Source organism: Phyllobates terribilis, unplaced genomic scaffold, assembly GCF_046119375.1.
Source record: "Phyllobates terribilis strain yellow unplaced genomic scaffold, ASM4611937v1 Scaffold_4__5_contigs__length_816908805, whole genome shotgun sequence".
NCBI classification, from domain to species: domain Eukaryota; kingdom Metazoa; phylum Chordata; class Amphibia; order Anura; family Dendrobatidae; genus Phyllobates; species Phyllobates terribilis.
The window spans coordinates 90,062,197-90,206,375 of NW_027362764.1; the positions used below are offsets into that span (position 1 = coordinate 90,062,197).

The 144,179-nt window shown below is 45.8% G+C and overlaps 1 protein-coding gene across 2 annotated transcripts; it reads right to left on the bottom strand.

Annotated features, from left to right (window-relative positions):
• Positions 1-8,409: 8,409 nt before the first annotated feature.
• Positions 8,410-44,207, bottom strand: ITGB1 (integrin subunit beta 1). 2 transcript variants are annotated; one of them, XM_073677630.1, is made up of 17 exons: positions 43,969-44,207; positions 26,569-26,635; positions 23,684-23,769; positions 22,046-22,262; positions 21,786-21,956; positions 19,671-19,909; positions 18,515-18,670; positions 17,408-17,503; positions 17,235-17,324; positions 16,998-17,138; positions 16,683-16,885; positions 16,053-16,291; positions 15,750-15,972; positions 13,873-14,105; positions 13,607-13,773; positions 11,775-11,855; positions 8,410-9,699 (listed from the first exon to the last, which is right to left on the bottom strand). In XM_073677630.1, the coding sequence occupies exons 2-16, from the start codon at positions 26,633-26,635 to the stop codon at positions 11,781-11,783; spliced, it is 2,403 nt and encodes an 800-aa protein (XP_073533731.1). In that variant the 5' UTR covers positions 43,969-44,207; the 3' UTR covers positions 8,410-9,699; positions 11,775-11,780. The 2 variants fall into 2 exon arrangements, with proteins under 2 accessions (XP_073533731.1, XP_073533732.1); XM_073677631.1 differs by lacking the exon at positions 11,775-11,855.
• Positions 44,208-144,179: the final 99,972 nt, after the last annotated feature.

Sequence of the window (144,179 nt, forward strand, 5' to 3'; positions counted from 1 at the left end):
GGAGAGAATGGAGAGGTCTGTAATTTTTATTGTAGGTACACTTCACCTGTGAGACAGAATCTAAAAAAAACTCAGAAAATCACATTGTATGCTTTGTACATAATTAATTTACACTTCATTGCATGAAATAAGTAATTGATACAATAGAAAAACAGAACTTAATATTTGGTACAGAAACCTCTGTTTGCAATTACAGAGGTCAGACATTTCCTGTAGTTCTTGACCAAGTTTGCACACACTGCAGCAGGGATTGTGGCCCACTCCTCCATACAGATCTTCTCCAGATCTTTCAGGTTTTGGGGCTGTCGCTGGGCAACATTGAGTTTCAGCTGCCTTCAAAGATTTTCTATTGCGTTCAGGTCTGCAGACTGGCTAGGCCACTCCAGGACCTTGAAATGCTTCTTATGGAGTCACTCCTAAATTGCCCTGGCTGTGTGTTTTGGATCATTGTCATGCTGGAAGACCCAGCCATGGCCCATCTTCAATGCTCTTACTGAGGGAAGGAGATTGTTGGTCAAAATCTCGCAATACATGACCCCATCCTTCCTTCAATACGGTGCAGTCGTCCTGTCCCCTTTGCAGAAAACCACACCCAAAGTGTGATGTTTCCCCCACCATGCTTCATAGTTGGGACTGTGTTTTTGGGGTTGTACTCACCCGTCTTCTTCCTCCAAACACGGCAAGTGGAGTTTATACCCAAAAGTTCTATTTTGGTCTCATCTGACCACATGACCTTCTCCCATGCCTCCTCTGGATCATCCAGATGGTCATTGGCAAACTTCAAACGACCCTGGACATGTGCTGGCATGAGCAGGGGGACCTTGCGTGCCCTGCAGGATTTTAATCCATGACAGCGTAGTGTGTTACTAACGGTAATGTTTGAGACTGTGGTCCCAGCTCTCTTCAGGTCATTAACCAGGTCCTCCCGTATAGTTCTGTGCTGATTCTTGACCTTTCTCAGAATCATCCTTACCCCACAAGGCAAAATCTTGCATGGAGCCCCAGACCGAGGAATATTAACAGTCATCTTGTGTTTCTTCCATTTTCTAGTAATTGTGCCAACAGTTGTTTTCTTGTCACCAAGCTGCTTACTTATTGTCCTGTACCCCATCCCAGCCTTGTGCAGGTCTACAATTCTGTCCCTGGCGTCCTTAGACAGCTCTTACGCCTTGGCCATGGTGGAGAGGTTGGAGCGTGATTGGTTGAGTGTGTGAGCAGGTGTCTTTTATACAGATAACGAGTGCAGAGTAGGAGAGCTTTCAAAGAAAAACTAACATGTATGTGAGAGCCAGAATTCTTGCTGATTGGTAGGCGATCAAATACTTATTTCATACAATAAAATGCAATTTAATTATGTAAAAATCATAGCATGTGATTTTCTGTTTTTACTTTTTAAATTCTGTCTCTCACAGTTGAAGGGTAGCTGCAATAAAAATTATAGACCTCTCCATTCTTTGTAGGTGGGAAAACTTGCAAAATCAGCAGTGTATCAAATACTTATTTTCCCCACTGTAAGTAAATAAGCATAAGTGAAACCTTAGATTCGGCAAATTTGCCCCCTTTTACTCTGTTGACAGCTTTACACCGTTTTGGCATTCTCACAAGAAACTTCATCAGTTCAAATCCTGGAACGGCTTCAAATGAACAGACATGCCTTGTGAAGAGTTTAGTTGTGGAACCAACAACCTTCAGAAAGTGTTTGCGACAATCAGGTGTATTTGCAGAATCTGTGTCGGTACACAGTTCCATGCAGGAGTGAGCACTATTCCACAATTTTTCTAAGCCAGCATATGGAAAGAACCACTCAACTAAATAAAGAGGAATGACAGTGCATCATTAATTTAAGACATGAAGGTCAATCTATCTGAAATATTGCTAGAACCTTGTAGGTATCCTCACGTACAGTCATGAAAGCATCAATCACTGTGATGAAACTGGTTCTCATGAGGACTGTCACAGGAAAGGAAGACCAAGAATTACTTCTGCTGCAGAGGATAAGTTCATCACAGTTACCAGCCTCAGAAATCACAAATAGACAGCACATCGGATAACAGTCCTCATACATACTGCACAGACATCAAGTAGCAAATATCTCTACATCAACTGTCCAAAAGAGACTGCGAGAAGCAGGCCATTATGGTCGAATTGGTGCAAAGAGGCCAGTACTGAAGACAGCAAATGAGAAGAGGAGACTTGTTTGAGCAACAAAAGGGCTGGATATTAGAGCAGAGGATATCTGTACTGTGGTCTAATTTTTGTAAGATTTTTGCAACTACCTTGCATTTGTGAATACTTAAAAGGTTCCCTTCAACACATTTTGGCTTGTTTCACTCGTTTTTCTTGACTTGCTTCCATATGTATAACCTCTTGGTTTTGCTGCCTTTAGTCTGAATCTATAATGTGCACATTCCAACAAGATGAAGGAAAACCACTGCATGAACAGTTGTGTCCAAACTTTTGACCAGCTCTGTATATTATACATTATTTTTAGATAGTAGTAAAGTTATACCCATGAACTACAGTCTACATTTAGTAAGTAGAGACTTAATGTCTGCAAAATGTCATTGCTGTCACATCTCTTTAGAATTCCTCCAGATGCAACTCTAGAAAACATTTAAATTGAATGTCAGCAGAAAAATGAAATTAGTCTTTTCAACGCCAAATGCAAAATGTTGCACAGAAGTCAGGAATAAGAAAAAAATATATATGTTCAGTCAAAACAGTGCGCAGAGGAAGATGGGGCTGGGAGGGAAGTAGAGGCTTGGGAAGTGCTTTATGACACCTAGAGCACTTAAAGGGGGTTGTCCAGTCTTCTAGGGAAGACTGGCGAATGGTGAAAATGTGCACGCTATCACAATTCCCCCACATTCCCTATGTGGGTGGGCAGTCCCAACTAAACTCCTACTCTTCTATTGAGAGAAGCCGGGAGAGACAAGTCAATACATGACTGCCCACCCACACGGGGAAAACAAGGAAATTGCATCAGGTGGCACATTGCACACTGTCACGATTCTCCAGTCTGCAGTCACAGAGAGACTGCAGACTTTTCTTCTGAGACTGCACAACTTCTTTACGCCTCATTGCATACGAATTAAAACGGCAATTTAATTTTTTCAGTCAGGGAGCAACAGATGACATCAATAATCGTGTAGTTGGTATCTTGGCGAGAGCAATGACCATATAAACAGTTTTGGGGGTTCTGAGAGATTCTCCTTCTGTTACTTGAATTTTGACATTTATATCAGTTTCTGAAAAAGCTGAGTGACAATATGATCAACTCCGCAGCCCACAGATCTTATACATACCGTAATTGGGTTGATTTATCAATCTTTAAGGCTATGTTCACACATTGCATTTTTTTTCAGCTTTTTTATGCAAATATTCTGCTGCGTTTTACAGTACCAGCAAAGTCTATATTTCAGAAATCTCATGTACCATGTAAACACATCTTGGTTTTTGTGTCATCAGTATTTTGTGCTTTGCATGTATTTTTGCACAATAGAGCAGGTCACTTCTTTCAGCGTTTTTCACCCATTTAAAGTAATGGGAGGTGAAAAAACACCCAGTGTGAACATAGCTATCAGGTTTTGCTGCATTTTAAGTGAAAAAAAAGCAAGTAGAGCTGTATGTGAAACTCATTTATTTTTGTGATTTTGCCATCTTGTCTTGGTCACCTGAGAAGGTAGTTTGGATTAGGACATTAGTTTAATTAAATTAGTGATACAATGTAAACATTGGCTCACCTAGGTGTGAACAATTCCTGTGGCCCATGGAGGTGTGAAATTGAACAATTTCTGAGCAACTTAATGGCAGACCATAATGTGAAAATAAATCATGTCCTACAAACTCAAGCACTGCCAGTGTCTTAGCTAAACTATTCCTGAACAATTCACCTCCCTCACCATTACATTTGTAATTCTGGTTAATATGGTGTCTCATATGTATTGCATTTGTGACTTGTGTTCTTCTGTGGTGGAAGCAAAGCTGAACTTTGGGATCCTGAAAACGCACGAAAACCAGCGTTTTTGATGCAGCTTATTTCCTGCCAAGAGATCAGGTTTTGCTGTAGAAAAAACACCTGCTGTGAACATAGCCTTACAAGTGGATTTGGCACAGATTTCTTCTATGAATAAGATTTAATATCTTCACTGCCCTCTGTGTAGATTTCCCAGTTTTTGAATGCATTGTGTGATGGGAATTGATAAAATCTCATTTACTTTGCTGCTATACGCTGCAGACTTTCCACCTTGAGCATCCAGATGCGTTTCTTCTGTCTGTACATCGATTATGTGTATTGGACTATAAACTAAAGTCATGTAAACAGAAGAGTAACTCTTTGTCTTCTAGAATTCCAGCAAGTTCAAAGAAGAAGGTCAGAAAAATCCTGACCAAACAGCAAAGGTGAAGGGCGACGCTGCAGCTAGAGATGTCTCCAAATAGAATATCATCTGAGTGGGGGCCAATATCTCCAGCCAAATGGCAGCAGAATAAACCAGGTGCAGATATAGAACAGCAGTCTCTGTTGTAGTTAAACATGGCGTAACAAAATCTTTTGTTTTTTATTCCTTTATTCAGGATTGTGATAAAAACAGGTAATACAGACAAAAAAAAATAACAAAATTCTGCTCGATACAGGGATGGGCAATTCATTTTCCTGAGGAGCCACATGAGAGGTTGTGACGGCCAGACCATTATTATTATTAAAACATGTTAACTAGATCACTCAATATTAAGCAGAAGTATGCCGACACTCTCCATATATATTGTACGAGTCCGCACCCAGCCCCCTATATACAGTATGAGCCCTCACATATCCCATACACATTTGAAAAAGAAAAACCATCAAATATTCACCTCGCTCCCCGGCACTCCGCTCAGGTCTCTGGTGCACTCTCCGCACAGCTGACGCAATGTAGTGACATCATCGCGCCTGCTGCCCGAGTCGCACACATTGATTAATGGAAGGAGCCATCAGCTCTGTCCTCCACCAATGTATAAATCAACATCCAGGCGGCAGGTATGGTGAGGACCATGGGACACTGTTTTAAGCCATTCGGCAGTCTTGGTGCACAAGCCGGACTGGAACAACCAGAGGGCCAGATGTGGACCGCGGGCCGCACTTTGCCCAAGTCTGGTCTTCTACACAGTCACAAGGCAACCTCAAGAATGGATGCAACTCACTGTACCATACTTGTGTCCAAATAGGTCTTAAATACATGGGTGGTCTTAATGGCACAGTCACTTAATTTTTTTTTTTTTTACTTTCCTGTCACTATATGGGGGCTTGTTGTGGCTTTGAATGACAGTTCATTTTGCTATATACAATGTACTGAAAAAAAAAAAAGGAAAAAAAAAAGGAAAATAAAGTTCTAACTATGGTAAAATGAGCATAGGCCCTACTGTTACTTCCTCTGTCGGAAAGGGGTTAAGGATGATCTGTCCCCTCTCTCGACATTTTTCTTTCGGAAAATACTTGCATTTCCTATAAAACAATTCCAGAGCATCTTTTCATACAATTCAATGTATTGTTCCTCAGTTATTCCTCCTGGATATGTAGGAGTTTGCGAACAACTGTTCACAGTGAAAATAGTATCCCTACAGTGTCAGATTGTAAGGTGGAGTAGAATAGTTAATTTACTTTGACACTTTCAGGAGAAACATTGAATTGCAAGAAAAGATACTTCAGAATTGTTATGGGGAATACAAATACTCAGTAAGAATTTTATATATTCTATACATATTAGGCAGGTAAACTAGCTAAAGATTATACAGCCAATCTGACATTTTTTTTTTTTTTTTTTTTTTTTTTTTTTTTTAGTAAATCGACCACTCATTATGTCTGAGAGGTTAATATACAGTTAGGTCCATATATATTTGGACAGAGACAACATTTTTCTAATTTTGGTTCTAGACATTACCACAATGAATTTTAAACAAAACAATTCAGATGCAGTTGAAGTTCAGACTTTCAGCTTTCATTTGAGGGTATCCACATTAAAATTGGATGAAGGGTTTAGGAGTTTCAGCGCCTTAACATGTGCCACCCTGTTTTTAAAGGGACCAAAAGTAATTGGACAGATTAAATAATTGTAAATAAAATGTTCATTTCTAGTACTTGGTTGAAAACCCTTTGTTGTCCTTTGTCACATCATCAATAAACACCAGTGCCACTGGCAGCCATGCATGCCCGCGCCATCACACTGCCTCCGCCGTGTTTTACAGATGATGTGGTATGCTTTGGATCATGAGCTGTACCACGCCTTCGCCATACTTTTCTCTTTCCATCATTCTGGTAGAGGTTGATCTTGGTTTCATCTGTCCAAAGAATGTTCTTCCAGAACTGTGCAGGCTTTTTTAGATGTTTTTTTTAGCAAAGTCCAGTCTAGCCTTTTTATTCTTGATGCTTATGAGTGGCTTGCACCGTGCAGTGAACCCTCTGTATTTACTCCCATGCAGTCTTCTCTTTATGGTAGATTTCGATATTGATACGCCTACCTCCTGGAGAGTGTTGTTCACTTGGTTGGCTGTTGTGAAGGGGTTTCTCTTCACCATGGAGATTATTCTGCGATCATCCACCACTGTTGTCTTCTGTGGGCGCCCAGGTTTTTATGCATTGATGAGTTCACCAGTGCTTTCTTTCTTTCTCAGGATGTTCCAAACTGTAGATTTTGCCACTCCTAATATTGTAGCAATTTCTCACATGGGTTTTTTCTGTTTTTGCAGCTTAAGGATGGCTTGTTTCACCTGCATGGAGAGCTCCTTTGACCACATGTTTACTTCACAGCAAAACCTTTCAAATGAAAGCACCACACCTCAAATCAACTCCAGGCCTTTTATCTGCTTAATTGAGAATGACATAACGAAGGGATTGCCCACACCTGTCCATGAAATAGCCTTGAAGTCAATTGTCCAATTACTTTTGGTCCCTTTAAAAACAGGGTGGCACATGTTAAGGAGCTGAAACTCCTAAACCCTTCATCCAATTTTAATGTGGATACCCTCAAATGAAAGCTGAAAGTCTGAACTTCAACTGCATCTGAATTGTTTTGTTTAAAATTCATTGTGGTAATGTCTAGAACCAAAATTAGAAAAAGGTTGTCCCTGTCCAAATATATATGGACCTAACTGTATGCAGTTTGTATGTGAAATCTGGTGACAGATCCGCTTTAACTCCTAAGCCCAAATGGACATAACCCCCTTTACAATAAACAATGAGCGGGAGGGGACGGGGGGGGGACGGGGATAGAAATAAAATAACGTAATATTGTTGTTTTTTTCGGTCACCATGACTCCCTTAAAAAAAAAAATAAATAAAAAAAAAAAAAAATTACAACAAAAAAATAAAATAAAAACGTCATATGTACCCCAAAGTAGTATCAATGAAAAAGTCAGCTCGTCAGGCAAAGAACAAGCGCTCATACAGCTCCATAGATAGAAAAATAATGTTACAATAACATAAAATCTATGCAAGTTTGGGTACTGCCATAATTATACTGACGGATGCCATAAAAACAGAACCCAAACAATGGAAGAATTTTAATTTTTCCCCCACAATTTTATCCCATTTGGAAATTTGCAGCCTTCAGAAATAAAGGGACCTATAATAATAGGTCTTGTGAGACAACCCATCTAAGGCGATCCTGCAGCCGCCTTACTAAAGGCTTATTTGGCGTCGCACACAATTACCTGCTGTCCATCTTTTTCTCACTGGTGGTTTAGTAGTCTGCGCTTTATAACCATTCTGCCCTTATTCCGCTACAAATCCGCTCTGCGTGCAGCGACGTCCAGGTGAGCCGGCGCTGAGCTCCTGTTTATACACAGCAGTTAATCTTAGGAGGCGGAGCTGCAGGGGAGGAAGATATCAGCAGCCCGACCAATAACGAGACAGGGGCGTGTCTCAGACTACCTCAGACTCCTGCAAGCTCTGTAGTAAAGCTGTAGTCACAGATCTGCTCTAAATCAAGCTCAGAAAAACCCAGCAAGGAAAAATAAATGGCAAGTAAGCCGCACCTTATGACTTGCATCTCTTTATGAAGCACTTAAAGACTTAAGCACTTAACATAGAAGTACATTTAAATAAAAGGTACAAATTATGTTCCACTACAGAATCGATTGTATGGTTGTAAAAAAAAGCACTGGGTTGAACAGTCCAAAAAAAATATATAATATATACACATACATACATATATACACAGAGGTTGTCTAGTCTACATTTACACAGTTTGAACGAGACAGTAAATGTATCCCAATTTACTTAGAATGCTAAAAAAAAAAAATAAAATAAGGGTATTTGACACTCCATTGAGACTTTGGGGGGTTAGGAATGTCAGACTGCACGGCCTACAACTGTACGAATATCTGTCGCACTAAGAAGACGCCCAAGGGCATAGGAAAGAAAGATACGGAAACCCCATTTTAGGTCATTTTATTTAATAAATAAAGTTCAGTTAAACAGTACTGTAAAAAGTGAACACCTGCTAAAATAAAAAGGCACTTAAAAACAAGAAATGTGACAAACCTGAAACAGAGGCAAAGCGAATGGTCTGAGGGGTAATATACAATGAATCTGTATGGCACAAATGTAGAACAAACCATAATGTAACAAAAGGCAGTATATAATGAGATGGTCACAGTGTCTGTAACCAAACGTTACAGATTCAGGTGAAATCCTAATGATGGATGAAGAAGAGAAGAAAAAAGTGAACAAGAAAGGTAAGGAAGCACCAGATTTAGGAAAAGTAAAATTAAAAGGGTTGTCTAGCTATTAGAGGGAAAAAAAAAAAAAAAAGTCTGTCCTTACAGAAACCGCATGTCTGTCTATAGGCTGCATCTAGTATTGCAGCTCGATCCTATCTACAGGAACAGACATGAGCTGCAGTACCAGACAACCAAAAGAAGGGGCGAGGTGCCGTTTCCCCAGAAATAAAAAGTAGCCCTTTATTTATTTTTTTTTTTCTCTTCTGGACAACCCCTTTAAGTTGAAAAACAAGGGCACGCTTTGGACAACATTTAAGGCCTTTAAACAAATAATGCACTGCGATTTTTGGCTAGGTAAAGTTAGGCAGCAATTGCCGCAGAGCTGGAATTTACCGAGGATGCTCCAGGACCATTATTACATCCGCTTGCTTTTCTGCTCACTTTCACTTGCATTCTGTCATAATATACATTACAAAGCGCTCGCTGAACCTTCCGAACATGCTGAAGTCTGAGGTATGCACCGTTCATATTGGCCTGTGTGTAAATTCCAGCCCCACCGTCCCTGTGAAGCAGACCTACAATCATGATTGGAAAAGCCTTCAGTGATTTATCCTCCGTCCCCAAAGAAATATCTGCCTACACAAAAGGTCAGAAAGGCACGACGTGACCTTCAGTGACTTATGGGTTGAGCATTCAACGTGGTTTTCGACAGTCCAATGGCACTGATTGCGTTTTCTTGCAAACCAGATTTTTGCAAAAAATTCTCTTTTTTTTTTTTACATAAACTGTACAAGTGAAAATCTGAACATCAAACACTGTTACGCGTCAGTAAATCATTGCAGTACGACCCCGATCTGATGCCAGCGGGTGGGGATTGGAAACAAAAATGGTTACTTTGCATACACAGTGTAGTAAAATGTACGCAAAAATTACTTTTCATTTTCCCTCATATTTCGGATTCACCACTGTTGTCACCGCACTCTTGTAGATGGGATTTTCACCCTAAAAAGATGAAACAAAAAAAATTAATAAAAAAAAGTGGAAAGAAATGTAGAATAATTGCAGCAGAAAAGGAAATGGTGCGTGAAATAAAGCATTCCTGCTGAATACACAACAGCACACAGTGCAGTCACAGCACGAGGAGGCGAACAACGGCGGCCGCGAGGAGGCGCACACAGCGGCCGCGAGGAGGCGCACACAGCGGCCGCGAGGAGGCGCACACAGCGGCCATGACTTAACACAACTCGTGTGTAAAGGTGAAACTGTATATCTAACTAATGGCTCAAACCAATCTCCAGACACTGGCAAATTAATAAAGGACAAGATTTCATGTTAATGGTCAATAAGCAAAATAAAAATGGGGGGGGGGGGGGACAAAAACCTGTCCCTAACATTATCGGGTCTGTTGCCTTATGTCAGTGGTTTCCAACCTGCGGGTCAGCAGCTGTTCGAAAACTATAACTCAGCATTTCCTTTTTCCTGGTACAAATGAAATGCTTTAGAGACTTGGACTTCAGAAGTTCATGAAAATGGTTAAAAGGGATTGTCCACCACCAGACAAAAACTCTAAAATGGTCCCATTGTGCTACATAACCTCCGCTCCTGCACCACTTTTAGCCACATGTCCCCCACCAGTCACCTGATATTAATATCACATAACAGCTGATCAGCTGCAGCCTTCACAAATCACATCTGCGTGAAAAGAACAGTGTTTCTCCCCCCAGTCCAGAGCCTCTCATACAGCCAAATCATTTCTCATACTTTGCACTGATGAGGGGCAACACCCTGAAACAGAGTGTCTGCAAATTAAGATTCTGGTTTGCCTTTTATTTCAAGTCATATTACAAGGCTCGTTAAAGGGTCGATATTGACTTTTAGGATCGCAGCTTTCAATAGGTGGCAGAGTATGGGCAGCAGGCTGCACAGGAGTGGAATACCCCTTTCATAGACACAGAATGGGAACATGAAAGTATTTAGGAGTTTATGTAGATTCATGTAATATGTCGACTATTTCCAGCGGTTGTGCATACTAACCAGGGGAGGAAGTAGTTACACTATTATGGAAAAAACTAACCACTGTCCCAACTGGGCAGAAGCAAAAGTTCAGGCAGTGAAGTCACATAACTCAAAGGAAATACATGAGTAATCCTGGGAAGCCTCCCATAAAGGACAGAGGTTTCTAAGGGGACATCAATGTGAAAAACAGATGGAAGCAGGATTTGCGCTTCATGAAAATGTGGTTAGATATTGGAATAGTATCTTCTAAAGTTGGGAGAGAAAGCAAACTAGAGCTGGACGCTGAGCTTGGAGAATATAGGAATGCTAGACTATGGCATGAGACTACTTAAAGAATAAAGTGAAGGAATGAAAGTAGCCATTTAAAGGCTAACCTAAGTTTTTGAAAACTTTATTCATGGTCTAGCTACCATTAAGTAGTTATGATGTGTATGTATGTGTGTCTGGTTCTAAAGACCCTCACTAATTGCAAAAAAGTTCAGCTAATCCTAATGCCTCATTCAGACGTCTGATGTACGAGTATGGACCGCAATGCAAGGACTGGCTAAAAGCGTAAGCAAAGAGGTGTACAAACCCAAAGAAAGTCTATGGTCCATACACTGGCCTGCTCGATGCCCTATCAATGTTTGGGTGGCACGCACCAACTGGAGTAACAGACCATGGTGAGGGGCTCCAGAAATAGGACCACTCCAGATTAGATCGTTTTCGCTCAGCTGCAAACTAAAATGGGGATGTCACATGGAACAATCCCTTTAAATTACTCAAGACCAGGCTGCCAAAAGTGCTGCAGATGCTAACATGTATATGGCTAACCCTAGAAGGTACTTTGTGGAAACATCCAAGACTCTTTGTGCCTGTAGGGTTACAGGATGCAGAGTTATATTTTAATTAGGTTGCCAAAGAACCCATTAAAACTCAAGCCACTTGCAAACAAGTTTTGTAAGAATACACCAGCCATCACCAGTAAACACTCACTGGGACACACAGTGTTAATAGAAGACAGAGCAGTGTGCAAGAAACATGCAAGAAAAAAGGCACAGGAAAAAAAAGAGGATACAAACTGAGATTTAGAGAGCGGCTTTACGTCCATAATTTGGATTCTTGAAATTATTTATAGGACTCTTGTAAATAGGATTCTCTTGCTGGAGAAAGGAATCCACAAAGAAAGAGGATCACATTGACAGAAGAAATCAGACAACGCAAGGACAGTAAAATCAGACGAGGCGCTGACCGTTCATCCACGGGGCGGTTTATGATATGACAATCGCTCTGTATTATTGGGTTGTTTGATTGACATTATATACGAAAAGCCTGTCTTAATGTAATTACAGGACATGCAGAAAAAAGGTCTATTCATCCAGTAATGTGTTAGTATAGTGTGCACAGAGACCAGAGGTGTAAACCAGAGCTTCTGGGCTTAACTGCAAACTGTAGAAAATGGGATATGACTAGTGTTGAGCGAGTATGTTCTGTCCGAGTATGTTCTATTAACCCTTTCACCGAGTATGCTCGGGCTGAGCTCCGAGTATTTATAGCTGCTCAGTGATATGGTTGAATCTTTCCCGTGTGCATGATTTGCAACTGTTTGACAGCTTTATTACATGTGAGGAATGTCTATTTCTTACACATTCCTCACATGCAATAAAGCTGTCAAACAGTTGCAGATCATGCACACGGGAGCGATTCAACCATATCACCGAGCAGCTATAAATACTTGGTGCTCGCCCGAGCATACTCGGCAAAAGGGTTAACAGAACATACTCGGACAGAACATACTCGCTCAACACTAGATATGACCTAAAATAATCTCTCTGTCACTCCAGCTCTAATACCTGCCTGGCACCGCCTTCTCCTGCTTGACTGATGACTCCTTGTTCCTGAAGTCACACAGCATAGATGCCATCAGTCAACCAGGAGGAGGTGGCACTGTGAGGGGAATAGAGCTGGAGTGACAGAGGCTTCAGATCTAGCATAGTCCTTCTGCCTCATTTACATATCAATTCAAATGCTGATTTCTCAGTAGCCAAGGAACAGACTGGCCATGTAGAAGTAGTGCTAGGCTGGTCTTTGAAAGAGCTGCAGTCATACAAATAGTTTGATTTCCTTTCAGGCATATAAAGTTATGTGATGGGGGTCCATGTAAACAATAGCACTAATTGTCTCCTCCCTTAAACAAGCCTTAGTTTTTCTTCAAAGGTTTTTTCATTTCATTTTCTTGAATAGGAGAACAACACTCCTCTGCATTTCAGCTTCCTTTTTAGGGGTGGGGAGATGCACTCTTGATTGACAGATGGGACCAGCAGTGTGGTTGTGCCACTGGCCCAAATTAGATGGGGAAAATCGTAGGTCACCAGTTTTTAATAGAGCCTAGGAAATGCACTTAACAACTGAATATGTTAGCTCCATAGTTACTCGTGCTCCCAGATCTTTGCACTTTTTACCTAGCACAGAGCAGTACATCCACAAGGAATCTAGCAGTATGGGTGTGTTGCTTTATTTCCAATGACAATATAGATTATGTATGATTATATAGATCACAGGTTTAACTATGTGAACCAGACAAGCATAAAAATGTATGGATGTATGGCCACTTTAATCTTATTTTAATATACCTATGGTATAGCAGTCATAGGTAAGATTGCAAATCGAGAAAAAGGGAGAACAAGAAAGTGGAATGAAGAAAAAAAAGGTTATGAGTAAAAGATAAATAGAAAAAAAAGAGTAATTCCCGACGGTGTCCCCCACCTATGTTATAAAGTGTGCTCCGGCTGTATTCGGGACTCCCTTGGGTCACACATTTATGGCTACCTCTCCTTTCTACAGGAAACCCATTACCTTTATAGAAAATACAATCTTGCGCTCAAATACAACACACAGCCCGTCTGATACTTACAGCGTCCCATTTGGCGTTCATTTTTTCTTTTTCGAATTTAGCAAACTCTCTTCTGTCGTGGATGATCATAAGAAGCTTCCAGATCAGCAGCAGCGCCAGCCCGATGAGAACGATCCCAGCCACCACACCAGCAACGATGGGGATTATGTCAGGGCCGCTGGGACATTCTGTAAGGAAAAGATATAAAAAAAATAATCAATGAATGAAGATGCCATGGTGGGTTTAACTGGCTGCACTGATAAACTGTGGAGCAAACGGAGGATTACCTGGATCCTTCACCACGTGTACATGGACCTCAGAGTTTGCATTGACAGAGTAGGTGAAGTAGAACCAGCAGTCATCGGCGTCCTTCTCTTTGCAGTGAGTGAGGGCGTCCGCCTGTCCTGGCTGAGGTAACTTATCACGGCTATCCACCATGGTGTAGTTGAAATGAAAGCACTGACTATTGCATACGGCTTGTTTTTCTCCTTTTTGAAAGGCTCTACATTGAACACATTCCCTAAACACAAAAATAAAAAAACATGAAAAATTAGAATTTACATAAAATGCAAGAAGTCATCTTTCCAATGAGGGCATAGAAGATACAAGAAGAAAAGAAGAAAATACAGTGGGGGACATGTTACTGGAATATCAGGTGTGGGGCAAAGTAGAGACGCATCAGGTAGGTGCAGACATGTAACCAATTCAATCTTTAAAAGGTTTTTCCCATCTCCATAAATGAGTATTGTCAGATAAGCTGGAATTTGTATTTACATGCACTATTAAAATTTTCAGCCGTTCTTAGGATACTAACATTTGTTTACAGCTCGTCGTCTTGGTGACCAACCACCGCTGTTAGCCAGCAGAACATGTGCAGTGCTTACAAGTAGAGATGAGAGAACCCGAATTGTAAAGTTCGGGGTTCGTACCAGACGGCTAGTGTCCGATGGTGAACTCCGAACACGGACTTCTCCTGGAATTCTGTTTCACAGTTCGAGAAGAGAACGAAAGATTTTCCTGCTCCAAAAGTTTGGGTCCCCATTGATATCTATGGGGTTTGGGTACAGTTCTGGTACCCGAACTTTGGACTAAAGTTCGGTCGAACACTACCTTACACTGGTCCACTCATCTTTATTTACAAGCTCTTTTCTATTGAGCTTGTAAGCAATGCTCTGAATCTGGCTAGGATCGCTGGAGCGCACCATTACATCCATATCCTGACCAGCTGCAGTGCAGTGCTTACAAGCTTGACAGCAGCGGTGGTCTGTCTCCTAGGCAGATTGCTGTGAACAAAAGAAAAAAGGGATTAAATATTTCAAGCACTGCTGCAAATAGAAAAAGTGCTGTATTTTACAAGCACTGTCTGACAATATCCCATCTATGATAATAATGGGAGAAACACTACAGAGGTGGATTCACACTGGGTATTTTTCCATCATGGATTTGACTACAATGAATCTGCTGAAAAATCTGAATGCAACACAAGTGGCTTTTAATGCAAATTTGCAATGTAAGCGATACAGCATACCAACATCAAAATGTCACACATCATTTTGCTGAGATTTGCAGTGATCAAATCAACAGCAAAAAAATGTGTGAAGCCATCCTTAAAGCACCACTCCAGTAATTTTCTTCATTTTATTTCAGCACTGGAATGATACCACTAACGCAAGCTCCCTGACCCTAGTATTATGCTCACCAGCTGTCGTCTTCAGCTCTTCCCAGCATCTTGTGACCAGAAGTCAGAGGTAACGGTCACAAGCTCCCAATGTAAGTCTATGAGAGCCTTGTTGTGTCACTTATAGACTTACATGGAGTTGTGACTTCCGCCCGCCCAGCAAACACTGGAGCGATTGAGAAGGTCACAACCTGCAGAAAACAACCGGAGCGGCGCCGACAACAGATGAAGATGGCGGCTGGTGAGTATATTACTATGTGAAGGGAACTTAGATTAGTGACACCACTCCAGTGCTGTAATGGTGTAAATATATATATATATATAAAAAAAAATACTGAAAGCACTACTGCAGCGGATTTGTCTACTGCTAGGATGCTGTCTGGAAAAGAGGCACTTATTAAAAGTATATAATATATATATATATATATATATGGCAAAATAAGGTAGAAACTTCTAGAGTGTGACTACTCCCTTAATGATACTTACTTGTGCTCAGTGCAAACGCCAGCACAGGTCTGACACATCTCACAGGTTTGTCCCTGGAATTTAGGATCTGTACATTTACACCTTCCACATTCACATACGCCTCTTCCGTTGCATAGTTGGCCATTGGATGCCACACATGTTGACTTATCCTCGGAGCAATCACATGCAGTTCCAGAGAAGTTAGTGAAACACTCGCATACTCTACATTTACAAACTCCATTACCTGGCAGAGAAAACGACCGGTTATAATCAGATACAGGTGAGAAAGCAGTTCACACAGGCGGGATGTGTGCTCATATTTACCTCCGCAGATCTGTCCATTAGACCTGTCACAGTTGAAATTGTCACAGTCGCAGTATTTGCCAGAATACACTTCATTGGGGTTGTCCCTCTTCTTACACACACATTGCCCGCAGATACAATCACCGCTGTTGCTGCAAATCTCAGAGCTGTTCTCCTTCCTGCACTGAGCGTCCATATCTTCATTGCTGACCTGCTCTGTACTGCACTCACACTGTTTCCCGATACGGCCATCGTTACACCTGGATAGAAAGGGAGATCCAACGTGAGGTGAGAATGCACAGCCACAATAAGCTTTAAACCGCCGGCCCAGCCGCAAGGTGGCCCAATCAGCTGGCCCATCCGCAAGGTGGCCCAATCAGCCGGCCAGGTCCAATTGTGATGCTCACATTCCCATTGTAGGGATTTATCAGTGGATCAGGACCAAAACGGGCTCTGACTGGTAAGTAGACCTGCCATTTAGGAGATACTCTGACCCAGTCACCTAGTAATCACGTTCTGCTTAATATATCCCAACTCCTGACAGATCTCCTTGTCAAAAACTAATCGGTTATACACCTCTCCTCTCAGTGGTTCCAGCACTATGGACGATTAGTGTAGGTGTTTTGCATGACCACAATGACATGAATATACCTGCAGGCTCCACATTCAAATGTGCCATTTCCATAGTGGCATTCTGGGCTATCAGGGGTGCCGGACTGTTGGCAATCACATTCACAGATATATGTCAAAAGGATTTCTACTTCTTCCGTAAAACCTAAAGGTTTGATTCTAATATATTCTGTTCGGTCTTTCTTGGGACACTTAAGAGCAGTCACACTGATCTCAAACTGAACCTAAAATAAAGAAGAAAAAAAAAAATCAGATTAGCAGGAAACATGTTAGCACATAATGCAGTACAAGGGTACTATAACCATTTCATGTACTGAGAAGCATTCTCACACCGACCTGATCTCCCAGGGAGATGTTGGAGCATTTCCTTCCATTCTCTCCTGTACCGATAACCCCGTTCTTACAGAATGACTTATAGTTAATAGATACGCCTTCTGGTAATTTGCTGTTTTCTAAAATCAGTTCTGAAGACAATGACTGGAAAGAAGAAAAAAAATACATATAAAATGGTTTTCTAATCCACATTCACTGGATACCAGAGTTTTTTTCATCTATAAAAGTCAATGTACTCACGTTGTAGGAGTCAATGATCAACTGAATAACGTTACTGGAGTTTGAGGACAGAGTTCCTACGGCGGACTTTGGTATCAGATTCTTTAATTCCTATTACAATGACATCAGTTCAGACTTTATATTATCTGCTCGTATTATACATTTATCTACTGAAAATTAGGTAGACCCTGTACCTTGTAAACTGGCTGGAAATCCTCAGTGACAGCAAAGATAGTCTGGATGTTATTCTCACTAAGTTTCTGTACTATATGAGCAATTGACGGATAGTCCTGTGAGGAAAGGAAAAAATATGGATTAATCGGGACAAATCTTTTACAAGGGGTGACCCTGGAATCAAAACATAGCAACTACCCAGTACATAGGTGACAAATGTCACGTCAAATGTTGCATTTGCCTTTGATGCAGGCTCGCAAGACTGCATTTTTTCCCGGCAGATGATGGCTGAATCATTCAGCCAACATCTGCCTCCAACAGCCGAGGGTGGAGAGGAGTGCTGTCTGTGGCTGTTAACCTGTTAAATACTGCTGTCAATCGCTGACAGAGGTATTTAACACACGCCAGCAGGGGGTGCATCATTCCATGCAATTATTGGCACACCCATGATGGGATCACAGGTTGCTGATTGGTTGCCATGACAGCGGGGGATCTGTTGAAGACCCTAATGCCTGTCATTGAGATACTCCTGGCGTTCAAAGGAGACAGTGATTTTCTCTATATATAGAAGTGCTGATTCATTGCACAAGCGATCAGATGATCACAACTTCAAGTCCTCTAAGGGGACTAACAAAGTGCAGTAAAAATTGAGAAAAAAAAAAAGTTTTAAAAGTAAACAAATACAAAAGGTTCAAATCATCCCCCTTTTGCCCCATTAAAATATTTTTAAAAAATACATATATTTGGTATCGCTGCGTTCAGAACAGTTCAATCTATGAAAATATAAAATAAATTAATCCGAGTAATCCTGTGAATAGGTGATGGACAAGATGTGATCCCACAATCTTAACAAAAATGCCCAATTAGACGTAGGATGGTCAGCACTCAGAATGGGTAAGACATCTGCTAGTCCGTTCTCAGTGCTGCTTTTTATCACCAGTTGGATGAATTTTGCACAAAACCCCAACATGTGGCAGAAGGAGAGAACAGAGGAGCAGTATGTGCAGGGAACCGGACGGTACCTTACATAGGTTAGGTAGTGCCGTCATGTTCCCTGCAAATATCATAGAATGGGACCTTAACTGTTATTAGATGCATTCATTTACAGGCTGTAAGTACAGACTTACATAATAATGGCTCATTGTGTACATGTTATTATGCATGTGACATTTCCCGTCATTCGGCAGCACGATGCCTCCCAATTTTCCATCTCCAGCAAAATGGAAGCCGGCATCAGTAGAGAAGACCAACAATCGCGTCACGTTCCTCCAACCAATTTGCTCCTGAAAAATGGTTGGAGCATGAAGATTATCATTATGACAGACACGCAAGACTGATCTGCTTAATTTCTACTGTAAATGGGATTCCACTGGAAGATCTTGCTGACTACTTTTAGATGTTAGATCCGGCATAGTCCACCTGTCTACTCCGGTCCGATTAATATGTTCAAATGCAGCATAGATATTACACACATTTACATCATTTAGGACTACGTTTGGGAAAAGCCACCTTAAAAAAAAAAGTTTTTTCCAGCCAATAAAAATTAAATTCAATTAAAGTTCACTAATAAGTCAGAAACTCACTTAAAGATCTTTATAATTTCCTTATTCACTGGACGCTGCGTCCCTTTTGTGGTGCTTTGGATCCCATGTTAGACACAGACCAGATTTTCCGACGCTGGCACATGTCTGAGGCAGTGAGTGAAGGGGGATGGCTAAAGCAGGCCACTTTCTGCCTACATATAAGGGGGCTGGCTTAGCTATTGAAATTAGTAGTCAGCCGTCCACCTTAACTCACTGCAGTCTATTAGTCTGGCATGACAACTCACAACCATAGGTTCCCTTACTTGGTCAGACAGAACAGATGCAAAGGTCGATATTAAGAAACCTTTGACCTCGGCCAACATTGAGGGAGTCCGAGTGGCACCTACAGCGATCATGTAGGCAGAGATTCTACGCTCATGCCATCACTATGATGTCCATGCGCTCCAGTAAAGGACATGACAAGTGTTGCCACCATGGACAACCCCTTTCAGGATGGATAAAAAGTTATTATCCCTTGAAACTTAATGCTACAATTCCTTAAAGGCTGTCGTTGTGCATGCCAGTCTTAAAGAGGTTGTCCATTACTTTTTGATTGAGGACCTATCCTTAGGATACCGCAACTTCAATTTGTGCAAAAATATTGCAACATTTGAAGGCGTTTTAACCCAAAATTATGGCGAAAAAAATACTCATGAATCGGACCCCAAGTGTCAATAATGTATTTGTAGATACTACTTACCCCACACACTGCAACCTGCATAATTGCATCAAAGCCGCCTTCTGGGGAATCCAGGTTACCAGAGATCTGCTGTTTGCCTACCAGATCATTAAAGAGCCGGCCATCACTCGTCAGATTGAGGACGTTTTTGAAGCTAAATGGACTGGTGCAGTTCTGGTCAGTGGTGCAGGGGTTCAGGAGCTTAGCAGGAGTGGTGCTGATGTACGGCATAACCGTTTTCTCAACAAAAGATCCAAAACCTAGAATAAAACAAAAAGACCACAGATAAGTACCAGAGGCTAAATGTATTACACCATATAGTTATGTGCAAAGTAGTAAAGCATTTAGGGGGACGCTCACTTAGGCCAGATTATCATAAAAAAAAAAAAAAGTACCGACATCTGTGCAAGGGTGCTTTCACATTGCGTTTTGTGTTCCCGTTGGGGCATACGTCCCAAATTCCCAGCAAAAAGGGATCTGGACGTATGCCGTGATGGGGGGGCCATAGACCGCAATGGTGACGGTAGAGCGAACGTGCGCTCTGCCGTGCACTTTTTTGGGGGTGTACGCCCACAGGAGGTGGACATTAAGACACAGCAGCCTACGTCTGAGTACCCACCTCCTATGGGTGTACACTCCCAAAAAAAGTGCATGGCAGAGCGCACATTCGCTCTTCCGTCACCATTGTGGTCTATAGCTCCCATAACAGCATGCGTCCAGACCCCATTTTGCGGGGAATTTTAGTACGTATGCCCCGACGGGGACACCGATTGCAATGTGAAAGCACCCTAAAGCCAAAAATGTCAATTTTTGTACAAAACAGGCAGTCTATAAAACATTTCCCCTTCGCCTCTACAATAGGCTCACACCTTCCAACAATCAATTATCGCAGAATATGTAGAGTACCCTACTTAAGTCCGGAAGTATGACGCCTACACAGGCAGTGGAAAATTCAGCTCATTCAGTCCTACAGGCGAGTTTCACACCAGTGTAAAAAGGATGAATAATTCATTATGTTGTACAAACGAGTGTCCCATGTCAATCAGGTTTAATGCGACCTGAACTGAGTCAGAGACAGGCAGAGCGCACGCATGCGCAACATAGCTAGAGACAGGCAGAGCGCACGCATGCGCAACATAGCCAGAGACAGGCAGAGCGCACGCATGCGCAACATAGCCAGAGACAGGCAGAGCGCACGCATGCGCAACATAGCCAGAGACAGGCAGAGCGCACGCATGCGCAACATAGCCAGAGACAGGCAGAGCGCACGCATGCGCAACATAGCCAGAGACAGGCAGAGCGCACGCATGCGCAACATATCCAGAGACAGGCAGAGCGCACGCATGCGCAACATATCCAGAGACAGGCAGAGCACACGCATGCAGAAGATAGCCAGAGGTGGGCAGAGCGTAAGATATCAGCAGGTATACATAGACAAATCTACAGACAGACAGATCCAACTTCCGGAACTGATGGCATCAAGATGGTTAGACAGGCAGAGCGCCCACATGTTAGTCAGAGACAGGCAGAGTGCAAGATATCTGCAGGTATATAGACAGATCTAGAGATAGATATTTAATTTCTAGTTGAAACTGAAAAAGTGAATTTGCACACACAGTTAAATATTGCATAATAAGGAAAACCGCCAAACCCTCAGAAAAATCTATATAAATGAACAGGCGGAAGTACAGATAAGCCACCCACAATGTGAGAACAGAGCTCGCTCCTAACCTCTCTCAACACATCCAGGCACAAAACACTAGATGAGAAAGCTGAATATATTACTGGTTGTCCAGCATTTCCCAGAGTGTTGCGCTAATTGTGCTCACATTAGTCCATGCAACCAGTAGGAGGAGAAAATAATTCTCCATCTCAACGACACACACTAGGCTACTATCATAGGAGGCCACTGAAATTATAAGTAGGTTATGGGAATGTGGGAAGAAACCCCATGCAAACAAACTCCAGATCTTGTCCTTAGAAGTAATCCCAGAAGCCATCGCTGCAAAGTAACATTTTGCTAACCTCTGCACCATACAATATCCCACCACCCACACCTAGATACGTGCCATTGATCCGCTCTAGTTACACAGGACATTACTCTGACTTCTGCCCTCCTGTCACTTTTAGCCTTACCTATCCTAAAATCTGATGTAATCTGCTCCATTTCCCTCATGAGTGCGGTGCCGAGGCTTTTCACATTCTCCAAATCGTCCTTCATGGAGTATGACAGGTCCATAAGATAGTACAGATCAATAGGATAATCTTCTGCTCGTCTGAAAGTTAAATTGAATGTCTGGGGCTCACCTACACAAGGAAAATACAGAATAGATAAGAGAAGGATGAGAACTTCACCCGGTCTAGAAACTTCACAAGAAGCGACCCCAGCCACGTACCGGATCTCAGCTCAAATCGGAGCTGCTGGGGGCGGATCTGGGTGATGTTCGCAGGGTCCATACGTTCTCCTTTGGCCTTATTGGTTATGGCATTATCTTTTAGCTTTTCCTTGCTGCCTCTGGGGTTTTGGATACTTTCTTCAGGGCATCCTTTACTTTTTAATGCAGCCAAGTCGTCACAACGAGCAGATGTTGGTTCACCTTCCTGCAAAAAGTCCTACAATAAAAAAGGGGAAACATTAAAGAATGCTAGTATTACACCGACTTAAAACAAATCATATGTGGATTTCCTTTAAGAAATATTTGTATTAAACACTAGGAACAAGAATTTTAGCATTTCAATCTATAACTTAGAAGAGGACTTCGACCTCTGCATTAAAAAAGGAAGACTGGTTGTTATAAAAATACTTGGAAAGTAATCAGTATATAACACTGCAGCAGACTTCAGATCTTAAATTTAGATCGCTTAGAATTAAAATAGCAGCATCACATTTAATATTATACTTGCTCATGCTGGATGGTACATTTTGTGTTTTTGGACATTACTTAATTTTCTACCACTTCTTGGTTGACTTACTTTCCATTGGTTTTTTTTTAACCAAAACTTTAAAGCATCTGTAGCCACATCCCTTATCTAATGAGGAACAAAAAAAGTGTCTAAAAAAACACTCCATGTGGAGCACAGCACATGTGCCAATGTGTTACAATGATGCAGGGAGTTAAAAGATGGATCTTTAAGCATGCTGATAGTTTATTTATCTCAAGTAAAAAAGCAGCACATGAATTTTTTTTTCCCTTTGATGTTTTACAGCGAAAAAAAGTGGAGGGTTGTGACTTCAGCAATGTGTGAACTACGTCCTGTGTGATAGAACAGAGCAGCACCATTAGGGTCTCCTAAAAATGGGATTCATTCAATCTCCATGCTGGAGAAGATGCTGCAGATTCTGCCTGCAAACCAAGACCAGGGAGACACAACCCAAGTGTTGCAGTCTCATCTCTTACAATGTAAAATTAAAAGGGTATTCCTATCTCCAAGATCCTATCCCAATATGTAGTAGGTGTAATAGTAATATTAGCAAATACCTTAAATTAGAAATGTAGGATAGTTCTTCAGATTGGCCATGTCCCTTACCTCATGCAGGGCATTGCAGTAGCTCAGGTATCCAGGGTTACGACCACTAAGAGCTATCACTATATGAGTGGATGTAACCATGGATACCTAAGCTACTGCAATGCCCTGCACATGGGGTAATAAACAGAGAATCTAAAACTAAACTTTCTAATTGGAGGTATTTGCCATTATTACACCTACTACAAATTGGGATAAGATCTTGGAGAAGGGAATACCCCTTTAAGTGATAAAACTATAGCCATGTATCCATAATGTATTTAGGAAGGAAAACAGAAAATCCTACAGAACATGAAAGGTTGACACCGAAGTCATCTGGAAAAAACATAGCACAATAAGGGCCTTTATCACTGATCAGCGATATTATCAGTCAATCGGCACTGGTTTAAAAGGCTCCATTACATGGGCTGATGCGAGCTGTAAGGGGAGCAATGATCGTTAGCTCCCCATACAGTCTGCATATTGCTTATCATTGCCATCTAGCACCAGCTTTACTCATCCCTACTTACCACTTTGGTGCACCATCCACAGTTTGGTCCGGCTTGTATACACTCTCCACATGATTTGGCATTTGCTTTTAAACATTCAGTTCCACCTATAAATGGAGAAACCAGATTACAATAATTATCACCTTTCATAAAATCATCGACAAGTTTAGACCCGCAAACCGACCAAGTAAACCCCCAGAAGAGGTCGGCTTAGGCTGTGTACCCACGATGCGTTTTTCAAGCGTTTTTGCTGCGGAACTTTCCGTAGCGTAAACGCTTGGGAAACGCATGGTAAGCCTCCTGCCATGGTCCCCTATGCAATTCCGCACTTTCAATGCCCATGCTGCGGATTTTTCCGCAGCGTTTATGCTGCGCTCAAAAATCCGCAGCATCTCCATTAATTTTGCGGAAGCGCTGCGTTCTCGCCGCCATTGACTTGCATTAGAACGCGCCAATTCCGCAAGACTGCATCTGTACATGCGTAATTGGCGCGTTCTAATGTGCGGATGGTACCAGAGTGTGGAGAAGAGAAGACTCTCCTCCACACCCAGGTACCATAGAAACTGTAAAAAAAAGAATAAAATAAAAAATAAAGATTATATTCACCTTCCAAAGGCCCCCGGTCTCCTTCCCTGTGCTTGCCAGCAGACTGAAGGACCTGCGCTGACGTCACAGTCATGTGATGGCAGGTCTTTCAGTGCAGTGTCCCGCGATCAGCTGGCAGCCAGGAAGGAGCGCAGCAACACACGCCGGGCCATCGGAAGGTAAGTATCAAGGTTTATTTTTTTATTTTTAACCAAAAGGTTACACTATATAAATCCATACTGTTTGCATGGATTTATATAGTGTGACCTAGTTGTCAAGCACTTTCAAAGTGATCCTAAAATTGCTTTGAAAGCGCTTGTCAATCCGCATGCGGAAACGCATGTGAATCCGCATGTATTACGCAGGAAAAACGCATGTACAATCCGCATGCGTTTTTACTGCCAGGGAGATGCAGAAATTTTCTGCTTCATTTCAGCATCGTGGGCACATAGCCTTATACTGCATATAACACTAGTTTCCAAGTAATGGTAAAGATTATTGCTGGCTGTAATCCCTCTCATTGGTGCTGGAATCAGTAAATATTAGCCCTGCCTTGGGTCCGCTAATCACACCCTCCTGGGCATGATTGACATCTTCCAATCAATCTACTACATTGCAGGATGACCAGAAATCTTATGCACGTGTGCGCCGTGCTGGCGGTACAACCAAAAAGTGCATTTCTAAAAGGATGACAATTGCCCCACCAGTACATTGCATGCATGTGCGAGGTTTCCGGCAGTCCTGACATGAAGTAGATTGTATGGGAGATGTCAATCACACTGTGCTGTGATTAGAGGATCTGAGCCAGGACTAGGCTGAGCAAAGTGACGCCATGCCGGACTAGTTTTGGCTCAATCACACATGACAAGCTGCAAAAATAAAAAAGTGCTTTGATAAAACACAGAAAGGTTAGATTGGAACTTTGAGCTTTATTGTTATTATGCTGCTGTTGGCATATACAGTGCTCACACCCCCTTTGAAAAGTAAGATTTTAATCAATATCTCGCTGAACGCAAGAACAATTTCCAAAATTTTGACAAGATGTAGTTTTATAGAAAATTTTTATAACCCATAACATGAGAGCAAGGTTAATAATCTCATTACATAAGTCTTTATTTTCTCAAACTTTTAAAACCAATTACATCCCACATCAGAAACTACTACATCTAGTATTCTGTATGACCTCCATGATTTTTAAAGGACAATACTAAGTATTCTAGGAGTGGAATGAACAAGTTGGGGACATATTGCAACATTTATCTTTGTCCATTTTTCAGGAACGACCTCAGAGCCTGGATGCTGGATGGAGAATGAGGACAACTTGTCTCTTCAGAATTCCATGAAATTGCAAAATAACAAATCTGGTTTGAAATTAATGGCCCATATTTGTGGGGGTATGTTATAGCATGGCATCCCACTGAAAATGCCGATTCTAAAAGAAACTAAAGGTTTTCTGAAATCTGTTGGGATGTACTCATTTATGCTGAGCACTTGGAACCAGATATTATAGTCTGTGTAGATAGATACATTATAAATAATATCGGGTGCCAAGGTGACCTTGCAGGATTTCTTTAGTATGGTCAGCCACTATCACTTCTGCAGATTGGCAAAACCCTAAAGAACTGTGCTTAAGCCGACAGAACAACCAAACGATTTTCTAGAAGATGGACTTGAGTCTGTTTCAGGTTTTCTCCAAAGCCCTCCTAAACAGCGCTCCGGTCAGATGGATATCTCTGGTGTTGATCCGGCACCTCCTATCCTTGTGATCGCCGTCCTCCTTCTCTGCTTCGTGTGGATGATGCGTCCTGCGCCGATGCACTTCTCTCTGCCCTGCTGAGAGAGCCAAGCATTGCAGTGCACATCCGCTCTTTGGCCTCTCCCCGCGCATGCGCACTACAGTACTTTGTTCTCTCTGCCTTGGTGAGGCTAGAGCAATGGAGCACGAGCACAACGGAGGACAGTGTGTGGATGATGGGACGCGTCCTCTGAACGAAGCAGAGAAAGAGGACGACGATCACAAGAAGAGAAGAGAAGTGCCGGATCAAGACTAGAGATGCACATCGGATCGGACCGCCCCATAGGGGAGTAATAAGAACTATTTTTTTTGCCTTGCAGAGCGGATTGGGGACATATACACAGCATTCTAGAATGCCGTATATGAGGGCGTACAGGTGTCGGCCCTGTATATGGGGAAAACCTGGTAACAGGTTCCCTTTACCTTCACCATTATAAAAAACAGTGACCTTCACAATACAGACAACCTGAAGGGTGCAGCCGAGGACCAATGTAAGTAGCATTTCCAAGGTAAACAGCAGACTTACCCTGTTGTGCACTGATGTATGACAGTGAATACATACACAGCCCCACAATGATCAGGATACGGGCCATCTACAAAACAAAGTACACAGATTTATGCACAATTCTAAGCACAATTTTCCTTACTTTTCTATGTCCATCTTGCACCCCACAATACGGTGGTGTTGCTAGCACCGCGCCCCAGGGGGCTGTGCTCTGTACATTGGTAACATGGACTGCTCTACAGATCCATTTACCAAGTTCAATTGTAATCCTCTACTGCCCTTTTGCTAAACTGCTAAACTCTTAAAGTGCCCAGATATCTTCAGAGTCACAAGCACAATACTGGGTAATCCAGTGCTCGTCAGGTGGTAGGAATATAACAAACATTCAAAGATTAATTCACATTTATATCATGAGCCCGTTCACACCCATTCATAATCCAGATTTAGGCTGTAGTTCTTCTGATTCGCTATGTCGATTACCTCATGTAGGGCATTGCAGTAGCTTAGATATCCATGGTTACGACCACTAAGAGCTGTCTGTCACGATATGAGTGATCGTAACCATGGATACCCAAGCTACTGCAATGCCCTGCACATGGGGTAAGCGACACAGAAATTTAGTATACTTCTTCTGATTTCCTAATTGAAGGTATTTTCTATTACACAATGGGATAGGATCTTGGAGATGAGCATATTCCTTTAAAGGCCCCGTCACACATAACGAGATCGCTATCGAGATCGTTGATACGTCACGGTTTTTGCGACGCAATAGCGATCTCACTAGCGATCTCGTTATGTCTAACAGGTAGCAACGATCAGGCCCCTGCTGTGAGATCGCTGATCGTTACAAAGCTTCCTGGACCATTCCTGGGTCGTTGCGCTCCCGCTGGGCAGTGTGCATCGCTGTATTTGACACCTTATCAACGACCTCGTTAGCGATTCAGAACTGAGACACGTAGGCGTGCATAAATTGGACTTTTCCGCACCCCTCGTCCCCGATTGGTGGTCGCTACAGCGTTCTCATTTTCCGCCGTGCATAATGAAGGCAACAGAATAGCGATTCCATCCTTTGTTTCTGACCTCGTGCTGGATTGCACATCCTAGCAGAATTCTCCGGGCTGTTGATATCCGTTCATTCGACTGAGCCCTGATTTTGCGCGGAAAAGTAATTTTATGCACGCCTTTGTGACACAGTACAGTCCCTATCAAGGTGTGGATCGTTGAAATAGCTGCTGTGTGAAAGCGTTAGTTAGATCGCTGGGAAGTTCTGCATGTTTGACAGCTCCCCAGCGATCAAAAACGACTCTCCAGCGATCCCAAAACCGTGACGTAATAACGATCTCGCTAGCGATCTCGTTATGTGTGACGGGGCCTTTAGTTTCTCACACACACACAGAAAAGATTCCAGAGCATCTCCAAGATAGCTGAGATAAAGTAATAATCATGAGGGCAGAACATTTTCTAAGACTTCCTGTCTCCGATCTCGTAGACTGATAACAGGGAACAACAGATATACAACAAAAAAAAACAAAACACCGTATTAGGCCTCTTTCAGACGTCCACGTTTGTTCACGTACGCGAATATAAATGGTACGAGTGTCATCAGTATTCTGGATCCAAGTTCCATCAGTGTTTTTCATATATGGATAAATAAAACGACAAAGCTCCTATACATTGCAGCGTTAATCACGGGCTGCACACTTCTATGCAATCCTTGTGCTGTCCGTGACTGTCACAAACCCATAGACTTTGTATTTGTACATTTCATAAGTCATGCTGGTTAAAAAATGGATGTGTCTTTTTTTGCAGACACATGTCCAGCAAAGAACAAAAACATGTGAACAATGGCATATAGATGGTAACGGGCAAGTGTTCTTTCAGTGAAAAGCACGCATAGAACATATACCTGAAAAACAGATGTCTGAATGAGGTCTTAGGCTATGTGCACCCTGTGTTTTTTTTTTTCTGCGCAAAAATGGGCCAAAAACGCTAGGTAATGCGTGTGCCAGCTAATGCAATGACAATCCTGATATGCTGTGCACATGATCAGGAGTTTTCCGGTCAGGATTGTCATTGCGTTTAAATCTGCAGCATGTCAATTCTTGGACGTTTTTGCAGCGTTTCACCCATTGAATTCAATTGAGTCAGTCAAATTCGCAGGTATAAATATATTTGCGGATTGGCTACGGATGTTTGATGTCTGAATTCTTTGTGCGTTTTTTGCCTCATTGACTTGAATTGAGTCAGTCAAATTTGACTGACTCAATTCAAGTCAATGAGGCAAAAAACGCACTTAGAATTGCCCGCAGGAGACTACGCCTCCCATCAGCCTACTAGCGGGAGCAGGCACAGCTGAGGGGAGAAGTATTTTCCTCAGCCGGCGTCTGTGCTCCATGTTAAAAACAAAAAAAAAAAAGATAAAATAAATTGCTATTAAATAAAAAAAAAAAAAAAACACTTTATACTCTCCTATCCGCCGTAATCCCGATGTCCCACGGCGATCCGATCACCCGGCAGCACGCTATACACTGACAGGAGCGCAATCGCTCCCGACAGTGTATAGCGATAAGCTGCCGGCACTGGAGTTCAATCAGCTGAGAGCTCCAGTGACCTCACTTACGGCACACCGGTGTTGCATGAGAATTTTCTCAGTCTTGCCGTGTCCATGTCAAATCTTTACTATGGGGTTAGTAATGGGGGGCATCTTATAGACGCTGCTGTTGAGGAGACTAGCGATTCCGCAAGAGAATTTGACGTTCTGCAGTCCTGAAAGACGCGCCGCATGTCAGTTTCCGCAGGTGATCCGCTATTCTTTTCTTCGTAGCATAGCCATGCAACATACACGGACTATGGCCCCATGGTACAGAGCAGCATGAACTCTATATAGCAGTATAGAGTCAGACAAAAGTCCAGATGAAATGTGCTTACGGCTCTTCATGAATATGGAGCATCAGCGAGCGACTGCTTGAGTAAGATTTGTGGCACAGGAAACACTGCCACATGAATACAAGTGGAGGTCGCCACACTGTCGTCCAGTTTGTTTAGTGTGAGAATGCCAAGTATCGCTCAATTTTAGAAGCCAAAATCTAGAATAGAATACTGCTGTTAAAGCTTTGATGTATCGGCCCAAAGGCTTTATTGTAAATCTTTGTTCCACAGTGGAATTTTTCTTTAAGAGCACGATAAAGGCGTCACTAAAGGGAAAAAGTAACAGTAGAAACAAGAATATTGCCTGTTTCTACAATCTGCACTCCACAGAAGTGGAGAGAAACCTCACGCTCTTTCATGTAGCAGCTAACAGCACAATGCTTTTGTTAGCAGGTCCCCATTTTTGGTAATCCTAAAAGCAGATGTTAGGCAGACTCCTGACAAGCAGCGCTCCCCGAGCCACAAGTATCTGAAGAGAGAAAGAAGAGATTCCTGCCCTACAACGTTCCCATATAAGGGCCGAGCACCGCGGGCAGCAAACACTCCGGGGGCCGGCACTATAGTCAGCCACTACATCACCACCAGTGTGAAAAGTAAAGCCTCGATAAGTGTACGGATTAGACATGTGCATTACATTACAGGGGCTATTCCTGCAGTGCTGCATGTGAGAACTGCTTACATGGACAGCAGGAGCCGCGGGAGCCAGCAGGAGCCCTTGGCACACAGGCAGTGCTGGCAGGTCAGCACTATGGGCACCTTCTACAGGAAGAGTATTGCTGGGCCCAACCTCATGCACAAAGTTCTAGTGTGGGCCGATATAGGTCCATACCATATTTCCATATAAATTTGTGGTGAAAGGATTATAGTGACCTGCACCATTAACTACACATTCAGGGGGACAGGGGGTTTCGCAGAGGAATCATATGGTGGACGACAGGGTCATGGACATGTATTACATCTAATATACACCATTAGGATCTGCCCTTACAATCCACTTCTCAGTTTTACTGAACTATTGGTGAAGGTGCCAGGAAACCCCTGAACCAGACACCAAATATGTCTATAGGCTCCCATGTACTCAGCTTATGGCAAAAAGAATATCCTTTTGGCATATGGCAGGCATATATGCAGAACCATTAGAAAAAAAAATTATATTACACGGACAATGGCCGACATATTCCACTATATATAGTGGCATATGTTGGAGATGCCCAGTAGGGAATACACCACAGACATACTTCTGATGTTGTAAAAAGTGGGATCCCTGTACATGCAAATTTATTTTTTTGCAATCCTGCCATGGATTTCTCTAGAAAATTGTCATGAATTCATAGCAAAATCTGCACCTGTAATTGTGTGCGCACACAACATCTTTAAGGCGTAGGTGTACCCGCCAAGTTTTGCTACAGAAAGACGTCGACTGTATTTTTCCTGAAGTGTCGTCTTTGGCGTATTTCATTGTTTCGCCACCAGACTTTTCTTCTGTATGCATGTATCAAGTAGTGAGTGGCTTCCATGCTGAAGCAGCCTGAAGAATGAACCGGTCACTTATTTTAACCGCTTTGCAAAAGACTGTAAAAAATAAAACAATTGAAATGTTGTGGATTTGAAAATATGCATCTTCTCAATTTGCGAGCAGAAAATATCTGCAGTATGCAGACGAGGTCTGTTAAGAGTAACTAAACATTATGACAATTTTTTTTTGTGTGTCCCTTTAGGAGTCTGCAAATCAGGGGATTCTTTTTCCTTAACCCTAGAACGCATGACCATAAAAATCTACTTTTTCACATACCTGGGGCCTTTTAGGCCCATGTGCAAATAACATGGAATAACTCAAACAAAAATGACAAACAACTATATACCTGAGGAATACCTAGAGTTTCAAAATTCTAACTAAAGTAATCTTGCAGAAAATAGAAAACAATTAACAGGGCGGGCCTGCGAGGCCCCAGGTATGCGTTCTAGGGTTAAACGACCACCAATTCATCAAAAGACACCAGAAAAGAGCACAGCTCATAGTACGGATTCAATAGAAAGTCTATCAAGTTTTGTCACGAACATTGACATTGTTGTCTGGTGTGGTTCATCAGCTTGAAAATTAGTGCAGAAAATGCACAACTCATTCACAGCGAATGGATTCAGCTTAAGGGCCCTTTCACACGTCAGTATCTCCGGTACGAGTGGTGACAGTTTCCACACGTATCGGAGACACTGACACATGCAGACCCATTCAAATCTATGGGTCTGTGCACATCTCAGTGCGTTTTCACGGACCGTATGTCCGTATGCTCCACACGGAGACAAGTCCGTTTTTTTTGCGGACACGGTCCACAAAACTTACCACACGGATGACATCCTTGTGTCATCCGTGTGGCACGTACCGGCGCCTGGGAATTGGGCTGTTCCCAAGCCCCGTTGCTGAATGCTGCCCTCATCATGGTTCCCTGCTGGCACTGTGATCAGCACCAGCAGGGACCATGATGAGTGAAGTAGTAGTGTACTCTCAGTGTCCCCACCTGTAAAATTAAGAATAAAATGCTTATACTCACCTCTCCTAGGTGTCCCCCGCTGTCATCCATGTGACCGCTGCTGCAGAGAAGCCGGGGAGAATAATCTGCTCCAGAGCTGCAGCTCAGGAGCGGTGCCCTGTCACTCAATGAGCACAGCTCTGGAGTCACTCATTCTCCTCGGCTTCTCTGCAGCAGTGGTCACATGGATGACAGCTGGGGACACCTAGGAGAGGTGAGTATAACGATTATTTTATTCTTAATTTTACAGGTGGGGACACTGCGGGAGCAGACTACCACTACCCTCACCATGTTTCCTGCTGGTGCTGATCACAGCGCCGGCAGGGAACCATGATGAGGGCAGCGTTCAGCATCGGCGCCTGGGAACAGCGCTACCTGTAGCACTGATTCCCAGGCGCCCGTCCGTGTGATCCAGATGCGGCACGGGCATGGATATCTTCGGTACCGGAAATATCCGGATGTGTGAAACCGGCTTAAAAGTGGAAAGAACATTACACACGTTCCTTGGATGGCACGAATCGCTAGTGCTAGATGTAATGACAACAGATGGCAAACCCCAATGGAGAGTTGCAAATATACCACTCAGCAGAAAAAAAAAAAACAGAACTTCTCCTTCTTGCAACATTAGACATGGAAAACAACAGATAATCCTACAGGTAAATACACGCAGGGGGCACCCCCACAGCCTGTGCTTATAGGTCGGATCATGGGGATATGTTCACAAAAGTCAGATATGCAGGAAATAGACTTTCTACAGTTTCCAGACAAAAAATGTCCTGCTTATTAGCAGCAGCATTGTAGATGACATTTTAGGAAATCTTATCCACATTTTCTGGTGGCGCAGATTTTAAGTAAATTTACAATGCTGATTTTCTCTGCAATGGAGGGAAGAGATTTCTTAAATGGATGTAGAGGTGCAATAATGCTTTAGGCAACCAGTGAAGAGATGAATATGGCTATTAGTAGTGTGTTTCCACACACTCAACACTGCTGCACGCAGAGTACAAGCTGCTCACAGGGCTCCTCTGTAGCCCACACCCCATATATACACACACTACATACACTACCACATTTAAATTTTCTTCCAGGCATGTGACTGATCACATCCATACAGCTTTAGTGATGTGCAGGTCCTGGTAGCCCCTTTCCTGCCCTGCACCGATCGCACTGATAAGTGTGGGGCAGGAAGAGAAAGAGCAAATCTCGAAGTGGTCTGGAAGGACGCTGGTGTCCGTGTTCTCGATCACAGGAAGTTGCCTTCGGACTACAAGGCACAAGCTTTAGCAACTTTTTTTCTTGCTAAAAGGGAGTCTCAGGCTGTGTGCCCACGTAGCATTTTTCAAGCGTATATGCTGCGGAATTTCCGCAGCGTAAACGCTTGAAAAACGCATGTATATCCGCACCCCATGGTCCCCAATGGGATTCCGCAAGTTCTATGCACATGCTGCGGATTTTTCCGCAGCGTTTATGCCGCGTTCAAAAATCCGCAGCATGTCATTTAATTTTGCATTTCCGCAAGCGGAATTGCCTTTGTCCAATGCATAAAAAGCGCAAGGCAATTCCGCATGTGGAAAACGCGTGATAAACGCGCGAAAAATGCGCGATAAACGCGTGCGGAATTCCGCATGCGTTTTTCCGGGAGAGGACTTGCATTTATGCAGCAGAAATTTTCTGCTTCATAAATGCAACGTGGGCACATAGCCTCATAGTACCAAAAATACAGTAATCCTCTTATCTCAGTCAGCCACTCAAAAACAGAATAATTCAGTAGGAAATTAACACTCATGTTCTCTGCAGTATGTTTAAATTATTTCTATAGTTAGCCTACCTTTGGGGTATGTTAACCCATCGGATTAAAATACAGGACATATTTCTGCAACAAAAATCTGTGTGTCATCGATTTGCTGTAGGATTAAAGGGGTTGTCCATTACTCAGCGATGTCGACGCCTGCTCTCCTGGCTCCGCTGGAACAGTGCCCGCAGTGGAGCAGAGTATAGCGGTTATTTTACATGGGGTAAATATAGTGATTGACAACTCCTTTAACTTCATTGTTATTTTCAACTGAAATAACTGACAACATTCGGTCAAAAGCACAACTGGAAATCCACATGGAAAGTTTCAACTGCATGTGAACAGAGTTGTGGAAACCCAAGTCACATGATCTGGCATGGATTCATGAACAGAATCTGCATAAAAAGGGAAGGTGTCACATTGAAAGTGCAGTCCAAGTGGGTGGTCCTAATTAGCATCGCCCACTCGCCAAAAATGACCAGAAATTTAAATGAATAAAAAACAAGATATACTGTATCTTCTCCCACAAAACCATCAGTGTGCTCAGCTCCTCCTGCTGTACTGGACTGTATGGTCAATGTCACAGGTCTCCTTTGAACTCTATAGCAGGAACTGATGGTCTCCATGCACAGCATTTTTAGGTTTGATATTCTTGGGGGGGGGGGGGGGGTCACTGGCTTTTCTTTTGTCAAAATATACACATGGTGTATTTTATTCTGGCATTTAGCAATAGGATTCTAGTATTTCAAAGAAGCAGCATTACAAAATAATATAAAAAGCCAGCACCAAAAGATAAAGAACAGAATGAGCAAATACCATTTACTTACTACAGGGAAATAATACATGTAAATAGCATAGGGTACTTACCTGACACTATTGTAAGTCCCCAATGTCATTTACATGTACTATTCATTCACTTACTGCAGGGTATTTGCTCATTGTTTTTATCCTAGGTTCTGTCTGATAGTGGACACAGTGTGAACATGCACTTACACATTGCATTTATACCAATATGTGTGCCAGCTCATTTCGTTGGTTAAAAATAAACTTTTCTGCAATGTCAAATGTAAAGGGGTTACCAGGTCAAATACTACTGATGGCCTATCCTTTGTATTAGCCCACGAGATTCAAGATAAACCTTTGACATAAAATCCACTTTCAAGCTAATCAGACTTAACGTCCCCCATGCTTTACACTGTATCCGTGCATGCTGACATTGACTCATGAAAGTAAAGCCTGTGGCTTCCTATTTAATTACTATGCCAGGACCCAAGTATAATTTGAAATTAATCCGTGTGAAATAAATGTTTATCTCACTTTGATTCTTATACCGGCCATACTCCTAAATGTGAGCAGACAACTCTCCTGACTGCCCTATACACCTGTGCTCCGCTTATCCAAACGTTCATTTGTCTTCTACATGGAGCGAGAAAGTCTCTGCCAGACTCCAACAGTGGCTTAACAGTGGGTACGGAAAGTATTCAGACCCCTTTACATGTTTCACTCTTTGTTTCATTGCAGCCATTTGGTAAATTCTAAAAAGTTCATTTTTTTCTCATTAAAGTACACTCTGCACCCCATCTTGACTGGAAAAAACAGAAATGTTTGCAAATTTATTAAAAAAGAAAAACAACTATCACATGGTCATAAGTATTCAGACCCTTTGCTCAGACTCATATTTAAGTCACATGCTGTCCATTTCCTTGTGATCCTCCTTGAGATGGTTCTACTCCTTCATTGGAGTCCAGCTGTGTTTAAATAAACTGATAGGACTTGATTTGGAAAGGCACACACCTCTATATAAGACCTCACAGCTCACAGTGCATGTCAGACCAAATGAGAATCATGAGCGCAAAGAAACTGCCCAAGGAGCTCAGAGACAGAATTGTGGCAAGGCACAGATCTGGCCAAGGTTACAAAAGAATTTCTGCATTATGCAAGGTTCCTAAGAGCACAGTGGCCTCCATAATCCTTAAATAGAAGAAGTTTGGGACCACCCGAAGTCTTCCTAGACCTGGCTGTCCAGCCAAACTGAGCAATTGTGGGAGAAGAGCCTTGGTGAGAGAGGTAAAGAAGAACCCCAAGATCACTGTGGCTGAGCTCTAGAGATTCAGTAGGGAGATGGGAGAAAGTTCCACAAAGTCAACTATCACTGCAGCCCTCCACCAGTCGGGCCTTTATGGTAGAGTGGCCCGACGGAAGCCTCTCCTCAGTGCAAGACATATGAAAGCCCGCATAGAGTTTGCTCAGAAACACATGAAGGACTCCCAGACTATGAGAAATAAGATTCTCTGGCCTGATGAGATGAAGATAGAATTATCACCAAAAAGTTCTAAGAGGTATGTGTGGAGAAAACCAGGCACTGCTTATCACCAGCTCAATACAATCCCAACAGTGAAACATGGTGGGGGCAGCATCATGCTATGGGGGTGTTTTTCAGCTGCAGGGACAGGACGACTGGTTGCAATTGAAGGAAACATGAATGCGGCCAAGTACAGAGATATCCTGGATGAAAACCTCTTCCAGAGTGCTCTGGACCTCAGACTTGGCCGAAGGTTCGCCTTCCAACAAGACAATGACCCTAAGCACACAGCTAAAATAAAGTGGCGGCTTCCGAAAAACTCTGTGACCATTCTTGACTGGCCCAGCCAGAGCCCTGACCTAAACCCAATTGAGCATCTCTGGAGACCTGGATGGCTGTCCACCAACGTTCACCATCCAACCTGATGGAGCTGGAGAGGATCTGTAAGGAAGAATAGCAGAAGACTTGTTGCATCATCAGCCACTGACGTTCACACTGTCAGATGATGATCTCCTTGGGCCGTTGGATTGGCAGAGGGGTCAGGAGGCCCCCCATACACATCAGATGGTGGTCACCACTTGGTCTCACTTAAATCGGTGAGTTCTGTGTACTCAATGATAATCTTATTATTGTGCAAGAATGCTTGTACTTAGCAAAAAATGCTTTCTTCATAGACTACTGAAAAACTGCAACGTAAAAATGTATATGACCACTCCATGACAGACCATAAAGAACATTATATGTCTGCAGGGACAGTTTTGAAAACTTGCTTTAAAGTTGAGTTGGCAGCAGGGTTTTTTTGCTAGCTGCTTTTTGAGTGTGCGCTAGCAATCAGATATTCTATTCCACTGTATTGTCACATACTATTAATATATTTTCATTTGGATCAACTGTTATTTTTATTCAAAACACCTGAATTCTTCCACTCTTGTTTATGAGTCTACAAACATCATCCACAGCTTTTTATCTCAAACTGCAGTTTGTATTGTATTTTTTTGATCTTCAAGCTCTTGCACACAGCAATACCATATACACAGACCTATAGGAAGTGTCTAATGACTGATATCATGGACCCTCAGGCACTGACTCACGGTTGAACTGTATGTGCAATGTTTACATGCATCCACAAAATATTACAGGTTTTCCTTTTGTAACACAAAACTATTAAACAAGTTATATATTTTTCTAGAAATGAGGGCCCCTTTCTAGAGAATGTGGGGAAAACAATCCTGCACAATCTCTTTAAATAAAGTTGACAAAAGTTATACTGGTCTGTGACAAATTGGGTTTCAATGTTTTATTTTGTGATCGCTTTTCCCTTAAAATACATAAGACCAAATTCAGACGTCCGCGTATCACACTCCAAGCAGGGTTGTGGAGTAGGAATAAAAACAGACTGACTCCAACTCCTAAAATATATAATAAACTGGGTACAGTAGTTCAATGCAGTTTGTGGGGAATATTTTTTTCATAAGAACTTGGGAAAGTTATGAAATGTCCTATAAATGTCTGTCCTATTCCTAATCTAAGGGTCTAGACTTTAACCTGAGATTAATCTGTGCTACAGTAAATTTATCACTTAAACACGAGCCATGCATGAGGGAGTCGGTGTCATGGAAATTGAGTTGTCAGAGGTTTGACTTACAGACTCCACAGCCCTGATTCCAAGTACTGAACACAATGCAAGGACTGGACACGGGCTCCTGACCTAAAATGGACAGCCTCAGGCATATATGCGACTGGCAAGTTCAGGTCATGAGACACACAGTGAGTCCATACATCACAGTCCGTTCTCGTATCGTGATACACGGACATCTGAATTCTGCCTTAAGCAATGTGCATGCAAAGAGTTTTTGATGCGTTTTCGCTGCGGTTTTCCCGCTGCAAAAACGATTATTAATAGGTCTGCCAGCTATAACAATGGTAATTCTGATGTGCTGCGCACATGATGCGGAAATTTCTGCTCAGGATTACCATTGCGGTAAAAAAACGCAGCATGGCCATTGTGCGGGCGTTTCCGCCGCAAATTCGCACCCATTGACTTGAACTGATATTTATACCTGCGGATTTGCTGCGTTTCAATTAAAGTTAATGGCCACAAATTTGCGGCGGAAACGCGATGTGGGTGGAACCCGGGTCAGGAGAAGACTACTACTCCCCTCATCCGACCGCCACTCCCGCTGATAACAGCGAGAGCGGCATGGCGGGGGGTGGGGGGTGGGGAGAGAAGTAGTCTGCTCTGCTGTACCCGCGGTAAAAAAAAAAAAAAGTCCTTATACTAATCTGTCCGGCGCCCCCCGTGTCCTCCTGGTACCCGGCGATGCTCGATGCTCTCACCTCGGAGGTCGACGGTATACTGCGGGGAGAGCGTTCGCTCCCAGGACCTGCGGTCATGTGAGCAATCAACTGATTGCTCACGTGACCTCACCGTGGGAGCATTCTGAAGAATGTTCCCAGAGTGATGGTGGTGAGAGCTCACCGGGGGTGATCAGCTGATCTTCAGCTGATGAACCCCAGTGACCTACTGCACAGCAATGTAAACTGATAGGAGTGATTTTACACCCCAGTCAGTATACACTGCTGTCTTCTACAGCAGTGACATCAGTGATTGCTGATGACACCCGGATCGCCGTGGGACACTCGTTGGCGGTACATGGACTGTGTCTTGACGGCGGACAGGTGAGGAATAAGGTTGTTTATTTTATTTTTTCCTTCTTCTTTTAGAAGTTCGATGGCTTCACAGACCCAGTAAAATAAATTTTTTAAAAAAAAGTGTTTATTAAAATACTTTAGTCTGGCCGTGTATTTATTGAAAAAGCGCCGACCATTTTACTACGCAGTTAGCAATGGGGGCGTCTTATAGAAGATGTCATTATCACACTTACCTCGGTTGTGCTCAAAGCAGCTTGTATATCGGCAGTGAGAGGAGAGCAGGCTACTTCTGTGTGAAAGATATATAATGACATCATGCTCTGCTCATAAAATGACCTCATCTGAAAAATGTGAGTGATCTGTGCTCTACTCCCAGTACTTTCTAATCATGCAGGAGGTTAGACCAGGAGATCAGAGCTGTATCCTTACAACTCACACAGAGAATCCTGCTCTAAACTGTGGAGGGGCGGGTGGGGGTTTCCTCTCTCCAGTGTGTTATTGTCTGCTTAAGATGGGTCAGTATCATATAGGAAGAAGTAGTACACACTACTAGTGAAAACTGTTTGAAAACACCCACTTGGCTTAAAGGGGTTATCTGGGACTTCATTTTTTTCCTATGGGGCTAAGGACTGTGCAAGTAGCCAACTACCTGCAGGTACTGCCATGCAACAATCTCTCCTACTTCCTGTGCTGTCACATTAACAGAGTAGTTACTTATCTTCCACCCTCACTGCCAACACCATACTGATTGACAACAGTCGCAGAATAACGTAGCAGGGAGCCAGCGGTATATCAATATGACATCGGCAGTGACACTTAATCGACAAAGCAGAAATGAGACGAAGAAACTTCTGTTTTTTGGGAGTGTCACAGAGTAGGAAAATCACCGCAAGGAGTGGTCTGAGTCAGAAGAGATCAGCTCATGGCAGAATAGGCAAGTAGTTAGCAACTTACCGATAATTGCTTAGCCCAATAGCAAAAAAAAGTTCCGATAGTCCCTTTAAACAAAAATTAACTCATTAGGTGCCAAATTGATTGCCAATATGTCCGCAATGGGGATGTGAGAAAAAAAACAAAATTAACAAGTTTTATTTTGCTCTGCAGCAGTTAGTACATCATGTGTCCAGTTCAACATGAAAAATATGGTGAAAGTTCCTCTTTTAAAAAAGTTGAAAAAGTTGGAACATGTGCACAGTAAATAGTTATGACATTGCTGTCCATGTGTTCGTTATTTTTAACTTTTACTGAGCGCTCTCTCAGGTGGGTTCCAAGCAGAATCCACTTGGAAAAGACGCCGTGTACACATAACCCAAGTGTGTAAGGTCTTGACTCATGATCAATGTCAGAAATGCTTGAACTATTTTTTTTTTATTATTATTTTCTAACAAGCCTTTGGTAAATATGCACAATACATTAAAGAGAATAAATGTTTCAGTAAGCTAATGGAAAACAAAGAAAACTTAATGAAGGAAATTAAATAGTCTTGTTTCGAAAACTTAAAGGGAATCTGTCACCCCCCTGGGTGATATTGGACCTCTACTATGGCCATACAGGTGATAGAAAAGTAAACCTATACAAACCTGTATGGCCCATAGTAGAGGTCTGATTGCAAAGCATGCCTCCGGCCCCGTTTGGCTGCGTACTACATCGCAGCCTTATATTGCGCAAGCGACGGTGAGTCACTGAGACTTCCGCTCCGCTGGCAGTACGCAGCCAAAAGGGCCGGAGGGAAACAAAGCGTGCTCCATGGGAGCGGCGCTCTGTGGATGCGTGGGAGGGGAGGCAGAGCTGGGCAAGTCACAGGGCCCTGTGACGTGCAGGGGGGGGGGGGGGGGTATGGTAATTTAGCACAGAGGCGGCGATTTAGGAGAATAGTAAGCAGATAGGAGGGGTTTGCTTGGCGTCCCCCTCTGGAAAACAGACTTTATAAAACCAGATTTCTCTGCAATCAGACCTCTACTATGGGCCATACAGGTAATTATAGATTTACTTTTCTATCACCTGTATGCCCATAGTAGAGGTCTGATATCGCCCATCTGGGTGACAGATTCCCTATATGTGCAGGGACATTAATGTAGCATAAAAGTATTAAATTTTATTCATAATTATAAAAAAAAAACAAAAAAAAACAACATGACTTGGTTGGGAGTGGTTCAGTCATCGGTCTATGCATGCATCTGGATTTTTTTTAATCATGGTAAATATTAAAATAATTAATAAAATGTGATACTTTATGATTAGTGATGACAGAGTATGCCTCATTAACCTTTTCGGTTGTGCACGCTCCGGTACTCGCCAAGTATTTTAGCATACTCGGCGTTTAGTATGCCTAGCTGTTTAACAGCCCTGACACTTGCAGACGCGGCGACAATGAATGAAACTCCGAGCACACTAAAATACTTGGCGATTACCCGGGCGTGCTCCCCGAAAGGGTTAATGAAGCATACTCTCATCACTATTCATGATACATTAACATCTGTGCACATTCACTTTTTTGGAAGGTAGGTGATGACTCTTCTGTGCTTTAGAGACAGTGATTTTTTTTAGTGTGGTTTGTGCGTTAACCTGTAATAATCAGGTTTATCAGTACTGGTGTATCAATTTTGAAAGTATCCACAAAATACATGTTTATCTGTAATGAAGGGGGAAAAAAGTGTATCTAGATACACCCAGGCACAGGAGACATTCTTCCACCATTGATGAGCCGACAATTTCACCCTTTACATTGCAAGTTTGTGACATTACAGAAAGGAAAAAGGCCGGTTGTGGATTCTAAAATTTGGGCACTTGTTATTATTTATTTTCGTAACACAAATCCACCACAAATGTGTGCATTTACTCCAATCGTCAAATTGTGCCATTTGAGTGTGATGTTTACAGAAATATGATTTACAGACTTGACAATTGTTAACTACGGAACCAATAACTTGTATTCTAAAACTATTACAGAGTGGCAATGTTATTGGATTGCATTTGTGATTGATCCACAAAGTTTACATTTGTGTTTGCATACATACTGAATATATTTTAAAAAAGCACATATATTGCACTACAACACTACAAGCTAGTAAATTACTGTAGAAAAATATTGAGATTTGAGAGTCCTCAGTAGCTGATCCCTTTTAATGGCTAACTGATGGTAACAAATTGCAATCTTTCGAGACTACTCAGGCCTAAATTACTGTAGTACTATAACCAGTTACTTAGACTTGGCCACATCTATCCTTGCACAAACTTTGAAGACAAAGAAAACCAGAAAAACGTACCTAGAGGGGAAGAAAAAAAAAAAAAAGAAAAAGCCAGACAAGTGCTGACACATCAGCTCCTGAGGCCACTGATCTGGGATTAACAATCAGGGAGCGAATAGTACATGACTAAAAGCAGGAAGTCTACATGGACACACATGGAATTATAATAACCACACGTCAAAATGGCAATTTTTCATAAAAACAGGAAACAATATAAGCAACCTGCAGTGGTCATCTCTCAGGCTGCAGTGAAACTACAACTCTCAGCATGCCACATGCTATGCCAAGACTTTTAGTTTGACACCAACTGGAAAGCCAGAGGTTAGAAATTATAATAAAAACTGAATACAAAAGGAGCTTCAGACATTTGAAGCTACAAATTTAGACAAAATGGTAAATATTTATACATCTAGTACATGCTGTTACATTGTGTCCGCCACATACACAGCAGACTCCTCCACATCCAGTGCAAATCATCTATGTATGCTCCAGCAAATCTACCCAGCTAGAAGATCGGAAAAACGAGGGGACCCAGGGACAAAACCAGGACTGGTATTTCTGTCTTAGGCCATGTGTGTATTTGTGGTGGTCTTGTGTTATAAATAAACACTGCACAGAGAAAAGGTCTAAGTAACTTCCCCCCCTCTCGCTGCAAACTACCACTCCCAGGATGTCCTGTGCTCTCCTCCCACTGCACATTCCTACAGGGAAACTCCCTGCTGCCTCTGGGGGTGGAAAGGACGATCAGATTATAAATGTGTCTGCACATGGACACAATGCCCCCTGCATCACAGCCAAGTCAGGAGAGCTGTATAACCGGGGCTGATCACAGCAATGTAGAGGATGTCCCCGACATTAAACTACTAGGGCGTATCACTTTATGGGCAGGGTGTCATTATATATGCAACTCCCTAGACATAGTGTAAAGGACAAGAGCAGATAACCCATTCAATGCCAGACTAAAATATCACCCTAACCGTTACAAGTCACAAATTACATATACAGTATATTATATACATACATATACAATAGTATTAATGTATACTTCTTAGAGTCACTGCAGGGATCTATACGCACTAATGTACCACATCATATACACAAACACATCTATATATATATAGCTACAGTATATTCATTAAATAGAGGGGTATATATACACACACACACACACGTAGTACGGACATATAAACCCTAAATAAGTAGCAATGTATACACCCTGCAATCGCCACAGGGCTCTACATACAGACAAGCTGTCACAGCTATATACACCCTACAGTAGGAGATATACAAGGATCTACTACAGATGTCAGCTGTATCCTCTACTGTAGGGTGTATACAGCAGTTATGCTTTTATGTATAACTGTGTATAGCGGTCACAGCTTATACATGGGTGTATATGGATCCCTGCACGGATTGTAGGGTGTAAATATTGTATATACTTTACATGATCACACATCTATATCCAGTGCTATACACACACAAGGAGTATAATGTACATAACCTAGGGATCTATATATTTATATCCACTAAATATAGATGTACACAATTATAAGTATATATACACCCTACTACATCATGCAGGAGCCTTACTGCAGATACATTATATCTATAAATCCACTATATAAAGAGCATTATATATATACACCTGAGTAATATTAGAGCTCTCCATCCATACAGTATAGACACACACCCAATGTATACACAGGTACTACTATGTACAATTACTACCAGGATCTGTATACAGCTATCAGAAGTATACAAGGCTATATACCAGTGGTGTCACGCCACACACACACACACACACAATATATATATATATATATATATATATATATATATATATATATATATATATATATATATATATACACACACACACACACACACACACACACACACACACACACACACACTGTACAGGTCCGGTGCCCCCATCCCATTAGCAGTCCACCATGACGTCAGGTGTCTCACCTTGGTGGTGGCGGAGTCTCGGCCCGGCAGGTTTAGGTGCGGACGGGGCTGTGCTCTCGGCCCCGGTGTCTGGGGAGGTGCAGGCTGCTGCGGCCGCTCTCCCTGGCGCTGCTCTCTGTGACTGGCCTGGATACGGCCGCCGCTAACGGTTCCCGACTTCTACGCGGTGACGTCCGCGCACCCAGCCCAGTCCGCGCGCCGTGCCACAGGAAGCGCATTCCAGGCCCGTGACGTCAGCACGGGGGGCGGGGACTCTGCCGGACACGTGGGTGCGTAGAGGAGCTAGGAAGGTAGGGGGATGTCTGGAGGGGGCAGGGAGGTGACGTCACGTGTGTCCTGCGCACAGCGCCTCCAGTCCGGGGCATTAACCCCCTGCATCCTGTGCTGTTTGGATTGTTCTGCTGCTCCAGAGGGAAAAATGTTTGCAACTCGGATAAAACAACCCGAAAACAATGCTGAATTGTATTATTGTGTTCCCTCACAGTTTTCTCTATCTCTGGTTGCTGTCAGTGAAGGGAAGCACTTGTTCTCATGGAAATCCTGCAGCTCAGTATAGATAGGCTTAGAAAGGAACCAATATGGAGGACGTGTGCGACTTGTCCTAGAAATGAACAGGGAGAGTTTCGCTAGCGTACTTGAGGTCTGTGCACACTGTGATTTTTTTCAGGTAAATTTTGCTTAGAAAAAACGACACGTAAAATAAATGTAACGCACAGCAATGTGAAAACGGCACAGCTGTGCACGTGTTCTGTCTTATGACTCTTAACCCTTTCAGGGTTTGGAAATCCTCAAGCAGTTAAAAGACGTAACATGTTTATTCTTCACAGTTTACACTGGGAAGTCGCCGACTCTACTGAAAGTATAGAGCGAAAACTGCCAGAGTAAAGACAACAGCAAGGCTGCCGCAGGAAAGAGACTGCTGGCGAAACCTCCAGCTGTCTATACGGTATAGAACGAGAAGCGCCTGTGCAAAACTACAGCAAGGCTGCCTCAGGAAAGCAACCGCTGGCGAAACCCCCAGCTCTCTATACAGTATTATTATTTATTATTATTATAGCGCCATTTATTCCATGGCACTTTACATGTGAAAAAGGGGTATACATAGCAATAACAATTACAATAATCTTGAACACAATGTGACAGCAACTGGTACAGGAGGAGCGAGGACCCTGCCCGCAAGGGCTCACAATCTACGAGGGATGGGTGAGGATACAGTAGGTGAGGGTAGAGCTGGTCGTGAAGCGGTATGGTGGAGCGAGGGTTACTGCAGGTTGTACACTTGTCGGAAGAGGTGGGTCTTCAGGTTTCTTTTGAAGGTTTCCACGGTCGACGAGAGTCTGATGTGTTGGGGTAGAGAGTTCCAGAGTAGGGGAGAAGCACTGGAGAAATCTTGTATGTGATTGTGGGAGGAGGAGATAAGAGGGGAGTAGAGAAGGAGATCTTGTGAGGATCGGAGGTTGCGTGCAGGTATGTAACGGGAGACTAGGTCAGAGATATGTGGAGGAGAAAGGTTGTGAATGGCTTTGTATGTCATGGTTAGGGTTTTGAACTGGAGTCTCTGAGCAATGGGGAGCCAGTGGAGAGATTGACAGAGAGGAGAGGCCGGGGAATAGCGGGGGGGGGGGGGGGGGACAGGTGGATTAGTCGGGCAGCAGAGTTTAGGATGGATTGGAGGGGTGCGAGAGTGTTGGAAGGGAGGCCACAGAGCAGGAGGTTGCAGTAGTCGAGATGGGAGATGATGAGGGCGTGCACTAGTGTTTTTGCAGATTCATGGTTGAGGAATGTGCGGATCCGTGAGATAGTTTTGAGTTGGAGTCGGCAGGAAGTGGAAAGGGCTTGGATATGTGGTTTGAAGGAGAGTTCAGAGTCCAGGGTTACCCCAAGGCAGCGAGCTTGAGGGACTGGGGAGAGTGCACAGCCATTGATGTTGATAGATAGGTCAGTTGGGGTGGTGAATGAGATGGCGGAAAGATGATGAATTCTGTTTTGTCCATGTTAAGTTTTAGAAATCTAGCAGAGAAGAAGGATGAAATAGCAGACAGACATTGTTGGATTTTGGTTAGTAAGGAGGTGATATCAGTTCCAGAGAGGTAGATCTGTGTGTCATCAGCATAGAGGTGATAATGAAAGCCATGAGACTCTATGAGCTGTCACAGGCCTAAGGTGTAGATGGAAAAGAGCAGGGGTCCTAGAACTGAACCTTGGGGGACACCGACAGATAGGGGGCGAGATGAGGAGGTGGTGTGTGAGTGGGAGACACTGAATGTCCTGTCTGTTAGGTATAAGGAGATCCAGGATAGGGCCAAGTCTGTGATGCCGAGAGATGAGAGAGTTTGTAGTAAGAGGGAATGGTCCACTGTGTCGAAGGCTGAAGACAGGTCTAGGAGGAGGAGGACAGAGTAGTGTCACTTAGATTTGGCGGTTAGTAGGTCGTTGGTGTCTTTAGTCAGTGCAGTTTCAGTAGAATGGTGCGGTCGGAAACCAGATTGTAGGCGGTCGAAGAGGGAGCAGGAGGAGAGGTGGGAGGACAACTCAGAATGGACGTGTTGTTCCAGTAGTTTTGAGGCATAGGAGAGAAGTGATATGGGGTGATAGCTAGTCAGAGAGGATGGGTCAAGGGAGGGCTTTTTGAGGCTGGGTGTGATTGAGGCATGTTTGAAGCACGAGGGGAAGACATCAGTTGTTAGTGACAGATTGAAGAGGTGGGCTAAGGCTGGGATGAAGATAGTGGTATGATTTGGGATGAGGTGGGACGGGATTGGGTCAAGTTTACAGGCGGTGAGGTGTGATTTGGAGAGTAAAGAGGAATATTGATCTTCCGTAATGGTGGAGAAGGTGGTTTTGGAGGAGGAGGGTTGAGTAGGTGTGGGGAGGGGCTGTGGGAGCTTTAGGCAAAAGCTTTGTCTGATTGCCTCATTCTTCAAGCAGAAGATTGACACCAAGTCTTCGGCTGAAATAAGAGGCGAGGGAGAAGGCACAGGGGGACGGAGAAGAGAATTGAAGGTGTTGAATAGTTGTTTGGGGTTGTAAGACAGGGAGGATATGAGAGATGCGAAGTATGTTTGTTTTGCTGCAGTGAGTGTGGACTTGAAGGTAGTGAGGGACTGTTTGAATGCGATGAAGTGCTCATTGGAGTGGGACCTTTTCCATCTATGCTCAGCAACCCTGGAGGCCTCTCACAGTTCTTTAGTTAGGCTGGTGTGCCAGGGTTGTCTGTTGATTGTGCGAGCTTTGGTATGTGTGAGGGGGGCGACCGAATCGAGAGCTGCAGCTGTTGTGGTGTTGTATAAAGTGGCAGCAACATCTGCATCATGTAAGGGACTAATGTCTGTAAGAGGGAGAAGGGATTCAGAGAGTGAGTGTAGGTCTAGGTGTTTGATATTTCTGCGAGGGTATGCAACCTTGTGGAGTGGGGATTGTTGCCTTGGAGAGGAGAGGGAATGTAAGTAGGTTGTGGTCAGAGAGAGGGAGAGGTGAGTTAGAGAGGTTAGCTAGGGAACAGAGGCGGATGAAGATGAGGTCCAGTGGGTGGCCGTCTTTGTGGGTGGGTGTGGAAGACCACTGAGTAAGACCAAAGGAGGAATTGAGGGATAGAAGCTTAGAGGCAGCTGAGAGGGAAGTGTCAATGGGGATGTTAAAGTCGCCCATGAGGATAATGGGAATGTCAACGGAGAGGAAATGAAGTAGCCAAGTGGTGAAGTGGTGAAAGAAAGTGGTGGTTGATCCTGGGGGGCGGTAAATGACAGCCAGTTGGAGGTTGGAGGGGGAGCAGATGCGCACGCAGTGCACTTCAAAAGAGGGGAGAGTAATTGAGGGCGGCAGTGGGATATGGGTGAAGGAGCAGTTATCTGTGAGGAGGAAACCTATTCCTCCACCGTGCTTGCCAGTGGGGCGGGGGGTATGGGAGAGGTGGAATCCGCCGTACGAAAGTGTAGCAGGAGAGGCCGTGTCAGAGGGGGCTAGCCAGGTTTCAGTGATGCCGAGGAAGGAAAGCTTGTTAGTGATGAAGAGGTCGTGAATGCAGGAAAGATTGTTGCAGACGGAGCGAGCGTTCCATAGAGCTCCTGTTAGAGGGACTGGGGAAGCGGGGGCTGGGCGGATGGGTATAAGGTTAGAAGGGTTACGAGAGTTTGGGCTAGATCGTGGTTAGGAGGCGGAAGTGATTGTAGGGATGTGGTGAGGAGCGCCGGGATGTGGAGAGATGTTTCCGGCAGTGAGGAGGAGCAGAGAAAGCGTTAGTAGGTGGGAGCAGGAAAGGCCATGAGGTGGCCGTCTGTGTTTGGAGACAAAGGATTGTATGTTGAGGAATAGCTCTGAGGAGGAGGTGAGATGGGTGGGGAGAATGGAGGGAGAGATGAAGAGTTCATTACTAGGTGTAGGGATTAGGGGTGGTTGGAAAAGGTGAAGGATTAAGGGGGTGAGAGTGAAAACAAAGACAAACATTGTTTACTGTGACTTAGTATCCAGTTACCTTCAGTTCACTTCAGGTTCAATTCAGGATTAATTCATATTTCTCACACTTAAGCAATGGACACTTAAGGTGATGCACACAGACTAAAGTCTAACAGACTCCTGGCCCACAATATATTTGTAACCTAAAGTATAGAACGAAAACCACCTGTGAAAAATCTACAGCAAGGCTGCCCCAAGAAAGAGACTGCTGGCGAAACCCCCAGCTCTCTATAAAATATAGAGCAAGAACCGCCTGTGCAAAACTACAGCAAGGCTGCCTCAGGAAAGCGACCACTGACGAAACCCCCAGCTCTCTATACAGTTTAGAGCGAGAACCGCCTGTGCAAAACTACAGCAAGGCTGCCTCAGAAAAGCGACCGCTGGCGAAGCTTTCAGCTCTCTATAAAGTATAGCGCGAAAACCACCTGTGAAAAAACTATAGCAAGGCTGCCTCAGGAATGCGACCACCGGTGAAACCCCGAGCTCTCTATACCGTATAGAGCGAGAACCGCCTGTGCAAAACTACAGCAAGTCTGCCTCAGGAAAGCGACCGCTGGCGAAACTCCCAGCTCTCTATACAGTATAGAGCGAGAACCGCCTGTGCAAAACTACAGCAAGGCTGCCTCAGGAAAGCGACCACCGGTGAAACCCCGAGCTCTCTATAAAGTATAGCGCGAAAACCAGCTGTGCAAAACTACAGCAAGTCTGCCTCAGGAAAGCGACCGCTGGCGAAACTCCCAGCTCTCTATACAGTATAGAGCGAGAACCGCCTGTGCAAAACTACAGCAAGGCTGCCTCAGGAAAGCGACCACCAGTGAAACCCCGAGCTCTCTATAAAGTATAGCGCGAAAACCAGCTGTGCAAAACTACAGCAAGGCTGCCTCAGGAAAGCGACCGCTGGCAAAACCTCCAGCTCTCTATAAAGTATAGCGCGAAAACCAGCTGTGCAAAACTACAGCAAGGCTGCCTCAGGAAAGCGACCACCAGCGAAACCCCCAGTTCTCTATAAAATATAGAGCAAGAACCGCCTGTGCAAAACTAAAGCAAGGCTGCCTCAGGAAAGCGACCACCGACAAAACCTCCAGTTCTCTATAAAGTATAGAGCGAAAACCACCTGTGAAAAAACTATAGCAAGTCTGCCTCAGGAAAGCGACCGCTGGCGAAACTCCCAGCTCTCTATACAGTATAGAGCGAGAACCGTCTGTGAAAAACTACAGCAAAGCTGCCTCAGGCAGCTTTCTATACAGTATAGAGCGAGAACCGCCTGTGCAAAACTACAGCAAGTCTGCCTCAGGAAAGCGACCGCTGGCGAAACCCTCAGCTCTCTATACAATATGGAGCGAGAACCGCCTGTGCAAAACTACAGCAAAGCTGCCTCAGGAAAGCGACCGCTGCCGAAAACTCCAGCTCTCTATAAAGTATAGCGCGAAAACCAGCTGTGAAAAAACTGCAGCAAGGCTGCCTCAGGAAAGCGACCGCTGGCGAAACCCCCAGCTCTTTATAAAATATAGAGCAAGAACCACCTGTGCCAAACTACAGCAAGGCTGCCTCAGGAAAATGACCGCTGGCGAAACCCCCAGCTCTCTATAAAATATAGAGCGAAAACCACCTGTGAAAAACTACAGCAAGACTGCCTCAGTAAAGCGACCGCTGGAGAAACCGCCATAATAATCATTCAGTGTACATATGCATTAGACTAATGGCCAAGTTTCCCAGAAATGGTCAACTGTCTCGGCTACGTTCCCACAGTATTTGGTGAGTTTTTGATGTTAGAGAATTTCTGTATCTATTAGATAATTAAGGTTACTTGTGTTCTTTTCATTGAGGTTTTGAGAGCATTTTTTATGCGTATTTTTTTTGTCTCGTTATAAATAAAGCTGCTTTGTTTTGGATGCTTCCTGTTACTTGGCTTTGATAAAGCAAATGATTAAAGTACTGGGCACCACCATAATGTGGTCGGGATCTAACCTAATGCACACCAAATAAGCATAATGAGAAACAAGAAAAAAGAAGTATGCAAACCCTGGGATCACCGAAATGAAATCAAATAATTTTTATGTTTATTATTATTCAACATGTAAGTTTCTACACCGGTAAGACAGAGAAAATATATAGATGTGTGGCCAGTCAAAGAATGCAACATCCAATATGCATAAATTCAGATGACACGTGGTCAATATCAGTGATCCAAGTAAATAATGTTAATGCTAAGGCTATGTTCACACGTGGTGTTTTTTTTTGCGTCACAAATCGGCAGCAAAACCTGATCTCTGGCAGGAAAGAAGCTGCGTCAAAAAACAGTTTTTTTCAGCATTTTTTTATGCGTTTTTTGGTGCTGTTTTTTATGCTTTTTTTTCCAGAATTGTGTCTTTTTTCATGCTTTGTTTCTTTTATGCATCTACATAAAGTTTAGTGAAAAAAAAATCTCATTCTGGTTTTGGCATAACAGTGGGGGAAGTGGATTGTTCAGGAATAGTTTAACTAAAGCCCACGTCTCACATAGCGAGATCGCTGCTGAGTCACGGTTTTAGTGACGCAACAGCGACCTCATCAGCGATGTCGCTATGTGTGACACTTTGCAGCGATCAGGCCCCTGCTGTGAGGTCGCTGATCGCTGCAAAATGTCCTGGACTATTTTTTGGTCTTTGCCCTCCCGCTGGTCAGCACACATCGCTGTGTGTGACCAGCGGGACCAGCGATCAGGCTGGTAACCATGATAAACAGCGGGTTACTAGGGGCACACGCGCACTTAGTAACCCGCTGTTTATCATGGTTACCACTCTGCTACGGTGAGCGGTAACCTCCCGCTCACCATAGCAGAGTGGTAACCATGATAAACAGCGGGTTACTAGGTGCGCGTGTGCCCCTAGTAACCCGCTGTTTATCATGGTTACCAGTCTGCTCCTGCTTCAGCAAGCTGGTAACCAGGAGCAGGACATCGTGGAAAGATTCTTTCCACGATGTCGCTGCTCCCCTGATCGCTGGTGAGCCTGCCTGTTTGACAGCTCACCAGCGATCATATAGCGACGCAGCAACGATCCCTGACAGGTCGTATCGTTGTCGGGATCGCTGTAGTGTCCCTAAGTGTGACGGGGCCTTTACAAACTCAATGCACTGCCAGTGTGTATGACATTATTTACATATTTACATTCACTCTATGGGGTCCGCCATTCAGTTGCACAGGCATTGTTCAATTTCACACCTCTGTGGGCCACAGGTATTGTTCAATCTCATACCTAGCTCAGCCAATGTTTTCTTGTTTTTCATTTGGCTTTGATAAAGCTTTATTGACACAGCCACGTGTGGATTACATGTGCTTTTATCGCATTTCCTCTGTGAAAACGCACTAAAAACGCATAGTTGTTTTTATCTGCGGATTTTCCTAATCTAATTCAAGGCTATGGGGAAAATCTGCAAATAAAAACACATTTTACCCTATAAGAAATAGGATATCTATAAATTCCATAAATTTTGCTGGAACTGTAAGACACTGTTTATATACAAAAATACACAGCGGAAAAAACTTATCGTGGGAACTTAGCCTAATGTGTATGGGGGCTCTCCAGCTCCCAAAAGTTGCAGTCTGAGAAATGAAAGATCAGGCATTTTGAATCGCAGTGCCCAATCTTCTCCAAGGGAGTCTAAGGCCACATTCAGTATTTGGTCAGTGTTTTACATCAGTATTTGTAAGTCAAAACCAGGAGAGGAACAATCAGAAGAAAAGTATAATAGAAACTCGTCACCACTTCTGTATTTATCACCAACTCCTGGTTTTGGCTTACAAATACTGATGTAAAATACTGACCAAATACTAAATGTGTGAACGTGGCCTAACAGCTGCTTACTCTGCTCTCTCAGTGGAAAACACATGAACGTTTGCCCAAAATAAAGCCAGCTACATAAGGTGTGCACACCTAAGATATCCACTATTACTAGATATGTGGTCTGCCAGCAGTCAGGCACCTTCAGCTTCCTCAATGACTCTCCTGCTGTATTTGCTTAGTAATTAACCCTTGATCACACTCATTTGCAGTTCTGCATGGTGCTGACCTGTGACTGGCGCTTCCTGTACATCTGCATGTGTCAGGGCACCTGCATCTTGTTCCTGTGCCTTATACCTTTATGATGAAGATTATTTCTTAGGCTACGGCCCCACTATCAGTATTTTATCAGTATTCGGTCAGTATTTTTTCTCAGGAGTGGGAGCCAAAACCAAGTGAGGAACAATCAGAGAAAAGGTATAATAGAAACAAGTCACCAATTCTGCATTTATCACCCACTCCTGGTTTTGGCTCCCACTCCTGAGAAAAATGATTGACCGAAGACTGACCAAACACTGATAGTGGGACCGTGGCCTTATATAAAAAAAATTGTCATTCAATACATCAAAGTGCTCATCAAGATCTCTGTTTGCAGTCATTTTATAGGTACCAATATTTTTAAAATCTGCACCAGTAGTAAATGCACTGGAAACAGCTATGTGTATCCATGACATGGCCAATATAGATTTTTAGCCACGGTGAGTAAAAGAAGAAAATAATTACTGAATGGCTACAAGTACAGATCCTGAAAACAATGAAGTATACAGAAGTTATATTAGTGAAGAATTATATAAAGACAATTGTGATCAAACAACCTTTACTCTCCTGATTATTTCCAACTGGTCCAGTACTCCCTACCCGTCTTTTTTACATACAAGACCGCTGCAGCCAATAATTGACCTCAACAGTTTGATGCTGAACACCATTGAGGTCAGTGATCGGCTGCAGAGGTCACGTGTGTAGACTGTATATCATCACTGCAGTCACATATATAAAGACTACCAAGGAGAAACCAGTGGGGCATTGTTGGAGCAGCATGGGCATAACAGGTACATATACGTTCTTTAGGCATTTTATGACATTACCTATCTTTGGTCACAATTTTTGAATCTCAGAAGTCCCTTTTAAGTTATTAGTGCAAATCCTGCAGTTTTGTCCTGCAGTGCTGGAGTCTTGGCTTGAATCCAAGTGAGGGCAACATCTCACGCTTAAAAAAATATATTCTGATTATTACATTTGAAATTTACATTCCAAGCCCCTCTGGGGACTGATGATATTCTCTGTACAGCAGTGATGTGGGGTAGGTTGCCAGGACCTGGGGCAAGCCAAGCATTACACCCCCTAATCCAATAATATTGCCCTTTGAGTACCCCCTTGAAACAAATATTGCTCCCTCAGTTAGAAAGTATTTATGCTCCTTTAGTGCCTCCCCCAAAAGTAATAATGCCACCCAGGGTCGGACTGGGGTGTCTGGGGCCCACAGGGAGAACTGACTCTAGGGGCCACCTACAGCAATATGCAAATATCTGTTATCCGCTATCCCTGTTATAGTGGAGCATTGACTGGCGGCTCCTGCACATCTACTGTGCACCACTATAACTGGGATGTACAATTACGGTAGTTTGCATTAAAGGGCTTCTTTGGTTAAAACAAGTTATCACCGATCCATGGGATCCACAGGATCGGTGATCACTTATTGATCGTTTGGGTCCGAACATTGGAAAACGCGCCTATCAGAAGAATGGGGAAGTTTTATCCCTGACAGGACACTTATCCCCATTTTAAAATGCAGCTTCCAAAAAAGAGCAGCGCTCACAGTCACTGAGGGAATGACTGGATGAGTGGTCGCATCTCACATGCCGCTCCAGTCTAATGGGGAGAAAAGCTCCACATTCTGCCGATTGTGTGCCAGCAGTCAGACCCCCACCAATCAATATTATCACTGATCCCGTGGAGAGGTGATTACTTGTTTTCACCGGAGAACCCCTGTAAGTGCATCTCTGCCGCTCTGGTCCAAGTATTTAATCTCTAAGGCTGCGGCCCCACTATCAGTATTTGGTCAGTATTTTTTCTCAGGAGTGGGAGCCAAAACCAGGTGAGGAACAATCAGAGAAAAGGTATAATAGAAACAAGTCACCAATTCTGTATTTATCACCCACTCCTGGTTTTGGCAGCTACTCCTGAGAAAAAATACTGACCGAATACTGATGGTGGGGCTGTGGCCTAATGGAAAAAAATCTTTTCCTAGTTAATATCAGCAAGAACAAAATGACTGCCATACACAACACAGTCCACTTTATCAACACCAATAATACCACATACAAAAGAGACAAATATCGCCACACCATGACTAGATCACATATTACCACCACATAGTGACCAAATAATACTACATACAAGGAACAAATACGTCCACACCATGACCAGACCACATATTACCACCCCAAAGTGACCAAATACTACAATACTGATCATGAATACAAACCACAATACTAACAACACTGTTATTACCACCAGTGACATTATACACAGGAGCTCTGTATATAGTGTCAGTGTACAGGTAATACAGGGATCACCAGTGACATTATACACAGGAGCTCTGTATATAGTGTCAGTGTACAGGTAATACAGGGATCACCAGTGACATTATACACAGGAGCTCTGTATATAGTGTACAGTGTACAGGTAATACAGTGACCACCAGTGACATTATACACTGGAGCTCAGTATATAGTGTCAGTGTACAGGTAATACAGGGTTCACCAGTGACATTATACACAGGAGCTCTGTATAGAGTGTCAGTGTACAGGTAATACAGTGATCACCAGTGACATACACTGGAGCTCTGTATTTAGTGTACAGGTATTACAGTGGTCACCAGTGACATTATACACAGGAGCTCTGTATATAGTGTACAGGTAATACAGTGGTCACCAGTGACATTATACACAGGAGCTCTGTACATAGTGTATAGTGCACAGGTAATACAGTGGTCACCAGTGACATTATACACAGGAGCTCTGTATATAGTGTACAGATAATACAGTGGTCACCAGTGACATTATACACAGGAGCTCTGTATATAGTGTACAGGTAATACAGTGGTCACCAGTGACATTATACACAGGAGCTCTGTATATATTGCACAGGTAATACAGTGGTCACCAGTGACATTATACACAGGAGCTCTGTATATAGTGTACAGATAATACAGTGGTCACCAGTGACATTATACACAGGAGCTCTGTATATAGTGTACAGGTAATACAGTGGTCACCAGTGACATTATACACAGGAGCTCTGTATATAGTGTATAGTGTACAGGTAATACAGGGATCACCAGTGACATTATACACAGGAGCTCTGTATATAGTGTCAGTGTACAGGTAATACAGTGATCACCAGTGACATTATACACTGGAGCTCTGTATATAGTGCACAGGTAATACAGTGGTCACAAGTGACATTATACACAGAAGCTCTGTATATAGTGTATACATAATATAGTGATCACCAGTGACATACACAGGAGTTCTGTATATACTATATACACACGTGGTCAGAATTGTTGGTACCCCTCGTTTAATGAAAGAAAAACCCACAATGGTCACAGAAATAACTTGAATCTGACAAAAGTAATAATAAATTAAAAATCTATGAAAATGAACAAATGAAAGTCAGACATTGCTTTTCTGCTTCCACTGAATTTAAAAAAAAAATTAAACTCATGAAATCGGCCTGGACAGAAATGATGGTACCCCTGAAAATAATGTGACAAAAGGGACATGTTAAATAAAGTTGTGTCCACTAATTAGCATCACAGGTGTCTACAATCTTGTAATCAGTCAGTGGGCCTGTATATAGGGCTACAGATACTCACTGTGCTATATATAGGGCTGCAGATACTCACTGTGCCTGTATATAGGGCTACAGATACTCACTGTGCCTGTATATAGGGTTACAGATACTCACTGTGCCTGTATATAGAGTTACAGATACTCACTGTGCCTGTATATAGGGTTACAGATATTCACTGTGCCTGTATATAGGGTTATAGATACTCACTGTGCTTGTATATAGGGCTACAGATACTCACTGTGCTTGTATATAGGGCTACAGATACTCACTGTGTTGTTTGGTGACATGGTGTGTACCACGCTCAACATGGACCAGAAGAAGCAAAGGAAAGAGCTGTCTCAGGAGATTAGAAAGAAAATTATAGAAAAGCATGTTAAAAGGTAAAGGTTATAAGACCATCTCCAAGCAGCTTGATGTTTCTGTGACTACAGGTGCACATATTATTCAGAAATTTAAGATCCATGGGACTGTAGCCAACCGCCCTGGACGTGGGTGCAGGAGGAAAATTGATGACAAATCAAAGAGACGGATAATATGAATGGTAACAAAAGAGCCCAGAATAACTTCTAAAGAGATTAAAGGTGAACTTCAAGCTCAAGGAACATCAGTGTCAGATCGTACTATCCACCGTTGTTTGATCCAAAGTGAACTTCATGTAAGACGACCAAGGAGAACACCATTGTTGAAAAAAAAAAATAGTAAAAGAGCCAGAGTGGAATTTGCCAAACTACATGTTGACAAGCCACAAAGCTTCTGGGAGAATGTACTATGGACAGATGAGACAAAAATTGAAGTTTTTGGCAAGGCACATCAGCTCTATGTTCACAGATGGAAAAATGAAGCATATCAAGAAAAGAACACTGTCCCTACTGTGAAACATGGTGAAGGCTCTGTTATGTTCTCGGGCTGCTTTGCTGCACCTGGCACAGGGTGTCTTGAATCTGTGCAGGGTACAATGAAATCTCAAGACTATCAAGGGATTCTAGAGAGAAATGTGCTGCCCAGTGTCAGAAAGCTTGGTCTCAGTCGCAGGTCTAGCAACAGGATAATGACCCAAAACACACAGCTAAAAACACCAAGAATGGCTAAGAGGAAAACATTGGACTATTCTGAAGTGGCTTCTATGAGCCCTGACCTAAATCCTATGGAGCATCTTTGGAAAGAGCTGAAACATTCTGGAAAAGGCAACCTTCAAACACGAGACAACTGGAGCAGTTTGCTCATGAGGAGTCGGCCAAAATACCTGTTGAGAGGCGCAGAAGTCTCATTGACAGTTACAGGAATCGTTTGATTGCAGTGATTGCCTCAAAAGGTTCAACAAAATATTAAGTTAAGAAGAAGAACCATCATTTCTGTCCAGGCCGATTTCATGAGGTTAATTTTTTTTTAAATTCTGTGGAAGCAGAAAATCAATGTCTGACCTTCATCTCTTCATTTTCAAAAATTTGTAATTTATCAGATTGAAGTTATTTCTGTGACCATTGTGGGTTTTTCTTTCATTAAACGAGGAGTACCAACAATTTTGACCACGTGTGTAGTGTAAGTGTACATGTAATACACTGACTCACCAGTGATGTCTCTAGGTGAAGTCCTTCATCTTCGCTTTTCTTCTTCATCTGGCACAGACAGCCATCACTTCTTCCAGCCAGGAATCATCTCTGCAGAAAATAACACACAGTTATTAATAACTGATCTCTTCTAGAGAATATTCCCACTTTCCCCCCCCCGACCTCTACACTACACCAGTTGAAGAAAAAAAGCAACATAGTGCCGTCCTGCACAGTAACAGGACCTCTCTTTTGTCCCATCCCATGGAAAACAATTTCCTAAAAAGTAAATTATATTACAGAAGTAATAATGTAATAATAATTGGAATCTAAAGTAATAATGTTCCCCACTGGTCACCATAAACTAATAAAGTATGTTCCTCAATCTGGCTCCCAAACAGTAATTAAGTCCCTTGTCTAGCCAGGCACCCCCATATGTCCCTTCTGGCCACCATTTGTCTAGTGTGACCCCTCCATATATTTATCCTAGCACATGTGTATCGAGCCTGCCCCCTCCCATATACCCATCCTAGCCCCCCCATGTGCCAGTCTGCCCCCCCACATATCCATCCTTGCCTCCATGTTTCCAGCCTGCGCCCCCATATGTCCCCCCCATATATCCTCCATGTGTCCAGCCTGCCCTCTACATATTCATCCTGGCCTCCATGTGTCCAGCCTCTCCCCTCATATATCCATACTGCCCTTACCCCCTGCATATATCCATCCTGACACCCCCCATATATCCAGCGTGCCCCTCCATATATTTATGCTAGCCCATGTGTATCGAGCCCGCCCCCCCCACATATTCATCCTAGCCCCCCCCCCATATATCCATCCTGGCCTCCATGTGTTCAGCCTGCCCCCCCCCCCAATATATCCATCCTGGCCTCCATAAGTCCAGCTTGCCCCCCCCCATATATCCATCCTGGCCTCCATATATTCATCTTGCCCCCCCATATATCCATCCTGCCCCCCCCATATATCCATCCTGCCCCCCATATATCCATCCTGGTCTCCATGTGTCCAGCCTGCCCCCCATACACCCATCCTGCCCACCCCCCTTTGCCTGGGTCCACCTTGGTTCCCCCTTGTGTGTCCTGCCAGGGCTCCCCCTTGTGTGTCCAGCCAGGGCTCCCCTCCCTTGCGTGTCCAGCCAGGGCTCCCCCTTGCGTGTCCAGCCAAGGCTCCCCCCCTTGCGTGTCCAGCCAGGGCCCCCCCCTTGCGTGTCCAGCCAGGGTTCCCCCCTCGTGTGTCCAGCTTGGCCCCCCCTCGTGTGTCCAGCTTGGCCCCCCCTCGTGTGTCCAGCTTGGCCCCCCCTCATGTGTCCAGCTGGGCCCCCCCTCGTGTGTCCGTCCAGCTGGGCCCCCCCTCGTGTGTCCGTCCAGCTGGGCCCCCCCTCGTGTGTCCGTCCAGCTGGGCCCCCCCTCGTGTGTCCGTCCAGCTGGGCCCCCCCTTGTGTGTCCGTCCAGCTGGGCCCCCCCTCGTGTGTCCGTCCAGCTGGGCCCCCCTTGTGTGTCCATCCAGCTGGGCCCCCCTTGTGTGTCCATCCAGCTGGGCCCCCCTTGTGTGTCTGTCCAGCTGAGCCCCCCCTTGTGTGTCTGTCCAGCTGGGCCCCCCCTTGTGTGTCTGTCCAGCTGGGCCCCCCCTTGTGTGTCTGTCCAGCTGGGCCCCCCCTTGTGTGTCTGTCCAGCTGGGCCCCCCCTTGTGTGTCTGTCCAGCTGGGCCCCCCCCTTGTGTGTCTGTCCAGCTGGGCCCCCCCCTTGTGTGTCTGTCCAGCTTGGCCCCCCCTTGTGTGTCTGTCCAGCAGGGCCCCCCCTTGTGTGTCTGTCCAGCTGGGCCCCCCCTTGTGTGTCTGTCCAGCTGGGCCCCCCCCTTGTGTGTCTGTCCAACTTGGCCCCCCCTTGTGTGTCTGTCCAGCTGGGCCCCCCCTTGTGTGTCTGTCCAGCTGGGCCCCCCCCTTGTGGGTCTGTCCAGCTGGGCCCCCCCTTGTGTGTCCTGCTGGCCCCCGCCTTGTGTGTCCAGACCATTACACACACACACACACACCTCTTACCTTCCTGCGATCCCGTGCGGTGTCCTCCTTCTCCTGAGTTGCGCGCCTCCTTCACAGCAGGCGCATGACGATGACGTCATACGCCGGCCGGCGAAGGGAGACACGCAGCTTCAGCTGCTTCACTGGGACGTGCGCCGCGGTGGTTCAGGTAATGAACGCTGCGTGCTCGCGTCCCTGCATACACTGTGCCTGCGCTTTTAAAGGGCCCGTGCCCCTTAAAACCGCAGGATTTTTTTTTGTTCTCTTCTCCCCCCTCTACTCTGCAGCAGGGGCGGGGCCCACCGGGAAATTTCCCGGTATCCCGCCAGCCCAGACCGACCCTGATGCCACCTATGTGCTACTTCCTGCCAAAACAAAGATTAGACTCACCTAATTGAAGTGGCTGAGTCCTACTCTCCCCTGCAAAATACCTCCTGCAAGTGGCGTAACTAGAGTTCGATGGGCCCCGGTGCAAGACTTGGACTGCCCCCCCCCTCATCCTGATATATATATATGTCCTCCATACTGGTATATATATCCCCCATCCTGGTATATATGTTCCTTATCCTGCCTGGGCCCTATCCTGGTGTATATATCCCTCATCCTGACATATACGTCCCATATCCGGGGTCCCATCCTGGTGTATATATCTCCCATCCAGGTATACATGTCCCTTATCCTGGGCCCCATCCTGGTAATATGTCCCTTATCTTGGTATATGTTTCTTATCCTGGGCCCATCCTGGTATATTCCCCAGTTCTGCCGCTGTTCTTTAATGCATAGAAAAAAACAAAACATTTATACTCACCTTCTCTCCGCTCCCCCACTGACCGGCGTTCTCTTCTGAAGCCGGCAGCTGACTTCAGTGTGCAAGCGTCGGGAGCGCATGACGTCACTGCCATGCACCATTGGTCACTTGCACACCGACGTCAGCTGCTGGCCTCTTATTCGCTGGCAGCGTGTTTGTCGTTGGGTCGGTGCGCTGCAGTTCACTTCAACTAGATTTGCGTCCAAGGAAGTTGAAGTTTCTGCTGGTGTAGGCGGACACCCACCAGTACAGGCCCAGTCGCGGTCACAACCTCAGTGAAAGTGGGAGTTACGCATTTGCTCCTTTATTTTCATTGTGGCATAACTTTTGAAAGGAGGGGCACAGAAAAAAAAGAAAAACTGATCCAGGATCAGTGGAACAGATGCAATTGGAGGAGACAATTAAGATGAAAAAAAAATCCAGTGAAAGGTCCCCATAAGTCTTTTTTACTGTTTAGAGAACAGAGCAGTGAACGTACTGCTGCACCACTCACTGTGGTTTCCTCTGACTGAATGTCACCCTTTGCGGACGACCTCAACATAGTTTTGGTTTCAGATGCATTAATCTTATACTGTTTTAGATAACTAAACATTTATATGGTACAGAACACGATAGTAAACCATTATCATTCGGTATTTAATACTGATTAGTAAAATGTGAGACTTTTACAATGTGAGTTTTGTTTTGTTTTTCCCACTGTGCCAGTGGTGCTCAACTTCCGATCGCAATTCTATAAAAATCTGCACTTGCATGTTGTTGTGATCAATGTTGTGATCAGCATTATAGGAGAGGAGACCTCTTATCATTCATATACAGTTATATGAAAAAGTTTGGGCTCCCCTATTAATCTTAAGCTTATTGTTTTATAAAAATTGGTGTTTTTGCAACAGCTATTTCAGTTTGATATATGTAATAACTGTTGGACACAGTAATGTTTCTGCCTTGAAATGAGGTTTATTGCACTAACAGAAAATGTGCAATCTGCATTCAAACAAAATTTGACAGGTGCATAAGTATGGGCACCTCACCAGAAAAGTGACATTAATATTTAGTAGATCCTCCTTTTGCAAAAATAACAGCCTCTAGTCGCTTCCTGTAGCTTTTAATGAGTTCCTGGATCCTGGATGAAGGTATTTTTGACCATTCCTCTTTACAAAACAATTCCAGTTCAGTTAAGTTTGATGGTCACAGAGCATGGACAGCTCTCTTCAAATGATCCCACAGATGTTCAATGATATTCAGGTCTGGGGACTGGGATGGCCATTCCAGAACATTGTAATTGTTCCTCTGTGTAATGCACACGCCCGGACTGACTGGCGTGTGCGTGTTTATGTAGTGATTCCACTGTGCCATGAACCAGAGAGTGCCTGGAGGGGCGTAACTAAGTATCTGCCCGATCCGACCAAGGTCGCACGACGGCATACGACGCCAGTGCACCAGGGAGGAACCGAGCAGAGGAACCAGGGTCTACTCCAGGTCAGACTCCGGACACGGCTGTTGACCCACACCGGGGAATACTGGAACAGGCAGACTAGAGCGCAGGCTGGGTAGGGTCCAGTACAGACTGGGAGACAAATTCGAAACCGCAGACGCGGTGGACAGGGCCGAGCAAAGCGAAAACCGCAGACGCGGCGGACAGAGCTGAGCAAAGCGAAAACCGCAGACGCGGCGGACAGAGCTGAGCAAAGCGAAAACCGCAGACGCGGCGGACAGAGCTGAGCAAAGCGAAAACCGCAGACGCGGCGGACAGAGCTGAGCAAAGCGAAAACCGCAGACGCGGCGGACAGAGCTGAGCAAAGCGAAAACCGCAGACGCGGCGGACAGAGCTGAGCAAAGCGAAAACCGCAGACGCGGCGGACAGAGCTGAGCAAAGCGAAAACCGCAGACGCGGCGGACAGAGCTGAGCAAAGCGAAAACCGCAGACGCGGCGGACAGAGCTGAGCAAAGCGAAAACCGCAGACGCGGCGGACAGAGCTGAGCAAAGCGAAAACCGCAGACGCGGCGGACAGAGCTGAGAAAAGCGAAAACCGCAGATGCGGCGGACAGAGCTGAGCAAAGCGAAAACCGCAGACGCGGCGGACAGAGCTGAGCAAAGCGAAAACCGCAGACGCGGCGGACAGAGCTGAGCAAAGCGAAAACCGCAGACGCGGTGGGAACAGGGCTCTGTTCACACGGAACAGACTAGAAGGGAAAGGCAGAACCAGATACCCACAGGGTACTTGCAGAGAAGTAGCGAGTGGACCACAAACTCACAAACGGAAGTACAGTGACAACGAGCAGGAGTTAGGTACGAGTTCAGACTCTGCAGAAAAAGGAAGGGAACGGACATAGAGGCAAAACAGGTAAAGGATAGGAGAGAGTTCAGACTGGAACTGAGTGTACGGAGGAGACCGACACTGCAGCGGAATACAGGAGCTGGTCTGGGAATACGGCCCCCAGAAGGCGGGAGGAACAGGCTAGGAGCGTGTTCAGACAGGACAGACAAGATACAGGAACGGATCTAGGTAATCGGCCCCCAGAAGGCGGGAGGAACAGGCTAGGAGAGTGTTCAGACAGGCCTGGAAATACAGCCTCCAGGATAGGCAGACAAGAGAACACAGACAGGACTCAGTTCAGACACGGGAACTGATACCGCAAGGCAGGAGACATAGACAGGACTCAGTTCAGACACGGGAACTGATACCGCAAGGCAGGAGACAAAGACAGGACTCAGTTCAGACACGGGAACTGATACCGCAAGGCAGGAGACATAGAAGGACTCAGTTCAGACACGGGAACTGATACCGCAAGGCAGGAGACATAGGACTCAGTTCAGACACGGGAACTGATACCGCAAGGCAGGTAACATAGACAGGACCTGGCATGTCAGAGACAAAAGCCAACTGACAGGGCAAGATGCTCAGGCATCAGTTAATTGGGGCAGCTGATTTAAATACCAGGTGATAGACAGCAATAGGCTGAGGACGCACAAGGGGTGTGCCTGCAGCAGGTACAAAAAGTAGGAAGTGATCGGGCGCCGCCCTTAAGCAGCAGAAACAGACACAAACAGACAGCATGGAGGGAAGCCAGAGAGACACCCTGGACTGGAGATCAAGTACGCGCTCTTGCACAGTGGGAGATGGACCACTATGCAAGGACGCCGCCAGGTATGTTACAGTACCCCCCCCTTACGCCCCCTCTTCTTCAGGCCTGCCAGAATGTTCCGCAGGGAACTCGAGGGCCAATCCTTTACTTCAAGGAAATCACTTCCACTGTCCACTGGAGAAACTGGTCTCATCTGGGTAGCTAGGATGCTACCTCCTATCCAGCCATCCTCAGCAACAGACGAAACAGGTGGAGTACCAGGAACAGCACACAAGGAAGTCTCTCTCCACTTATTATCAGTTAGCACCCCAGAGGGTTCAGGAGACAACTGGAAGTCCTCCGCCGGGTTGGAGGAGTGCAGAGACTCGGGGGTAACCTCTGCTTCGGGGTACATCTTGTCAAACTCACAGGATGAAATGGGCGAGGTATCAGGTACAAGGTGTAGAAAAGTCCCTGTTACCTTGTTATCTGGTGGTGCCCAGAAGGGTTCAGGAGACAACTGGAGGTCCTCCGCCTGGTCGGAGGGGTGTAGAGACTCGGGGATAACCTCTGCTTCGAGGTACATCTTGTCAAATTCACAGGAATAAATAGACGGGTTATCAGGTACAGGGTGAGAAAAAGTCACTGTCTCTTTGTTATCTGGTGGTACCCCGGAGGAGTCAGGAAACAACTGGAGGTCCTCTGCCGGGTCAGAAGAGTGCAGAGGCTCGGGGAAAACATCTGCTTCAGAGTACACTAGGTCGGACTCACTGGACGAAGCAGGCGAGGTATCGGGTACCGAGTATTGTAAAGTCTCTGTCCATTCACCACCAGGTGGCACCCCGAAGGGTTCTGGAGACAACTGGAGGTCCTCCGCCTGGTCAGAGGGGTGTAGAGACTCATGGGTAACCTCTGCTTCAGAGTACACTAGGTCGGACTCACTGGACAAAGCAAGCGAGGTATCAGATCCAGGATATAGGAAAGTCTCTGTCCATTCACCACCAGGTGGCACCCCGAAGGGTTCTAGAGACAACTGGAGGTCCTCCGCCTGGTCGGAGGGGTGTAGAGACTCGGGAGTAACCTCTGCTTCGGAGTACACTAGGTGGGACTCACTGGACGAAGCGAGCAAGGTATCAGGTACAGAGTATAGGAGAGTCTCTGTCCTTTCGCTACCAGGTAGCACCCCGAAGGGCTCAGGAGACAACTGGAGGTCCTCCGCCAGGTCGGAGGGGTGAAGAGACTCATGGGTAACCTCTGCTTCAGAGTACACTAGGTTGGACTCACTGGATGAAGCAGCCGAGATATCAGGTAACGAGTATAGGAAAGTCTCTGTCCATTCGCTACCAGGTAGCACCCCGAAGGGTTCAGGAGACAACTGGAGATCCTCCGCCTGGTCAGAGGGGTGTAGAGACTCATGGGTAACCTCTGCTTCAGAGTACACTAGGTCGGACTCACTGGACAAAGCGGGCGAGGTATCAGGTGCAGGGTATAGGGAAGTCTCTCTCCAATTGTCCTCAAGTGGTATCCCGGGGGATTCAGGAGGCAACAGGGGGTCCTCCGGTGTGAATTCTGGGTGGGCAGCAGTCTCTTCGGGCAGGAGAACTGGTGCACTACCCACGCACATTACCCGTTGGGGCTTCTCCGGGATACAGGGAGATGAAGCTTTAGTAGGGACTTCAAGGTTGGGGTCAGGAGGTCTCAGGGAGGACAGACCCTGGCGTGACGGCTTGCCTCTACGTCTAGCACATCTGGACTGCCTCTTGAGGTTGGGAGAAGTATTCCGGAGAGTGTAGTCACCCTGTGAGGATTCTGGGTGGGCAGTAGTCTCATTGGGCTGGAGGACTATTGCGCTACCCACACACATTACCCATCGGGGCTGCTCCGGGATACTGGGAAGTGAAGCTTCAGCAGGAGCCTCCGGGTTAGGATCATCGAAGACCATTAGAAAGGCCACCAGGAAGGCCATTATGTCCAGGACAATAGGATCCTGTGTTTCCCATAGGGGGTTGATCCATTCCAAGGCATCACCCGCTAGGTTAGACATAATGAATCCCACCTTAACCCGATCGGTGGGAAAACAAAGAGGGTGGAACTTGAAGTGTAGCATGCATTGCTCCACAAATGCACGACTCTGTCTTGGATCCCCATAGTAACGTGGCGGATCCGCAGGAACGAGAGCTGATAGATCCATCTGGACGGGTGCGTAATTCGCCTGGAACTCAGCTAGAGAAAAAAAAATAAAAAATTTTATTTATTTTTAATGCACGTAGTCGCTGGAAAAAGTCTCAGAGAGCGAAGGCCGTGGGGCTCAACGGGAACCATGGCCTGAGCATGCTGTAATGCACACGCCCGGACTGACTGGCGTGTGCGTGTTTATGTAGTGATTCCACTGTGCCATGAACCGGAGAGTGCCTGGAGGGGCGTAACTAAGTATCTGCCCGATCCGACCAAGGTCGCACGACGGCATACGACGCCAGTGCACCAGGGAGGAACCGAGCAGAGGAACCAGGGTCTACTCCAGGTCAGACTCCGGACACGGCTGTTAACCCACACCGGGGAATACTGGAACAGGCAGACTAGAGCGCAGGCTGGGTAGGGTCCAGTACAGACTGGGAGACAAATTCGAAACCGCAGACGCGGTGGACAGGGCCGAGCAAAACGAAAACCGCAGACGCGGCGGACAGAGCTGAGCAAAGCGAAAACCGCAGACGCGGCGGACAGAGCTGAGCAAAGCGAAAACCGCAGACGCGGCGGACAGAGCTGAGCAAAGCGAAAACCGCAGACGCGGCGGACAGAGCTGAGCAAAGCGAAAACCGCAGACGCGGCGGACAGAGCTGAGCAAAGCGAAAACTGCCTTACGCGGCGGACAGAGCTGAGCAAAGCGAAAACCGCAGACGCGGCGGACAGAGCTGAGCAAAGCGAAAACCGCAGACGCGGCGGACAGAGCTGAGCAAAGCGAAAACCGCAGACGCGGCGGACAGAGTTGAACAAAGCGAAAACCGCAGACGCGGCGGACAGAGCTGAGCAAAGCGAAAACCGCAGACGCGGCGGACAGAGCTGAGCAAAGCGAAAACCGCAGACGCGGCGGACAGAGCTGAGCAAAGCGAAAACCGCAGACGCGGCGGACAGAGCTGAGCAAAGCGAAAACCGCAGACGCGGCGGACAGAGCTGAGCAAAGCGAAAACCACAGACGCGGCGGACAGAGCTGAGCAAAGCGAAAACCGCAGACGCGGTGGGAACAGGGCTCTGTTCACACGGAACAGACTAGAAGGGAAAGGCAGAACCAGATACCCACAGGGTACTTGCAGAGAAGTAGCGAGTGGACCACAAACTCACAAACGGAAGTACAGTGACAACGAGCAGGAGTTAGGTACGAGTTCAGACTCTGCAGAAAAAGGAAGGGAACGGACATAGAGGCAAAACAGGTAAAGGATAGGAGAGAGTTCAGACTGGAACTGAGTGTACGGAGGAGACTGACACTGCAGCGGAATACAGGAGCGGGTCTGGGAATACGGCCCCCAGAAGGCGGGAGGAACAGGCTAGGAGCGTGTTCAGACAGGACAGACAAGATACAGGAACGGATCTAGGTAATCGGCCCCTAGAAGGCGGGAGGAACAGGCTAGGAGCGTGTTCAGACAGGCCTGGAAATACAGCCTCTAGGATAGGCAGACAAGAGAACACAGACAGGACTCAGTTCAGACACGGGAACTGATACCGCAAGGCAGGAGACATAGACAGGACTCAGTTCAGACACGGGAACTGATACCGCAAGGCAGGAGACAAAGACAGGACTCAGTTCAGACACGGGAACTGATACCGCAAGGCAGGAGACATAGACAGGACTCAGTTCAGACACGGGAACTGATACCGCAAGGCAGGAGACAAAGACAGGACTCAGTTCAGACACGGGAACTGATACCGCAAGGCAGGAGACATAGAAGGACTCAGTTCAGACACGGGAACTGATACCGCAAGGCAGGAGACATAGACAGGACTCAGTTCAGACACGGGAACTGATACCGCAAGGCAGGTAACATAGACAGGACCTGGCATGTCAGAGACAAAAGCCAACTGACAGGGCAAGATGCTCAGGCATCAGTTAATTGGGGCAGCTGATTTAAATACCAGGTGATAGACAGCAATAGGCTGAGGACGCACAAGGGGTGTGCCTGCAGCAGGTACAAAAAGTAGGAAGTGATCGGGCGCCGCCCTTAAGCAGCAGAAACAGACACAAACAGACAGCATGGAGGGAAGCCAGAGAGACACCCTGGACTGGAGATCAAGTACGCGCTCTTGCACAGTGGGAGATGGACCACTATGCAAGGACGCCGCCAGGTATGTTACACTCTGCATGAATGCCTGAGTAGATTTGGAGCGGTGTTTTGGATCATTGTCTTGCTGAAAGATCCATCCCCTGCGTAACTTCAACTTTATCACTGATTCTTGAACATTATTGTCAAGAATCTGCTGATACTGAGAGGAATCCATGCGTCCCTCAACTTTAACAAGATTCCCGGTGCCGGCATTGGCCACACAGCCCCAAAGCATGATGGAACCTCCACCAAAGTTTACTGTGGGTAGCAAGTGTTTTTCTTGGAATGCTGTGTTTTTTTGACGCCATGCATAACGCCTTTTTGTATGACCAAACAACTCAATCTTGGTTTCATCAGTCCACAGGACCTTCTTCCAAAAAGAAATTGGCTTCTCCAAATGTGCTTTTGCATACCTCAGCCGACTCTGTTTGTGGCGTGCTTGCAGAAACGGCTTCTTTCGCATCACTCTCCCATACAGCTTCTCCTTGTGCAAAGTGCGTTGTATAGTTGACCAATGCACAGTGACACCATCTGCAGCAAGTTGATGCTGCAGCTCTCTGGAGGTGGTCTGAGGATTGTCCTTGACTGATCTCACCATTCTTCTTCTCTGCCTTTCTGATGTTTTTCTTGGCCTGCCACTTCTGGCCTTAACAAGAACAGTCCCTGTGTTCTTCCATTTCCTTACTATGTTCCTCACAGTGGAAACTGACAGGTTAAATCGCTGAGACAGCTTTTTGTATCCTTCCCCTGAACAACTATGTTGAATAATCTTTGTTTTCAGATCATTTGACAGTTGTTTTGAGGAGCCCATGATGCCACTCTTCAGAGGAGATTCAAACAGGAGAACAACTTGCAAGTGGCCACTTTAAGTAGCTTTTCTCATGATTGCATACACCTGGCTATGAAGTTCAAAGCTCAATGAGGTTACAAAACCAAAAAAAGTGCTTTAGTAAGTCAGTAAAAAGTAGGTAGGAGTATTTAAAACAAGAAAATGATAAGGGTGCCCATACTTATGCACCTGTCAAATTTTGTTTGAATGCAGATTGCACATTTTCTGTTAGTACAATAAACCTCATTTCAAGGCAGAAACATTACTGTGTCCAACAGTTATTACATATATCAAACTGAAATAGCTGTTGCAAAAACACCAATTTTAAGAAAACATTAAGCTTAAGATTAATAGGGGTGCCCAAACTTTTTCATATAACTGTATGTGATGCAGAGGTGAGTCATGGACTATTATGGGATCCATCTGGGTCCTTTTAAGAAAGGAAAATAAAGGGCATCATGCAGAACTTTTTTTATCTCCTCGTAATTTGGGCAGAAAATACAAAATGTACAACTATGTACTAAATAGTAAAATGATGGGTAAAACTGCCACTGAAAAAGACTTCCATTAGAGATAAGCGAAACAATTTGAAAGACTCTAGTCCGGCTGCCAGGTCAATATTACGTAGCTGCTGGACTGGAGCCCTGAGAACCTCCTCCTACCAGCTGCAATCCTTCTGATTTATATGACCAGGGCAGAACAACATCATTGCTGCAGTGCACCACACACATTACATCATTTTGGGCCTATTAATCAGAAGAGACACTGGGGATGTCGGCAGATAGGAGGCTGTCAACAGGGTTCCCGTCTGGCAGCCATGGAATACTGACGTAGCTGCTAGGATAGGGTTCTACAAATCAAATCACTCATCTCTAATGTCTGGTAAAAGAAGGAGAGAGAATGAAGGGAGAGTCAGCTCACCACAATCAGAAGCTCCTTGTCAGCATGATACACCTCACGGAGCCGCCCTAGTCCATGCAGATATAATCATGTAGAAGAAGAAATGGTTTCCAGCGATGATGGAAGTGTTATTCGCTTTGCAGAGGGACCCAGCAAAACTGGCGCCAAACCAGCAAAGGCGCAGCCACAGACGCACTTGGCACAAGCTGCCCACACAATCAGAAGCACCTTGTCAGCATGATACACCTCACGGAGCCGCCCTAGTCCAGGCAGATATAATCATGTAGAAGAAGAAATGGTTTCCAGCGATGATGGAAGTGTTATTCGCTTTGCAGAGGGACCGAGCAAAACTGGCGCCAAACCAGCAAAGGCGCAGCCACAGACGCACTTGGCACAAGCTGCCCAGCTAGGCGAGCCCTTGAGGGCCAGGAATACTCTTCACCCAGCTCCCAGTAAATGGAATGGGAACTTTGGCAGAGCCCTTCCTAAGCGCCACTGTCTGGTGACGCGGTGGGTGCCTAGTCAAGAACCAGGTGAGTACCTCTGCAAGAACCCCAGGAATTGTAACCAGAAAAGAAAATGAGGAAACCCCTGAAAAGATAGCAATCCTAATGCTAGCACCACTCACCACTACAGCACATGGAGCTACAATAAACAGCACATGACTGAGCAGGGAGCAGGGTTAAAAAGTCGCCTAACGATCAGGTTTTGAATACCTCCCAATAATCTCCAGACAGCCATTCCCTGCTAGCCTGCACAGCAGAATGAACACAATTCCATCATTGCTTAGTATCAGACAAAGCAGTGTCCTCCTTTGCCTAGCAAATGTGAAATCAGTGACAGACACGGCATCCCGCGTCCTCACAAATCCTACAACACCAGAATGCTATGCTTGAAAAGATTGGGACAGTTTCCGTGCACACGTAGTAGCTCTGCCTCCAGGATCAGGACAATGGAGACGCCTGTGACCGGAGTAGCGCAGCACTGGACCTGCTCTATTGCCAGGTGGGAGCACAGAACCATGATTCCTAACAGGAAGCAAAGTTAAGTATAAAACTTCACATTAATTAAAACATGTTCAAAGTCCAACATATCGGCATGACACAGTGCATCACAACAGAAAAAACCGACGCGTTTCGGCTAGCGTGCTTTAGTCAAGGTCTATGTGAACAAACATCTAGCTGAATTTATAATCATTAGTTCATTAATTAATTAAGTAGCCCCTGTGTGCCAGAAAATGTTTAAGTCTGTGAAAGCCAAATGCAATAAAAAGAATGAAAATACAATAAAAATACAATATGAAACATACTAGTGATACTGAAGGATTAAATCTTGTCTAATGTTCATAGCTATAGGTATTCTAGTTTGGAGTTTGTACATCCAATACGATTTTCTATTTAGTATTTTTCTCTTGAGATCCCCTCCTCTAACAGGCTTGATTGAATTATTAATTGCAATAAATAGGGGTTGGTATTAGGTGCCCTAAAAAAAACGTATCAGACGACACTTGTCCGATGCTTCTAATCCGGCAACAATCAATATGTCTGCGGCTTCCAAATACTGTATTTTTCATTAGTACACACAAGGGAGATACAACATCGTTCAGATTTGCAGGCATTGAAAAGGTTTTCAAACCTATTAGAGGAGGGGACCTAAAGAGAAAAATACTAAATAGAGAAGAATATTGGATCTACAAACTCCAAACTAGAATATCATGCCCATATGTTGGACTTTTGGCATGTTCTAATAAATGTGAAGTTTTATACTTCACTTTGCTTCCATCCTCGTCGGAGAACCATTTCTTCTTCTACATCTAACTTCTGGATATTTGCCATTTCAGTGCAGTGCTGAGATGTCACAAAGGCCACGGCCCCACTATCAGTATTTGGTCAGTATTTTTTTCTCAGGAGTGGGAGCCAAAACCAGGTGAGGAACAATCAGAGGAAAGGTATAATAGAAACAAGTCACCAATTCTGCATTTATCACCCACTCCTGGTTTTGGCTCCCACTCCTGAGAAAAAATACTGACCGAATACTGATAGTAGGGCTGTGGCCTTAATGGAACACTGGAAATAAGTTTGTAAAGAAGTCTTTCAACTGCAAGCTGAGACATACCAATACAAATGTGCCCAGTCCAGATTTTTTATGACATGACAATAATGGAAATCTTGTTTTTGCAACTAGGAGGGAGTCAGAGAAGTTGCAGCTGTCCACATATACTTTATCTTCACCCTCCAGCTGTTAATGTGTGAGTAAATCTTCTGCCCCACAATTGTCTTCCTCTTATATGGAGGCTTACACGGAACTTGTTAGAATGTTTACTACAGAAACTTGTGTTATGGCTGTATAGGCCCTAGTGCAACAATAGAAAAAAATAAATCTTATTTGTCATGCATTACTTACAGTCATATGAAAAAGTTTGGGCACCCCAATTAATCTTAAGCTTAATGTTTTATAAAAATTGGTGTTTTTGCAACAGCTATTTCAGTTTGATATATGTAATAACTGTTGGACACAGTAATGTTTCTGCCTTGAAATGAGGTTTATTGTACTAACAGAAAATGTGCAATCTGCATTCAAACAAAATTTGACAGGTGCATAAGTATGGGCACCCTTATCATTTTCTTGTTTTAAATACTCCTACCTACTTTTTACTGACTTACTAAAGCACTTTTTTTGGCTTTGTAACCTCATTGAGCTTTGAACTTCATAGCCAGGTGTATGCAATCATGAGAAAAGCTACTTAAAGTGGCCACTTGCAAGTTGTTCTCCTGTTTGAATCTCCTCTGAAGAGTGGCATCATGGGCTCCTCAAAACAACTGTCAAATGATCTGAAAACAAAGATTATTCAACATAGTTGTTCAGGGGAAGGATACAAAAAGCTGTCTCAGAGATTTAACCTGTCAGTTTCCACTGTGAGGAACATAGTAAGGAAATGGAAGAACACAGGGACAGTTCTTGTTAAGGCCAGAAGTGGCAGGCCAAGAAAAACTTCAGAAAGGCAGAGAAGAAGAATGGTGAGATCAGTCAAGGACAATCCTCAGACCACCTCCAGAGAGCTGCAGCATCAACTTGCTGCAGATGGTGTCACTGTGCATCGGGCAACTATACAACGCACTTTGCACAAGGAGAAGCTGTATGGGAGAGTGATGCGAAAGAAGCCGTTTCTGCAAGCACGCCACAAACAGAGTCGGCTGAGGTATGCAAAAGCACATTTGGAGAAGCCAATTTCCTTTTGGAAGAAGGTCCTGTGGACTGATGAAACCTAGATTGAGTTGTTTGGTCACACAAAAAGGCGTTATGCATGGCGGCAAAAAAGCACAACATTCCAAGAAAAACACTTGCTACCCACAGTAAAATTTGGTGGAGGTTCCATCATGCTTTGGAGCTGTGTGGCCAATGCCGGCACCGGGAATCTTGTTAAAGTTGAGGGACGCATGGATTCCACTCAGTATCAGCAGATTCTTGACAATAATGTTCAAGAATCAGTGACAAAGTTGAAGTTACGCAGGGGATGGATCTTTCAGCAAGACAATGATCCAAAACACCGCTCCAAATCTACTCAGGCATTCATGCAGAGGAACAATTACAATGTTCTGGAATGGCCATCCCAGTGCCCAGACCTGAATATCATTGAACAACTGTGGGATCATTTGAAGAGGGCTGTCCATGCTCGGCGACCATCAAACTTAACTGAACTGGAATTGTTTTGTAAAGAGGAATGGTCAAAAATACCTTCATCCAGGATCCAGGAACTCATTAAAAGCTACAGGAAGTGACTAGAGGCTGTTATTTTTGCAAAAGGAGGATCTACTAAATATTAATGTCACTTTTCTGGTGAGGTGCCCATACTTATGCACCTGTCAAATTTTGTTTGAATGCAGATTGCACATTTTCTGTTAGTACAATAAACCTCATTTCAAGGCAGAAACATTACTGTGTCCAACAGTTATTACATATATCAAACTGAAATAGCTGTTGCAAAAACACCAATTTTTATAAAACAATAAGCTTAAGATTAATAGGGGTGCCCAAACTTTTTCATATAACTGTATATAGTGCTATCATATTCGGCAGCACTTTACAAATGTTGTTCTTGGTGGGATTGGAGCCCAGGACCCCAGTGCTGCAAAGCAACAGTGCTAACCCCTGAGCCACCATGCTGTGTTGTCATTGCCCAGGGTGCAAGTATTCAGAAATGAAGGCACATGGAAATAAGACTGGAAGGGCTTTGGGGGGCATCGAAGCATGCCGAGATACTTGCTCAATGTGCATTCAGTTTAATTTGCATATGGCTTTAAAACTTGATTTCTCAGCACTGGCACATCAAGCTTTTACAAGACAAGTATCATTTTTTATTGTTGTACTAGAACCAATACAGCCATAGCACTAGTATCCATAATAAAATCATCCTCAAAGATTTCCAGTTCTGAAACTGACCATAAGCTAGAAATAATAAAGAGCTACTTCCTTATGTCCACGGTGCTTACAGTAAAGCTAATTAATTGCAACATCTAGAGGTTGTGTATTTTACTTAATTGGAGTTTAAAAATTTTGCAATTGGGTTCTATTAACAATTTTGCATTATTTGCCTCCTCTATCTTCTGTGTTGCACTGTCTATTGCTGGCTGCAGAATGAGTTAACTGAGAATCTGTCAGCCAGCCTGCTATATCAATCTGATGGGGAGTTTGTAACTCTTCTATCTATCTTTTTCTGAGCTTGCATAAGCTGATTTATAACCATAGACCACATCAAAGTAGAATGTGCAGAGAAACTAAGAGCCTGTAAAATCCAAACCATGCACAATTTTTAATGAAAACAAATTGGAAAAATGATTTTTAGTTCCAAATACATACATTTAAGCAAAGAAAAATAATTGTCCCCAAAGGTGGACATTAAGCCTTACTATAAACAGGCAGTCTGATCTGCCAGCAGAATATTATAGAACAGGGTGAGCTTAAGGAGTCAAGAAGGCAGTCCTAATAAGTCATTAACAGCAATCTATATGTATATAAATTTGCATAGGAAAGTTTGTCAATCACTGAATAGGACCACCTACTTGACTTCTAAGTCCAGAATGAGCAGAGATTTGAGCAAACCTCTATCTTAATCTGTCCAGCTTCTCCTGCTCTATAACATGCTGCCCTCAGATTGCAAGTTTTTTTAACAGGCAACCTGTCAGCAAGTTTTTACATGGTATGGCTGAGAAGGCCCATGTCTCCCAATAAAAATGACACATTTTTTTCAAAGATCTGATGTGCCAGTCATGAGAAATCTAGCATAGAAGCCATATTCAAATCAATGTGGAAGTGCACTGGGGCATGTCAATGCACTTGGACTGCTTCTTTCGAGTACATTGACACGCCTCCAGTGCACTTCCAGCCTGATTTGCATGTGGCTTTTACACTAGGTATCTCATGACTGGCACATCAGATCTCAACAAAAAAGGTATCATTTTTACTGGGGGACAAGCACCTACACAGCCATACCATTACTTTCATATGTAAAGACGTGCCTCAGTTCCCCTTTAAGCTGTCAGATTCTCTCAAGGTCGACTGCATTTCATGGTCTATGGATAGATCTCAGTGCCCTGACTGACCATGGGTCTCCTGACCCTAATTCTGACTTTACACATACGGACTGAGTCCATTAAACGACTGATGATCTGCTACACGCAACTTTTTTTCTATGTAACTTCTTCTTCTTTTTATAGTTTGGAATATCCGAAACAGTATCTGTCGAGAGGATTTTTAATACAATAGTTTTACATGGGTCGCAATTGTAGCAAGTTTCCCCTCCAGATTTTCCAGGCAGAAAATACGCTGCGGAGGCATTGTGGATGAAATTTTACAAAATCCATAAACTGCAGCTGGAAAAGGAATAAAGAAACATCTACTAAAATGATTGGAGAAAACATTTCTCCAAATAGTAATCTAATTTCCCGTCGTCAGTGAACGCTGACTCCAGTTACACCGGGATGTCTCTGAGCTGAGACAATGTATCCTGACTTATGTTACAGCCTTGAAATAGCCGGATTCTGCTAACCGGATCTTGCAGCTAACAAAGTCCTCTATCTCCTCCCAAAACTCCATAGAGGCAGGTCCGGGTATATGGAGAGGCTGTAGCACATCGGTCTGGAATGAGTCTGTCTTTTACAGTCACTGATCAAGCTGAAACATTGCAGGTAGTGATTCACGGGGACATGACTCAGCCGGACCATCAGTCCTGAAAGTGATTTGACTCAGAATGGGATGATTCAGTTATCTTAATAGTGAAGCAGAGACATTGTACATTTCCTATCAAGGAAAAGATAACATTCATTGATGCTAACATTCCCCATATGCTCTCAATAGAGACACAGTAGTCATTAGTAAAAAAAAAACATAGATATACGTGGAACTAAAGCTCGCCATACATACTAGATGGCTTCACCAAACTATGGTTTGGCCAATCGTTCGGGCCGTCTCTTCCATAGATGTGCAAATTGTCTCTTCAGAGAGGAAGAGGACTTGAACTTTAGTGCACTAGAGTTCTAGTCCTCTTCCTCTCTGAAGAGACAATTTGCATATTTAATTTCCCATAGGAGCATGCAAGGCATTTAAGCCTCCTCATACTGGCGTGCCAGACCTGGCATATCACCTTCCACAAGCAGAAACCTTACCCCTTAGATCCCAGGCTTAGCCTCTCACCCAGCCAAGTCAGATCTCATACTTTGTACTGATGAGGGGCAATACCCTGAAACACCTGGTCTACAAATTGAGATTCTGATATGGCTTTTATCCTAAGTCATATTTCAAGGCTCATTAAAGGGTCGATAATTGCTACTTCTAATAAGTGGCACTAGATGTCAAGTCCTCTTCCTCTCTGAAGAGACAATTCGCATGTTTAATTTCCCAGAGGAGCATGCAAGGCATTTAAGTCTCCTCATACTGGCGTGCCAGACCTAGCTTGTCACTCTCCACAAGGAGAAACTGTACCCCTTAGATTCCATAGACAGTAGTGCTTGTTCGACTGAGTGCTCCTATATTCTCTATGAGAGTGCTGCAGTCCGACAAGTCTGGAGGCGGCTTATCTCTGGGAGAACAAAAGGATTGTCAGCTCGAAATCTGACATGCTCATTTGAGAATGTAGTAAAAATGGCTCCTGTCACATATTTCAAACTGCAACCCATCCTAGTCACATGTCACAGACTGAAGAAACACACCTGGAGACATCTCTTAACTGACAGAAGAGCAGCATCAAAAACACACTCACCACACTCCATGCCATGAAGCAAAGCTGTATTATTAATTGCACGCCAAGTAATATGCATATTTATTAATGAAGCATGCGTCTGTACAGAAGAGGGCCAACATTTCGGTCAACAGACCTTTTTCACGGCCTGTGGATGATATCAGACAGGTTAGTGCTGCAGGAGTGTGTCACTCCTGCAGTACTAACCTGTCTGATATAATTCACTGCCCATGAAAAAGGTCTGTTGACCGAAACGTTGGCCCTCTTCTGTACAGACGCATGCTTCATTAATAAATACACATATTACTTGGATCGTTGAGTGCCATGGCATTAATATTACTTGTATCTCCGCTACCACTGAGCACCAAACATTTACCGCTGAGTGCCTGCCATATCTTTCTCATGAGGCAGAGCTGTGACATGAGAAGAAATAAATCTTCTACTTGCTGACTGAGTACAATGGTTTTTTTTTGTAGAATAAATACAGTATTTGGTCAAATATTTTACATTTTGGAAGTTTTTTTCCGCCTTTAAACAATTCCTCTCTTATCAGTAGGCTGTGTCAGGTATTGCAGCTCATCTAATTCCAGACACAGCCTGTAAATAAGATTGGTTTGGTATCTGAAAAAAAAAATAGCTATCTCTTCAGACAACCCCTGTAATTAAATGCCAGGGATGATGGATTAGTGAAGTAATACATTTGGAAAGCTTTATGTAACAGTATTTTTCTGCAGCTGATCATTTAGTAGGCGCACAGCAAAAGTTATGTCAGGAACTCACTGTACTAAATGAATAATCATTATGCTCCAAGTTTTCAATTCCCTTGATAGGAAAATCCTCAATATCATCCTGACCACTTGGCAAAATGAAGCCACTGCTGTAATAATGATGTCACTGCAGTCCGTGCAGAGGCGCAGTTCTTTTCCATATGAAAATTAATCTTTTCTACTCTGTATTTGCTGCTATTATGAGTCATTACTGTACTGTTTTGCATAGCTGGATTATTTCTCGCCTTTTAATGTTTCTTATCAGTTTAATCCAAAATTTCATAAAATGCAAAAATTATTCTCATGTTAGAATAAAGTTCATATTTCTATCTGTCGTGCGGATTTTTTTTCAGATATTCTCAAACTCACGAAAATTTAAAGAAGCACTCCCATCAAAATTTGTATCCTCTTAATATATTGCAGTCATATTATATAGCACTGTGTACTTACAATTGCTCATTTTACCTTTCTACGCAGCTAATTCTTCTCTTTTCCACTAGGTCGATGACATCACATGATTAAAAACTGACGTGCTGAATCCTTCTAAGCTCTATGTAGAAACAGGAGGTCAATTTTCCCTGTAGGAGTCATGAATCACTGCAAAAGTCCCTGGCATGGGGGAGGAGGAAGCAGCTGGGTCAGGAGTTGAAGAGGGGAAGGATAGCTGTAGGGACAAGAGATTTCCTGTTTCTACATAGAGCAGAGAAAAGAGAAGAATGTGCTGGGTAGAAAGACAGAATGAGCAACTGTAAGCACACAGTGCTATATAATATGATGATTGCAATATATTAAGAGGATAAAAACTTTGATGGGGGAGTGCTTCTTTAAAGGATTATTTTATAAAGCCAACACCTATCCATACACCCTGTTAGTGCATATATGGATACCTTCCAAACTTTTATAGTAGAGAAAGAGGGGGAATCTATGCTGCACACATACTGTAGAGTATTGTGAAAGTTTTTGGCCAAACCCCTAACTATACCCCCAAGAAACAACAATTTATCATTTCATTCTAACCTGGCAGGAGCAGATATCAAAGAGGGCATGATGGCAATGAGGGATTTAAGCAGACCACCCAAGACAGCAGGTTTTTTTTTTTTTTTCATTTATTCTTTGGTCATTCATACGTAGACATAGCAGTCATAACTTTTTCATATTTACGTAAGCTTCATTATATGAGGACTTGCTTTTTAGCGATATAAGCTGTAGTTTATTTTAAGTTCCACTTTGCCAAACACTTCCATTAGGGCTGATTGAGACGTCTTGTTTTTCGCAGAGTACACTATCCATGTTTTTCAAGGATATCACTCGTATCTATAATGGTGAATGAGGCCATTGACATGTCTGTCATTTTTGCTCGGGAGACATGTCAGATATTGATTCCAGTCTTGGATCAAACCAAATTAGCAATGCAAGTCTATGGGTCTGTGAAAAAAATGCCCTCGGATGCCATCCGTGTGTTGTCCGTTTTTCATGGACTGCTAGATAAGAAAAGATGGAGAAAGCTTTTTTTCTGGTTTCTCATCCAAGAAAAACTGATGAAATTCGGACTAAACTCTGATGGTAAAACTGACCAAACTCTGATGAAACTGATTCAAAAAATCACTGCTAAAACTAGGACCAGTTTTTTCGTATGAGAAAATCTCCGACGTCTTAATGAGCCCTAATTTAGAATAAATGAAAAAACACAGACATGAGAATAGCACCATAGATTATTATAGGTACATGAGCTATCCGTGAAAAAACGAATAGAACACATACGTGCAATATGAACGCCTTAGGCCTCATTCACATGTCTGTGTTCAATGTACATGTTCTATCCATTTTTTTCATGGATAGTACATGTACCTATAATAATCTATGGTGCTACTCACGTTTTTTGGTATCATGGATGAAAAATGCCAACACACGTACAGCACACAGATGGCATCAGTATAGTCTGTGTGCTGTCAGTAATTAACATTGAAAAGTATAGGAGAAGCTTTATAATTTATATATTTATTCATCCATAAAAAACACTGATGGTAAAAACAGACACACTGACTAAACATTGATGACACTTATCCACAGCACTGATGACACCTGCACCATTTTTTCATGTATGTGTTTAAACATGGACGTGTGAATGAGGCCTAAGTATAAGTCTATGAGAGTCTTGTTCTGAGTCTCATAGACTTACGTTGAAAAGTGAAGTCCCGTCCATCCAGTCCAATCTCCAGTCACATGGGGTCCTGGGTTTAAATCCCACCAAGGACAACATCTGCAAGGAGTTTGTATGTTCTCCCCGTGTTTGCGAGGGTTTCCTCCGGGTTCTCCGGTTTCCTCCCACACTCCAAAGACATACTGATAGGGGATGTAGATTGTGAGCCCCAATGGGGACAGTGATGATAATAGGTCTGAATTGTAAAGCGCTGCGGAATATGTTGGCGCTATATAAATAAAAAGATTATTATTATTATGGTGCAGAAGAGGAGTGGCACTGAGATCCGCCATCAGACTTCGACTGTCTCACAGGAGAACAGTAGAATCCTCCGGTGGACCCCTCTGCAAGGGTTTCCCACCACCCTCTTACATGAGCAGTACTTGGCACAATATACTTGACAAAGGCAGTATCTTATGCATTTAACAATCTACCCAGTTCATTGTTATATAACTTTGTGATTGAGGATAATGTCACATTTGCATGTAGCTGAAAAGTGGGGCCCCGGAGTTGGTCACTGGCGGGCCCTTGGCACCCCAGTCTGACACTTTCGCAATAGACGGTGACCGTTAAGTATTTTACTACACACATGGAACATATATTACTTATACCTATGCCGGAGTGATACTTTAATTTCAAGCTTCTTACTCAGTACAAAGGTGGCTGAAAATTTACAAGCTTCAGAAAACTAAAATTGTGCAACGTACAAAGGGAAAGTGCAGCAGCTAATCATTATGTGGTGTTACATAGACAGGAATTGTGGTCGTCCAGTCTTGAAATGAACTGGTTACTGCCTAGAAGTTGACGACCTGAAGAGCCGACATAGCCTGCAGATTGCAATACCAGAGCAGCAAGATGAGGAATAAATTCTGCATTAGGATAAAACTTTAAGCAAATATGAAATCCATTTGTATCTTATTTCTATCAGACAAATTATCTATAACATTTGGATGAGGATCTGTTTGTAAAACTTCCTGGTTTTATGAATATTTCCCACACATGACTATGAGAAGTTTCTAACTTCACAGCAGGCTCCTGTTTCCTGTTGTTTCTGCCACATACTGGCTTACTGGGAGCAATGCATACAGTGTATCTATATTCCTTATTAAAGCATACCTTCCTTTCCCTCTATTTACCCATAACCTTTTCCCACCCTTATTTTGTTTTTATCTTTTATCCCTTTAAATATTGTTATTTGTTATATTATTAAAATTTCAATAAAAAAACATTAGAAATAAAGAGGCTCCTGATCAAAATTGCATGGCTGTTATGGATTCCTTCTAGGCTTCATAGCTTAGCTGCTGGAGATGGCTAAGGGGTAGACACTTGAAATGTTTGTAGACCCCTCTTTAATGCCCACACATCACACCTGACAAATGTCACGCATCGGTAGCTCACCTGCTGGACACAGTGATTACTTACCACACACATGCATCACATACACAGTTGATATGCAGATTTCTTCTGCCCAGTCTGGACCCCTGGTTGAGACCCTGTATGAGACAGAGCCATGTGTTTAGTAATGCTAAGCCAGGCTCCCCTAAAGGGCTTTTCCCTTACACAAAAAATTCAATAACTTCTTTATCTTCTAGAAAAAAATGTTGTCCATCTTCCATGAAAAAAAAGCTGATTTTGAGCCTTGTAATTCCAACGTTCATAATTTTATACTCTTGAATCCTTACTCTAAAGACAGCTATCCTGATGATCAGCTAATTGTCACAGGTTCAACTCTGGAAATTTTAAGGGTTATTCCAAAAATAATATTTTCCCCCATATCGCGATTTGAAAATTGAGGCTTTGGAACCAGGCTGCAGAACCCCCACCTTGAATAGAGCGGAGGTGTGCATGGTCAATCATTGATTCATTTATTGTCTATGGGACTGCTGGAAATAGTGGATCACAATACATGGCAATTTTCTGGGCAATCCCATAGATAATGAATGGTGTGGAGGCAGTGGCATAACCACGTTGGTCAAATGTATGGGCCCTTGTTGCATTCTAAATCCTATAAGGTATACATGTTACCCCCCACAATTATGTAGTAATGTCCCTCATCCTATACTAATGTCCCCCATCCTGGGCCCCTTTCTGGTATATATGTTCCTTGTATAGGTGTCCCTTATCCTGGGCCTCTTCCTGGTATACCTGACCCCCATCCTGGATCCCATATGTCCCCTGTAACATCCCTGGTGGCGTGCTTGCATAGTGCACCACCTCCCACCATGCAAGACCGCAATCTTACCCATCAGTCCAGCCTGCAAACCTTGCTCCAGTTCATGATGTGTGCATGTCTCTTGTCTGATTGCTTAGGGCGGCGGCCCTGGGGGCCGCATACCCAGGCCTGTTACCTGTATCTGTGACTTCTAGTCTGTTTCTGCCATCCTGGGGGCTGTATACCCAGGCTTGTTACCTGTGACTTCTAGTCTGTTTCCACCACTCTGGGGGCTGTATACCCAGGCCTGTTACCTGTGACTTCTAGTCTGTTTCTGCCTTCCTGGGGGCTGAGTACCCAGGCTCGTTCCTGTATCTCGTTGCAGTGTCAGTTCCTGTCTGAACTGTCTCCTAGCCTGTTACCTGTTTGTCTCTATGTCCGTACCTTCCCCTTTCCTGCAGTGTCTGCACCTGCACCTAACTCCAACTCGTTGTCTCTGTACTTCTGTTTGTGAGTTTAGAGTCCACTCGCTACTTCATTGTAAGTACCTTGTGTGTATCTGGTTCTGCTTGTCCCTTTTCCCTTTCTCCGCATCTACCTCCTGTGTTCTAACCATCTTCCTGTATTATCCAGTCTGTTCCATGTGAACAGAGCCCTGGCCTCTCTGCCTGCACCTTCAGCCCTGTTCTGCTCTGCTTGCTCACTGCGCCAGCGGTTCCTCTCTGCTCTGCCTTGCCCACCGCGCCAGCGGTTCCTCTCTGCTCTGCCTTGCCCACCGCTCTGGCGGTTCCTCTCTGCTTTGCCTTGTCCACCCCACCTGTGGTTTCACTCTGCTCTGCTTGCTCACCGCACCAGCGGTTTCACTCTGCTCTGCCTTGTCCACCGTTCCGGCGGTTCCTCTCTGCTCTGCCTTGTCCACCGCTCCGGCGGTTTTGCTCTGTTCTGCCTTGTCCACCGCACCAGTGGTTCCTCTCTGCTCTGCCTTGTCCACCGCTCCGGCGGTTTTGCTCTGCTCTGCCTTGTCCACCGCACCTGCGGTTTCACTCTGCTCTGCTTGCTCACCGCACCAGCGGTTCCTCTCTGCTCTGCCTTGTCCACCGCTCCGGCGGTTCCTCTCTGCTCTGCCTTGTCCACCACTCCGGCGGTTTCGCTCTGCTCTGCCTTGTCCACCGCACCTGCGGTTTCGCTCTGCTCTGCTTGCTCACCGCACCAGCGGTTTCGCTCTGCTCTGCCTTGTCCACCGCTCCGGCGGTTTCGCTTTACTCTGCTTGTCTACCGCATCTGCGGCTCTGTTCCTGTATTCCAGTCTGTACTGGACCCTATCCAGCCTATGCTCCAACCTGCTAGTACCTCCCTGTCTGCACGCCAGCCGTGCCTGCCAGTACCTCCCTGTCTGCACTCCAGCCGTGCTTGCCAGTACCCACCTGTCTGCATACCAGCCGTGTTTGCCAGTACCCACCTGTCTGCATACCAGCCGTGCATGCCAGTACCCACCTGTCTGCATACCAGCCGTGCTTACCAGTACCCACCTGTCTGCATACCAGCCGTGCCTGCCAATACCCACCTGTCTGTATGCCAGCCTAACCTGCCTGTTCCTGCATTCCCCGGTGTGGGTCAACAGCCGTGTCCGGGGTCTGACCTGGAGTAGCCCCGGTCCCTCTGCTCGGTTCCTCCCTGGTGCACGGAGTCGACTGAGCTGCCGTGCGACCTTGTTCGGATCGGGTTAATACTTAGTTACGCCCCTCCAGGCACTCCTCGGTTCCAGGTACAGTGGGATCACTAATCACGCACACGCCAGTCAGTCCAGGCGTGTGCATAACAGTTTGCGCAGGCCATGGTTCCCGTTGAGCCCCACGGCCCTTCGCTCTCAGAGACATTTGAATCCTTGTCTGGCGAATACGTGCACCAAGAAAAAATTTTTTTTCGCAAGCTGAGGTCCAGGCGATTTACGCACCAGCCCAAATGGAGCTATCAGCACTCGTTCCTGCGGATCCACCACGGTACTATGGGGATCCAAAACAAAGCCGTGCGTTTGTGGAGCAATGCATGCTGCATTTCAAGTTGTATGCTCACTATTTTCCTACCGATCGTGTTAAAGTGGCATTTATGATGTCCTACCTAGCGGGTGATGCCTTGAAATGAATCACCCCCCTATGAGAAGCATGGGATCCTATCGTCTTTGACCTGCAGGCCTTCCTGGTGGCCTTTCTAATGGTCTTCGATGACCCTAATCCTGAAGCCTCTGCTAAAGCTTCCCTTCCCAATATCCCGGAGCAGCCCCGATGGGTAATGTGTGTAGGTAGCCTACCAGTTCTCCAGCCCGAAGAGACTGCTGCCCACCCAGAATCCACACAGGATGACTATGCTCCACAGAATACTTCTCTTCCCAACCTCAAGAGGCAGTCCAGACGTGCAAGGCATAGAGGTAAACCATCACGCCAGGTTCTGTCCTCCCAAAGACCTCCTGTTCCCCAGCCTGTAGAGGCAGCTATCCGCACTGAATCCATGAAGGTTGACCATGTTCGTCAGGCAAAGCAGAGGCCGGAACTCAGTCACAAAATCGGATTGCGGTCCTGCTGCGGTTGTTTGGGAACCCCTGACGGTCTTTGTCCAGCGAAGGTTGGAGAATCCCAAGACATTAGATTAGGCCTGTAGGAGAGGCTGCCTTTGGCGTTAGTGTTTCCTCTCCACAGATGACCATGACTGTCTCCGTGGCAAGTGAAGGCCTCGGATTAACCGGAAGTTTCGGGCTTAAATCCTTGAAGAGTCAGTGTTTGATTCCCGTCCGAAAACTCCAGAAGCCGGTTTGGGCATTGTCAGCGGAAGGACGAGCCCTACTCAGAAACAGTCAAAATATGTCTGTACAGATTAAGCTCCAGATTGGAGCATTACACATGAAGAAGTTCACATTCCAGGTGCTGACTGGTTTACCCACAGGTCGTCCAGAGCCGAGAGATCTTGTGCCCGCTGAGGTCTGGAGATCCTGCATGGTGTATCCTGGGGGACTGCTAAGGTACAAGGGGAGTCCAGTCCCCATATCTTCAGGACAGTCAGCAGTTTCTTCTTCTTCTTCGCCAGATCTGCTAGTCGCTGACTCGCTGTGCGCTGAAGTCTCCCAAGGAAGAGAAGCGGAGGCGATGTCCCCACACAGTCTCGACGATTGTACCAATGATCTGGCTTCAGGTACCATCCCGCCTCACAGACATATCATCTCTGAAACCAGATTGAAGATGGTCCCAAAGCAAGGACCCTCCGTCTCTAATAAATGTGGCCTTACGTCCATCAAGGCGGTGTTTACCCCCGAGTCTCTGCACCCCTCCAACCAGGCAGAGGACCTCCAGTTGTCTCCTGAATCCTCCAGGGTGCTACCTGATAACAAATGGAGAGAGACTTTCCTACACTCTGTACCTGGTACTTCGCCCACTTCATCCAGTAAGCTTGGCAAAGTGTACTTCGAAGCAGTGATTACCCCCGAGTCTCTGCACCCCTCCAACCAGGCGGAGGACCTCCAGTTGTCTCCTGAATTCCCCGGGGTGCTACCTGATAACAAATGGAGAGAGACTTTCCTGTGTACTGTTCCTGGTACTTCACCAACTTCATCTGTTGCTGAGGATGGCTTGATGGGAGGAAGCATCCTAGTCACCAAGATGATGAGACCAGTTTCGTTTCCTCTAGTGGACAGAAGAGGTAATCCTCTTGAAGAGAAGGATTGGCCTCCAAATTCTCTGCAGAAGACCCTTGCAGGCTTGAAGAAGAGGGGGCGTAAAGGGGGGGTACTGTAACATCCCTGGCGGCATGCTTGCATAGTGCACCACCTCCCACCATGCAAGACCGCAATCTTACCCATCAGTCCAGCCTGCAAACCTTGCTCCAGTTCATGCTGTGTGCATGTCTCTTGTCTGATTGCTTAGGGCGGCGGCCCGGTTACTTCCTGATTCTTATAGCTGCAGTGGGCGCACTCCTAATGTGTCCCCAGCCTATTGCTGTGAGTCACTGGATATTTAAACCCCCTCCACCCAGAAGGAGGGGCCTGAGCAACACTAACTATCAGTGTGCTCTTCGCCTCTGAGTTGCCAGGTCCTGTTCTGCATCTTGTCTGTTTCTGCCACCCTGGGGGCCGCATACCCAGGCCTGTTACCTGTATCTGTGACTTCTTGTCTGTTTCTGCCACCCTGGGGGCAGCATACCCAGGCCTGTTACCTGTATCTGTGACTTCCAGTCTGTTTCTGCCATCCTGGGGGCTGTATACCCAGGCCTGTTACCTGTGACTTCTAGTCTGTTTCCGCCACTCTGGGGGCTGTATACCCAGGCCTGTTACCTGTGACTTCTAGTCTGTTTCTGCCTTCCTGGGGGCTGAGTACCCAGGCTCGTTCCTGTATCTCGTTGCAGTGTCAGTTCCTGTCTGAACTGTCTCCTAGCCTGTTACCTGTTTGTCTCTATGTCCGTACCTTCCCTTTTCCTGCAGTGTCTGAACCTGCACCTAACTCCAACTCATTGTCTCTGTACTTCTGTTTGTGAGTTTAGAGTCCACTCGCTACTTCATTGTAAGTACCTTGTGTGTATCTGGCTCTGCTTGTCCCTTTTCCCTTCCTCCGTATCTACCTCCTGTGTTCTAACCATCTTCCTATATTTTCCAGTCTGTTCCATGTGAACAGAGCCCTGTCCTCTCTGTCTGCACCTTCAGCCCTGTTCTGCTCTGCTTGCTCACCGCGCCAGCGGCTCCTCTCTTTTCTGCCTTGCCCACCGCTCCGGCGGTTCCTCTCTGCTCTGCCTTGTCCACCACACCTGCGGTTTCGCTCTGCTCTGCTTGCTCACCGCACCAGCGGTTCCTCTCTGCTCTGCCTTGTCCAGCGCTCCGGCGGTTCCTCTCTGCTCTGCCTTGTCCACCGCTCTGGCGGTTTCGCTCTGCTCTGCCTTGTCCACCGCACCTGCGGTTTCGCTCTGCTCTGCTTGCTCACCGCACCAGCGGTTTCGCTCTGCTCTGCCTTGTCCACCGCTCCGGCGGTTTCGCTTTACTCTGCTTGTCTACTGCATCTGTGGCTCTGTTCCTGTATCCCAGTCTGTACTGGACCCTATCCAGCCTGCGCTCCAACCTGCTAGTACCTCCCTGTCTGCACACCAGCCGTGCCTACCAGTACCTCCCTGTCTGCACTCCAGCCGTGCTTGCCAGTACCCACCTGTCTGCATACCAGCCGTGCTTGCCAGTACCCACCTGTCTGCATAACAGCCATCCTGAGTTCTTTCCTGGTATATATGCCCCCATCCTGGTATATATGTGCCCCATCCTGGGCCCCTTCCTGGTATATATGTCCCCCATCCTGGGCCCTTTCCTGGTATATATGTCCCCCATCCTGGGCCCCTTCCTGGTATATATGTCCCCCATCCTGGTATATATGTTCCCCATCCTGGTATATATGCCCCCATCCTGGTATATATGTCCCCATCCTGGGTCCCTTTCTTGTATATGTAACATACCTGGCGGCGTCCTTGCATGGTGGTCCATCTCCCACTGTGCAAGAGCGCGCACTTGATCTCCAGTCCAGAATGTCTCTCTGGCTTCCCTCCTTGCTGTCTGTTTGTCTGTTTTGGCTGCATAGGGCGACGCCCGCTGAACTTCCTGTTTCTTGTACCTGCTGCGGACACGCCCCTGTTGCACCTTCAGCCTATTGCTGTCCATCTTTGGGTATTTATACCACCTTCTTCCTCAAGATGGCGCCTGAGCATTGTGTCCTGTCAGTCGGCTTTTTGTCTCTGACATGCCAGGTCCTATCCTGTTTTCCTGCCTGTTTTCCAGTTCTGTGTCTGAACTGTGGTCTGTTCTTGTGAACACGCTTCTTGCCTGTTCTTTCGCCTTCTAAGGGCCGTATTCCTAGATCTGCCTGTCTGTGCCTTGCGGTATCTGTTCCCGTCTGAACAGAGTCCTGTTTGTGTCTCTGCCTTGCGGTATCTGTTCCCGTCTGAACAGAGTCCTGTTTGTGTCCCTGCCTTGCGGTATCTGTTCCTGTCTGAACTGAGTCCTGTCTATGTCTCCTGCCTTGCGGTGTCAGTTCCCGTGTCTGAACTAAGTCCTGTCTGTGTACTCTTGCCTGCTGCCTTTCCTGGAGGCTGTATTTCCAGGCCTGTCTGAACACGCTCCTAGCCTGTTCCTCCCGCCTTCTAGGGGCCGATTACCTAGATCCGTTCCTGTATCTTGTCTGTCCTGTCTGAACACGCTCCTTGCCTGTTCGTCCCGCCTCTCTGGGGGCCGTATTCCCAGACCCGCTCCTGTATCCCGCTGCAGTGTCGGTCTCTTTCGTACACTCAGTTCCAGTCTGAACTCTCTCCTATCCTTTACCTGTTTTGCCTCTGTCCGTTCCTTTCCTTTTTCTGCAGAGTCTGAACTCGTACCTAACTCCTGCTTGTTGTCTCTGTACTCCCGTTTGTGAGTTTGTGGTCCACTTGCTACTTCACTGCAAATACCCTGTGGGTATCTGGCTCTGCCTTTCCCTTCCTGTCTGTTCCGTGTGAACAGAGCCCTGTCCGTCCTGCTCTGACTCCTTGCTCACTGCTCCGGCAGCCTTGCTCCGCTCTGACCCTTTTGCTCACTGCTCCGGCAGCCTTGCTCCGCTCTGACCCTTTTGTTCACTGCTCCGGCAGTCCTGTCCTGCCCTGCTTCTGCCCACTGCTCCGGCAGTCCTGTCCTGCCCTGCTTCTGCCCGCTGCTCCGGCAGTCCTGTCCTGCCCTGCTTCTGCCCGCTGCTCCGGCAGTCCTGTCCTGCCCTGCTTCTGCCCGCTGCTCCGGCAGTCCTGTCCTGCCCTGCTTCTGCCCGCTGCTCCGGCAGTCCTGTCCTGCCCTGCTTCTGCCCGCTGCTCCCGCAGTCCTGTCCTGCCCTGCTTCTGCCCGCTGCTCCGGCAGTCCTGTCCTGCCCTGCTTCTGCCCGCTGCTCCCGCAGTCCTGTCCTGCCCTTTTTCTGCCCGCTGCTCCGGCAGTCCTGTCCTGCCCTGCTTCTGCCCGCTGCTCCGGCAGTCCTGTCCTGCCCTGCTTGTGCTCGCTGCTCCTGCAGCCCCGTCCTGCTCTGTTCTTGCCCACCGCTTTGGGCGTTCCCTCTCTGCTGTGGTTGTCTACCGCATCTGCGGTTCTGTGACGCAGTCTGTACTGGGTCTTAACCTTTCTGTGCTCCAGCCCGTCCTTTCGGCCAGTACCTCCCTGCCTGCATACTCGCCTGTATCCACCCATCTGCATACCTGCCGTGTTTGCTTACATCCACCAGTCTGTGCCAGCCTAACCTGCCTGTTCCAGTAATCCCAGTGTGGGTCAACCCCCGTGTCCGGAGTTTGACCTGGAGTAGCACCTGGTCCCTCTGCCCGGTTTCTCCCTGGTGCACTGGCGTCGTATGCCGTCGTGCCACCTTGGTCGGATCGGCCAGATACTTAGTCACGCCCCTCCAGGCACTCTCCGGTCCATGGTCCAGTGGAACCACAACACCCGCACACGCCAGTCAGTCCGGGCGTGTGCATAACAGCATGCTCAGGCCATGGTTCCCGTTGAGCCCCACGGCCTTCGCTCTCTGAGAAGTTTTCCAGCGAATACATGCATTAAAAATAAATAAATAAAATTTATTTTTTTTTCTCAGCTGAGTTCCAGGCGAATTACGCACCCGTCCAGATGGATCTATCTGCTCTCGTTCCTGCGGATCCGCCACGTTACTATGGGGATCCAAGACAAAGTCGTGCATTTGTGGAGCAATGCATGCTACACTTCAAGTTCTACCCTCTATGTTTTCCCACCGATCGGGTTAAGGTGGCATTCATTATGTCTTACCTGGCGGGTGATGCCTTGGAATGGATCAACCCCCTATATGAAACACAGGATCCGATCCTCCTGGACCTAATGGCCTTCCTGGTGGCCTTTCTAATGGTCTTCGATGATCCTAACCCAGAGGCTCCTGCTGAAGCTTCACCTCCCAATATCCCGGAGCAGCCCCGATGGGTAATGTGTGTGGGTAGCGCAATAGTCCTCCAGCCCAATGAGACTACTGCCCACCCAGAATCCTCACAGGGTGACTACGCTTTCCGGAATACTTCTCCCAACCTCAAGAGGCAGTCCAGACGTGCTATACTTAGAGGCAAGCCGTCACGCCAGGGTCTGTCCTCCCTGAGACCTCCTGACCCCAACCTTGAAGTCCCTACTGAAGCTTCATCTCCCTGTATCCCGGAGAAGCCCCAACGGGTAATGTGCGTGGGTAGTGCTCCGGTTCTCCTGCCCGAAGAGACTTCTGCCCATCCAGACTCCACACAGGAGAACTTCCTGCACCCGGCATCAGATGCTTCACCCACTTTAACCGGTGTGCATGTCCAAGGATGCTCCAAAGCTGTGGTTACCTCTGAGTCTGTGCACCTCTACTACCTGGCGGAGGACCCCCTGTTGCCTCCTGAATCCTCCGGGATACCACTCGATGACAAATGGAGAGAGACTTCTCTACACTCGGTACTCGATACTTTGTCCGCTTCGTCCTGTGAGCCTGACAATGGGTACCCCAAAGTGGTAGTTACCCCCGAGTCTCTACACCCCTCCGACCAGGCGGAGGACCTCCAGTTGTCTCCAGAACCCTTCGGGGTGCTACCTGGTAGCGAAAGGACAGAGACTCTCCTATACTCTGTACCTGATACCTCGCTCGCTTCGTCCAGTGAGTCCAACCTAGTGTACTCCGAAGCAGAGGTTACTCCCGAGTCTCTACACCCCTCCGACCAGGCGGAGGACCTCCAGTTGTCTCCAGAACCCTTCGGGGTGCTACCTGGTAGCGAAAGGACAGAGACTCTCCTTTACTCTGTACCTGATACCTCGCTCGCTTCGTCCAGTGAGTCCAACCTAGTGTACTCCGAAGCAGAGGTTACTCCCGAGTCTCTACACCCCTCCGACCAGGCGGAGGACCTCCAGTTGTCTCCAGAACCCTTCGGGGTGCCACCTGGTGGTGAATGGACAGAGACTTTCCTATATCCTGGATCTGATACCTCGCTTGCTTCGTCCAGTGAGTCCGACCTTGTGTACTCTGAAGCAGAGGTTACCCTTGAGTCTCTACACCCCTCTGACCAGGCGGAGGACCTCCAGTTGTCTCCAGAACCCTTCGGGGTGCCACCTGGTGGTGAATGGACAGAGACTTTCCTATACTCGGTACCCGATACCTCGCCTGCTTCCTCCAGTGAGTCCGACCTAGTGTACTCTGAAGCAGATGTTTTCTCTGAGCCTCTGCACTCTTCTGACCCGGCGGAGGACCTCCAGTTGTTTCCTGAATTCTCCGGGGTACCACCAGATAATAAAGAGACAGTGACTTTTCCTCATTATGTACCTGATAACCCGTCTATTTCTTCCTGTGAGCTTGACAAGATGTACCTCGAAGCAGAGATTACCCCCAAGTCTCTGTCCCCCTCCAACCCGGTGAGGGACTTCCAGTTGTCTCCTGTACCCTCTGGGGTGCCACCTGAAAATATGTGGAGAGAGACTTCCTTGTGTGCTGTTCCTGGTACTCCACCCGTTTCGTCTGTTGCTAAGGATGGCTGGATAGGAGGTAGCATCCTAGCTAACCAGATGAGATCAATTTTTCCTGTGGACAGTGGAAGTGATCTCCTTGAAGTGAACGACTGGTCCTCGAATTCCCTGCGGAAGATTCTGGCAGGCCTGAAGAAGAGGGGGCGTAAGGGGGGGGGGGGTACTGTAACATACCTGGCGGCGTCCTTGCATGGTGGTCCATCTCCCACTGTGCAAGAGCGCGCACTTGATCTCCAGTCCAGAATGTCTCTCTGGCTTCCCTCCTTGCTGTCTGTTTGTCTGTTTTGGCTGCATAGGGCGACGCCCGCTGAACTTCCTGTTTCTTGTACCTGCTGCGGACACGCCCCTGTTGCACCTTCAGCCTATTGCTGTCCATCTTTGGGTATTTATACCACCTTCTTCCTCAAGATGGCGCCTGAGCATTGTGTCCTGTCAGTCGGCTTTTTGTCTCTGACATGCCAGGTCCTATCCTGTTTTCCTGCCTGTTTTCCAGTTCTGTGTCTGAACTGTGGTCTGTTCTTGTGAACACGCTTCTTGCCTGTTCTTTCGCCTTCTAAGGGCCGTATTCCTAGATCTGCCTGTCTGTGCCTTGCGGTATCTGTTCCCGTCTGAACAGAGTCCTGTTTGTGTCTCTGCCTTGCGGTATCTGTTCCCGTCTGAACAGAGTCCTGTTTGTGTCCCTGCCTTGCGGTATCTGTTCCTGTCTGAACTGAGTCCTGTCTATGTCTCCTGCCTTGCGGTGTCAGTTCCCGTGTCTGAACTGAGTCCTGTCTGTGTACTCTTGCCTGCTGCCTTTCCTGGAGGCTGTATTTCCAGGTGTTATGTTCTGCTACCAAAGCTAAGGAAAGAGAGGAGATCTGTCCCTACTATGAGACTCAGCTGAATCCCTACGATGTAACAGGGAACCTGATCCTGCGATCAGACCTGCTAAAGTCCTAATCTAGTCTGTACGAAGACCTATAGATGTGGGGAGGGAATCCCTACAAGTACTAAGGACTGGGAGGAATATGGGACACCTCCTAACAGAAATAGTAGCAGACAGACGAACAAACAAAATAGATAGAACATAGAGGTCCGTAGACCAAGCAAACTAACAGAGTTAGATACAGAGCACAGGCTAGCTAGAAAGTAGATATACAATGAAGTCCAGCAAAGCCAGAAGGGCGGAGCAGGACTAAATAGGCCAACAAGGTCATGTGACCAGCAAAGGAAAAAAAAACTAACAGCAAGGTTCTAACAGTACCCCCCCTTCTAAGAGGATCCTCCGGATCCCCTAGGACCAGGCTTATCAGGAAATCTCCTGTGAAACGCTCTGATAAGTCTGGACGCGGAAACATCATCTGACCTCACCCAAGAGTTATCCTCGGGTCCGAAACCTTTCCAGGCCACAAGATACTGCAAACTACCTCTATACCGTCTAGAGTCAAGGATGCGAGAAATTTCATATTCCCCGTCCTCCACCACCGGAGGAACAGAGGCAGAGGCGTCACCAACAGCGAACAAAACCTCCTGTCGTTTCCTATCAAAGTAGTCTTTAGATTTTCTGTTGGCCTCCTGAAGATTACCACGCACATCCGTCCAAACTCTTTCCAAATCACCGGAAAAATTCTCCTCCTCAGGCACGGCAGATCCCAACTTGGAGAACGACCCAAACGACGGATGTCTCCCAGAACAACAAAAAAAAGGCGAACAACCAGCAGAAGAAGATGTATGATTGTTCAGAGCAAATTCGGCAAGTGGCAGAAACTCAGACCACCCCTCTTGATTGTCTGCCACAAAACAACGCAAGAACTGCTCAACATCCTGGTTTTTCCTTTCTGTCTGGCCATTAGATTCAGGATGATATCCGGACGAAAACGACAAATGAATTCCCAACCTGTCACAAAAGGCACGCCAAAAACAAGCCACGAACTGAGGACCCCTATCAGAAACAATGTCAGTAGGAACGCCATGAAGTCTGACAATTTCCTTGACAAAGGCCTTAGCGAGAGTTTTAGCGCAGGGCAGTTTGACGAAGGGAACCAAGTGACACATCTTGCTAAAGCGGTCCACGACCACCCAGATGACAGTAAAACCCTCAGAGGGGGGAAGGTCAGTTATAAAGTCCATAGCCAAATGTGTCCAAGGAGCACTGGGGACCTCCAAAGGACAAAGCAACCCCGCAGCAGGAGTATGTGAGGACTTAGATCTAGCACATATAGTACATTGGCGCACCCACTTAATGACTTCCTTCTGCCATCCAGGCCACCAAAAACTGCGACCCACCAGTCTCTTGGTCTCAGAGATTCCGGGATGACCTGCCAACCGAGATTCGTGACACTCAACAAACAAATCTCTCCTAAAGGTCTCAGGCACAAACAACCTCCCATGAGGAGTGTTAGATGGGGCATTCTCCTGAGCTTTAAGAATCTCATCTTCCAAAACGGAGTCTAAAGCAGCTATCACAACACCTTCTTGTAAAATGTTTTCCTCTTTCTCAGCACCGACTATGGGAGAAAAACTGCGAGACAAGGCATCCGCCTTAACATTCTTAGTACCAGGGATGTAAGTAACGGAGAAATTAAACCGCGAGAAAAACAGTGCCCACCTAGCCTGACGGGCATTCAGGCGCTTGGCAGCATCAAGATATATCAGATTTTTATGATCCGTAAGAACCTGAACGGAAAATTCCGCACCTTCCAAGAAGTGGCGCCAGTGTTCAAATGCGAGTTTAATAGCCAATAATTCCCGATTACCAATATCGTAATTCAATTCAGTCTCCGAAAATTTTTTTGAAAAAAAGGCACAGGGATGTAATCCATCCCCGTTTTCCTGAGACAATACTGCGCCAACCCCCACAGAGGAAGCATCAACCTCAACCAAAAACGGCCTAGTAACATCAGGCTGCATAAGGATGGGAGCAGAGGTGAACCTCTCCTTGAGATACACAAAAGCTTCAATGGCCTCAGAAGACCACTGAACCGCATCAGCACCTTTCCTGGTGAGATCAGTCAGAGGTTTGACAATACTAGAAAAAATTTTTATGAACTTTCTATAGTAATTGGCGAAACCCAAAAACCTCTGTATCGATTTCAAACCAATAGGCCTAGGCCATTCCTGCACAGCCTGAACCTTAACCGGATCCATCTCAAAACCTTTGCTGGAGATAATGTAGCCCAAAAAACTAATTCTCTGTACAGCGAACTCACATTTCTCCAGCTTAGCAAAAAGCGAATTGTCCATTAATAACTGTAATACCTCACGCACGCTCCGCCAATGAGACTCCAGATCTGGCGAATAAATCAAAATGTCATCCAAATACACAACCACATTTTTACCGATCAAAGGTCTAAGGATGTCATTAATCAGATTCTGAAAAAATGCAGGAGCATTAGTGAGACCAAAAGGCATAACCAGATTCTCAAAATGACCCACAGGAGTGTTAAAAGCAGTCTTCCATTCATCACCCTCCTTCATGCGCAACAGATTGTATGCCCCCTTAAGGTCAATTTTAGAGAACCACTTGGCCCCCAATAACTGGTTAAACAGATCAGGAATCAATGGCAGTGGGTAAGGATTGCGTACCGTAATTTTGTTAATCTCACGAAAATCCAGACAAGGACGTAAACCGCCGTCCTTTTTTTTTACAAAAAAAAATCCAACCGCCACAGGAGACTTAGAGGGCCTAATGTGACCGGCGGCCAAGCTTGTCTGTATGTATTCCTCCAAAGCCTTCCTCTCAGGAATAATAAGGTTAAATAAACGACTCTTAGGAAGAGTCGCTCCAGGGACAAATTCAATAGAACAATCATAGTCTCTATGGGGAGGCAAAACCTGCGATTCCTTCTCAGAAAAAACTCTCCAAAAATCCTGAATAGGAACAGGCAATTCTCCCCTATCCAAAGCTGCAATACGCCCGTTACAACACTTGTCATAACATTTATGGCTCCAGGATCTAATTTCACTGGTAGACCAATCCAGTACAGGATTGTGAAATTTTAACCAGGGCAAACCCAATATTACTGGAGAAGGCAAGTTATTCAACACTACCAAATCCAATTTCTCATGGTGAACACCATTAATAGTGAGAGGAAATTCACTGACCTTGAGAGTAATATTCTTCAAAGGGGAGCCATCCACAGAAACAACAGCAATGGGGGATGACAAAGGTTCAGGTTTTAAATTGAGTTTTTCCACGAATCCCCCATCAATTACATTCAGTGTAGACCCGCAATCAACAAACACCCGAAATTCCATTAATTTTTCCTGAGCAATCGTGGAAGCAGCTAAAAATATACCCTTGGAATTTAAACAGGCAATACGGGCGTGACTGACCATTTTTTTTTCTTTCTTCATACGAAGCTCACAGCCTTTAATCAAATGACCAGATTTTCCGCAGTAGAAACACAAGCCTTGCGAAAAACGACGGTCTTTTTCTTGAGAGCGAGGTGCCACCGATCCAATCTCCATCGGTTCACCACTGTTAGTACACACATTATCATAACCAGAAACTGACATAGCAGAGGATTTGCTCTCATTAACCCTAGCACGCAGTCTTCTATCCACCCGTATAGCTAATTGCATAGCCTGTTGCAAATCTTCAGGTGTAGGATAAGCAATTAGCAGGTCTTTAACCCTTTCACTGAGCCCAGCAAGAAATAGACTTTTCAGAGCAGAATCGTTCCACCCTGTTTGAGTGGACCAACGACGAAAATGTGTACAATATTTTTCCACATTACCCGATCCTTGTTTTAGACGTCTCAACTCAGTCTCAGCTGATGCGACACGGTCAGGATCATCATATAATAGTCCCAAAGCAGAAAAAAAACTATCCACTGATCTGAAGCATGAATCACTAGGTTGCAAAGAAAAGGCCCACTCCTGAGGCTCTTTGCGCAAAAGTGACATTATGAACCCTACGCGCTGGGATTCATCCCCAGAGGACTTAGGTCTCAAACGAAAATACAATAAGCAAGCATTTTTAAATGAAAAAAATTCTCGGTGTTCACCAAAAAACAAATCCGGCAAACATACCTTAGGCTCCAAGAAATGTGCTCCAGGACAGTTACTCATGTGCTGACGGAGCTCGGCCACCTCCAGAGAGAGTCCCTGCAGGCGATGAGCCAAATCCTGAACCGACACCATGATGGAACAGAAAAATCTTTCCTTAGAGAATTTGCTGGCTGGACTTACTGTTATGTTCTGCTACCAAAGCTAAGGAAAGAGAGGAGATCTGTCCCTACTATGAGACTCAGCTGAATCCCTACGATGTAACAGGGAACCTGATCCTGCGATCAGACCTGCTAAAGTCCTAATCTAGTCTGTACGAAGACCTATAGATGTGGGGAGGGAATCCCTACAAGTACTAAGGACTGGGAGGAATATGGGACACCTCCTAACAGAAATAGTAGCAGACAGACGAACAAACAAAATAGATAGAACATAGAGGTCCGTAGACCAAGCAAACTAACAGAGTTAGATACAGAGCACAGGCTAGCTAGAAAGTAGATATACAATGAAGTCCAGCAAAGCCAGAAGGGCGGAGCAGGACTAAATAGGCCAACAAGGTCATGTGACCAGCAAAGGAAAAAAAACCTAACAGCAAGGTTCTAACACCAGGCCTGTCTGAACACGCTCCTAGCCTGTTCCTCCCGCCTTCTAGGGGCCGATTACCTAGATCCGTTCCTGTATCTTGTCTGTCCTGTCTGAACACGCTCCTTGCCTGTTCGTCCCGCCTCTCTGGGGGCCGTATTCCCAGACCCGCTCCTGTATCCCGCTGCAGTGTCGGTCTCTTTCGTACACTCAGTTCCAGTCTGAACTCTCTCCTATCCTTTACCTGTTTTGCCTCTGTCCGTTCCTTTCCTTTTTCTGCAGAGTCTGAACTCGTACCTAACTCCTGCTTGTTGTCTCTGTACTCCCGTTTGTGAGTTTGTGGTCCACTTGCTACTTCACTGCAAATACCCTGTGGGTATCTGGCTCTGCCTTTCCCTTCCTGTCTGTTCCGTGTGAACAGAGCCCTGTCCGTCCTGCTCTGACTCCTTGCTCACTGCTCCGGCAGCCTTGCTCCGCTCTGACCCTTTTGCTCACTGCTCCGGCAGCCTTGCTCCGCTCTGACCCTTTTGTTCACTGCTCCGGCAGTCCTGTCCTGCCCTGCTTCTGCCCACTGCTCCGGCAGTCCTGTCCTGCCCTGCTTCTGCCCGCTGCTCCGGCAGTCCTGTCCTGCCCTGCTTCTGCCCGCTGCTCCGGCAGTCCTGTCCTGCCCTGCTTCTGCCCGCTGCTCCGGCAGTCCTGTCCTGCCCTGCTTCTGCCCGCTGCTCCGGCAGTCCTGTCCTGCCCTGCTTCTGCCCGCTGCTCCCGCAGTCCTGTCCTGCCCTGCTTCTGCCCGCTGCTCCGGCAGTCCTGTCCTGCCCTGCTTCTGCCCGCTGCTCCGGCAGTCCTGTCCTGCCCTTTTTCTGCCCGCTGCTCCGGCAGTCCTGTCCTGCCCTGCTTCTGCCCGCTGCTCCGGCAGTCCTGTCCTGCCCTGCTTGTGCTCGCTGCTCCTGCAGCCCCGTCCTGCTCTGTTCTTGCCCACCGCTTTGGGCGTTCCCTCTCTGCTGTGGTTGTCTACCGCATCTGCGGTTCTGTGACCCAGTCTGTACTGGGTCTTAACCTTTCTGTGCTCCAGCCCGTCCTTTCGGCCAGTACCTCCCTGCCTGCATACTCGCCTGTATCCACCCATCTGCATACCTGCCGTGTTTGCTTACATCCACCAGTCTGTGCCAGCCTAACCTGCCTGTTCCAGTAATCCCAGTGTGGGTCAACCCCCGTGTCCGGAGTTTGACCTGGAGTAGCACCTGGTCCCTCTGCCCGGTTTCTCCCTGGTGCACTGGCGTCGTATGCCGTCGTGCCACCTTGGTCGGATCGGCCAGATACTTAGTCACGCCCCTCCAGGCACTCTCCGGTCCATGGTCCAGTGGAACCACAACACCCGCACACGCCAGTCAGTCCGGGCGTGTGCATAACAGTATATATATCCCCCATCCTGGTCCCCTTCTTAGTATATATATGCCCCATCCTGGGCCCCTTCCTGGTATATATATCCCCCATCATGGTATATGTGCCCACATCCTGGTATACATGTCTTCACCCTGGGCTCCTTCCTAGTATATATGTTCCCATCCTGGGCCCCTACCTGGTATGTATGTCCCCCATCTTGGCCCCCTTTCTGGTATATATATCCCCGATCCTGGGCCCCTTCATGGTACATTGTTAGAACCCTCCTGTTTGTTTTTTTTCCATCTTGTGTTTTGCGGTCACGTGACCATCTGCCTTTATATTCCAGCTCCGCCCTTTTGGCTGTGCTGGACTTCAGTATTTGACTGTTTCTCTAGCCAGGTGCTTCGGTGCCTTTCTCTGTCAGTTTGCTTGGTCCTTCTGGGTGTAGCATTCCCACCTGAAGAACTACAGGCTCGGTAACGAACAAGATGGATTCAGAAAGAATCTTTCCATCCACGGAGGAGACCGCTAACGGATCCGCAAGACGTTGGGTAGGGATCTGATACTGCTCCACAATGGCCTGTTGGATGAGATTCCCAGCGTCACCGGAATCCAGGTAGGCAGTCTCGAAGAAGTGTATCTTGCCGCAGATGATCGATACAGACAGAGTCAGTTGTGGAGAGGAAGAATTTTTGCCTAGGACGACCTCTCCAAGCGATCCTAGACTCTGGAGTTTCCCGGTCTTACTGGACAAGAACGGATTAGATGATCAGTACTGCCACAGTAAAATCAACTTCCCTCAGCGCAGCGGACCTCCTGGCGAGATTTGACCATCTTTACTTGGTCTATTTGCATAGACTCTGGGGAGGAGGCCGAGGCTGATGCTGGTTGACAGACTGGCCTTTGGAAGGTTGGTGCAAGGCGCAGAGGCTTTACCTCATGGATCACCTCCTTTAAAGCTCCTGGAACTGGATGTTGATCCGTGTGGCCAATGACAATAGGTCGTCCAGAGAGGTGAGTATGCCACGACCCGCTAGCTCATCCTTGATCCGCCCAGAAAGGCACTCCCAAAAGGTAGACACCAGAGCCTCGTTGTTCCAGGCAAGTTTGGACGCGAGGGTGTGGAAACGCACAGCGTACTGGCCCACAGTGAGACTCCCTTGGCGGCGTCGAAGGAGGGAGGAGGCAGTTGAAGATGTGCGTCCGGGCTCATCGAACACCCTGCAAGGAAAGCTTGGAGATTGGACACCAGAGGATCCCCTCTCTCGCACAGGGGTTAATCCACGCCAACGCCTCACCGGTAAGATGAGACATAATGAATGCCACTTTAGCCTGGTCAGAAGTGAACTGATGAGCCAGGAGCTCAAAGTGAAGCGTGCTCTGGTTGATGAAGCCCCAATATAGAGCGGGATCACCGTCAAAACATGGAGGAGCAGGTAGTCGGGGTCCAACGCTGGATGCCACACTGCTGCTGGGAAGAGGTGCTGCCGGAGCGGATGCCGCTTGGTTAGAGGCGGACGCAGCCGGGGTGGACAGTGCATCCAGACGGGAGTTTACAGTCCGCAGGTAGGACAGGATATTATCCTGTTGAGATCTCTGGCGGGAGACCTCTTCATACAGGCCTGAAAACGAGTGAGCCTGGGAGCCACCGGATTCCATGGCCTGTGCAAACTGTTACGGATCCGGATGGTGGAACCACTGTGCCGTGGTACAAGGAGGGACCAGAGGGTCCCTATCTGGACCGACCCTTGCTACACGGCGGCTTAGTTGACTCCGTGAACCAAGGAGGGTCCGGGAAGGTGAACCAGGTGCCACTCTGGGACCGACCTCATGTGAGAGCAGGCGACTCCCACAGGGCTGATAGCCAAAGCGGACTGGCACAACAGATGGGCAGACAGATGTGCATGGCTGGTAGGTAGGCGGACAGAGCTGACTGACGGACAGGTTCAGCTGACAGGCTGATTGGCATGCACGGCTGATAGACAGGCTGGCGGGCACGGCAGATAGGCAGGCTGGCGGGCACGACTGATAGACAGGCTGGCGGGCACGGCTGATAGATAGGCTGGCGGGCACGGCAGATAGGCATGCTGGCGGGCACGGCTGATAGACAGGCTGGTGGGCACGGCTGCTAGACAGGCTGGCGGGCATGGCTGAGAGACAGGCTGACGGGCACGGCTGATAGACAGGCTGGCGGACAGCACTGGGACCTGAGGGCTAGAGAGAGTGTTAACACACAAGCTACAACATTGCACAGGCACCTTCATTTTAGAGGAGGTGCCTAAAATATCAACTGTCCTCTGGCCATTGGCCAGGGACATATTAGGACGGCGCGCGCGGCCCCTTTAAGAAGCAGGGAGCGCGCTCTCCCTAAGCACAGTGCCCGGGGATCTGCGCACGGTGCGCGCACCCCGGGCACACGCAGACAGGGGAGCGGAGGATGCCGGAGCAGAGCCGCGACGGTAAGGGGGTCGGCATCTCTGCTGGGCAGGAGGCAGAGACGCTGGCGCTACAATGGGGTTTCCCTAATCCTGTCTAAATGGAGCGGTAGTGCACGTGTTTGTCCACAAGAACATCTCAATATATCCCAGCGTTTGTGTAGGTTTCCTCCAGGTTCTCAATTGCTCCCAAAAATATACTGATAAGATAATAGCTTTCTTATAGAAATTATGCTTGTGTGTGTGTGACTGAGGTTGGGTAATTAGATTGTGAACCTTCACTGTGGAAAGTGATTGATGTGAGTACAATGCTGTGGAATATGCTGGTGCCATAAAAGCAACAGGAAGTTTAAATAAATAAAAATGCCACAAATATATAAATGTCTCACTATATCTGCTCAAATATCCTTCATTATCAGAATTCGTTAGAGTTAACTTGCAGTAATTGTCCTCTAAAGCTTACATTCAGAAACTAAGCAGCTATCTAGACTTCATAGCAGAAAAGACTTATAATGGAATCATTGTTTTTAGCTTTGGCGTCCAAGACCTCATGTGACATGGAAAATGAGCACTGAACAAATAAGTATTATAGGAAGAGTCCCAGCTACTGTCTGTGAATGTCCTATTATCTGTATCAGGCTGGTAAAGGAGAAAGTGTGGAGCAGAGAAGAATCCATATACCTGATCTATAGGGTGTGTCAATTATTCTATAAAGAGTCCACCACAGCTGCTCGCGGCACGGGCAAAGTCCATGCAGAGTAAACAGTGCAACTACATGAGGCTTTCCGGTACAATAGGCAATACCTGCAGAAATGGATATAACGATGGGTCTACTACAGTTAGGCTTTGATTATGCACCATACAGCTCTAGGAGCTGACGGAGTGTCCTTTTGGACTGTCAAGGGACGTAACTATAGAGGGGCAGAGCTTGTAGTTGCTCCTCGGCGCCTAGAGCAGCCCCAAACTTCCTTTATAGAGGTTGTGTAGGGGATAAGCATCGGGTAAGCAGCGGGGACCATAGTGCATTTGGGACTCAGAGGTCAGACTCAGTACTGTAAATTGAAGCTCCTGGGCCCCAGTGTAAATCTGTAACAGCACCCCCTACAGTTACACCCCTGGTCCAGACCTCCAGTGATCATAGTGGTATGGCATAACATTGTAATATAGAGAATGGGGGCAGCACGGTGGCTCAGTGGTTAGTACTGCAGTCTGCAGCCATGCAGCACTGGGGTCCTGGACTCAAATCCCACCAAGGACAACATCTGCAAGGAGTTTGTATGTTCTCCCCGTGTTTGCGTGGGTTTCCTTCAAGTTCTCTGGTTTCCTTCCACACTCCAAAGACATACTGATAGGGAATCTAGATTGTGAGCCCCAATGGGGACAGCGATTATAATGTATGTAAAGCACTGTGGAATTAATGGTGCTATATAAGTGAGTAAAATAAATAAATTTGTGCTCCGTTGCAACTTTTTAGGTCACGCACTTAACCACACCATCTAGTCACAGTCGTTTTCCATTTCTTTCTCCCTGGTTACATGTAGACAATGTTAGAAAGCGGTGAATGAATGCTGTAATAACTTTGAATATTGTAAAAACAAAACCCCAATAACTGTGAAGGAATAGCATTTTTTTATACAAAACAGAAAACCGCACAATAACTTGTTTTTCTTCATAATTTATCCAAAATTATTTCATCCAGTACATATATACTAGTAATAGAAATATCTTTGCAGTATATTCACCACTGTGTACAAATCATCCAGACTGCGGTACCGGCTTGAGCAAGCTTCCGTCTTGCAGACAGATCTTGGGTGTGGGTGATCCCTGTGCAGACTTGCACTTTCATAGATTGAGCAGGAGAGCAGAGACACTGACCGACGATGAGGGAAACACACCTGAGGCGACTTTTCGGCGGACCTCCCCCTTTCTCAAGCCTTCTCAAGCCTGTACCGCTGGATGGTTTGTTCACGGTGGTAAATATACTGCAAAGTTATTTCTATTAGGCCACGGCCCCACTATCAGTGTTTGGTCAGTATTCAGTCAGTATTTTTTCTCAGGAGTGGGAGCCAAAACCAGGAGTGGGTGATAAATGCAGAATTAGTGCGCTTGTTTCTATTATACCTTTTCTCTGATTGTTCCTCACCTGGTTTTGGCTCCCACTCCTGAGAAAAGATACTGACCGAATACTGATAGTGGGGTCGTGGCCTTACTTCTATATACAGTTGAAACCAGAACATACACTATACATACACTATATAAAAGAACACATATGCATGTTTTACTCAATATCTGACATGAAATCAGAATAAACCTTTCCCGTTTTAGGTCAATTGGGATTACCATAATATTTAATATTTGCCAAATGCTGGAATAATGAGAGAGAGAGAATGTTTTAAGGCATTTTTATTACTGCAAAGTCAAAAGCTTACATACATTAAGATTACTATGCCTTTAAACAATTCTGGACTTCCAATATGATGATGTCATGTGTTTGGAAGCTTCTGATAAGGTTTTTGGAAACATCTGAGTTAATTAGAGACACACCTGTGGATGTATTTTAATGCACACCTGAAACACACTGCTTCTTTGTGTATCATCATGGGAAAGTCTAAAGAAATAAGCCAAGATATCAGGAAGAGAATTGTGGACTTGCACAAGTCTGGCTCATCCTTGGGTACAATTTCAAGATACCTGAAGGTGCCTTGTTCATCTGTATAAACAATTATATGCAAGTACAAACAAGATGGGAATGTCCAGCCATCATATCGCTCAGGAAAGAGACGGGTTCTGTGTCCCAGAGATGAACGTGCTTTCGTCCGACATGTGCATATCAACCCATGACAAAAGCAAAAGACCTAGTGAAGATGATGGCGGAAGCTGGTAAGATTGTGTCAATATCCACAGTGAAACGAGTACTGCATCAACATGTGTCACGCAAGGTGTGGGAAAGACTTAGTGCAACACAAAGGGAAGAGGGAAAGGGAGCCCAGACTCTAGGGAAAGGGGGGAAATTGGAGACCTCCTAGGTTGATCTAGCATAACCCTGTCTCCCCTAACGTCCCCGTATTGGCTCTTAACCAATCACTGCACGCGTGCCTCACCCTGTCTTTCCCTGGCGTTTGGCGCAAGCTAGGGAAGGGAGGAGATGAGCACTAGTCGATCTCCACTAAACACTATAGACAACAAGGAAGGACAAACAGGGGAAAAGTGCTTAGCTTTAGATGACTCCAGACAAATGCACAAACACATCCTCAAGCTCCAGAGAGGAAAAGGTACTGCTCTTGCTAAGCCTTCACAAGGAATAATGAACAACACCAGCATCTCCCTCTAGAACATTCCAGGTATTTATACACCCAGGCTAGGGAGTTAATTATCCAGAGGGAGGTAGCTGCTGGGTCCTAGAGACAGCCTCTAAGAAGATGTCTGTAATGGCAAACGTAGATATCTCCTGCAACCAACTGCAGGGCGACTGTCTGTCACCTCTGACACACCCGTGACAGTACCCCCTCCTCTACGAGTGGTTTTCAGACACTCAGGACCGGGTTTCTCAGGATAAGAGGTGTGGAATGAGCGAACCAATGTGGGAGCATTCACCTCTGATGCTGAAACCCACATCCTCTCCTCTGGACCATAGCCTTTCCAGTGCACAAAGTATTGTAGAGAACGACTTTGGAGATGAGAATCTACAATCCTCGAAATCTGGAACTCCAGATTACCATCAACCATTACTGGGGGCTGTGGTAGAGGCGAGGGCTCAAGAGGTTCCACATACTTTTTGAGTAAGGACCTATGGAACACGTTGTGGACCTTTAGGGCCTGAGGACGTTCAAGACGAAACACTGCTGGGTTAATGACGGCGGTTATTTTATAGGGACCAATAAACCTAGGTCCCAGCTTCCAAGAAGGACCTTTTAATCTTATATACTGGTAGACAACCACACAAAGTCATTCACATTCAGGTCCGGACCTCGCAAGCATTTTCTGTCAGCCATATGTTTATACCTGTCTCCCATGATCGTTAAATTACTCAGAACACCCAGCCATACCGAGGAGAGCGACAAAGCAAACCGTTCCTCCTCAGGAACTCCTGAAGCTCCTCCCCCACTAAAGGTACCAAACTGTACCATCGAAGAACGGTGACCTGCCAGTGGATTCTTGACGACGATTATTAATGGCAAATTTTGCCAGCGGTAGGAAGGATGCCCAATCCTCCTGATTTTCGGAAACGAAACACCTGAGGTAGGTCTCCAAATTCTGCTTGACACGCTCGGTCTCTCCATTCGACTGAGGGTGGAAGGCAGAGGAAAAGGACAGCTGCACCCCCAGTCGAAGACAAAAGAGGTCCGCATTTGCCTTACCACCAGGATGCCCAGCAAGCACAGAGTTATGATGTTCCTTAATTACTTTGCGGTGCAGATCAGATGGTACAAACAGCCTTCCTGAAGGGCAGGAGGCAGGAGCGTCCCCCTGAGCCTCCAACACCTCACCCTCCAGTACAGGAAACAGTGCCGAAATGACTACCCCTTTCAGTAATATCGGAGCAGGGTTCTCATGGTCACCACCACCAGGGAAGCTCCGGGACAAAGCATCAGCCTTGACATTTTTGACCCCTGGACGAAAAGTGACAACAAAGTTGAACCTAGTGAAAAACAGGGACCATCTGGCTTGCCTAGGGTTGAGACGTTTAGCTGACTGGAGGTATGACAGGTTCTTATGGTCAGTAATAACAGTAATAGGATGGACAGCCCCCTCCAATCAATGTCGCCATTCTTCGAGCGCCAATTTGATCGCCAAAAGTTCCCTATTACCCATGTCATAATTTCTATTAGCCGAAGACAATTTTTTATAAACGAAGGCGCACGGATACCATTTACCAGGGGACGGACCCTGAGACAACACGGCCCCAACCCCGACATCCAATGCATCAGCCTACACAATAAAGGGTTGGGAAACATTGGGTTGACTGAGTATAGATGCAGTGACAAAATGATTCTTTAAAGAAGAAAAAGCCTGGAGGGAAGCCTCCGACCATGTGGAAAAGTCAGACCCCTTCTTAGTCATGTCAGTAAGGGATTTCACAATAGCAGAGTAATTTTGGATGAATTTCCGGTAAAAATGAGTAAAGCCCAGAAAACGTGTAGAGCCTTCAATTTCTCGGGACGTTCCCAATCAAGGATTGCACGAATCTTCTCCGGATCCATCCGAAAACCTGAAGATGACAACAAGTACCCCAAAAACTGCACCTCCTGAACAGCAAAAACACATTTTTCCAGTTTGGCATAAAGTTTGTTATCCCTTAATATCTGGAGCACCTGCTTAACATGCCCCCAATGTGTCTTAAAATCTGGTGAGTAAACCAAAATATCGTCCAGATAGACCTCCACAAACCTCCTCACCAAATGATGGAAAATATAATTTATGAAATGCTGGAATACCGCAGGTGCATTGGTCAAACCAAAAGGCATAACCGGACTCTCGAAATGTCCTCCTGAGCTATTGAACTCTGTTTTCCATTTGTCCCTCTCTCTGATTCTAACCAGATTGTAGGCTCGCCTTAAATCCAACTTGGAGAATACCTTAGCTCATACAACCTGGCTGAACAAATCAGGAATCAGGGGAAGAGGGTATGGATCACGGATGGTTATTTGATTTAATTCCCGGAAATCTAAACAGGGACTTAGGGTATGTGCACACGATGCAGAAATGCTCAGGATTTTTTCCTGAGCGTTTCTGCATCTCTCTGGCAGGAAAAAACGCATGCGGATTGTACATGCGGTTTCCTGCCAGGGACATGCGGAAATGAAGCGGTCTTCACTTTCATTTCCGCATGCGGGTTGACAAGCGCTTCCCAAGCGATTTTAGCATCACTTGGAAAGTGCTTGTCAACTTCACACTATATAAATCCATGCAACCGGCATGGATTTATATAGTGTGTGATGTCAAAAAATAAAAAATAAATCTATACGTTACCCTCTGATGGCCCCCGGTGTCCTGCTTCATCGGTCCCGGCTGCCGGCAGTGAAGACTTTAGGACCTTCCGACGTCAGCATCACGTGACCCGTCACATGACTCTGACGTCAGCGAAGGTCCTTCTTCATTCAAACGCGAAGTGCCCGGGAAGCCGGCAGGACGCAGCGCGGGCCGTCAGAAGGTGAGAATATATATATTTTTTATTTTATTCTTTTGGTACCTGGGTCTGGATGAGAGTCCTCTCATCCACACCCGGGTACCATCCGCACATTAGACCGCATGAAAAGCGCATCAACATATACAGTGATGCAGATTCCATGCGGTCTAATGCAAGTCAATGGCGGCAAAAGAGCAGCGTTTCCGCAAAATTAATTGACATGCTGCGGATTTTTGACCGCAGCGTTTACGCTGCGGAAAAATCCGCATCATGGGCACAGCACATGCGGATTTCCATTGGGGAACATTGCTGCCCTTCTACCATGCGTTTTTCATGCGTTTCCGCGGCGTTTACGCAACTGCAAAAACGCCGCGGAAACGCATGAAAAACGCATCGTGTGAACTCAGCCTTAGACTGCCATCTTTTTTCTTCACAAAGAAGAACCCTGCCGCCACAGGTGAAGATGAGGGTCTGATATGTCCCTTCTCCAGACTTTCTGCGATGAAATCCTTCATGGCTTGTCTCTCAGGGCCAGAAAGGTTATACAGTCTCGACTTTGGTAGTTTAGCTTCGGTGGTCAGGTTAATAGGACAGTCATAAGCATGATGAGGAGGCAAATCCTGACACCCCCTCTCAGAAAAAAACATCCTCAAAACCAGACAGAAAAGCAGGTCATTTTTCCGTAGAGACAGTAGCAAGGGAAATATTTAAACAGTTCTCATGGCAGTGATCTCCTCATTCAGTAATCTCCCCGGTTTGTCAATCCACCAACGGATTATGTTTAACAAGCCAAGGAATACCCAAAACAATAGGTATGAAAAGATTGTCCAGGACATAGCAAGAGATTATTTCATAATGAACTGACCCCACCCTCAGTTTTACATTATGTACAACCTGAGTAAATGCTTTCTGTGCAAGTGGCGCCAAGTCGATGGCAAAGATGGAAATAGGTTCAGCTAAAGCACAGCAAGCGAGACCATGAGTTTTCACAAACTCAGCATCAACCATGCTGACTCCGACTCCACTGTCAACAAACACAGAAATTTTCTCGGTTTTGCTCTCTCGCACCACCTCTGCTGACAGGACAAAGCAGGAACTGCTGGTTGGTAACAAATGAACCCCTTTGTAACGGGGCCGGGAGGTGGAACCTCTGAGCTGCAATACAAAGGGGAAGTCCTTGTAAGGAAGCGGGTGACTCCCAGGGAAGGCAAGTAGGTAGCCACAGCAAGTGACGGGGACAGTCTCTGGGTAAGCAGGCAGGTGGTCACGGCAAGTGACGGGGACAGTCTCTGGGTAAGCAGGCAGGTGGTCACGGCAAGTGACGGGGACAGTCTCTGGGTAGACAGGCAGGTGGTCACGCAAGTGACGGGGACAGTCTCTGGGTAGACAGGCAGGTGGTCACGACAAGTGACGGGGACAGTCTCTGGGTAGACAGGCAGGAGGTCACGGCAAGAGACGGGGACAGTCTCTGGGCAGGCTGGCAGAAAGCAAGCAGGTGCTCCCAGGAGAGCGGGCAGACAGACGAGGCGGATACCTGACAGATAACTGGCGGGCGCTCCCAGGTGAGCGGGCTGACGGAGACAGCAGGTAACAGGCAGGTAACTGGTGGATGCTCCCAGGTGAGCGGTCTGACAGACGAGGCAGGTGACAGGCAGGTAACTGGTGGACGCTCCCAGGTGAGCGGTCTGACAGACAAGGCAGGTGATAGGCAGGTAACTGGTGGACGCTCCCAGGTGAGCGGTCTGACAGACAAGGCAGGTAACAGGCAGGTAACTGGCGGATAACAGGCTGGCAGGCAGGACGAGAAGTCAGGCTAGCAGCGGGACCTGAGAGCTGAAGCACAGGAAGACACAGTGCAAACAACTTTGCTAGGGCACCTCCATTTTGGAGGAGGTGCCTTATATATGGGAGATCCTCCGGCAATTGGCCGGGGACTACTTAGGACGGCGCGCGGCCCCTTTAAGAGAGAGGGAGCGCGCGCGCCCTAAGCACAGTGCCTGGGAAGCAGTGCGCGCTGCCAGCAGCACGCGCTGCCAGCAGCGCGGGAGGAGGACGCCGAGCACGGAGCAGAGAGGTGAGGGGAACGGCGTCTCTGCCTAGCAGGGGGCAGAGACGCCGATGCTACACCCTTGTTTATCCAACTCCAGACTACCAAGAGTTAATCGAGTATTGTTTTGTTTAGGAATTGAAGGACAGGTCCCAAAAAAGTCCCTTTTCCCACAAAAAAAACATACGCCTTTTTTCCTGCAAATCTCCGTGTAGATGTATGATGTTGAGACACCCCCTAACTGCTCAGGTTCCTCCACCTCCCCCAGTACTGGTTCACCTCCAGACTGCTCCCCTGGCAGAGGTGCACAACCCCGACAAGAAGGCACCGGAGAAGGTGGTCTCACCCATCTATCCCGTAGGTGTCTATCAAGACGTATGGCCAACGACATGGCAGCTTCCAAGGACTGAGGGGTTTCATATACTGCCAAGGCATCTTTCAACCTTTCAGTAAGCCCCTCACAAAATTGACTTCTAAGGGCTGAGTCATTCCATTTGGAATCCGTTGCCTATCTACCGAATTCCGAACTGTACATCTCCACTGACCGATTCCCCTGCTGAAGGCGACGTAGCCTAGAATCAGCAAAGGCGACTCAGTCAGGGTCATCATAGATGAGGGCCAGAGCCCCGAAAAACCCCTCCGCAGACTGGAGACAAACCGAATCCTGCAGTAAGGAAAATGCCCACGACTGAGGATCTCCCTGCAATAGAGAGATCACAATACCAACCTGTTGCTCTGGAGGAGTAAGGACGAAGTTAAAAATATAATTTGCATGCCTCCTTAAATACAAAAAACTTGTCCCTACCTCCTGAAAACCTGTCCGGGAGGGCAACCTTGGGTTCAGGCTAGACAGGCCTACCTGCAGAGACCCCCACATTGGCTACCTGTAGCAACTGATGCTGCTGCTGAACCTCACAGCGGAGGTCATTCACCTCCAGGTCCACACCCAAAAACACACAGAGAAAAAAAAAAGCCCAAAGTGTCAGTTTTTTTTTTTTCCTTTTCAAAATGTGCTCGGCAGGCGATAATGTCACGCAAGGTGTGAGAAAGACTTAGTGCAACACAAAGGGAAGAGGGAAAGGGAGCCCAGACTCTAGGGAAAGGGGAGAAAGTGGAGACCTCCTAGGTTGATCTAGCATAACCCTGTCTCCCCTAACGTCCTTGTATTGGCTCTTAACCAATCACTGCACGCGTGCCTCACCCTGTCTTTCCCTGGCGTTTGGCTCAAGCTAGGGAAGGGAGGAGATGAGCACTAGTCGATCTCCACTAAACACTATAGACAACAAGGAAGGACAAACAGGGAAAAAGTGCTTAGCTTTAGATGACTTCAGACAAATGCACAAACACGTCCTCAAGCTCCAGAGAGGAAAAGGTACTGCTCTTGCTAAGACTTCACAAGGAATAATAAATATCACCTCCCTCTGGAACATACCAGGTATTTATACACCCAGGCCAGGGAGTTAATTAGCCAGAGGGAGGTAGCTGCTGGGTCCTAGAGACAGCCTCTAAGAAGATGTCTGTAATGCCAAACCTAGAGGTCTCCTGCAACCAACTGCAGGGCAACTGTCTGTCACCTCTGACACCCCCCGGACAACATGGGCTGAAAGGTCACTCTGCCAGGAAGAAGCCATTACTCCAAAAGAAAGAAAAAAAAGCCAGATTAATGTTTGCAAATGCACACAGGAACAAAGACCTTAATTTTTGGAGACATGTCCTGTGGTCTGATGAAACTAAAATTGAACTTTTTGGGCATAATTACCATCATTATGTTTGGAGGAAATAGAGAGAAGCTTGAAAGCCTAAGAACACCATCTCAACTGTGAAACACGGGGGTGGCAGCATCATATTGTGGGGTTGTTTTGCTGCAGGAGGGATTGGTGCACTTCTCAAAATAGATGGCATCATGAGAAAAGAAGATTATGTGGCAATACAGAAGCAACATCTCAAGACATCAGCCAGGAAGATAAAGCTTGGACGGAAATGGGTCTTCCAAATGGACAATGACCCGAAGCATACTGCCAAAATGACAACAAAGTAGCTTAAGGATAGCAAAGCCAATGTTTTGGAGTGGCCATCACAAAGCCCTGATCTCAATCCTATTGAAAATGTATGAGCAAAGCTGAAAAGGCAGGTGCAAGCAAGGCGACCTACAAACCTGGATCAGTTACACCAGCTTTGTCAGGAGGAATGGGCCCAAATTCCAACCAACTATTGTGAGAAGCTTGTGGAAGGATATCCCAAACGTTTGACCCAAGTCATTCAGTTTAAGGGCAATGGTACCAAATACTAATGAAATGTATGTCAACTTTTGACTTTGCTGTAAGTAATAAAAATGCCTTAAAACATTCTCTCTCTCTCTCTCTCTCTCTCTCTCATTATTCTGGCATTTGGCAAATATTAAAAAAGATGGTAATCTTAATTGATCTAAACGGGAAAGGTTTATTCTGATTTCATTAACAAAGTAGCACACTGCAACGCTAAGTATGCGAACAGTGATGTAAAAGTGAAACTAATTCTGAAAACATCAAGTAATCATATGGCAATGTCAATGGGAAAATGAAAAAGTTATGGCTCTTGGATGAATGGGAGAGAAAAATCTACAACGCAAAAATAAAAATTGTCCCCTATGGGAAGGGTCTACAGAGATGATGCAGGGAAAGGGGTGGGGCTTAAAGGGGTTGTCTAGGCTTGGGGTATAAGTCTGTGGTCACTCTATGAGACTCTAATGTCTAAGTCGTATCCTGCTGTTTTTATAATAACTTTAATAATATTGAAATAAACCCATATTACAGCACAAGAAAAATAATTAGCAAACAAATTATACTTAGTGTTGGTATAGAAAAATATTTTCCTACAAACTATCTTAGTACAAGATGACTATTTCAAGGATCCCCTACCTCTCCAAAAAAAAGGTTATGTGATAAACTGCTGTTTGCTGGGGTTATTACCATTGGGGCCATTGGAGATCCCAAGAACGGGGCTCTGCTACCCCGAAAGTGAGGCTCTACAGCCCGGGCCTGATTGGAGCAAAGAAAGCTGAGCCCTTTACAGTTTTATAGAAAATGAAAAAAAGTGAGGTTAGAGCATGTTCCATTGAAGATGTGGGTCCAGAGCCCAATTCTTGGGGTAATTGGGGGATTCCGCAGTTTAACACAAAATGGTCAGTAATTTATAACTTGTGTTATTTTTTGTGAACAACCCCTTAAATGGTCCCATGATCTCATTTAATAAATTATCTGATAAATAAGTCTCTGCAAATTACTTTATACGTTTTGTTATTTTATGCTTGAAAAATTACTCCAAAGTCCCTTCTAACTTGCCTGTTTTCAGATGTAATCCGCCTCTAGCAGCAAAGACAATGAGATCGATCATGGGAAATGGGGAGGGGACTTTTTTCTTTCGGCTCCTACTCTCCTGTCTGTCAAACTGCATACAGGCATAACAGAGAGGTGAACTTTTTAGTTCATAACAAGCAATCCATTGGCCAATGGCAAGTGCAATTACAGTCGTGCTGTGAATTGAGGGAAAGGAAGTTCCAGCTCCTATAGTGCTGGCTGAATACAGATGATGAAGAACCGCTTGCTGAAAAAGAGTGAATGTGCATTAAAAGCAGTTTTAACTGGTAGTGGAGGATGAGGAGTGCAAGACAAGTTTTTTTTACAGGTTTTCTGTGAAAGGCAGGAGCGTAACTATAATAGGTGAACAGGTTGCAAATTCACCCATGCACTGGAGACTAGCCGGCCCAAAGGGTCCCTTTGCCACATATGAATAGACTATAACTATTAATACCCATGAAAATTGGAGACCCTGTTGGAGATTTTCCATTGAGGCCCATAAACTTCAAGTTACGCCACTGGTGAAAGGGCAGATGTGCCTCAAGTGTTTCATTGTATGATGTGTATCACATAGGTGTACACAATATCACCTATGCTGGATACAACTAAGATATCCCTATAAGTTTATTCCAAAGAGCTTACACACAAATAGGTCACCTCACTCCAAGGCCCCATATCAGCCCCTTTATACAGACTTCTATGGCACATAAAATGCCAAGACTGTGACCCCGAGAATTAGGGGCTGTAGCAATGGGGAGGTGCAATGTGCTGAATCTGTCAGATATTCCATTTTATTCAATGAGGCTAATACTGCGTAATGTGGGACAATTATACTGTACAGTATAAATCATCGTCTTACTCCATATTTACCAAGCTGAGCTTCTGATTGCAGAGTAAAATGAGTTCATTTCCTCCAACGTTAATTGAACTGTGACTAAGCTCTGATCTACACAAAGAGACTCTGGAATTACTGGGTTGAATGAATCGGATGGAGTCGCTGTGGACACTGCCTGGCCTCCATCATCTCAGTATTTGTCTTTTTTAGACATAAACAAAAACAAGGTCTGCCATGAAATACCTCCAGGATGGAGGCCAGACAGTGTCCACAGTGACTCCATTGGTTTCATTCAAGCCAAGGTTCCCATCGGAATTCTGTTTTTCAGGAATTCCTACAAAAACCCCGACCTAGTGCTTGGTGGAGATCAGTGTCATCCAAGGTCTGGCACAAAAGTCTACAGTCATTCTGTGTTACTGCAGACTTGTGAATCCTCACAATCCTGTGCTCTGTCAGGATTCACTAGCACCGGGAGCGGGCGGTCATTTGACCACAAGTGTGCGATGTACATGCTCCCGGCCACATTCCGACTAGACGTGTGCGGCCTCGCTAAATACAAGCGAATTGAGTGAGGCGGACACGTCTAGTCAGAATGTGTCCAGAAGTACTCAAATCGCATACTTGACATCACATGCCCACCTGCTCCTAGCATTGGCGAATCCTGACATAGCGCGCTGTGTTTGATGTGGGGATTCTCAAGTCTGCAGGAACATGGAGTGTCTACAGACTTTTGTGCCAAAGCTGGACAACCCCTTTAATGTGACCCTACCCTAATACCTCTGAATCTAGCTTAGCGTCCTGCAAATGCCAAGAGTGTAATTTATAATAGTATTGCTGTGTATCATTCATATAAACCTAAACTAATGCAGTGACTGATGTTTTAGAAATTTGGAAACTTCTAACGTCCCCTAAGTTTATTTGTAGTTCCATTCAGGACATAGCAATTGTTTTTTTTAAAGGAAAGTATAATTCATGAGGAATTTCAGACTGTTCTTACTTCTCCGATCCGTCACAATGACAGCAAAGTTCAATTTACAACCCAGGATTGTGAAATCTTCCGCACAAGTATTTATAACATTTGTTTCTGGAACTTCTTTCATCACTTTTCCATTTCTGCCCCAGAAAATGAAAAGAAGAAGATACAAAATCTTTTTCCCATTCTATTTTTCCTTGTCATTTCATGGAACCCAACAAACCTCATTATAAGTTAACGGGATTTATTGGACATTGTTGTTGTCTGTCGTGCAACAGATTCAGCAGACAATGTGGCTTCAGTTATAAATGTAGGTGTGAATGGAGCTTAAAAGAAATCTTTATTCTTACTTTCAGGTCCGTACCATGTACTGTCTCTGGTGAATCCATAAATGAAGGCCATTCATGAAATAAATGCAATGTTTCAGATGGTAAGTGGCAGACAACAGCCTAATGTGGGAGCCTTTTTAGGACCCAGTCAGGGCCGGTTTTTAGACAAAGTGTGGACCTGGGCAAAAGTTAAAAGTGGAGCTTCAAAGGCTCACATATGGCATCATCACACTCAAACATTTCAGTTGTATTTACATGTGCGGAGATCAAACCGTTAGACAATTGATAATATTGAAGTCAATTGAGGCTTGTTTCCCTCTTGTTTTTGCCTCTTTACACAAATTGACGAGGAATGATGGGCACAGAATGATCACTAAGAGATCAATATGTCCCCATACAGTATCATGCTATCAGCAGCACATCGGGCGATCTGCCGCGGAGAACAATGATTTTTGTTTCGCCTTTAACAATACAATCACTCGATGAATGAGCATCAATTTGCTTGTCGTTGGGCGATTGCTGACATGTTTACACCTATGATCTCTCGTCTGCACTGCTAGCATTAGTAAATATGAATATGCTACATACCCATATGTATAGACACACATAGCACACACACATGTATACATCGAGCACACACGCATGTAGGCAAAGAGCACATACACATGCACACACATATATATATATACACACTGCTCAAAAAAATAAAGGGAACACTCAAATAACACATCCTAGATCTGAATGAATGAAATATTCTCATTGAATACTTTGTTCTGTACAAAGTTGAATGTGCTGACAACAAAATCACACAAAAATCATCAATGGAAATCAAATTTATTAACCAATGGAGGCCTGGATTTGGAGTCACCCCCAAAATTAAAGTGGAAAAACACACTACAGGCTGATCCAACTTTGATGTAATGTCCTTAAAACAAGTCAAAATGAGGCTCAGTATTGTGTGTGGCCTCCACGTGCCTGTATGACCTCCCTACAACGCCTGGGCACGCTCCTGATGAGGTTGCGGATGGTCTCCTGTGGGATCTCCTTCCAGACCTGGACTAAAGCATCCGCCAACTCCTGGACAGTCTGTGGTGCAACGTGACGTTGGTGGATGGAGCGAGACATGATGTCCCAGATGTGCTCAATCGGATTTAGGTCTGGGAAACGGGCGGGCCAGTCCATAGCTTCAATGCCCTCATCTTGCAGGAACTGCTGACACACTCCAGCCACATGAGGTCTGGCATTGTCCTGCATTAGGAGGAACCCAGGGCCAACCGCACCAGCATATGGTCTCACAAGGGCTCTGAGGATCTCATCTCGGTACCTAATGACAGTCAGGCTACCTCTGGCGAGCATATGGAGGGCTGTGCGGCCCTCCACAGAAATGCCACCTCATACCATTACTGACCCACTGCCAAACTGGTCATGCTGAAGGATGTTGCTGGCAGCAGATCGCTCTCCACAGCGTCTCCAGACTCTGTCACAACTGTCACATGTGCTCAGTGTGAACCTGCTTTCATCTGTGAAGAGCACAGGGCGCCAGTGGCGACTGCCAATCCTGGTGTTCTGTGGCAAATGCAAAGCTTCCTGCACGGTGTTGGGCTGTGAGCACAACCCCCATCTGTGGACGTCGGGCCCTCATACCACCCTCCTGGAGTCGGTTTCTAACCGTTTGTGCAGACACATGCACATTTGTGGGCTGCTGGAGGTCATTTTGCAGGGCTCTGGCAGTGCTCCTCCTGTTCCTCCTTGCACAAAGGCGGAGGTAGCGGTCCTGCTGCTTGGTTGTTGCCCTCCTATGGCCCCCTCTACGTCTCCTGGTGTACTGGCCTGTCTCCTGGTAGCGCCTCCAGCCTCTGGACACTACGCTGACAGACACAGCAGACCTTCTTGCCACAGCTCGCATTGATGTGCCATCCTGGATGAGCTGCACTACCTGAGCAACTTCTGTGGGTTGTAGAGTCTGTCTCATGCTACCACGAGTGTGAAAGCACAACCAACATTCAAAAGTGACCAAAACATCAGCCAGAAAGGATTGGTACTGAGATGTGGTCTGTGGTCCCCACCTGCAGATCCACTCCTTTATTGAGTGTGTCTTGATAATTGCCAATAATTTCCATCTATTGTCTATTCCATTTGCACAACAGCATGTGAAATTGATTGTCAATGAGTGTTGCTTCCTAAGTGGACAGTTTGATTTCACAGAAGTTTGATTTACTTGGAGTTATATTCTGTTGTTTAAGTGTTCCCTTTATTTTTTGAGCAGTGTATATATACACAAAGCACATACACACATGTATACAGAGCATATACATACACATTTACAGGTGCATCTCACAAAATTAGCATATCATCAAAAAGTTAATTTATTTCAGTTCTTCAATACAAAAAGTGAAACTCATATATTATATAGAGTCATTACAAACAGAGTGATCTATTTCAAGTGTTTATTTCTGTTAATGTTGATAATTATGGATTACAGCCAATGAAAACACAAAAGTTGTTATCTCAGTAAACTAGAATAATTAACAAAAAACACCTGCAAAGGCTTCCTAAGCATTTAAAAAGGTCCATTAGTCTGTTTCAGTAGGCTCCACAATCATGGGGAAGACTGCTGACTTGACAGATGTCCAGAAGGCAGTCATCGACACACTCCACAAGGTCCAAGAGTTCCAATTTTCATTTGGAAAACAAGGTCCCAGAGTCTGGAGGAAGAGTGGAGAGGCCACAATCCAAGCTGCTCGAGGTCTAGTGTGAAGGTTCCACAATCAGTGATGGTTTGGGGAGCCATGTCATCTGCTGGTGTAGGTCCACTGTGCTTTATCAAGACAAAAGTCAGCGCAGCCGTCTACCAGGACATTTTAGAGCACTTCATGCTTCCCTCTGCCAACAAGCATTTTGGAGATGGAAATTTCATTCTCCAGCAGGACTTGGCACCTGTCCACACTGCCAAAAGTACCAATACCTGGTTTAAAAACAACAGTATCGCTGTACTTGATTGGTCCAGCAAACTCGCCTGACCTTAACCCCAGAGAGAATCAATGGGGTATTGTCAAGAGGAAGATGATGGACACCAGACCCAACAATGCAGACGAGCTGAAGGCTGCTATCAAAGCAACCTGGGCTTCCTTAACACCTCAGCAGTGCCATGGGCTGATCGCCTCCATGCCACGCCGCATTGATGCAGTAATTGATGCAAAAGGAGCCCCGACCAAGTATTGAGTGCATTTACTGAACATACATTTCAGTAGGCCAACATTTCGGATTTTAAAAACATTTTTAAAGCTGTTGTTATAAAGTATTCTAATTTACTGAGATAATGACTTTTGTGTTTTCATTGGCTGTAAGCCATAATCATCAACATTAACAGAAATAAACACTTGAAATAGATCACTCTGTTTGTAATGACTCTATATAATATGAGTTTCACTTTTTGTATTGAAGAATTGAAATAAATTAACTTTTTAATGATATTCTAATTTTGTGAGATGCACCTGTATATATACCACCAAAAGTCCATACATTCTAAGCTAACCCACATCACAGAGGCTCACAGACAGACAGACGCACACGTTCATTCACACCATTGTTCTGTCTGCGTCATACAGTACGGTTCCTACAGAGAGAGCCACTCTTTGTAACCACTTATACTCACCAAGAGATGAAGATTCTGAACACAGGACTTCATATGTTAATTAAAAAATTACCTAAAATGTTTAATGAAATAGGTTTTACAAACTGGAGATTCAGTAAGAAGAACGTTTTCATAGAATCATCTACTTAAATTACCATATATACTCGAGTATAAGCCGAGTTTTTCAGCACATTTATAGATTCCATTGGTGGATAACTGGGGGGGGGGGGTTTGCGGCGGCGGAGGGGGGATTTGCGGCGGCGTAGAGCATGGAGAAGAGGTAATATTCATTTTCCTTTATCAGCTACAAAAGAGACTGCATATTCGATCCTCTCCACGCACATGGTCCCGGCATGGAGAGGAGTGAATATGCCGGCAGCAGCTCACAGCGCGCCCTGTGCCTCAGATGCCGACATGAGCTGCTGCAGACAGGACGCAGCGCTGGAGCAGAGGTGAGGAAGGAAGGTGAGTATAAGTGTTTATTTTTTTAACTGTGCTGTGATGGGGCCACACATACCAGGATTAGGGGATGAGGGGGCCATGCATACCAGGATTAGGGGTTGAGGAGGCCTTGCATACAAGGATTAGGGGATAAGGAGGCCATACATACCAGGATTAGGGGATGAGGAGGCCATACATACCAGGATTATGGGATGAGGGGTGCCATGCGTACCAGGATTAGGGGATTAGGAGGCCATACATATCAAGATTAGGGGATGAGGGGGCCATGCATACCAGGATTGGGGGATGAGGCCATGCATATCAGGATTGGGGAGATGAGGGGGTCATGCATACCAGGATTGGGGGATGAGGGGGCAATGCATACCAGGATTGGGGGATGAGGGGTGCCATACATACTAGGATTGAGGGATGAGGAGACAATACATACCAGGATTGGGGGGTGAGGAGGCCATACATACCAGGATTGGGGGATGAGGGGGCCATGCATACCAGGATTGTGGCATGAATGGGCCATGCATACCAGGATTGGGGGATGAGGGGGCCATGCATACCAGGATTGTGGCATGAAGGGGCCATGCATACCAGGATTAGGGGATGAGGGGGCCATGCATACAAGGATTAGGGGATGAGGAGGCCATACATACCAGGATTAGGGGATGAGGAGGCCATACATACCAGGATTAGGGGATGAGGGGCGCCATGCATACCAGGATTAGGGGATGAGGAGGCCATACATATCAGGATTAGGGGGTGAGGAGGCTATACATACGAGGATTAGGGGATGAAGGGGCCGTACATACCAGGATTAGGGGATGAGGAGGCCATACATATCAGGATTAGGGGATGAGGGGGCCATGCATACCAGGATTGGGGGATGAGGCCATGCATATCAGGATTGGGGAGATGAGGGGGTCATGCATACCAGGATTGGGGGATGAGGGGGCAATGCATACCAGGATTGGGGGATGAGGGGTGCCATACATAATAGGATTGGGAGATGAGGAGGCAATGCCTACCATGATTGGGGGATGAGGGGTGCTATACATACTAGGATTGAGGGATGAGGAGGCCATACATACTAGGATTGAGGGATGAGGAGACAATACATACCAGGATTGGGGGGTGAGGAGGCCATACATACCAGGATTGGGGGATGAGGAGGCCATACATACTAGGATTGAGGGATGAGGAGGCCATACATACTAGGATTGAGGGATGAGGAGACAATACATACCAGGATTGGGGGGTGAGGAGGCCATACATACCAGGATTGGGGGATGAGGGGGCCATGCATACCAGGATTGTGGCATGAATGGGCCATGCATACCAGGATTGGGGGATGAGGGGGCCATGCATACCAGGATTGTGGCATGAAGGGGCCATGCATACCAGGATTAGGGGATGAGGGGGCCATGCATACAAGGATTAGGGGATGAGGAGGCCATACATACCAGGATTAGGGGATGAGGAGGCCATACATACCAGGATTAGGGGATGACGGGCGCCATGCATACCAGGATTAGGGGATGAGGAGGCCATACATATCAGGATTAGGGGGTGAGGAGGCTATACATACCAGGATTAGGGGATGAAGGGGCCGTACATACCAGGATTAGGGGATGAGGAGGCCATACATATCAGGATTAGGGGATGAGGGGGCCATGCATACCAGGATTGGGGGATGAGGCCATGCATATCAGGATTGGGGAGATGAGGGGGTCATGCATACCAGGATTGGGGGATGAGGGGGCAATGCATACCAGGATTGGGGGATGAGGGGTGCCATACATAATAGGATTGGGAGATGAGGAGGCAATGCCTACCATGATTGGGGGATGAGGGGTGCCATACATACTAGGATTGAGGGATGAGGAGGCAATACATACCAGGATTGGGGGTGAGGAGGCCATACATACCAGGATTGGGGGATGAGGGGGCCATGCATACCAGGATTGTGGCATGAATGGGCCATGCATACCAGGATTGGGGGATGAGGAGCCCATGCATACCAGGATTGTGGCATGAAGGGGCCATGCATACCAGGATTAGGGGATGAGGGGGCCATGCATACAAGGATTAGGGGATGAGGAGGCCATACATACCAGGATTAGGGGATGAGGAGGCCATACATACCAGGATTAGGGGATGAGGGGTGCCATGCATACCAGAATTAGGGGATGAGGAGGCTATACATATCAGGATTAGGGGGTGAGGAGGCCATACATACCAGGATTAGGGGATGAAGGGGCCATACATACCAGGATTAGGGGATGAGGAGGCCATACATACCACAATTAGAGGATGAGGGGGCCATGCATACCAGAATTGGGGGATGAGGAGGCCATGCATATCAGGATTGGGGAGATGAGGGGGTCATGCATACCAGGATTGGGGGATGAGGGGGCAATGCATACCAGGATTGGGGGATGAGGGGTGCCATACATAATAGGATTGGGGGATGAGGAGGCAATGCCTACCATGATTGGGGGATGAGGGGGCCATGCATACCAGGATTGGGGGATGAGGGGTGCCATACATACCAGGATTGGGGGATGAGGAGGCCATACATACCAGGATTTGGGGGGATGAGGGGGCCATACATACCAGGATTGTGGCATGAAGGCGCCATGCATACCAGGATTGGGGGATGAGGGGTGCCATACATACTAGGATTGAGGGATGAGGAGGCCATACATACTAGGATTGGGGGATGAGGAGCCCATGCATACCAGGATTGGGGAATGAGGGGGCCATGCATACCAGGATTGGGGATGAGGTGGCCATGCATACCAGGATTGGGGATGAGTGAGCAATGCTTACCAGGATGGGGAAATTTACCAGTAGCTGCTGCATTTCCCACCCTAGGCTTATACTCGAGTCAATACATTTTCCCAGTTTTTTGTTGTAAAATTAGGCACCTCGGCTTATACTCGGGTCGGCTTATACTTGAGTATATACGGTAAGTTGAATTTGTATTATTAAGCACCATGCTGGTGTTCAAAAACCCCTATGACAACACTTCCAGCCTTGTGTTGTTATGGGGTCACTAGTGGAAATGTTGAACTTAATGCCTTTCTGCCTGATAACTTTCTACACATTTAGTAATTAAGGTGGTACCCTAACCCCAATTATATTTTATAGATATGATTATTTTTTTAGTTTGTTAGTAAACCCTTCATGAACAGCCGAAGAATGAAACTTGCAGGCTGCGCTCCTGCTGCTGTTATATGGCTATTACAAGGATTTTAACCCCTTCACCCTCTGGCTATTTTCCTTTTTTTGTTCAGTTTTTCCTCCCCTTCTTCCAAGAGCCATAACTTTTTTATTTTTCCGTCCACATAGCCGTATTCAGGCTTGTTTTTTGCGGGATGAGTTGTACTTTTGTATGACACCATTCATTCTACCACATCGTGTACTGGAAAATGGGAAAAAAATTCCAAGTGCATTGAAATTGCAAAAAAAAAGAAAATGAAATTCCACAATTGTTTTTTGAGTTTTTTATTTACCATGTCCACTATATAGTAAAACTGACCTGGTAATATGATTCTCCTGATCAGTATGACTACGCAGATACCAAACATGTACAGTTTTTTCTTATTTAAGAGGTGAAAAAAAAATTCTGAAAATTGTAAAATAAAATAAAAAAAATTGCTTTTGTCACCATTTTCCAAGACCCACAATGTTTCAATTTTTCGGGATATGGGTGAGGGCTTATTTTTTGCGCCCTGGGGCTGAGGTTGTTACTGATACCATTTAGGGGCAGATATAATATTTTGATCTCCTCTTATTGCATTTTATTGCAGTGTTGTTGACTCGCCCCCTGGGCCTGAGTTGTGAGGGGGATACCCGGAGCCGGATCGCTGGGGGTTGTAGTCTCCGTGGCGTTGACCCGGTCCGTGCCCAGGGCGGTCAATTCAATGGCAGTCTTATTAGTGTGATAATAGTCCGACTACGCCACCCGTGGATTGCGGTCAATGGGGACTGCCGCTGCAAGTCAGACCACTGAGGCCGGTGTTATATGTGCAGCTAAGAATGGGATGACTCCCCACAGGAGAAGTATAGCCTCAGGGCAGTTAGTGTGGATGATGGGAGTGATGGTGCACGAGCACAGCAGGAATAACTCAGAGTCCGTGCAGTGCAGTTCGGGGTCTTTACTGATGTTATAAAGCAGACCCTCCCGGGAGTACTGGCTAGCAATAGAGGCCTGGTCAGTCTGAGGGCAAGCAGGATCTCCCCTGGCCAGGTGGAGTTGTAGGCCTCCCCGTCTAGCTGCACTCTTCCTGGCTACCTTGCTGTATGCGGGTCGAAGTAGCCCACGTCCCTGAGTGTACCGTGTGGTGCTCACCCGTATGGCCGGTGACTTAGGGCCTCCTGTTAGCCTCCGCTCCACAATAGCGGTGCTGGTCCCTTGCTTGTGACCGTGCCTCCGGGTTTCTTTGGCCAGAGGACCTGGAATCCCCTGCCGGTTGGATTCTGCTGCTGGACCTGGATGTCCCCACAGCCTCGGACTCCGTATCCGGTCTTAGTATCTTCAGCCAGGGCGAGCTAACTCGCTTCCAGCCCATGACACTCGCTCCTGCTCCTACAGAGCTCCTGCTGTAACTCTCCCTCTCCAGGCTCTGACTCCCAGACTCTGACTGACCTAATCCCGCCCCAGACCCAGTTTATAAGGGCAGATTCCTCCCCTCCCAGGCCTGGGCGGGCGGTGTTGCATGCTTAGGGCCCCTGACCAGAGAGACCTCCCACTTGCTCTCAGACATAATATTTCTATTACTGTGGCAACCAGACCCCTGGGGTGCCACATTCCCCCCTAGTAAATTTTAGTACTCCGGGACTAAACACATTTTCAAAACATAAATACAAGGGTATAAACAATAATACAATAACATATTTACAAGCAGCTTTAGTTTTTTTTTTTTTGAGGTCACGGCGTGTCCGTAACCGGGTGTCCATATCAGCCAAGGTGAAGTTTTAAGTGAGGTAGGGGACCTGTCCACAGAAAACCCCTTGCGTTGGCCTTGGGCGTGGATGCAAGGCGAGACAAACTACTTTGGGCCGCAAGGAGGCCACGCCAGACAGGTTTTCTCTTCCGCGGCCATCTTCGCAAGAGGCACTATGTGCAACTATCTACAAAATTGTTCCGGTTATCCAGCGTCCATAACCTGTTAGTCCATAGAAATCTGCAGGGTAACTGAGAAACATAATTAATAACAGGCAACAACAAAAACCATAAACATTTTCAAGAAACAGGTAAATTTACAGTGCATTACTTATATTCTCCAGCACGCGGGCATCTGACCTCTAGTGACTCTAGTGGACCTACGGAGCTCACTAACTGGTCCTGCACTACAGGGTGTAGGAGGTGTTATGGGTAAGCTGGGCAGCTGTCTGCGTACTCTTTGGCTCACTAGGGGCTCGGCAGGCTCACTACTAGCAGAGGGTTGATCCTCCTGCGCTGCTGGTGTGGACTCTTCTGCCTCCTGGGCCGGCTGCTCTTCCAGCTCTACCTGGTCTTCTGTAGGCACTTGAGGGGCTGGTTGGAGAAAGGTGAGGACGGGCACCACGATAGCATTGTTTACTTGTGTCCAGGACCGGGGAAAGTCTCCGAGTACGTTGCTGATCATTTCCTCCTTTTCCTCTACGGGTTGAGGGTTTTCCTGATCTTCATCCGTGCTTTGCAACTTCTCGGGGCACTTTTTCAGGTGGTCTCTGGAGACAGTGGCTGTGGTCTCTCCTCCATCCCTGCTGATAACGTACACCTTTGGATTATTGTGGCTTGAGGGCAGTACGGTGTACGGGTCCTTTTCCCACTGGTCGTCCAACTTATGGAGCCGCCTTTTTCTTTTTAGGACCTGCTCTCCAGGTACCAGGGGAACAGCGGGAGCATGTTGGTTATAAGTCCTCTCCTGCCTTTCTCTTGATTGACAGAGACTTCGCTCAACGCTCTCCTGTACTTTCCAGTACTGCTGCTGCCGTTCTGTATCCCAGTCTGCCTCTGGCGAGGTGTCCTTGGGTGTCAGGACTCCCATATCCAGGTCAACAGGCAGCTTACCAGATCTTGCTCGCATTAGGTAAGCCGGGGTACAGTTGGTGGAACCTACCGGGATGTGGTTATACAGGTCCACCAGATCAGGCAGTTTCTCAGGCCACAGGCTGCTTTCTTCCAGGGGCAATGTTTTTAGCAGATCTATCACCACCTGGTTCATCTTCTCGCAGAGTCCATTGGTTTGGGGGTGATAGGGCGTTGTTCTTATCTTCCGGCAGCCTTACAGGTTGCAGAACTCCTGGAAGACCTCCGCTTCGAAGGCTGGTCCTTGGTCTGTCAACACCTGTTCCGGATACCCGTGTGGGCGGCAGAAATGCTGCTGGAAGGCCCTAGCTGCTGTTTGAGCTGTTAAGTCCTTGACGGGGACCACCACTAGGAACCGGGAGTAGTGATCCACGATGGTTAGGGCGTAGACATACCCGCTTCTGCTTGGAGCCAGTTTAACATGGTCCAGAGCGACCAGTTCCAGCGGCTGCCTGATGATGATGGGCTGCAGGGGAGTCCTCTGGCTGACACGGTCCCTTCTTCTTAGATTGCACGGGCCACAGTCTCTACACCACCTCTCAATGGCTCCTCTCATGCCTATCCAGTAGAACTGTTCGCGCAGCAGGAACTCCAGCTTCTTCCATCCGAAGTGCCCTGCCCAATTGTGGTAGGCCTCCAGCACCATAGCTGCGTCCCGTCTCGGTACCACAACCTGCCAGATCAGTTCATGTGTCCGGGAATTGACCATTCTGCGGCACAACTTCTCCTTGTAGAGAAACAGTCGGCTCTTTTCCGTCCACAGTTGCTTGGTCTCTTCCGGAGTGTCCGGGTCCAGGCGGGCGTCAGCCTGAGTCAGCATCTCCTTCACCAGACGGACTGCGGGGTCACTGTCTTGCGTCTCCGCCCAGTTGTAGTGGGGTAAGGGGTTGAACGTAGCGGATCGCTGGCCCCTCACACGGTGGGAATACTGGGTAATCCCATGACGGTGGAACGCAGGGAGTTCGACCTCTTCCAGTTCTTCTGGATATTCCCCTCCATCCGGTAGGTTTGGCATCCTGGACAGGGCGTCCGCGTTGGCATTGGAGCGTCCTGCCCGGTATTTGATCGTGAACTCGTAATTGGACAGGCGGGCCATCCATCTCTGCTCCAGGGCACCCAGTCTTGCAGTGTCCAGGTGTGTCAATGGGTTGTTATCCGTGTACACGGTGAACCTGGAAGAGGCAAGGTAATGCTTAAAACGTTCGGTTACCGCCCACACCACTGCCAGGAACTCTAGATTGAACGAGCTGTAATTCTCAGGGTTTCTTTCCGTGGGTCGCAGTTTTCGGCTGGCGTAAGCGATTACCCGTTCTCTCCCCTGCTGGATCTGGGACAGTACGGCTCCTAGCCCGATGTTGCTTGCGTCCGTGTGGAGGATAAAGGGCTGGCTGTAATCAGGGTAAGCCAGGATTTCATCCCCCGTGAGGGCCATCTTCAGCTGGCGGAATGACTCCTCTTCCAGCTTTTCCCATCTGAAGGGTGGTTTCTGGTTTTTAGCCTTCCTGGACTGGCCTATCAGGAGGTCCTGCATAGGAGCTGCCTTCTTGGTAAAACCGGAAATGAATCTTCGGTAGTAGCCTACCAACCCGAGGAACTGCCGCACTTCCTTTATGTTGGATGGTCTTGGCCAGTCCTTAATCACGGTGATCTTGTCAGGGTCGGGAGCCACTCCGTCAGCACTCACCACGTGTCCCAGGTACTGTACCTTTGGCTTCAGTAGATGACACTTTGAGGGTTTTACCTTTAGGCCATAGTTTGCCAGGGCTTCAAACACTTCTGCCAGGTGTTCCAGATGGTCCTCATAGGTCTTGGAATAGATGATAACATCGTCCAGGTATAATAGGACCGTCTCGAAGTTCCGGTGTCCCAGACAGCATTCCATCAACTGTTGGAAGGTTTCTGGTGCGTTGCAGAGCCCGAACGGCATACAGTTAAATTCGCTGAGTCCCATCGGGGTGGTGAATGCGGTCTTCTCCCGGTCCGCCTCTGCTACAGGAACCTGCCAGTACCCGCTAGTGAGATCCAAAGTAGAGAAGAAGTTAGCAGATTTTAATGCAGCTAAGGACTCTTCTATCCTTGGTAATGGGTACGCATCTTTGTGTGTGATACGGTTGACCTTCCTGTAGTCTACACACATTCTCATGGTGTTGTTTTTCTTTTTCACTAAGACTACTGGAGCTGCCCAGGGGCTACAGCTGTCCCTGATTACCCCAGCCTCCTTCATGTCTTTTAACATCCCCTTGGCGTGCTGATAGTGTGCAGGGGGTACGGGTCGGTATCTCTCCTTTATGGGAGGATGGTTTCCCGTTGGGATGTGATGTTCTACCCCCTTTACTCGCCCAAAGTCTAGCGGGTGTTTGCTAAACACTCTCTCGTACTCCTGAACCACCCGGTAGACTCCCTGTTTTTGGTGTGAGGGAGTGGAGTCAGTACCCAAATGCAGTTGCTGGCACCAGTCCTCCATTTGTTTCTTAGAGACGTTACCTTCCTCTGGTTGAGATGGAGGCAAGGGTTCCACGGCCTGTACAGAGTTCTGGTTGATGGTGAACAATTTGGCTAGCGTGGCATACCGGGGCAGGTGTACTTCTTTCTCCCCAATGTTTATGATGCGAACGGGCACCCTCCCATGGCGTACATCGACCACCCCCCGTGCTGTCAAAATGGTGGGCCTACTGTCTGAGTAGATGGGTTCCACCATTGCTTGGTAGTCTCTACATCTCAGACCAATAGCTGCCCGACACCAAATCATCATCTCACTCTTCGGGGGCATGGCAATAGGGAACGGGTCACACATTCTCACGCTACCTATCTCACCGCCAGATAGTTCCACCTGTTGCCGTTTCATCAGTGCCCGGATCTCTTTTTGAAGGACACGTTGCTGGCTGGAACTGGCGTTCTTGGCAACCTGTTGCAAAATAAGAATCACCTCTGCAAGACAGTTTTCAATTACATTAGTACCTAGGGTTATTTTTGGGTGACTCTCGCTACAGTCAATGTCCACAATGATCAGTCCTTGTGCCGGCAGTTCAACTTTACCGACCTTCATGGTCACCTCTTTAAATCCTATCTGCGGCACGGCTGACCATTGCTGGCGATAATACTCATGTCGTCATCGGGGTAGCGGGTTTTGTCCGAGTCATTCCAGTACCGCTTGAACAGCACGTACGGGATGGTGGTGACCTGCGACCCAGTGTCCAGTAGGGCACTCATAAGAATACCATCCAGTACCACAGGCAAGACCGGACGTCCCCCTAAGTATTTGTCACGCCAGTTTGATGGGCCTGATGATCTTAGGCCTGGGGGTTGGCCCTCTACCCCAGGTTGTGCCCGTTTAAATGACAGTACCTTGCCATATGTCCGGGTTGATTGCAGCAGCGGCAGATGGGTCGTCCGTCCTCGTATCTGTCGCTGGGTCTTCCTCTGGCCGGTGGGGTCCTCCTCAGTCGGCGCCACGGGACGTCCTCCGGTCCGGATGCCAGCTGGATCTTTCCTGGAGAAGAGACCTGTAAAGACTGCACAGTTCTGGTTAGCGCGGCAATGCTCTTAGTCAGCTCTTGGATCTGATGGTGCAGGTCTGTAGCCGGGTTATTGTTCAAAGCCTGCGCATCAGCTCCCACAGGCTCTGCAGACAAGGGCGCCGCGTCCTGGAGATAAGTGATAGCAGGGCGCCTGTGGGTCACAGCGCCACCTGGTGCCGGTTCTCGGAGCACCCGGATGGCTCTGTCCTTGAACTGTGCAAAGTCCAGGTCAGGGTTCTGTAAGGCCATTGCCCGCAACTGGGTTCGGTGGGCATTGCACAGTAGACCCTCAATAAATTGTTCGGTCAACAGCTTGTCTTCATTCCCCACGCTATCAGGGTCTGCCTGCTTAATGGCTCTCAGGGCCTCTTGTAGGTTTAGAGCATAGTCTCTTATACTTTCGTGTGCCCGTTGTTTGCACCCGTAAAATCTGAGTTTTATCTCGGCTGAGGTTCGGGTATCAAACGTGTCTTTCAGCCGGGCTAGTATTTCTCTGACAGTCCTCTTCTTCCCAGGTGACCAGGACTTTACCTCCCTTTGGGCTGCCCCGATTAACTGGGCCACCAGGATGCTCACTTTTTGCTCTTCCGTGAGGGGGTATACCTGGAAGAGGCTATCCAGTCTTTCCCTAAAGTCACTTAGGGTATGTGACTTCCCTGAGTACTGGGGTAGCCAGGTTGCCCCCGGGATATAGGGCATAGTGAATGGCATGACCGCAGCAGCGGTGTATCCGACATCCTCCTTCCCCCCTAGTGGACCGTGGCCTACCTTGCGATGCTCTTCTTCCGTAGGCCGCGGCTCCGCAGTCGATCGTCGGGGTTGAGGACCTTGCGTCGCGCTCCTGTGACGTCAGCGTCGCTCTTCCTCCCTTCCAGGACCTTACGCAGCGTCGGAGCGTGGGGCGTTGCTTCGGATCTCGCGCGCTTTCGGCGTCCACGCCCCTCTTCTTCCTGTGCGGCGTCCTGAAGATGGCGTCCGATGGCGGGAAGCAGCTGCGGATGGCGGGAAGACGGCAGAAGATGGCGGGAAACGACCCAAGATGGCGTCCGATGGCGGGAAACGGCTCTGGACGGTGGGAAACTTCTCTCAGGTAAGTTCAAAAGTTTTTTTCAGGCACGCAATACCCGTTGGTGGTGGGTTGGTCTGAATCCTGCCGACTACGCCAAAAGTTGACGCGCCCCCTGGGCCTGTGTTGTGAGGGGGATACCCGGAGCCGGATCGCTGGGGGTTGTAGTCTCCGTGGCGTTGACCCGGTCCGTGCCCAGGGCGGTCAATTCAATGGCAGTCTTATTAGTGTGATAATAGTCCGACTACGCCACCCGTGGATTGCGGTCAATGGGGACCGCTGCTGCAAGGCAGACCACTGAGGCCGGTGTTATATGTGCAGCTAAGAATGGGATGACTCCCCACGGGAGAAGTATAGCCTCAGGGCAGTCAGTGTGGATGATGGGAGTGATGGTGCACGAGCGCAGCAGGAATAACTCAGAGTCCGTGCAGTGCAGTTCGGGGTCTTTACTGATGTTATAAAGCAGACCCTCCCGGGAGTACTGGCTAGCAATAGAGGCCTAGTCAGTCTGAGGGCAAGCAGGATCTCCCCTGGCCAGGTGGAGTTGTAGGCCTCCCCGTCTAGCTGCACTCTTCCTGGCTACCTTGCTGTATGCGGGTCGAAGTAGCCCACGTCCCTGAGTGTACCGTGTGGTGCTCACCCGTATGGCCGGTGACTTGGGGCCTCCTGTTAGCCTCCGCTCCACAATGGCGGTGCTGGTCCCTTGCTTGTGACCGTGCCTCCAGGTTTCTTTGGCCAGATGACCTGGAATCCCCTGCTGGTTGGATTCTGCTGCTGGACCTGGATGTCCCCACAGCCTCAGACTTCGTATCTGATCTTAGTATCTTCAGCCAAGGTGAGCTATCTCGCTTCCAGCCCCTGGCACTCGCTCCTGCTCCTACAGAGCTCCTGCTGTAACTCTCCCTCTCCAGGCTCTGACTCCCAGACTCTGACTGACCTAATCCCGCCCCAGACCCAGTTTATAAGGGCAGATTCCTCCCCTCCCAGGTCTGGGCGGGCAGTGTTGCATGCTTAGGGCTAATGACCAGAGAGACCTCCCACTTGCTCTCAGACATAATATTTCTATTACTGTGGCAACCAGACCCCTGGGGTGCCACATTGTCGCGTCTAAAAAAAATATAATTCTGGGGTTTGATTTTTTTTCTCATTGTGCCGTTTACCGATTGGATTAATTTAATTTATATTTTGATAGATCAGACTTTTACAAATGCAAAAATACCAAATATGTGTATTTTTTATTTGTTTAATTGTTTTAATGCTATTATCAGTGTAGCTCATGATGTAGAGGCTGGGGGCACCTCAAGGGTGTGGGGACCTAGGCAATTTCCCCAGGTACCCCCTAACAGTATTTGTAAGCCACTTCTGCATTTTTCACCCACTCTTGGTTTTGGCTTACAAATACTGATGTAAAATATTGATCAAATACTGAACGTGTGAACGTGGCCTTATACTGAGTTTCTACATTATTATTTCTACATCTTCTAAGGACTTAAAGGTATCATCAAACACTGATATCTGCTATGTCTGACCTGTCAGTAATTCCTTCCTGCCTGCTGACTACCGTCCACAAACATAAGGGAATAAAATGAGAAAGATAAAGCCGTTTACCAGATGAAAAACTAAAGTATTAAATGATTTTTTCCCTTTGATGTCCTCAGGAATGTTAGATTTTATAGGTCATGCATTTTCAATCATGTAGGGTCTGATCTAAGGAACAGCTGCAGTCAGATCAGTCACATCTACTGTAGTATGGGGAATGATGGCAATGATTATGGGGAATGATGGCAATGATTACTTTCAGCCTGATTTGATTAGATACATTTTGTTTTTATATTAGGGAAATACATTTACAACAATTCTCAGATATAATCATTTTATCCAAATTGTGCCATTCACCAATAATAGAGAGCAGACACAGTAAAAACATCAGATTCCCGAAGTGTATTCAATAGACTACTGTATATGTGTCTTTGGTGGCACAGAGTATGGAGAAGCGAAGCTTGGTTTTCCTGCATCTGGGACAAAAATTCAGTTTGGCGCTCCCCCTATACACAGCTTAAGTGGCTTAATTGGACGTTATTTGACCGCTCATAGGTGATTTGTATACATACAGTCACGTGCCGAATAGTGAAAAACTACAGCCCCTGGTACAATGAGAGAAGCAGGAAGAAAAGCTAGTCGGCAAGTGATAATTAATCGTTGAGTGGTCATGGAAAGCAGAGTCAAATCCTGACAGTGAGTATATTACGAGATGTTAGGTTTTAGCATGCTAGAGTGCTCAATATTATAATTAATGCTACTAGCATAAATACAGATGTAGTAGTTCTTAAATTGTCAGGAGGCACAATATTTTATCAACATAGCCATGTATCATGTTATCTGACCAGTTATGGATTGTTACATCTATGTATTTATGTCAGGGGCATTTTAAAATTATATTATAGATTAGAAAGTTAAGCATTGTAGCACTCCCTCCACACTGCCCTCTAATATAAAATATTGACTCCACAACATCCCCCTTATGAACTATAATTGCCACTGTTCACCCTTCTGAACTGTAATTGCCTCACTGTCTGCCCTTATTAGCTAAAACTGCCACACTGTCCGCCCTTATTAGCTAAAACTGCCACACTGTCCACCCTTATTAGCTAAAACTGCCACACTGTCCGCCCTTATTAGCTAAAACTGCCACACTGTCCGCCCTTATTAGCTAAACCCTGCCACACTCACTGCCCTTATTAGCTAAAACTGCCACACTGTATGCCCTTATTAGCTAAAACTGCCACACTGTCCGCCCTTACTAGCTAAAACTGCCACACTGTCCACCCTTACTAGCTAAAACTGGCACACTGTCCACCCTTATTAGCTAAAACTGCCACACTGTCCGCCCTTACTAGCTAAAACTGCCACATTGTCCGCCCTTATTAGCTAAAACTGCCACACTGTCTGCCCTTTTTAGCTAAAACTGCCACACTGTCCACCCTTATTAGCTAAAACTGCCACACTGTCCGCCCTTATTAGCCAAAACTGCCACTCTGTCCACCCTTATTAGCTAAAACTGCCACACTGTCCGCTCTTATTAGCTAAAACTGCCACACTGTCCGCCCTTATTAGCTAAAACTGCCTCACTGTCTGCCCTTTTTAGCTAAAACTGACACACTGTCTGCCCTTATTAGCTAAAACTGACACACTGTCTGCCCTTATAAGCTTTAACCACCACACTGTCTGCCCTTATTAATTATAACATCCACACCATCCACCCTTATTAGCTATCACCATTACACTGTCTGCCCTGATTAGCTTTAAATTCCATACAGTCCAGCCTTATCAGCTATAACAGCCACATTGTCTGCCCTTTTTAGCTATAACACCCACATTGGCCACCCTTATTATATCCGCCACACTGTTTGCCCTTATTAGCTATAACCATCATACTGTACATCCTGATTAAAACTGTCACACTGTCTGTCCTAATTAGCATTAAATCCAAACTGTCCACCGTTTTTAGCTATAACCTCCACACTGTCCATCCTTATTAGCTATAACTCCCACACTGGCCGCCCTAGTCCACCACACTGTTCCTATCTTAAGTGTCCCTCCCTCTGAATCCTTTCCATACTGAGCAACTTCTTCATACAGTTACCTTGAACTGTGTCCCCCAAAACTGTTCATTCTTTATACTTTGCCCCCTCCTCAGTTTCACCCCTTTTCATACTGTACCCTCCATACTGTGCCCTCCCATGCTGCCCAGTCTCTATAGGGTGCCCCCTCCTCACTTTCCCCCCTCTACATATTGTCCACTCCATACTGTGCCCTTACAATGACCCCTCATGCTGCCCTCTATACTGTGGCTTATACTGCCCCCTCACATTGTGTCCCTCTTACCCTGCCAGTTTCTATATTTTTCCCCCTTCTCACATTTTTCCCCCCATGCTGTCTCCTCTCTGTACTATTCCCCCCACACTGCCCAGACTCTATGCTGTGCTCCCACCTCACTCTTTTCCTCCCCGTATAGTCACTTTATGCTATTTCCAAACCAATAAACCTCCCCTGTATCTTCAGCACAATTAGAGCGCATATATCCATGCTGTCTTTTACTACTCTGTGGGGCAAGAGTGATATCAGCAACAGGATCAAGTGAACTCATCATGCTAATGTATGTCGCCTTGACCCCAGAAGTGCTGGTGGTCTGAGCTTCAATTGATTGGAGGGGACTGGCATCTTACCTGTTCTCTGAGCTATTGGTGTAACAACTGGCAGGGTGAACAGCCGAATCCCACTCACAAGGGGACAGAAAAACTCATGATGGCGCCCCTTGCTGGCTCTTCTTGGCCCAACATGCACCCCCCTAGTTTTGCTTTTGCAGCATGGCTTTGTCATTTGCCCTTTTACGTGACCTGAGTTTTGTCTTTGTAGGTAGCTTGGTCTGTAGAGTTTTTCCCTCTGTGACCAGTTTAGGAACAAATATATGTATAAGGGTATGTGCACACGTTAAGTACTTAGTGCAGAAATTTCTGCATCTCTTGGCATGAAAAATGCAGCTGCAAAAATGGACGTTTTTGCTGCAATTTTGACATGCGTTTTTGGTGCAGATTTTTCCCACTCATTAGTATGGGTGAAATCTGCAGCAAAAACGCTGAAAGAATTGACATTCTGCAGAATCAGGCAACCCTTCAAGTTTTGTGACAAATCTATGCAAAAAAAGCGACAAATCTGCAACGTGTGCACAGGCTTTTAATCAGTCTCTTCAAGCAAACCTCCTGTGTCTGTATTAGGTATATAACTGCAGTTTGGTAATATATCCATAAACATTAAATCCTTTTCAGTTAGGAGTGATTTTGCTAATATGGTAGAGTAGGGGTAATAAACCAAATGTTCTATAGTAACGCTTCCTGTGACCAACTGGTATGAAACCCTATGGTATGGACCCTATTACAGTTAATAGAACTGCATGCAGGGTCCGGCACAACTGTCCTATAATGGAACAAAAATTTAAAAATAATCTTAGGGAATTCCAATTCTCATTTTTCGCCGCCTGCAAGAATTCAATTTTTTTCTTCGTACAACAGAACAAAGAAATAGAATTGTCTACTGTGAGCCAATCATTTTCATTTTTCCTGGTAACAAAAATAATGGTAAGTAAAGGTATAGTGGTTACAATGCAAGGACAGTTTCTAAGAAACAAATAACTATTTAACTAATATATAAATATATATTCAAACTTCCTGCCTAAAGCTGACACCATATGAGCCGCCACATCCTCCCTACATTCCATTATGTTAGAATGTTTAAAAGCAGTTTGGAAATGTATGTACTTGTCAAGATGGAGCCTAATATGCTGACTTCGGACAAACCCTCCAGATATCCCTCCTGGACTCATTCAATAAAGCCTAACAGAAAAGAAAAGGGCCCCTGTGCAAGAACAGTATATGGGCCCATTGTAGTCCAATAGTTCTGTCTATGAGACAAGCTTATTGCTGCTTAGGAGGTAGAAGTGGCCCTCTTACACCTTGGGCCCCTGTGCGGCTGTACAGTTTGTACCAATGATATTAGAAAGCAGACATGTTCCAGAGGCAGACATGGATCATGGATACGCTGTATACTGCTTCTTACGTTATATTTAATCACAAGAGGATTTTTTTGCAGACATTTCTGCAACTGTTCCTTTTATCTGAATGAAGCTTTCGAAAATCCATGTGCACATGGAAATAAATGGAAGAAATTTTCATTTGCACCAATTGATTGGATGCATTGTCATTGCTGCATCTCCCTCTTTCCACGCACCCGAAGGTTCCCCCATGCAGGGTCCGATTGCATGTGGCAGGACAAGCAGAATATACTGTTCTCAGATTGTCACAGCTTTGTTACCAGATCGGAAATGTCTGCAGTTTCTGTTGCAGGGCACAAAACATTCTTCAGCACTTTCAGAATAATTTCACACTTCTAACCACAGCTGTACTGGGCCACACCTTTCCAAACCACAGTGATGGTATAGCATGGGTTTCCTTTTTTCCTTTTTTCTTTTTTTTTGCTGTAAAATATCTATGGGTATTATACTATTTGTGCATAATGCAGTGACATATGGATCCTGGAGATTGGGAACTGCAACATTGAGTAGTAGAGGTATGATGACATGAATTATGTTAATGTGACATCTTTTCACAAGATGGCACTTGGTGGGCGGAGGACTGGCACTGCTTTTGCACAAAGCTCCAAGTGACATTTTTCTCAAACCGATGTGGTTAAGTTGTTTTCCAATCTTATTTCTAAACTGGGCAAGAATGAGCAATGATCCCAGACGTCTGATTGATTTATAACTTGTTCAAGTTTGGGCATCTCAGGCAGAGTTGGCATCTCGATGTGTTTCTCTGGCATCAGCCTGCCCACATGCAGATCCGTCTGTTGACTTAATCCTGTTTGGAGTAATTTATTGTGTAAAACCGCTGGAGATGCTGACTCATATCATGCAAAACTTTACATCTCTATGCCTACAATAATAGCCACGAATATCTTGCTGGTAGGAAGTAAAACTGTTACATAACATAATATTCTCTGCAATGTGCAGCCAGCAATGAAGGAGTCCGCTGTGAGGGCAGGAGTCCAGTATATTCATGACACTGTATGTGGGCATTTCCTGGCCTCCAGATGCTAACTGACATAATTTTCCCTGTTATGGAGCAAGGAGCCCGCAGTTCATGAATACTTTGGACTCCCTTTTTTTGCTTTTGAATTCTATTACTCTGGACTCTTTGCTGGCCGCTCACTGCAGAGATTAAGATGGCAATGTTCTAACATTGCTGCATAAAAACATATTAAAGTCAGTGTGTCTGTCACTACTACTATAGAAGAAGAGCAAAGGTCAGCAACTTGTATAAGTATCAAAGAGTATATAAATTAAATACTATATTAATAGTAATTTACATGATATTAAATATCAAAGACCTTAATGGTATGTTATACACCATATTAGCATAAATAATAAAAAGACCGGTGTAGAAAACCCCCATCATCTTAGAATGAAAAAATAAACTTTATTGAAAAACTCATAAAAAAAGGTACACACAATGGTGCATGACATGAATAATCATATTACCAAAGCGGCAGTGTGGTACCTGGAACCCCAACGCGCGTTTCAGGGCCAGAGCCTACTTCCGGGGGAGTGGAGTGAATTATTCATGCCATGTACAATTATATACCTTTTGGTATTGCTTTTCTAACACTATGCTTTAATTGGGAGTTCATCTCATATAGGACACAGACTATAGTGGTTACTGAATATTATTGCACTTTACTATCTATATAACTTTGGTTCTATGGATTTTCCCATATGGTTATAATGGTTATTGAATATTATCGCACTTTTTTTTACCTATATACCGTAACTATGTTCTTATGGATCTTCCTATATGGTTATTCTACTCTTTGATTTACTTATAACAAATGTATTGTATCATATCTATTTAACCACCTCTGGCATGTGGTACCTATTTTTGGCTAATTTTGTATGTACATTTTTTATGAGTTTTTCAATAAAGTTTATTTTGTCATTCTGCAATGATGTGTTTTTTCTACACCGTTCTTTTTATATGATATATACTATAGAAGAAGGCATTATAAAGGAGCTGATAAGCTTGCTTTAAGGGGATTTTCTAGCTTATAAAATCAGCTAGGGAATTTTAAGTCTAAACCTCCATTGAGGACCCTCATGTATTAAAGGTGTTGCTCATGACATTTTTTTGTATTTTAAAATGGCCCCATAGTGGTCTGAAAATAATTAAAAAAATGACCCACTGGATCTTCACCAATCTTCAGTACTAATGCATAGCTCCCAATCATTCTGGACCCAGCGGTACAGTCCCAGATTTGGATCTCTGACCTCTTGTCCTGTGCTGTGAGCAGAGACTGAATTCACTCCGGCACACCTGTATGACTGAAAGCCGGCGGCTCCTGAGAGGAATAAAGTTCATTTTCTCCCTAGTGCCGCAGTTTCAGTACTGCTGCCAGGCACTTTCTCAATGCTATTAACCTGCAGATTAACCCTATATTTGCAGGTTATCAGCTTTATCCGATCTGACAGTTTCACTTTAAATAACAAAAAACGTACTGTGACATGCAGAAGTAGTGCTGTTGCTTCAAAAGCATCCATCAACTATAAGAGTTAACACAGTCACAAGAGACAGGAAGTGTTGTGCTTCAGAAGCATCCAGCAACTAGAGAGGTTAACACAGTCACAGGAGACAGGGAGTGTTTAGCAGAGCCCCAGGGGGATTGTGGGGAACTTTATTAGTTTATTAGTCTGGCTGGAGCCTAAGAAAAAAGGAGGTGTGTGATCGGTATCTCACAGAAGGCAAGTGAGCAGAATTCAGGTCAGGAGGGAAGCTAAACATGGGTCAGATAGACTCCCTGAACTAACAGTGCAGAGTATTATCGGGCCGAAAGATAAGGACCGGAAGGGATCATCTTCACACAGGGATCATCTCCCTCATCAAACCCTCACCCCCCTCCATCTCCATATAGGATAAAGAATGCTGTGCACTATTGTGTCCTTGTGAAGGAAAAACCTGTGGTTGTGCATGCATAGAAGTCTGTTGCAAAGAGATCTAATCTGTGCTGAATTATGCTACTGAAGAGACTGACGTTACTGTCCCTGCTTTAATAGACCGTACTGTGGTGAAGCCTGTTGCTTCAAAGAGTTAAATGGTACTGGCCGTACTTGATTAAACTCCACTGTTCAACTGTTTATGAACACTCTTGTCAGATGTGTCTAGTCAGCAATTGAATCTATCATGTGCCTAAGAGAAGCTGCAGCCTATGGTCACCCTGGGTAACGGTTCCCCCAGGATTCCAACGAATTCATGAAACCAGTCTCGCCCTATCTGAACCTAGTGGCGTGCGTGTAACAATACATATTAATATGTATCTACACAACCATAATAACCTGAAGGTATCCCTATTAAGAGTCTCCTCTCTGCCCTTAGTCCAGGGCAGATTATGACAAAGTTCCGACATGCCTTGGTCTGAGATGAATGATGAGGCAACTGAAGAGACAGCCCGAGGGCAGAGAGGAACGCTAAGGAGAAAGCCTGAGAGCAGAAATGAGCTCCAAGGAGACGGACTGAGGGCAGAGAGGAGCGCTGAGCAGATGGCCTGAGGATAGAGAGGAGAGCTGAGGAGAAGGCCTGAGGACAGAGCAGAGCGCTGAGGAGAAGGCCTGAGGACAGAGCGGAGCGCTGAGCAGACAGCCTGAGGACAGAGAGGAGCACTGAGGAGATGGCCTGAGGATAGAGAGGAGAGCTGAGGAGAAGGCCTGAGGACAGAGAGGAGCGCTGAGCAGACAGCCTGAGGACAGAGAGGAGCACCGAGGAGATGGCCTGAGGATAGAGAGTAGAGCTGAGGAGACAGCCTGAGAGCAGAGAGAAACACTGAGGAGACAGCCTGAGGGCAGAGAGGAATACTTAGGAGACAGCCTAAGAGCAGAGAGGAGCTCTGTGGAGACGGCCTAAGGTTAAAGTGAAGCATTGAGCAGATGGCCTGAGCATAGAAAGGAGCGCTGAGGAGACGGCCTGAGAACAAAGAGGAACTTTGAGGAGATGGCCTGAGAGCAGAGAGGAGTGCTGGGAAGATGGCCTAAGGGCAAAGAGGATTACTGGGGAGATGGCCTAAGGGCAAAGAGGAGCACTGAGTAGATGACCAGAGGTTAGAGAGGAGGGCTGAGGAGACGACCTGAGGGCAGAGAGGAACACTCAGGAGATCGTCTGAGAGCAGAGAGGAGTGCTGGAGAGACGGCCTAAGTGTGAACTGATAGGAACAAGAACTTAGGTTTGAAATGTGATGGACAACTCGGACAGAAAGTTGATGGAGCATACTATAGTCATTGCGGAAAGTCGGGTACTACTGTGGACTGATGACAAATCTGTCTCAGCTGCTTTCCATTGTTTTGCTCCTCTAATGGTAAGGAGAACAAAAATGTTTAGAAGTAGTGTAAACACAGCCTTTAAGGGGTTGTCCATCACTTTCTAAACTTTTCTTAATATGGCCAGGTGAGAATGAAATGGTAAGTGGTGTGGTCTAAAATTTTGCAGTGGAATGCTGTACCCACTGCAAATTCTGTCCCTCTGTCTCTTCAAAAGTTGAGAGGTATCCTAGTGCCTATGTACTCTGCCAACAAATAACTTATACCGCCAGGAATGGGACCATTAACACATTTACCACCTAAGACCTCCAAAGGTTGTTGCTATTAATGTTTGTAATCCTTGTAACCTAACCGTCATGGAAGTTACAGAAGTTGTAACAAATAATTAAAGTGTATCCCCTACGACAAATTTCAGGGAACTAATCAGAATAAGCCGTCATGTGTGTATATGAGAAATTACACTATTTGTGGCCATTATATGATGTGTATCCTAAATTTTGCACCAGTTTTCCCCTCTGCCTGCTCTGTTTTTGATGTCTCCCATACACAGTGCACTGTAACAGAAGGATTCTTTCTTTCTCTGCTTAGTACATATTCAGGTGTAATAGCAGCATAATGTAGAACATATCATACAGCAGTACTGAGCAGTGTAACAGTGAATCCAACTCTAGGATCAGCTAAATCACTCTGCTCCTCTGTCTTTATCCCTGTCTTGTCTCCATAGAGTATAGTAGGTGGTGTAACCTGACACATCACTGTGCTAGCAGTCTTACTTTGACCAAGCTATATTTGAGATTTTCAGGGATCTGGTGAGATCAGGAGGCAGGGGGAAGGAGAAGTAGTGTCTCATGAATGGAGAAAGAAGAAGATTTATTTTTAAAGTTTCTTATTTTTGTCTGCACTGTTGATCAATGCAAAGTTTGTTGAAAAGACAGTGACCATTAAACTGCTGTGCACACTTCCGGCCACAGTCCAACTAGATGTGTCTGGCCTCGTTGAATGCAATTGCATTGAGTGACACTGCGCACTTCTAGTCAACAGACTGCATGTATGCTAATCACATACTTGCAGTCACATGCCGACTGCTCCAGGCGCTGGCACCGGAGAATCCTCACAGTGCGCAATGTGAACGATGTGAAGATTCACATGTCACATACAGTGGTGGCCAAAAGTATTGGCACCCCTGCAATTCTATCAGATAATACTCAGTTTCTTCCTGAAAATGATTGCAATCACAAATTCTTTGGTATTATTATCTTCATTTAATTTGTCTTCAATGAAAAAACACAAAAAGAATTGTCCTAAAGCCAAATTGGATATAATTCCACACCAAACCTAAAAAAGGGGGTGGACAAAAGTATTGGCACTGTTTGAAAAATCATGTGATGCTTCTCTAATTCGTGTAATTAACAGCACCTGTAACTTACCTGTGGCACCTAACAGGTGTTGGCAATAACTAAATCACACTTGCAGCCAGTTAACATGGATTAAAGTTGACTCAACCTCTGTCCTGTGTCTTTGTGTGTACCACATTGAGCATGGAGAAAAGAAAGAAGACCAAAGAACTGTCTGAGGACTTGAGAAACCAAATTGTGAGGAAGCATGAGCAATCTCAAGGCTACAAGTCCATCTCCAAAGACCTGAATGTTCCTGTGTCTTCCGTGCGCAGTGTCATCAAGAAGTTTAAAGCCCATGGCACTGTGGCTAACCTCCCTAGATGTGGACGGAAAAGAAAAATTGACGAGAGATTTCAACTCAAGATTGTGCGGATGGTGGATAAAGATCCTCGACTAACATCCAAAGAAGTTCAAGCTGCTCTGCAGTCCGAGGGTACAACAGTGTCAACCCGTACTATCCGTCGGCGTCTGAATGAAAAGGGACTGTATGGTAGGATACCCAGGAAGACCCCACTTCTTACCCCGAGACATAAAAAAAGCCAGGCTGGAGTTTGCCAAAACTTACCTGAGAAAGCCTAAAACGTTTTGGAAGAATGTTCTCTGGTCAGATGAGACAAAAGTAGAGCTTTTTGGGAAAAAGCATCAACATAGAGTGTACAGGAAAAAAAAAGAGGCATTCAAAGAAAAGAACACGTCCCTACAGTCAAACATGGCGGAGGTTCCCTGATGTTTTGGGGTTGCTTTGCTGCCTCTGGCACAGGACTGCTTGACCGTGTGCATGGCATTATGAAGTCTGAAGACTACCAACAAATTTTGCAGCATAATGTAGGGCCCAGTGTGAGAAAGCTGGGTCTCCCTCAGAGGTCATGGGTCTTCCAGCAGGACAATGACCCAAAACACACTTCCAAAAGCACTATAAAATGGTTTGAGAGAAAGCACTGGAGACTTCTAAGGTGGCCAGCAATGAGTCCAGACCTGAATCCCATAGAACACCTGTGGAGAGATCTCAAAATGGCAGTTTGGAGAAGGCACCCTTCAAATATCAGGGACCTGGAGCAGTTTGCCAAAGAAGAATGGTCTACAATTCCAGCAGAGCATTGTAAGAAACTCATTGATGGTTACCGGAAGCGGTTGTTCGCAGTTATTTTGGCTAAAGGTTGTGCAACCAAGTATTAGGCTGAGGGTGCCAATACTTTTGTCTGGCCCATTTTTGGAGTTTTGTGTGAAATGATCAATGATTTGATTTTTACTTCATTCTCTTTTGTGTTTTTTCCTTGCAAACAAATTAAATGAAGATAATAATACCAAAGAATTTGTGATCGCAATCATTTTCAGGAAGAAACTGAGTATTATCTGACAGAATTGCAGGGGTGCCAATACTTTTGGCCACCACTGTAGCATGACTGCAGACTTGTAGCCTAAGGCCGGACAACCCCTTTAAATGTCTGAACTGGGTCATCCTGTATTAGGAGCTATTACCTTCATAATATGGTGCTTATAAGGATGCACCATACACTGTCACATGTACTACGGAGCCACAGGGATGTAAGCCACCATACACGCAGCTGGGACATTATAATATGGCTGTATACCAGACTCCCACATTAAACTTTTGATTCAAACACAGAAAAAAGAGGAAAAAGGATTTTGGAGTTGAAAATGTCCCTTTTCTGTGCCAAAATCCATGTGAAAATTTCTTACAAACCAATAGCAGACCAGTGGCAGTACTGCAAATCTATCAGTTATTCTGAAACTTATTTTTCTGATGTGTATTTTACTCAGTGTTAATGTAGCCTAGATACAGTACACTTCTGGGTTTGACTCAAAAATTGCATCAAATTCTGCAGTAGAGTTTGTCCAAAAACTGTTATCGGGAACCCACACAGTATATCCCATAACCATAATATATTTCTTAAATTGGCTCCAAACATGGAACTTTCCTATAAAACTAGCTTAAAATTATTTTTTTAGCCAGCATCTTTCCTATGCTCATACCTCCTAATAGATCCAAATATGATTGTGCAGATTAGTTTGTGTTTTGGCTCCTTGTAACTCAGCATAACATGACCATTAATAGTAACAGAAGATGCTGTGGGGAAATGGTATAACGTCCAGAAAATGTGTCAAATCTAATTAGAACAAATGTAGCTATCTGTTGTCTTATTTCACTCTGTTACTAAAAATTCTATCTGGATGTTTTTTTTTAGCTTTCTCGTTTTCAGACAAAGTAAAAGTCAATGCATCCCCATTAGAGCTTTCAGACTAATATTCTCACAGTTTACCTAGAGCCCTGAACCCCAATCTGGTTCATTGAGATATATTCCTACATTACTAGGCCGATTTTCCATGTAAGTGAGAAATATAAACTATAGCGGTAGCAATATTTCTTATTACTAGTATCAGTATTAGTATCAAACTGAAGTTAGTGGACATCCCAATTCACCTCTAGAACCTTCCCGACCTTAATCACAGTCCCATAAAGGAAAGGAGGCTGTGGATGAGCGAGGAGCACTCTATTTTTAGAGAAACAGTCAAGTCATTGATTCCCTTACATCAAAAGTTCACTTCGTACTTGGGCAATTCTTCTTATCTGGAAGGATTGCAAACAGCCAGCAGGGTATCCTTTTTTTCCCATAATTCATAGAGGCGATTTCAAATTTGTGTCGGCTCCTGGCCCTCCTGCTCCTCTTTTGGCCGTTAGGTGCCGTACCTTTGTTGCAGATGATAATTGACAGCATCACTCTTTGTTTAGTTCCTGGGACTTTTGGTGATGCTAGATCAAGGAGTTATGGAGTTAATTGTTGATTTTGTATTACTCCTTTCTGAGAACCTTGGACAGGGCTGCTTCCTATTTAAACCCCTGGGTCTCTGACTTCCACTGCCAGTTAATTAGTTTTTGCTACCTGAGTCATGCTCTTTTCCTTGTTTGTGGTGTTTTGCTGATTCCTCCTGTCTGAGCTCAGCGTGAATTTTGACTATCCTCTTATCTTGCGATTCTGTTCCTGACATGATCTTTTGGCTCTAACCCTTCTTGGTGACCCTTCCTGCTCCTGGTTTACTCCTCCAGATGGCAGCCCTTCCATGAAAGCAATTCACTGGGCCCAGTTGTAAGACCAAACCCTGTACAGGAGTTAAAGGGTGAAATAAAGGGGGATGTCTAAAACATGTTTAACCCAAAAGCAAATTAACACCTCTTTACATTTTGAAGCTCTTTTAAATTTAGTTGTACGTTTTTCCTTTTTTATAGTGGAGGATTGAATAAATTAATTTTGAGGCGTCATTGAATTTAATAGCTGTAAAGACCAATATGAGAGAAGCAAAAGATAGAGATAGATAGATTAGATAGATAGAGCGAGCAGTTATGGGTGTTGGAGGCAACTTAGGTTCCACAGTGGTAAAGGCCTCCGATAATCTGCCCCTTGTTATCCAACCTTCCTATTAAACCTAGAAATGAGAAAATCTGTGTGAATCGGTTTGTTAATAGACGGAACAGATATGAGATCATGATGCAATCTTATGATTGTAAAAGCTCTCCCTGAATGCACAGTTACATTAGACATCAGGGTGTAACCCAAGGAAGTGTGAACCGCTCCCTTACTGATTTCATAACTCTC

Coding starts and splice junctions, on each gene's coding strand:
- ITGB1 (XM_073677630.1), bottom strand. CDS start 26,635: ATGGCCCGTATCCTGATCATTGTGGGGCTGTGTATGTATTCACTGTCA. Junction 21,957..22,045: donor CCGATTTGAGCTGAGATCCG/GTACGTGGCTGG, acceptor TTCCTTGTGTAG/GTGAGCCCCAGACATTCAAT. Junction 17,325..17,407: donor ATTTCCAGCCAGTTTACAAG/GTACAGGGTCTA, acceptor TCATTGTAATAG/GAATTAAAGAATCTGATACC.